Here is a 118,002-nt window from a genome sequence, read left to right as displayed (position 1 = left end):
ACTGTTTTTTTTTCCAAGATGGATGACCTCACATTTTCTGACATCGTACTCCATCTGCCAAACCTTAGCCCATTCGCTTAACCTATCTAAATCTCTTTGCAGCCTCTCTCTGTGCTCTACACAACCTGCTTTCCCACTAATCTTTGTGTCATCTGCAAATTTTGTTACACTGCACTCTGTCCCCTCTTCCTGGTCATCTATGTATATTGTAAACAGTTGTGGTCCCAGCACAGATCCCTGTGGCACACCACTAACCACCGATTTCCAACCCGAAAATGACCCATTTATCCCGACTCTCTGCTTTCTGTTAGCCAGCCAATTCTCGATCCATGCTAATACATTTCCTCGGACTCCGCGTACCTTTATCTTCTGCAGTAACCTTTTGTGTGGCATCTTATCGAATGCCTTTTGGAAATCTAAATACACCACATCCATCGGTACACCTCTATCCACCATGCTCGTTATATCCTCAAAGAATTCCAGTAAATTAGTTAAACATGATTTCCCCTTCATGAATCCATGTTGCGCCTGCTTGATTGCACTATTCCTATCTAGATGTCCTGCTATTTTTTCCTTAATGATAGCTTGAAGCATTTTCCCCACTACAGATGTTAAACTAACCGGCCTATAGTTACCTGCCTTTTGTCTGCCCCCTTTTTTTAAACAGAGGCGTTACATTAGCTGCTTTCCAATCCACTGGTACCTCCCCAGAGCCCAGAGAATTTTGGTAGATTATAACGAATGCATCTGCTATAACTTCCGCCATCTCTTTTAATACCCTGGTATGCATTTCATCAGGACCAGGGAACTTGTCTACCTTGAGTCCCATTAGCCTGTCCAGCACTACCCCCTAGTGATAGTGATTGTCTCAAGGTCTTCCCTTCCCACATTCCTGTGACCAGCAATTTTTGGTATGGTTTTTGTGTCTTCCACTGTGAAGACCGAAGCAAAATAATTGTTTAAGGCCTCAGCCATTTCCACATTTCCTATTATTAAATCCCCCTTCTCATCTTCTAAGGGACCAACATTTACTTTAGTCACTCTCTTCCGTTTTATATATCGGTAAAAGCTTTTACTATCTATTTTTATGTTTTGCGCAAGTTTACTTTCGTAATCTATCTTTCCTTTCTTTATTGCTTTCTTCGTCATTCTTTGCTGTTGTTTAAAATTTTCCCAATCTTCTAGTTTCCCACTAACCTTGGCCATCTTACCCCCCTTCTTTTTCACTGGAATATATTTTTGTTGAGCACTATGAAAGAGCTCCTTAAAAGTCCTCCACAGTTCCTCAATTGTGCCACCGTTTAGTCTGTGTTCCCAGTCTACTTTAGCTAACTCAGCCCTCATCCCACTGTAGTCCCCTTTGTTTAAGCATAGTATGCTTGTTTGAGACATTACTTCCTCACCCTCAATCTGTATTACAAATTCAACCATACTGTGATCACTCATTCCGAGAGGATCTTTTACTAGGAGATCGTTTATTATTCCTGTCTCATTACACAGGACCAGATCTAAGATAGCTTGCTCCCTTGTAGGTTCTGTAACATACTGTTCTAAGAAACAATCCCGTATGTATTCTATGAATTACTCCTCAAGGCTACCCCGTGCGATTTGATTTGACCAATCGATATGTAGGTTAAAATCCCCCTAGATTACTGCCGTTCCTTTTTCACACGCCTCTATTATTCCCTTGATTATTGTCCGGAATCCTCCTTGCACTCCAGGAAATCCTCCTCCACCTTTTGTTACCAGTTTGGCTCGCCCAATCTATATGTAGATTAAAGTCACCCATGATAACTGCTGTACCTTTATTGCACGCATCCCTAATTTCTTGTTTGATGCCATCCCCAACCTCACTACTACTGTTTGGTGGTCTGTACACAACTCCCACTCGCATTTTCTGCCCTTTGGTATTCCACAGCTCTACTCATACAGATTCCACATCATCCAAGCTAATATCCTTCCTTACTATTGCGTTAATTTCCTCTTGAACCAGCAATGCTACCCCATCTCCTTTTACTTTCTGCCTATCCTTCCTGAATGTTGAATACCCCTGCATGTTAAGTTCCCAGCCTTAGTCACCCTGGAGCCATGTCTCCGTAATCCCAATTGTATTATATTCATTAATAGTTGCCTGCGCAGTTAATTTGTCCACCTTATTACGAATACGCCTTGCATTGAGACACAGAGCCTTCAGGCTTGTCTTTTTAAACACTCTTTTTAACACTCTTTCTACCTTTAGAATGATGCTGTTATGTGGCCCTTTTGATTTTTGCCTTGGATTTCTCTGCCCTCCACTTTTACTTTTCTCCTTTCTATTGCTTCTGCCCCCACTTCACTTCCCTCTCTCTCCCTGCATAGATTCCCATCCCCCTGCCATATTAGTTTAACCCCTCCCCAACAGCACTAGCAAACACTCCCCCTAGGACATTGGTTCCGGTCCTGCCCAGGTGCAGACCGTCCGGGTTGTACTGATCCCACCTCCCCCAGAACATGTTCCAATGTCCCAGGAATTTGAATCCCTCCCTCTTGCACCATTCCTCAAGCCACGTATTCATCTTAACTATCCTGCTATTTCTATTCTGACTTGCACGTGGCATTGGTATCAATCCTGAGATTTGAGGTTCTACTTTTAAATTTAACTCTTAACTCCCTAAATTCAGCTTGTCGGACCTCATCCCGTTTTTTTACCTATGACGTTGGTACCTATATACACCACAAGTTGCCAACATTTACAACAATCAAGAAAACAGATTATTTGGTCGTCCTTCTCATTGCTGTTTGTGGGATCTTGCTGTGTGAATATTGGCTGTGGCGCTCACCTTAGCACAGTGACTACGGTCGGGGCCTAGCAGCGCAGCCGAGGCCCAGCAGCAAGGTTGAGGCCCAGGAATGGCGTAGCGAGGACGGGGCCCAGGAAAGGTGCGGCACAGGCCAACAGCGAGGTCGGGAGGCCTACACTGCGTTCTCTGAAACCCCGGGAGAGAGGACCTGTGGGAAGGAGGGAGGGGGACAGCAGGAATAGAATCATAGAAAGTTACAGCACGGAAGGAGGCCATTTCGGCCCATCGTGTCCGTGCCGGCCAACAAGAGGCTATCCAACCTAATCTCACTTTCCAGCTCTCGGTCCGTAGCCCTGTAAGTTACGGCACTTCAAGTGCATATCCAAGTACTTGTTAAATGTGATGAGAGTTTCTGCCTCTACCACCTTTTCAGGCAGTGAGTTCCAGACCCCCACCACCCTCTGTGTGAAGAAATTTCCCCTCAAATCCCCTCTAAACCTTCTACCAATTACTTTAAATCTATACCCCCTGGTTGTTGACCCCGCTGCTAAGGGAAATAGGTCCTGTCCATTCTATCTAGGCCCCTGATAATTTTATACACCTCAATAAGGTCATCCCTCAGTCTCCTCTGTTCCAAGGACAACAATCTATCCAATCTGTCCTCATAGCTAAAATTCTCTACTCCTGGCAACATCCCAATAAATCTCCTCTGCACCCTCTCCAATGTAATCACATATTTCCTGCACGCAGTACTCTAGCTGTGCCCTAACCAGTGTTTTATACAGTTCAAGCATCACCTCCATGCATTTATATTCTATGCCTCGGCTAAATGCCTTCTAAATCACCTTATCTACCTGGCCTGCTACCTTCAGGGATCTGTGGACCAATGGTGGAGCAGTTGGAGGCGTGGCCTATTGACTTGGAGCTGTGCTGTCGTTAGAGAAGGAGCTCCCTGCTGTTGCTCCTGCCTGGAAGGCCTTTGTGAGCCCTGTGAAACAGCCCAGGAAGAGGAGGAAGGGGCTTACTACAATTCCAATTCATCCGGAGGGAGAGGAGGAGAGCAGAAAACTCAACATCATTATTACTTCGACAGAGAGTTGGAGAGAGGGGGAAAAGAATAACAACTAGCCAGTGTTGAAGTAGGGAAAGACTTCATCATCAAAAGGTGGGTGTATTGGTGCATTCCCCGAAAGACTTTGTTTTATTGGTGGGGGGAGAAAAGAAGATTTCTTTGAGGCCCGGAACATCGCGGGTGGTGTGTGTGGGGGTCTTGCTTACAGCTAGGCCCCACACACCACTGAAGCACCCCTCCCCCATTGCCTAGCCTGGGATAGCTGGAGCTACCTGGCTGAAGAATCATTAATTACCCTATTTAACATCATTGGGAGTGTGTGCCTGGGTGGCTCCAGCTGCCCCAGGTGAAGACATCTTCTCCCCCCACCCGAAGACCATCTACAAAGACTGTGTTTTTTGCCATCTGGGGAGTGCACCCCAAGAAACACCCACCCATCGCTGTGAGGGGAGACCTGCTCGCACAGCTTCCCTCTTTCCCACCCCCCCACTCTCTTTCTCTCTCTCTCTCTATGTCTCTCCCCTCTCTCTCTGAGAGCCCTTTCCTCCTAATAGGAAAAAAAAACAATTAAGACAACTGAGCAGAGGGAGCAAGGCCCCTCCCCAATTGTCAACTAGGGGAGAGGTGTGCCTCATTGTGAGCTCCTCTGCTCATACATTTAAACGAGGCCAATTTAAGAACATTAAGGCCTGTGACTTTGGGGTGGGTGTAGCCCTTAAAGGGACCCCGTGATGGCGACCCCATCCACGTTGGTGGCAGGGCCAGCTAAGACGTACGCGTAGGCGGCGTCCACATCCACGGCGCCTCCTGCGCCTCCTGCTGCCCTGCCACCATTTAGACTTATAACAAAAAAACACGGGGTCAAGAGCTACACTCACCCCACAATGAGCATCGAGGAGTGCGTGCGGGTGATGGCTGGGGTAGTCGGCCCCTCGGCCATTGTCGCAGCCTCCAAGATGTCTGGGAAGGCTGTATTCTTCCTGGGGTCAGAGCGGGCGGTGTCCCTGGCCCTTGACGTTCCTGCCGGTGGATCCTCGAGGCCACCGCGCAGATGGTCATCATTTCTAACGTCCTGCCCTTTGTTCCCGCTGGGCTCCTCCTCCCTCACCTACACCAACTGGGGGAGGTAAGGTCAGGGATCAACCCCATACCGCTCGGCCTCAGGGAGAACAGCCTGCGCCACGTGTTCTCCTTCCGCCGCCAGCTCTTTGTCCGGCTGGCGCGGGAGGAGACGACGGAGGGCATTTTAATGTGGTGCACGAGGGCACTGCCTACCGCGTCTTCTGGACGTCGGACGGCGTGCGTTGCCATGCCTGTAGGGAGGTGGGGCACGTTCGTAAGAACTGCCCCGCCTCCAAGGCCGCCAAACCACCGAAGGCGGCCAAGGCTGGCGCCGCCGCCACCCCTCCCCCTAGTTGCGTCCGCGTGCCGGGAGCCGTAGGTGCGTGGGCATCGTCGGGTGCCTTTGTTTTCACGGCCTCCGGCGGGGGGGAGGGAGAGCGTCCGATCGGAAAGAAGGCGCGGAGGAAGGCGAAACATCTCGAGGCAGGTCCCCTCAGTGCGCCAGACAATTTAATCACCGCGCTCAGCCCAACCCTGTCACCGGCGAGCCCTGAGCCCAAGCCCGAGCCCTTGACCAATATCACAGAGTGGCTCGGGCGCGGGCAAGATAAGAAAAAGGGGGGAGTGGAGCGGGAGTCCTCGGCAGACATGGAGGTCTCCCTGCCTCCGCGCCCCCCCAGGAACAAAAGGAGGCGCCGCTCCAATGAGGCGGAGGGGGAACAACATCCCTCCGCGGAGGAGTCGGTGCCCGCCGCCTGTCCCGCGTCCCCCACCAGTGCCCCCAAACTGCGCTGTAGACGGGAGGAATCTGTCCCCGGGGAGGATGGGGCAGTCGAGGCTGCCCAGCCTCTGCCTCCCGGGGATGGCGTGGAAGATCTGCCTGTCGTGGGGGGCGCGGGGCCAGCGGAGGAATGCGTTGCCGCCGGGTCGAGCGTCCCGGGGACTGAGGCGGGCGGGGCCGAAAACGCCAAACCTGAGCCCGCTCAGCCTTTATCCAACTTCCCCCGGGACTTGCTTGACTCGGCAGAAAATGAAAATTTAAAATTTTTTAACATACATCCACATGCTGGGCCGGGGGGAGGGGGAAGAACACCAACCCTCGCCCCCTACTTTGGAGCTGGGGTACTTGGAGGACCTGGAGAATTTCCTAAACCAGGTCTCTCCATGTTCCCCGGTTCCTGGGGCGGAGGAGGAACCCCTTCCGCTGTCGCTTCCCGACCCAGCACCGCTTTTAAAAGAGCCCAGTGGGGACTCCTCTGCCGACGATCCTGGGGGTGGGATCGGGGCAGAGCCAGGGCCGGATGGAGCGGCCGGGCCGTTTGCCGTACCTCGTGCGGTCGACGGGCCGGCTGCTGGCGGCGACCTCCCGGAGGGGGACGGGGACTCGGTGGGGGACGAGGGAGAAGATCTCGAGTCCATCGCCAGTGAGGCGATAGATCTCCTCGTGCCCGCCGCTGAGTCCCCCCTCATTCCTGTAAAGGAACTCCGGGACTTTTTGGTCCAGAGCCAGGGTCGCCGCAACCGAGCCCATCTGGCCCTGGAAAGATGATCCGAGCTGGGGCTGCTCGTCGCGTCCGTCCGCGCCGCCGCTAAAACCATGACTGCGGGCGGGCCCTTATCAAAGGCGCAAGGCCTTGAGCTGCGCCGGCTCAAAAGGTTCCTCGCTGGGCTGCTGAAGGAGAGGAGGTCAACAAACTACTCCACTCCCCTCCCACAATAGGTTAGGTAGAGGTTGCACGATGCTTTTGCCATGAAGATAACCATAGCTAGCCTCAACATCAACGGCGGCAGAGAGGCACGCCGTAGATTTAACAATTTTTCGCTCCTGCGGGAGGGGAAATATGCGGCGTGCTTCATGCAAGAAACCCACACCGTTCCGGGAGACGAAGCCACGTGGCTCCTGGAATGGCAAGGAGAGGTCCGCATGAGCCACCTCACCGCCACTTCTAGTGGGGTGGCCATCTTGCTGGCCCCGCATTTTCAGCCAGAGATCTTGGGGGTCGAGGAGCCTGTGCCAGGCCGCTTGCTGCACGTCACGGTTCACCTGGGGGACGTGCCGCTCCATCTCGTGAACGTGTACGCCCCTCAGCCCGGCCCGCAGCAAACGTGCTTCTTCGAAGAAGTGTCCGCTCTTCTTGGCTCCGTCGACGTCGGCGACTGCATTGTCCTCGGGGGGGATTTTAACTGCACCCTCGCGGTCAGGGACCGCTCCGGTGCCCCGCAGAGCATGACGGCGATGGAGAAGTTGAGGGACCTGGTCGGATCCTTCAACTTGGTGGACGTCTGACGAAATCTCCACCCCGACTCCAGCGCCTTTACTTGGGTGAGGCCTGGAGTAGGATGGTCCAGAATCGACCGCCTTTATGTGTCTCGGGCGTACGTTTCCTGCGTCCCGGCGGCCTCCATGTGACCGGTGCCGTGTTCGGACCACCACCTGGTGTGGGCGGAAGTCGCTTCGCTCCGCGCGAGGACGGGGTCCGCGTACTGGCACTTTAACAACCGGCTGCTGGAGGACGTGCGGTTCCAGGACTCGTTCCGTCGATTCTGGTCCGACTGGAGAAGGAAGCAGGGAGGCTTCTCCTCCTTGAGGCTATGGTGGGACATGGGCAAGGCTCACGTCCGCGTCTTCTGTCAAGAGTACGCGAGGGGGTCGACCAAGAGGCGGCCAGGGTCGGGCGCCTAGAAAAAGAGGTGCTCGACCTGGAGTCCCGTCTCGGTCAAGTCGTCGAGGACCCGGCCCTGCGGATGGTGTATGAAGCGAAGAAGGCCGCGCTGAAGGACTTGCAGCTCGTCGGGTACCGAGGTGCGTTCGTGAGGTCACGGATCCAGTTCCTGCGGGATCTGGACCGCGGCTCCCCCTTCTTCTACTCGTTGGAAAAAAGACAGCGTGTCCGTAAGCAGCTCTTGACGTTACTGGCCGACGACGGCTCTCTCGTCTCGGATCCTGAGGACGTCAACAACAGGGCCCGTGAATATTACAGGGCTCTGTTCTCTCCGGAGCCGTCCAGCGAGGAAGCGTGTAGAGTTTTGTGGGAGGACCTGCTGAAGGTCAGCCCGGAGGGCGGCGAAAATCTGGAAGCTCCGCTAAGCCTGGCGGAGCTGACCGGCGCCCTCGACCGGCTCTCGAGGGGAAAAGCCCCGGGGCTGGACGGGCTGACTGTGGAGTTCCACAGGGCGTTCTGGGACGTCCTGGGGGGCGACTACGCGCGGGTCCTGGGGGAAAGTCTGGCGACCGGGGAGATGCCCCTTTCTTAGGCGCTGCTGCCTAAGAAGGGCGATCTCCGCCTCCTTAAGAACTGGTGCCCGGTCTCCCTCCTCAGCATGGACTACAAAATCTTCGCCAGGGCGATGTCTGCTCGCCTTGGCGCCGTGCTGGACCACATGATCCACCCCGACCAGTCCTACACGGTCCCGGGCCGGACAATCCACGATAACATCCATCTGGTCCGGGACCTCATCCATCATTCCCAGGAGGCTGGTCTGTCGGTCGCCTTCCTATCTCTCGACCAAGAGAAGGCGTTCGACAGGGTGGATCACGACTGTTTGTTCGGGACTCTGCGCGCTTTCGGGTTCGGGACGCATTTCGTCGCCCAGATCCGACTTTTGTATGCCGCCGCGGAGTGTCTGATTAAGGTTAACGGGTCCTTGATGGCACCCCTTTGCTTTAGGAGAGGGGTGCGCCAGGGATGCCCCATGTCCGGCCAGTTATATGCCGTCTGCGTGGAGCCTTTCCTGCGCCTCCTGCGGACGAGGTTGACGGGACTGGCTCTGCAAGGGCCGGGCGTGGAGGTCGTCCTCTCGGCTTACGCCGATGCCGTGCTCCTCGCGGTAGAGGATCCCGCTGACCTGCGGAGGATACGTGAGTGCCAGGAGATTTACTCGGCCGCATCCTCCGCCAGGATCAACTGGGAGAAATGTTCCGGACTCCTGGTGGGTCAGTGACGGGTGGACTCCCTGCCGGAGGAGCTCAGGCCTTTTGCCTGGAGCACGTCCCATCTCCTCTATCTGGGAGTCTACCTTAGCCCTGACGAGGAAGCCTGGCCGGCGAACTGGCAAGAGCTGGAGGCCAAGGTCGCCGCTCGCCTAGGGCGCTGGACAGGACTGCTCCGAGTGCTGTCCTACAGAGGTCGAGCGCGAGTCATAAACCAGCGGGTGGCCGCCATGCTGTGGTACCGGCTGGTCACCTTGACCCCTCCCCCTGCGTTTGTCACCAAGATACAGAAGAAGCTGGTGGACTTCTTCTGGAACAACAGGAAGCACTGGGTCTCTGCCGCGGTCTTGAGTCTCCCGCTTGGGGAGGGCGGTCAGTTGTTGGTGTGCGTCAGCACCCAGCTCGCGACTTACCATCTTCAGACCCTGCAGAGATACCTTTACATCGAGCCCCCTCCTAGGTGGCGTGCTCTGGCGACGTATTTCTTCCGCCAGCAGCACGGCCTCAACTACGACACGAAGCTCCTGTTTGTGAGCTTGGGGGGCATCAGGACCACCTTCCAGGAGCTGCCTGTCTTTTACAAGGAACTCATCAGGGTCTGGAACAAAGTCTCCACCAAGCGCAGCTCTCCACCGGCTGGAATGGCAGCTGTCCTGCAGGAGCCGCTGCTCGGGAATCCGTACCTCCACGACCGAGGTTTTAGGTGGCGGTCGGACGAGAGGGCTGTGGCTGGTGAGGTGACCAGGGTCAGGGACCTGCTCGATGGCGGAGGAGCGGGCTGGATGGCGCCGGACACGCTGGCGGGCGCCTAAATTCTGCCAACGTCCGCAGCGCGGCCGATGCCATCGAGTCGCTAAAAGCAGCTCTGGGCCCCGACTCCGTTAGGTGTGTCGAGGAGGCTCAAGCACGTGGGGAAATCCCGTCCGAACTGACCCCCGTTCGGACGGAATTCCTCATCGGCGCCAAAACCCGGAACCTCCCTCGGGAGCCGGCGCCTAACAACTTGAACCACCTCGGGGAAATCCCCTCCGTGCCTTTCAGTTCCGCGCGGAGGGGTTTCCTGTACGGGCTGCTCCTGCACACTCTCAACTTTGCCATCCTCGCCGGCCGTCCGGACACGCCATGGCGTACCATCTTGCCGTCCGGAGGAGGCGGGGGTCCCCGATGGAGGGCACTCTACGCGGGAGTCCTCCCAGTATTTATCGGGGACTTGGCCTGGAGGGTGGTGCACGGAGCAGTGCCGTGCAATAAATTTTTAAGCCGGTTCACGGGCTCCCAGGCCGCCTGCAATTTCTGTGGTCTGGAAGAGTCCGTGTTCCATGTTTTTACCGAATGCACGAGGTTGCAGCCCCTGTTTTATTATTTAAAGGGGCTGCTCCTGAAATTCTGGCTGCACTTCAGTCCCACACTCCTGATCTTTGGGCACCCTGTGCGGAGGGGAGCGGGTAGGTCCGTGGGCCTCCTCGTAGGACTGCTCCTGGGCACGGCCAAGGGTGCCATCAGCCGGTCCAGGCAGCGGGCGGCCGAGGGGGTCGTTCAGCCTGACTGCCTGCCTCTCTTCCGTGGTTACATCCTGAGCCAGGGTGTCCCTGGAGATGGAGCACGCGGTGTCCACCGGTACGCTCGCGGCCTTCCGCGAGAGGTGGGCATCGGAGGGACTGGAGTGCATCGTCACCCCCGGCAACCAAATTTTAATTTGATTTTATGTTTTAAAGTTTAATTTGTTTTAATTGCCAGTGTTTTTTTTAGTGTCCCCCTCCCCTTTTATAGGGGGCACTTGGAGAGAAAAAAAATATGATTTTAGTGCCCCAAAAAAAAACAACAAAAAAAACAAAAACACAAAAAAACACAAAAAAAACAACAACAAAAAAGGGCCTTGAAAATGTTTGGTGTGTCCCCCAGAGGGGACACGATTTAATGTTTTAGTTTCCTCCCAAAAAGAGTTCTGTGGACCAGCACTCCAAGATCTCTCCCGGAGGCTAAACAGGCATAAAACACATTAGCACATCGATCATGCTTTTAAGGGTGATTTTACTTTTAAAGGGTTTCTCCGTAACGTGTAACTTTTCCATGGGTTGATAAAAACCTTCAATGTAATGGAGCTTTGTGCTTGCTACTTTCCACCGAATCCAGTCTCCCAGGATTTGCCGTGGTGTCAGCTGAAATTGAAAATGCAGTCAAGCGCTCAGCGCTCAGCCAAATAAAATTCTGATAGGATTCGACAGGTTAGATGCAGGAAGAATGTCCCCGATGTTGGGGAAGTCCAGAACCAGGGGTCACAGTCTAAGGATAAGGGGTAAGCCATTTAGGACCGAGATGAGGAGAAACTTCTTCACTCAGAGAATTGTGAACCTGTTGAATTCTATACCACAAAAAGTTGTTGAGGCCAGTTCGTTAGATATATTCAAAAGGGAGTTAGATGTGGCCCTTACGGCTAAAGGGATCAAGGGGTATGGAGAGAAAGCAGGAATGAAGTAAAGGGATGTGGCCAACGGTCCCCCAATTTGTTTTTCGGGTGCGTGGCCCATTCACAATTTCGCACATGTGCAAAATTCAACATTGGAAAAGCTGGTCCAAGGTTGTACAGGAGCGGCAGAGAGTTGCACGGCCACGAGGCTTCGAGGGAACGTTGGATGTGGCCACTTAAAGGTAAATGTTAACTTTGTATTGCAAATTGAGCCAATGGACATTAAAAGATCTACAGGCACGCTGCATGCCATGGTTTTCCCATACCCACTTGCATCCCTGATCGACAGCTTACTGTTGGGTAAAGGGTATGGAACAAAGGAGTTGAGGTAGAGATCAGCCGTGACCTCAACGAATGGCGGAGCAGGCTTGAGGGGCTGAATGGCCTGCACCCGTTCCTATGTCTCAACTCAATAACAGAATTAAAAGATGAACTCTGTCAACAGCTAATGGAATCTAGTACAAATCAAAAGAGTTCTGACGGAGGGGACACATAGATGATGGCACTGACTGCTGGGCTTTCTGTCTTTATGACAGAAAAAGTCCTCTAGTCCAAATCATTCTGATCGATTGGCACTTCTTCATTGCAGCAGCTGGGTCAGCCTGTTGAAATCTCCGTCACACTGTCGCAGCAGGTCTTCAAGGACTGTCACTTCATAGTCAGGGAAGCAGCTTTGCAGCTTCATCATGTCCCACTGGGAACAGGGATCTTCAGGAGAGAATATGTGTGTGTGTGCTATGCCTATGCAGCAGAGCCTGGTCTCCAATTGTCTTGGATCCCCTTGCCATTGGGCCAAGGCGTTGCTCTGTCAAGCCCGTGTGGTGGCTGGTGTGCAACGGCCACCCCACGTTAAAAGAATCCACGCACAGGCATCTTCCACCCCTTTAAAATGAAGTTCAGGACCTGGAACGTCAGGAGATCCTGCATTGGTCTCATCAGTCACCTGAGTACTCATATTAGTGTGGAAGCAAAATAAAAACAGAGAATGCTGGAAATCTCAGCGGGTCAGGCAGCATCTGTGGAGAGAGAAGCAGAGTTAACGTTTTGAGTCGACGACCCTTCGTCAGTGTGGGAGCAAGTCATCCTCGGCTCCGAGGGACTGCCTCAGAGGAGACAGCAACTGCACTCCAGAAGTACTCCATTGGCTGTAAGGATTTGAAAGGCCCCATGCAATGTGCAACATTATTTATTCAACGTGACAGCAATCTGAAAACTAATTGCAAATGGAGCCTGAGGTTCATTGAAAGCTAAAAAAAGTTCTGATTCTTGCATGCATTTTCAAATTTGCAAAGCTGCACACTTAGGCATAGAAACATAGAAAGTAGGCGCAGGAGTAAACCACTCGGCCTTTCGAGCCTGCACCACCATTCATTATGATCATGCAACTTCAATACCCCATTCCTGCTTTCTCTCCATACCCCTTGATCCCTTTAGCCGTAAGGGCCACATCTAACTCCCTTTTGAATATATCTAACGAACTGGCCTCAACAACTTTTTGTGGTATAGAATTCAACAGGTTCACAATTCTCTGAGTGAAGAAGTTTCTCCTCATCTCGGTCCTAAATGGCTTACCCCTTATCCTTAGACTGTGACCCCTGGTTCTGGACTTCCCCAACATCGGGGACATTCTTCCTGCATCTAACCTGTCAAATCCTATCAGAATTTTATATGTTTCTATGAGATCCCCTCTCATTCTTCTAAATTCCAGTGAATGTAAGCCTAGTCGATCCAGTCTCTCCTCATATGTCAATCCAACCATCCCGGGAATCAGTCTGGTGAACCTTCGCTGCATTCCCTCAATAGCAAGAATGTCCTTCCTCAGATTATGAGACCAAAACGGTACACAATATTCCAGGTGAGGCCTCACTAAGGCTCTGTACAACTGCAGTAAGACCTCCCTGCTCCTATACTCAAATTCCCTCGCTATGAAGGCCAGTATGCCATTTGCTTTCTTTACTGCCTGCTGTACCTGCATGCCTACTTTCAATGACTGATGTACCCAGGTCTCGTGGCACCACCCCTTTTACTAATCTGACAACATTCAGATAATAATCTGTCTTCCTGTTTTTGCCATCAAAATGGATAACCTCACATTTATCCACATTATACTACATCTGCCATGCATTTGCCCACTCACCTAACCTGTCCAAGTCACCCTGCAGCCTCCTAGCATCCTCCTCACAGCCCACACCGCCACCCAGCTTAGTGTCATCTGCAAACTTGGAGATATTACATTCAATTCCTTCATCTAAATCATTAATATATATTGTAAAGAGCTGGGGTCCCAGCACTGAGCCCTGCGGCACCCCACTAGTCACTGCCTGCCATTCTGAAAAGGACCCGTTTATCCCGACTCTCTGCTTCCTGTCTGCCAACCAGTTCTCTATCCACGTCAGTACATTAACCCCAAAACCATGTGCTTCAATTTTGCACACTAATCTCTTGTGTGGGACCTTGTCAAAAGCCTTTTGAAAGTCCAAATACACCACATCCACTGGTTCTCCCTTGTCCACTCTGCTAGTTACATCCTCAAAAAATGCCAGAAGATTTGTCAAGCATGATTTCCCTTTGATGAGGACAATTGTTGTGATTTTCCACTGTAAAACTGTAAATCTGAGCTGGTCCTTGCCACAACTGCAGAAAGTCTGATTTACAAACTCAAGTTGTCAATCTTTGACCCTGCAATCTGATCGACAGCCCGGCGGGACCAATCAGCAGGGGGCGGGGGGCGGGTGTTTGCGTGCCGGTGCGGGCGGACGGCCGGCCACCAATCAGCAGGGCATGCCGACAAAGACGTCACAACGCCTTTTGATTGACGGGCGTCTAAACGAATGAGCGGCCGGCGGGGTGGGCGGAGGGAAGGTGCCGCCTTGCAGATGCTGATAGACAATTGCGTGGACCAACGGGCGGGGAGGGGGGAAGTGGCGCGGCGAATGAGGGGGCGGGAGTTCCGGGGAGAGTTGTGGTAAGTTCGAGAAGGCGCATGGTAAGGCGGCTGGAGTGCTGATGGATCAAGTGAAGGTGAGAGGCCATCCCGCGGCATCTCGACATCTTACAGCGATTTAATGTGTAATAATGTGGTGTGGGTGGGAGGAGGAGGGGACCCTGTGGCTGGGGTCCTGGGCCCGGCTGATGGCGGGTTATCCATGGGCCGGCCGCAGCCTCCAATAATCTGCTCCATCCCAACACCCAGAATGGGCAGCACCTTCCATTTCCCCAGTCCCGCTCATCCCCTTCACTCAATCCTCCAGCTCACAGGCCAAACTCGTGTCTTTCTTTAAAATGTACATTTCTCTCTTTTTTAAAAATCACAATTTTGAGTCTGGTAAAGTCTTAATTTTGAATCTTTTATAACATTAATTTTGCTTTTACACTTCTTTTAATTTTGAATATTTTTTAAATTATGAGTTTTTAAATTTGCTTTTTTGTATGAGTTAATTTTGAATCTTTTTATAATTTTTAATTTTGAATCCTAATGTTGAATCTTAATTCTTAATTCTGTATCTTGGTTCTGAGTTTTTAGATTAATTTTGTTTTTTTTCCAAGAGTCTTAATTTTGATTCTTTTTACATAATTTTGAGTTAAATTCTAACATTAATGTTTCTTTAACAGTCTTTGATTTTGTATTTTTCAACAGGCTTTTAAAAATTCTTTGTGTTTTTAATAAATATCGGCAGTGGGTTTTTTCATTATTTTTTTAATGATCGCCCAGCTGCCACCTTTAGGACATGGGGCAGTGAGCATTGGGGGTGATGTGTGAGCAGGATTTGGTGCGAGTAGGACACGGGGCAGTGAGCACAGGGGATGATGGGTGAGTGGGACTCGGTGCGAGTTAGGACACGGGGGCAGTGAGCACGAGGTGATGGGTGAGCGGGACTTGATGCGAGTTAGGACACGGGGCAGGGAGCACAGGGGGTGATGGGTGAGTGGGACTCGGTGCGAGTTAGGACACGGGGCAGTGAGCACAGGGGGTGATGGGTGAGCGGGACTCGGTGCGAGTTAGGACACAGGGCAGTGAGCACGAGGTGATGGGTGAGCGGGACTTGATGCGAGTTAGGACACGGGGCAGCGAGCACTGCGGGTGATGGGTGAGCAGGATTCGGTGCGAGTAGGACACGGGGCAGCGAGCACAGGGGATGATGGGTGAGCGGGACTTATTGCGAGTTAGGACACAGGGCAGTGAGCACAGGGGGTGATGGGTGAGCGGGACTCGGCGCAAGTTAGGACACGGGGCAGTGAGCACGGCGGGTGATGGGTGAGCGGGACTCGGTGCGAGTTAGGACACAGGGCAGTGAGCAGGAGGTGATGGGTGAGCGGGACTTGATGCGAGTTAGGACACGGGGCAGGGAGCACAGGGGGTGATGGGTGAGTGGGACTTGGTGCGAGTTAGGACACGGGGCAGTGAGCACAGGGGATGATGGGTGAGCGGGACTCGGTGCGAGTTAGGATACAGGGCAGTGAGCACGAGGTGATGGGTGAGCGGGACTTGATGCGAGTTAGGACACGGGGCAGCGAGCACTGCGGGTGATGGGTGAGCAGGATTCGGTGCGAGTAGGACACGGGGCAGCGAGCACAGGGGATGATGGGTGAGCGGGACTTATTGCGAGTTAGGACACAGGGCAGTGAGCACAGGGGGTGATGGGTGAGCGGGACTCGGCGCAAGTTAGGACACGGGGCAGTGAGCACGGCGGGTGATGGGTGAGCGGGATTCAGTGCGAGTTAGGACACGGGGCAGCGAGCACGGCGGGTGATGGGTGAGCGGGACTCGGGGCAGTGAGCACAGGGGGTGATGGGTGAGCGGGACTTGGTGCGAGTTAGGACACAGGACAGCCGAGTTTTAGATGACAAGTTTACGGGGAGACAATCTTTGATAAGGGTTGTAAAAGGGGGATTGTATTCAAGTGACAATCTTATTTTCTTAAGTCATGTCTTGTAATCAGTAAGTCCTCCATGGGTAGTTTTGTTTCATGGTAATTTTGTGCCTCTTGCACACTCATTGTTTTGTATGACCTTGTTAGTCAAGACAGCTTCTCTGTATCCGAGATGTAGCTTATTCTCCCTCCAACACATGGGAACAAAAATAAATGATTCCTGTGGATGTGTATTTTTGAGATAACAGGTGGTCAAGAAAAAAATAGACACATACAAGGTTATTCCTGCTTTTGGGCTGGTATCTGTCACTTGCTCTATTTCTGACTTCGAACTAGCTCTGGGTGTCAGGCAGTAGAGGGATCTTTATCTTTCATCTAACCTGAGCCACCTGTTAGTGGTGGGGTGGGGGGGAGCGGAGAGAGAGAGAGACAATCTTTTGATAAGGGTTGTAAAAGGAGAATTGTATTCCATTCCCTGCTTCTGCCATCTCTGATACTCTATTACCGCACGATTCAGTTTTCGAAAGGTGAGTTGGACAAGTGTATTGGTGTATACACTTCGCATGCTTGCTGATCAGAGTTCCACAATCCAATCCACACCAACGCACCTTCACAGCCAAAGGACATCTGTTATGGAAGAGGGAAGTTCATCCATTGCATGCACTCAACCATACAATGGACTTTTACTGTGCGCCTGCTTACTTCAATTGGAGGACGATTTAACTAGATACAGCCCCAATTATTGTTTTTCCCACTCCTGTTCCACAGAGAGGTTTTCGAGCTGTCAAGTCTCCAGTCTACTGTGTCTGTACACCAGGATTTCCTCCAAGACTTGCTGTAGAACAGAACACACGTGTTCACTGGCCCTTCGCACCACTTCAGCTGTTTCTTGCTGAATGTGTATCTCTAAAATGCAGACAGTTCATTTTGAACATTGCTACAGCTTTTCATGATCCAGGGATCACAGTTGCTGTTGAACATCAAATGGATTATCAAATTGACAAGTTGTGCAGATGTCTCTGATGCTGTTACTTATTGATGTAATTATGGTCATTCATCTGGTGTGATAGCTGAGGGTCAGAGTAAAGTACTCTGTACCTGTCAGTGAATACAGAATAGGGCCACAAAGTGCCATTGTGTTACAAAGCAGGTGTTTGTTGACATCACAAATGGCAAGAGGAAACCTCCAGCTTTGTTCAGTACAGGTGTTGTCTTTAGCATGCTGCGATATGGTAGGGCCTTGTATCACTGTTGGTGCTGAATGTAATAATGGATATCAGACCACTCTGCTTGCACTCGATAACCAGATGGATTTAACTGGACACCAGGCAAACACTCACTTTTAGAGAGAGACTAGTTTTTTCCCTGCAGTATAGACTGACCCGAAATAGCGATATATTTAAAGGAAAGCTGGTGGTCTTGTCTTTAGAGTTGGTGTCTTAGCTATAAATCCGTTTTCCTATTTCTATTTTCTTTCGATCAATGCTGGTTGAACAATTTGTGTATAAATTTGAGTAGTTAATCTTTTTTCTATTTTGAATGTGAATCTCAATCCTCTGGCTTGTTGAACCGTTGCTGGTCATTACTTTACAGGTGATTAGATTGTTGACTTTGGAGTCGAAGTTTGGTCCCCATCCAAATTTAGCTCCACTACTGATTTAAAATCTCTTTCTGGTTGGATGTCTCTGACCACAAGAGAAACTCCAGTTCGAATTGCTGTTAGTGTTGCGCTGTAGAATTATTAGCTGCTCATGGCATGTATGACAAAAATAATATCTGTCTGTCTCACCATCACTTCACACAGAAATCTTGCAGTCAGTAGACAGACGTGACTTTGTGGTGTGGATTTGAAACTGTGTTCTGGAGGTGACTGCTCTGTATCTTACCAGCTGAACTGCCTCGTTCCCTCCTGTTTAGGTCTGTACGAACCATGTTTGATGTCCTCATGGTTTTTTTTGGAAAAGTGGAATAGTCAATATTTTCTTTTGAATTACTCTGACACTGTTACATTATTCAGAGTGTGAGTGAGTGGCTCTCTGTTTTCACTGCTAAGACCATCTTTCTTACCTTGATTAAAATTGTAGACACTTGAGAAACCAAATATACAATTTTGCTGTCAGGGCAAGGGTGCTAGTTTTAGCAGTGAAAATGTGCGAGTGGGCATACGGAGAACAACTCCTCTAACCTAAACAAATAGCAAATCTGTCTGTGTATCCAGTCTGTTACACATTTGCAGATTTAATTGTTTATTTGAAAGCACTACACAACCAAATTGACTTACCACACAGGATCAGCAGGAAATGCTCTTTAGGAAAAGTGCAAAAGCTTTTCAACTTGTTTGCCGGAGCCACATATCCAGGGGCCTGTCCTAACCCAATATCCATGAGCAATGATGAGTTGCCTGCTGAGTCTGTTTAATTAGGTGAATGTATCTACTGGATTCATAGTATGTTCTGTTTGTGCCAGGGATGTAACCAGTATATTTAGTTTACAAGTTTAGAATAAAGCTATGCAGTGGATTAAGGTAATGTAACAAATTTGGTGTCTTCAAGCAGCTAAAGTTTGGTTTTGTTGTCATGGTTCTGAGTACAGAAACTATTTTAACGGCCTGGTTTAGATCTCCTGTTCACTGGTAGCAGCGTAGTTGCTAAGGAAACTTGTTTGCTCTTGGGCTGAAGAGGAGTCGGCTTTGAAACAGCACTTCTATAATGGAAAAGGTTGTGTAACCATTATGAAGGTTCCTATGGTTTTAGAAAGAGGGACATGTTTGAGTTTGAAACTTGTTGGTTTTAATAAATTTGGGCATGAAATTCAAGTGACTTCTAAATTTCATCCCATTCGAGCGATACAAGTACAGTAGCCTAGTGTTCTGGTACTGGGCCAGTAACCTCGAGCTGGAGTGTGAAACTGGATTCCGAAATTAACATGAAAGTTGCTGGATTATTGTAATAACCTAACTAGTTCACTAATGTCCTTCAGAGAAGAGAACTGCCCAGCCTGGCCTCCATAATTGTTCTCGTCCCACGGTATGTGGTTAACACTCAATATCCTCAGGTCAACTAGGTATTGACTGGATACTGACATTCCAAGAATAAATAATCTTCGTCAATCCTGACGATCGGCAACATTTATAATGTATGTTTAGAATTTATAGTTGTCTTTTTCTGTGCTCGTAGGTTTTGGTACATGAAGCAAGTCTTGACACTGGAGCAATAGTTAAATTTCCTATAGCGTTTATCGCAACATGGTGCTTTTCATTGATAGTGTTTCTGGTTGATGTGGAGAAGTCTTGCTTTGTCTATACTGGATTAATGGTGTAATCTAGTGGGCCAGCAGCTTAAGACTTCTGTTGAGCTTCAGCCAATAATGAATGAATGACATTGTTTCAATCCTGTTCCAATTCATTGTCGACCAAATAGCTTATGAAAGTTTTTTTTAAATCCTGCACATGTTGATGTCGAGGCCTTTCTGGAATCTTTATAACAGCTTCAGTTTGGTGTAAGCGGCCGGCATGCCTCTTTACCTCCGTGTGTAAAAATGGCATCCTGTACAAGTCCAGCATCCACATTCATCACATGGACACGATGGGCCGAATGGCCGCCTCCTGTGCTGTAAATGTCTATGATCTGCTTGTCCCAGAGGAACCAAAGTTCGATGTTTCACCAATAGGGTGAGGACATGCATCTGCCATGGTGTGTATGTGTCCAGGACTCTCTGGTGAATTCCCAGACTGGGGTTGGGGAATTGTTGGACAGAGGACTTGCTGTGATGCTGGTTGATTTGGTGTTGTCAACAGGTTCAGAAGCTGCCATTGGGCGACATTGTTTACTGCTATTCAGCTGCAGTTCATTGATGGAAGGCCCACAACCAGGTTTTATTAAACTGGGCTTGAATATTCCCTAACCCTAACCCTAAAATAGGCATAGATTATCTTTTATGAAAGGAAGAAATGTTGAGAATACAAAAAGTAATGTTAAAACAGCTGTGTGTAGTTTCCGGTCTAAAGCTGCCAATATGGTTGAATAGTAATGGATGGTCGACTTGTGCAGCAACACAAGATGAAACCAGGACCTTGTTCGAATACAGTAACTCTTTCTTTTTCTCTTAGGTGAATGAACTGAAGGAGAAGGGCAATCAAGCCCTGAGTGCCGGGAAGATAGATGATGCCATCATCTGTTACAGTGAAGCCATTAAACTGGACCCCAAGAACCATGTACTGTACAGCAACCGGTCTGCTGCCTATGCCAAAAAGTCAGAGTATCAGAAAGCCTATGAGGATGGCTGCAAAACTGTTGAAATTAAACCAGACTGGGGCAAGGTAGGCTACCCCTCGGGAAAAGCGTTTAACCTCTGCACAAAATGGTTGTCGCGGTTGCCTACATAAGTCCGTGCACCTCCCGGGTAATTTGTTGTACCTGTCGCACTTTGGAAAATGTTTGAGAGATCTGATCAGGTGCTCCATGAATGCAAGCTGATTCTGTTTTTGATGCCTTTGGTTGGTTGAGGGAGGATTGCCAGCTGGACACTGGAACTCCAAGATCCTCTTAAATAATGCCGTCGGGTCTTTGAAATTTTCCTGGCCCACCAGATCAGGCAAACCGTTAACGTCTCGATCGAAGGAGATGTTCTCTGATAGTGCAGCACTTGGTTAGCGCTTCACTGATGCGTTTAACCTAAATTGGGGCTTGAACCCACAACTTCTAACTCTGGTGAACATGCTACTAACTGAGCAAAGTTCACAATGGACAGTTGACAATAAAGATATCAGCTTGGCTGGTGGTAGTCTTGCTCCAGGATTGAGCACCACTGCCATGGAATATCAGCCGAGGTTACTGAAGGAACGGTGTATTGTTGGAGCTGCTGTATTTCAGATGAGATGATGAGCCCTAGCTGCCTTTCCAGATGAATGTAAAATATTCTGTGGCACTTTTTGGTAGAAAATCAGGCCGTTCTTCCATTGTCCTGGCCAACATTCATCCACCAACCAACACTTGCATTTATCTCATTGCTACTTATGAAACCTTGCTCTGTGAAAAGAAAATGGTTGCTGTGTATGCTTTTTATTTAAAGTGACTTTGTTTCAAAAGCAGTTCATTGTGTGTTGCTTCTTTAGGGCTGTATTGAGGGCATAAATGCCTTGTATAACGAAAAATTCTTTCCTACCCCACCCCCAATTTTTAAACTTGTTTTTAAAAAACAATCTTTCTATTTGTGCTCCTTTTCACTTTTAGCTTCTACCTGAGTATTGTGTTGGGTGTTTGTAAATCACCACGTTGTGCCACTGGGTTCCTGATTCTCCAGTCTTCATTTTGAAACCATGAACGACAAAAGTGGATGGAGCAGTTGAAAGATCAACAAGCTCTTCTGCAAAGACCCAAATTACCTTGAACTTGTACACTAACTTTATAACTTGCATTCTAGTCCTTCTGCCTGAAACTATTTGTTTTAATAATTGTGCCACCTTTAGGGTTACTCCAGGAAGGCTGCAGCCTTGGAGTTCCTTAATCGCTTTGAGGAGGCAAAGAAAACGTACGAGGAGGGACTAAAACACGAACCCGGAAACCAGCAGCTGAAGGATGGAATGCAGAACGTGGATGCTAGGCTCGCAGGTAAGAAGCCAGCTTTCGAAGCTTCTCGGTGTCTGTCTGGTGGAGTTGGCAGTTTGTCTTTCTATTGGATTCCTTCCGGTTCAGAGTAAAATATTGTAACAACCGAGCAAGTGGGGTGAAGGGCTGCTGCACTGCCCAGCAGGACAAGATTTGCATGTGCAATTTCTGCAGTGCTAGTCTTGGCTTGGCGAGCAAAGAAAATCCAAGTTGCTCTCGAGTGCCTGGGAGTCAGCCGACCATCTCAAAAGGGGATTTGCAACAGACTGGAGCAACTCATTATATGAAGTGCTTTTTAAGGTGTTTTGACCTAACTGGGGAGATTTTTTTTGCCTTCAATGTTTGGGTAGTACCCTGGCAGGGAAGACTTTTTACAGAAGCACCTGATTTTCATTCCATCGTAATAAATGGAATGAAAAGCAGGCGAGCGATCCACTCCAGCTCATTGCTGCCTCGACGGCGAAGAGAGAAACCTGCTATGTTGCGAGTTACAATCCATTCCTGATGATGCAGTCTCTCGATTTATAATTCATCATAGGAAGTCCCTTGAAATCGAGCAAAACATAGAAACATAGAAAATAGGTGCAGGAGTAGGCCATTCGAGCCTGCACCGCCATTCAATGAGTTCGTGGCTGAACATGCAACTTCAGTACCCCATTCCTGCTTTCTCGCCATACCCCTTGATCCCCCTAGTAGTAAGGACCTCATCTAACTCCTTTTTGAATATATTTAGTGAATTGGCCTCAACAACTTTCTGTGGTAGAGAATTCCACAGGTTCACCACTCTCTGGGTGAAGAAGTTTCTCCTCATCTCGGTCCTAAATGGCTTACCCCTTATCCTTAGACTGTGACCTCTGGTTCTGGACTTCCCTAACATTGGGAACATTCTTCCTGCATCTAACCTGTCTAAACCCGTCAGAATTTTAAATGTTTCTATGAGATCCCCTCATTCTTCTCAACTCCAGTGAATACAAGCCCAGTTGATCCAGTCATTCTTAATATGTCAGTCCCGCCATCCCGGGAATCAGTCTTGTGAACCTTCGCTGCACTCCCTCAATAGCAAGAATGTCCTTCCTCAAATTAGGAGACCAAAACTGTACGCAATACTCCAGGTGTGGCCTCATCAAGGCCCTGTACAACTTTAGTAACACCTCCCTGCCCCTGTACTCAAATCCCCTCGCTATGAAGGCCAACATGCCATTTGCTTTCTTAATCGCCTGCTGCACCTGCATGCCAACCTTCAATGACTGATGTACCATGACACCCAGGTCTCGTTGCACCTTCCCTTTTCCTAATCTGTCACCATTCAGATAATAATCTGTCTCTGTTTTTACCACCAAAGTGGATAACCTCACATTCATCCACATTATACTTCATCTGCCATGCATTTGCCTACTCATCTAACCTATCCAAGTCACTCTGCAGCCTCATAGCATCCTCCTCGCAGCTCACACTGCCACCCAACTTAGTGTCATCCGCAAATTTGGAGATACTACATTTAATCCCCTTGTCTAAATCATTAATGTACAATGTAAACAGCTGGGGCCCCAGCATAGAACCTTGCGGTACCCCACTAGTCACTGCCTGCCATTCTGAAAAGTACCCATTTACTCCTACTCTTTGCTTCCTGTCTGCCAACCAGTTCTCAATCCATGTCAGCACACGACCCCCAATTCCATGTGCTTTAACTTTGCACATTAATCTCTTGTGTGGGATCTTGTCGAAAGCCTTCTGAAAGTCCAAATATACCACATCAACTGGTTCTCCCTTGTCCACTCTACTGGAAACATCCTCAAAAAATTCCAGAAGATTTGTCAAGCATGATTTTCCTTTCACAAATCCATGCTGACTTGGACCTATCATGTCACCTCTGTCCAAATGCGCTGCTATGACATCCTTAATAATTGGTTCCATCATTTTACCCACTACCGATGTCAGGCTGACCGGTCTATAATTCCCTGTTTTCTCTCTCTCTCCCTCCTTTTTTAAAAAGTGGGGTTACATTGGCTACCCTCCACTCCATAGGAACTGATCCAGAATCTGTGGAATGTTGGAAAATGACTGTCAATGCATCCGCTATTTCCAAGGCCACCTCCTTAAGTACTCTGGGATGCAGTCCATCAGGCCCTGGGGATTTATCGGCCTTCAATCCCATCAATTTCCCCAACACAATTTCCCGACTAATAAGGATTTCCCTCAGTTCCTCCTTCTTACTAGACCCTCTGACCCCTTTTATATCCGGAAAGTTGTTTGTGTCCTCCTTAGTGAATACTGAATCAAAGTACTTGTTCAATTGGTCTGCCATTTCTTTGTTCCCGGTTATGACTTCCCCTGATTCTGACTGTAGGGAACCTACAGAGGACCTTGACTTGTTTCCACTCTAAAAATGAGTTCTTGGGTGACGGAACAGTCCAATACAGGTACCACAGTCCCGGTCACAGGTGAGACAGTTAGTCATTGAGGGAAGTGGAGGGTGGGATAGGTTTACCGCACGCTTCTTCCGCTGCCTGCACTTGTTTTCTGCATGCTCTTGGCAACGAGTGCTCCCGGATGTACTTCCTCCACTTGGGTGGACTGGTCTTTGGCCAGGGACTCCCAGGTGTCGGTGGGGATGTTGCACTTTATCAGGGAGGCTTTGAGGGTGTCCCTGTAACGTTTACTCTGGCTTGCTTGCCATGCAGGAGTTCCGAGTAGAGCGCTTGCTTTGAGAGTCTTGTGTCAGACGTGCGAACAATGTGGCCCACCCAGTGGAGCTGGTCGAGTGTGGTCAGTGCTTCGATGCTGGGGATGTTGGTCTGATGGAGGATGCTAACGTTGGTGCGTCTGTAGACTGTTCAAAGTTTGTTTTTGTACTCTTCAAAAGTGCTGTTTTGCTTAATTCACACTACTGAATGGTTCCTATTTTCACTGCAAAAATATGCTGTAAATGCCAAATAGTTCTATTATTGGACATGGTAATAATATAATTTGATTTGCTTTCCTTGCAGAAAAGAAATTCATGAACCCGTTCGCTTCTCCCAACCTGTACCAGAAGCTGGAGAGCGACCCCAGGACAAGGGCACTGCTGAGTGATCCGAGCTACAAAGAAATGATTGAACAGTTAAAAAACAAACCAGCTGACCTAGCCACGTACGTGCAGTCCCTTCCACTTCGGGGTATTCCATTATCATTCGGGAGAATGTTTAGTTAGTTCGGTCGAAGATTGATCTCCGTCATCCAGAATACTGGCTAATGTCTAATTCCAACTCTAGATATAAATCCATAGCTTTGGGATATCAATCCAAGATCTGGTGGTGAGTTCAATTCAGTGGATTTTGAATGAAATGATCCCCAGCTTATGCCTTTTCACCAATGTGGCAAGTTTCAATTTCTTTACCAATCCTCTATCCTCTGTTGCCCCTCTCCTGAAGATGCTGACTTTCAACAGTACAATTCCACATGTTAGTTGTACTCTGGTAGTGCTTCATGTGTCACCAAGGAGTCATGTTGGCAAGCCATTGATTTACAGGGGAGGGTTCATCGATTCGCATGCACTGCCATCAGGGATCGTTCATTAGCAATTGGGAAGGGAAACTCTTCTTTGTTTTCCTAACCCATCCATATCACTGCCCAGGCTGAATTGGGTAACACTCTGCACAGACTATGGATTATATATGGCTGAACCATTGGGGAAGTAACATTCTTTCAGGGTAGATGCAGGGAGGATGTTTACTCTGGCTGTGGAGTCGAGAACCAGAGGTCACCGTCTCAGAATAAGGGGTCGGCCATTTAGGACGGAGATGGAGAAATTTCTTCTCTTGGAGGGTGGTGAATCTTTGGAATTCTCGAACCCAGAGGGCTGTGGAGGCTCAGTCTTCAAGACAGAGAGTGATAGATTTTTGAATATTAAGGGAATCGAGGGATATGGGGATCATGGGGTTGAGGTAGAAGATCAGCCGCGATCTTATTGAGTTGCGGAGCAGGCTCGAGGGGCCGAATGGCCTACTCCTGCTCCTTTGTTATGTTCTTAAGTCCCAATTTTTAACTGGTGTTTGAGGGAGGTATGTGTCTTGTCTCTTTTCTAAGCGGAATGGAAAATGTAAGTTCAATGCGGTCCATTTAAAAAAAAAACCTGTAATCGTAATGCGAGGCTTGTTGTTTAAAAACTGAAGACCTGACCTATAATATTGAATCCTATTTATATTAACATTTTTCTAACTAAAACGTGCATTTGACCAATCTTCCAAATAAATGGGTACTGTTTAAGTGAGCGCAGTTTGAATGGTATCAAAGTTATGACTGGAATAGCCTGAAGAATTTCAGATGTTTAATACCCTACGGAATACATGACGGTAGACAGTCGTTCTGTGGCTGCCTCTTCCAGTGAGGAGCCAAGTGCGCGTTTGTTAACTGTGCAGTTAGCAGCTGGTGTCCTTCGCTTTCTCAGGAGACTACAAGATCCCAGAGTTATGACCACTCTAAGTGTTTTGCTTGGAATTGATCTGCAAGGCACTGAGGATGAGGACATTCCTGCTCCACCCCCACCTCGAAGCAAAACGGAAAGTAAACCAGAGCCAATGGAGGAGGACCTCCCTGAAAATAAAAAGAAGGTACCGTAACATCTAAAGGGGCCCTCGGGCTATCCTGATTCATTTACCTCACTCATTCCCACTATTGTCCTAAATATGTAATTTTAAATTAATCCTCAGGCATTGAAAGAGAAAGAATTGGGTAATGATGCCTACAAAAAAAAGGACTTTGAAACTGCATTGAAGCATTATGATCTGGCAGCAGAATTTGACCCCACAACTATGACCTATTTAACCAACAAAGCAGGTGAGGATTGCAGTAAATTATATTTAGCTGTTTTTGTTGAATGCGGCTAGACCACACGAGTGGTGGGACATTGTAGCAATGCTTTATTTTCTTATCCTTAATGCATTCTTGTCCTCTGGGTCATCAGAAGGCCCCATCGGGGGTCATGACCCATCTGGCACCAGTCTGTGTTGTGGCCCTGGAGAAGGTCACTTGTCTGCACTCTTGGGAATTGTGCTTGATGGGGCTTTGAAAGAGAAGGGGGGAGAAAGTGTCATACCTGTTATGAAGGGCTTGAATTATTTTGACTGTTAAATTTTCATTGCACTGTACCTCAGAAAAGTGGCCTGCATAATCGTTCATACACTGAATTTTTGCTCTCCTCCCTGTCCCAACCCTCCTGTCCCTTTCTGTGTTGAATGGGAGCCAGACACTTCACTCAGGAGGAAAATTCAATGGATTTTCATTTTGGCTGTTCAGGTACAGCTCTCTCCCTTTCAGCTGGTTTTGAGATCCCAATCCCAAATAGCTGGGAGCTGATTGTCCCTCTCGGTGCGTGATGTGAAAAAGATCCAAACACACGGAGAAAATGATTTCCCTCCTTTTGGTTTTTAAAGGAGAACTTGTCTTTAATGAGAATTAGCTTGCTATGTCTCTTGTAATATTGTTCTGTCCTTGCAGCTGTGTACTTTGAACAAAATGAATTTGACAAATGCCGTGAAATCTGTGACAAAGCCATTGAAGTAGGACGGGAAAACCATGAAGATTATCAGCAAATTGCAAAGTAAGTGATCCATGTGCAGTCTAATCATAAGATATTGTAGAATTTACTGAACCTAGTATATATGGATATGCTGCACTAAGATTCTGAAGCTTAGCAGCATCTTCCCCTTAGACCATTCATTTATTGGCTCAGGTCTGGTTTTATGCCCAGTTATATATAAAATGTATTTGTGGGGGGTGATTTCAGCACTGGTACAGTAGATTGAATACTACATGAGTTGGGTACTATAACTGACTGTTCCTTCTAATTCTAAACAGTACAACTGCAAACGTTTTGTAAGCAACCTTTGTATAATATACAAATCAAGATTTTAAAGTTTTGCATGGAGATGTTTACCAAGTGCATCTAATGTGAACTTGCATCTCTCCATTCCTTGATAGGAAGGATCTATTTCCCTGAGCAGAGGGGTCAACAACCAGGGGACATGGATTTAAAGTAATTGGTAGATGGTTTACGGGGGATTTGAGGAGAATATCTTCACCCAGGGGTGGTGGGGGTCTGGGGCGGAACTCACTGCCTGAAAGGGTGGTAGAGGAAGAAACCCTCACCACATTTGAAGTGCCGTAACCTACAGAGCTATGGACCGAGAGCTGGAAAGTGGGATTAGGATGAGTAGCTCATGGCCGGTCAGCGCGGACACGATGGGCCGAATGGCCTCCTTCCGTTCCGTAAATTTCTATGATTCAATTGAGATTTAAATTACCTTTTGATTGCTGCTTCCCTAGCTGTAGTATTATTCATAGCTCGCATTTACATAACAGAAAAATGTCCCAAAGCATTTCAGAGGCGTAATCAAAAATCATACGTCCAGCCAAAGGAGGAGATATTGGAAGGGGTGACAAAAACCTGGTTAAAAGTGGTGGGTGTTAAGGAACGTGTTCAAGGCAGAGAGATTCAGGGAAGGAATTACTGAGCCTCAGCGGCTGAAGGCACAGCCACCACTTGTGGTGCAGGAGTCGGAGGAGTGGAGAGGTTGCGGAATGGGATTGGAGATCGTATGGGGGTAAGGCCATGGGGTGATTTAAACATGGGGATGAGAATTTTAAATAACTGCAAGGTGAAGAAGGGTGACGGAATAATGGGACTTGGTGCCGATAGGATACAGGCAGCAGACTTTTGGAAGAGCTGACGTTTCCAGAGGGTAATGGGTGGGAGACAAACCAGGGGACTATTGGCATATTTAAGTCTGGAAGTGATCGTGGTGTGGGTGAAGGTTTTGGGAGAATATGGATTGAGATATGGGTAAAAGTGGACAGTCTTACTTCTCAATTGCCCACTTAATTACATTTAGTTGACAACTTAACTCCATTGTCTTTTCAGGGCATATGCACGAATTGGAAACGCCTACTTCAAGGAAAACCAGTACAAAGAAGCGGTTCAGTTCTTCAACAAATCCATCGCTGAGCATAGGACTCCCGAGGTCATAAAGAAATGTCAGCAAGTGAGATTTCTTTGTTGTTCTCCAGACTTTTATTGTGCCTGGGAGGGATTACAAAATGCTGCTAAATTGATACTCGAGCAGGCAGGTGGTTTTAGTACCTCGTGACCCAGGCCAGAGAATGCAATCACATTTCTTTTAGCTGGAAATTGGGGGTGGGAGCGACTCAAAATGGCCGTTTTAAAACTCTTCTCCTTCGCTATGATGGAGGTGATTTGCTTCTGTTGCACTCGGTTGCTGCTATATATGGGAATTCCCATTGTGAAAGACAGACCTCAATGCCTGCGTTCACATATTTTGCCTCGGTTTCCTCGGGGCTTATTTTCCAAAATAACTCTACTCCTGTTTGTATAGGCCGACAAGATCCTGAAGGATGCGGAGCGGGCAGCGTACGTTAATCCTGAGCTCGCCCTTGAGGAGAAGAACAAAGGCAATGAGTTCTTCCAGAAAGGTAATGTGACACTAAGATTGGGTTCTGCAGGGGGAAGGGAGTGTAACTAGCGCCCGAATATGATTGCTGCATCTTTGTTCAAAGCTTTAGTAAATTGAAGTGGCAGTGGTCTGGCACTCGAGGGCACTGCTACCGAAGCTGACACTGCCGTCAGTATCGAGAAAACACGTTCGTGGGCAACAATTTGTTTAAACATTTATTTGTATTTTAAAATGGATCCCAGAAAGTTTGTGCACCCATCATGCTTCAGGGATGCTTTGCTTTGTACTCGTGGCGATACACAGTGATGTTATCTGTACTTTTGTTTTAACTTTTTCCCCCAGTTCTTTACGGCACTTTATTGACTGCATCAAAGCTTCTGGCTTTCCACTCTAAGTGTGTTCACCTCTCCTCAGAATGCTTTTATTTAAAAAAAAAAACTTTTTCAACTTGTCATTTTAAGTTTGGATGTGTTCACCAGGCTTCAACCAAACTGCAGTGGTTTGATTCTGGTGCTGCTCCGAGCACAGACGCTGAAATCCCAATCCACTACTTGGGACATTCAAACTCTGGTTCTGTTTGAGCCCCACAGCGATACAGGGTTAAGGCCATCTAAATTTTATTTGGCAGGCTCCTGGTGGTATTAACACAGCCACCAGGTCATGCACAAGAACATAAGGGATAGAAGTCGGCCATTCGGCCCTTCACGCCTGCTCTGCCATTCAATAAGATCATGGCTAATCTTCCACCTCAACTCCACTTTCCCGCACTATCCCCATATCCCTCTCAGTTCCCCAAAATCTATCATAGAAAATAGGTGCAGGAGCAGGCCATTCGGCCCTTCGAGCCTGCACCACCATTCTATCGATCGCAACCTCGACTATACTCAACGACCGAGCATCCACGGCTCTCTGGGGTAGAGAATCCCAAAGAATCTTGCAGTTCTTTCATTGATATATTCGTGTAGAGTTGAGTACTTCCAACACTGTGATTGACTGTGATGGACGGTGAGAAAGAAGGGGATTGTGTTGATATTCAATATTGAAACAATCACGTCTTCCATAATTGGAAGACTATGCATTGTAACGTGTCTGCACAGATCCTAGGTGATGCGCACTTGCCTCTGAATTAAACTGTGTGTATGCTATCTAATTTATGGATGGCCCTCTCACTTCAATCACAGGTGATTACCCACAGGCTATGAAACATTACTCTGAAGCTCTTAAACGCAATCCTGCCGATGCTAAACTCTACAGTAACAGAGCTGCCTGCTATACCAAGCTCTTAGAATTCCAGCTAGCTCTGAAGGTAATACTTTTAAATGATAAAAACTTAATAGAACTGTTACACTTGCATTTCCCCCAGCTGCACAGTTGCTGAATTTGTTGCACAATATGGAGCGGACTAATGCAGTCCAGGAAGATCTCTGGTTTGATCCCCGGTCTGTGCTCAATTCATTATGAAGGGGTTCGATGGGGTGGACCTGGACAACCTGTTTCCACTTGTGGGTGGGTTTAGAAGAAGGACAGAAATACAAGATAACAGAACAAAAAGAATGGAGGGCAGAACTTGTCACATGGAGTGGTTGTAGTAGATAGTATTGATGCATTTATGGGAGAAGGAACCAGAGGGATACAGGGGCAGGTTGCAAGAGGCAATTAGAATGGGAGGGGGCTCATGAGTAGAAGCACCAGTTGGACCAAATGGCTTGTTTCTGTGCTGCAGATCCTATGCAATTGTACATAGTGAACTGATGTTGGCTGGAGAGGAGGAGGGATGGCGCTCAGTGGGTACCTTGGGCTGTGGGTGGAGAGGGGGAACATCAGTTAGAGTTTGAGATTTTGTGTGACAGAATCTGGCTCGACTCTGGCCTTTCCTACTTCTAACCAAACTCTGATAGCTTGTGGGCACATTCTGCATCACTGCTTGCTCTAGGGTCCTGACTGGGGTGCAGTAAGCAGCGGCACTTTTAGGGGAGGTGAGGAGGAAATTGTTTTCTGGAGGTCGCTGACTCTTGCTGGGTTCTGGTTCCAGTGTCCACTTTTCATGTGGGCCTTAGCTGTGTTGACAAGCTATTCAACTATTGGGGGGTAGGACGGCTGAATCCAGTTGTATCTTCAACCAACACCAACGTGCACCGTTTCCAGCAGTGATCACTGGATATCAGCAGGAGTTCTGGTTGGGGTTTGCTTTTTCCCTTCCTAGCCCAGGACCAGTAGTGCCCCAAGTGCAAATAGAGTCCAGCGATGCTCAGTCTGGTGAGTGGCTGACTGGTTGAGAAGCCACTGCACCCAACATGCCAGCTGAAACTTGCCTGGTTTAGAAGACAGAATGCAAATTTCAGTTTGGCGATCTTCCATTCTAGCCACTGGATAAGCTTCATGTAAGTGTCTTTGACACCTTGCTAGCTGCTGAATGCTTTGTGAATAGCTGATTATTATTCATCTGTATCCAATGAGAATCCACAGCCTCCACTAAACTACTGGGTGGGATTGAAAAATTGTCCTACTGACCACAATAATCCAGACATGATTACTGCTGTGATTGTTGTAGTTAGTAGGATGGGAATGAAAATGCATTTTCTAACTTGCTCGCAGTAGCAGTGTCTAACAGTCTGCTGATTTATTTTTTCCCCCACTGTTGAACACACTCATATAGTGGGTGCTCGGGGATCAGAGTTTTGACATCACTATTCACACGGATCTGGACCTTCAGTCTGAAATGTAGGCACACTCAGTGCTGCTATTTTTAATACTTTTTTTGAAGTATCTTCAGTCATGGGGCAATTTCCCTGGCACCATTATAAAGCCCGAGGCTGTAACTGCCCTGGTTGTACAGTGCATTTATAGGTTTTGAAGAGCAAGTGTAGAATATCCACTCATAATTTTTAGCATAAACCAATGTGATCATAAAACAAATTTCCAATATTTCGAGTCGGCTCTTTTTTTCCTCTCTCTCCAGTTTAAAATAATAGGTTAGAGAATTTTTATTCTCGTTTGCCCCCCTCCCCCCCCCCCCCCCCCAAAAAAAAAGCATGTCATTTAATCACTGAATTTTTTTATCATCCAGCCAATATTTGAAAATCAATGTCTCCAGTTAGAATTATACATTGTGTTTGCATCAAACTATGGCATTTTAATCCCCCGTATGTCTTGATTTATGAAACATACATAAAAAGCTACTTGAACTTGTAACTGGCAATTTAAGATGCTTTTTCTCTTCCCTTTGCTTCCAGGACTGTGAAGATTGTATCCGCCTTGATCCCACATTCCGTGAGTAGCTCTGATTTTGTGCGATTATAAAGTCTGTTTTGTGTTGATTTTGAACCTCTGCCTACGTAAATGTCATCCCAAATTCGTACTAGTTTTTGTTGCTTGGGAGCTGGTAGAGATTGTATTCGTGGATTGGCATTTATTTTAAATGCTAAAGTCTAACCTGTTGTGTTACAATTTATGATTGTAACAAAATGTGCCTCTTTAAAAACTCGGAAAAGTCAGGAAGTGCTCAGCAGGTCAGGCAGCATCTGTGCACGTCAAAAAAATTATTGAAAATAGCAACACAGATGCTGCCCGACCTGCTGAGTATTTCCTGCATTTTCCGAGTTTTTAAAGAGGCACATTTTGTTACAATCATAAGTTTCTTGTTGACTTCCGATTTCCAGCATTCCACAGTATTTTGAAAAAATATTTCAGAATGAAAGGCTTGTGCATTTCCATATGGATATTTCTCTTAGCCAATTTCTTCCTCCATTGGAATATGGTTTCATTAGCATTGTTAACTCTCTGGTACCTCACCAGGGTTCTGAAAAGCTGAATTCACTCCTGCCTTCACACATGGCCACCTGTAGCAGCGTTTGCCAGTTAGTGTTCTTGCCATTTGTTCCTCCTACCCTGTACTGAAGTCAATTGTAAATTCCTCAATAGCTGAAGCAGCCTTTTATCGTTCAATCTTCTCGACATCAGGTACTTCTTAATATACCCGAGTCATAATCAGTGTTCCTGTTCAGGTGTCTGGAGGTCCCACGCAGGCTGCTTGCCAGCTTCACCATGGAAAAACGCGTATGTGCGGAAATTTGAAAGCGCACCCAAAAAAAGAGGAAACATTGGTCATAATCCCCCGCGCCACCCACACTACTAGGTTAGAGACTAGTTGTGCGCATCAGTGTTGAATCCTCTCCTAATATCCCTACTGCAGCATTGATGTCAAAAGTTAAACCTCCCATCAGTGGGGAGGTGCTGAATGGCAGCATTATGATCCTCGCAGGTAAAACGATATGTGATTGATCCAGAGCTGAACGCACACCAGTTAGCGGCTGGATTGGACACCTCTCGGTGAGGGCTTTCCTTTGATCGCTGGGGATGGGGTGATGCTGAATATTCAGTATATTTGAGACGGGTTGAGTGACTGGATTGCCATAGAAGTGAGATTAGTAAGATCATAACCTAGCTGCTATTTATCATATAGTATTACCTGTACAACAGGTGTGCTGAGCACAATGGAGAATTGGCCTGGCAGTCGGTGCATCAAAATATGGCTCCCAAAAGCCTTTGATTTCCAGACCGGCACAGACACGATGGGTCGAATGGCTTCCTTCTCTCGTAATTTTTCTATGATTTTATGCAGAAATAAAAATAGTTTAAATTTTTTTGTCTGATCCGGAGGCTGTCTACTGCTTAACAGATGTTGCAAATAATCTCATTCAAATGCTCTGTCTTATTATAGTTAAAGGTTACACAAGAAAAGGAGCAGCCCTCGAGGCCTTGAAGGATTTCACCAAAGCCATGGATGTTTATCAGAAAGCACTTGACCTGGATACCAACTCCAAGGTATTACTGGATCATCTTTCACTTCCGCTCTTGTCCTGTTCATGTTGGCGATGTTGTCAACCTGAGGGAGAGCATTATAAACTGGAGTTTCTCCGGTCGTGTAGTTTTAGGTGACACAGCATGTTTGGTATTGTGCAGTGCAGCAATGATGTAAGCTGACTTTCTGCCCATGGGAGATATATTGTGAGCCGTTGGCTTTTAGATAGAGCCCCAGTCGACTGGAGGTGGGCTCATAAAGTCCCAATATTGAAAAAGGGGAAGGAATCCAACCCAGGTATCATCGGCTTGTTAGTTTGATGTCAGTTGCTGGAAGCAGTTCTAAAGAATGTGACTTAAGATCCACTTCAAAGGCAACAAAGACACAGTGCATATTTATAGTAAATATAAGTTTGCCTGAGTTATATTTTGCAACTCCTTTTTGAAGTGCAACCAAGAGCAAAGAAAATGGAATATATATATAATATAAAAGGAAAATACCAAAAGGCTGAGTTTCCGAGCTGTATTGGATATCTACAACAGGCACATCTGTTCCTGGGCACTTGTGTAGCAGCCTGACTGGGTTCTTTTCTTTAAACATATTTTTTTTTAGCCCTGAGAGAATCCTCAAAATACACGCTGGACGAATCTAGCACCTGGCTAGACTGGAGAGTGTTTGCTTTCCTGCAAGGTTTTTCTCCTGAAGGATGCCTTTCTTTGTCTTGGTGAACAGGTTATCTCTTGGATTGCCTGCTTGTGGCGATGGTGTAGGAGGTAGAGGAAGGGAGGTGTGGGTATGGAGAAGGGGTAGCTTTAATCTCCTGTCCAATCCAGGACACTCTGGTTATTTCAGAGCCTAGAGTGAAAAGTGAAGTTTGTGAGGATCCGCTGTTTTCTGGATTGATGGTTGAGAGCTGATTCCAGGCCAGGTCTGAGTAAACACTCTGTGTGACATAGACACAACAGCGGAAAAACAGATTCAGACTCTTCCCTTCCAAAATGGCCATTAAAACATCCTGGATACAGCAAGCTCTCCACCAAGCTAGTGCATTAGTTTAAGTGCCTGTTTTGGAAGAAGGTGATGTTGGTGGGGCTTCAGTACTCGAGCAAGGCAACAGTTTTAGTCACTGGACTTTTCTCATAACTTGCGGGGTGTGACAGTTTCGAAAGGTGGGCAGTGTTGGCATTTTCAATGTGGAGCACAGTCTTTATGGACTGTTCTAATGGCTTCAACGTGCAGACATTCCTGGGGCTACATCCAGTAACTCTTGAGGTCCTGTGGTCAGAGCAACCCTACAGATAACCTTTTTCTCAAACTTCCTCAGGAAGCTTCTGAAGGTTACCAGCGCTGCCTTGTGATGCAATATAACCGAAATGATACTCCAGAGGAAGTGAAACGCCGTGCCATGGGTGACCCAGAGGTGCAGCAGATCATGAGTGACCCTGCGATGAGGCTGATCTTGGAGCAGATGCAGAAGGACCCGCAGGCACTAAGCGAGTGAGTACATTCATTAACCTATTAAAAATTGGTCGCATCTTATTCATGACTGTCCTGAATGAAGTTTGGAGCCTCTTTATGTAGCGTGCCCTGTATAATTGCTGGCGGGATGTTCTGAAATAGTTCATTTAGTTGTGTATTGCAGTGTGGCATTGTGCTAGCCCACCATTGTAGTGGTAAACGATTTGCACGCTGTTTCATTGCTGACCTGTCTTATACTGCTACTAATGCTCACTCTCCCCTCGTTTCTCCTCAGCCACTTGAAGAATCCTGTTATAGCTCAGAAGATTCAAAAACTCATTGATGTTGGTCTCATTGCAATCCGGTGATGACCACAACCAGACTTCAGCAGCGATGAGACTAGGACAGCCCTTCAGGAACATGACCGCAGGGGATTTAGGGGGTGATGGGGAGGGGGGGGGGGTGGAAGAACAAGGGGGGGAAAATGAAAACAGCCAAAATAGACACTGTCTACAGCATCTCATCTTAGTTTGTATTTGTAACATCTGATTATTTAGCAAGATCTGACGACATCTAGCACAATCTTGGTGCAAACCTGTAGCCTGTGCATTTTCTGTAATTTTAATTTTTTTCATTTTAAGACGATGTGAAATCTCTACCGACGTCACCTTGGAGTAACCACAGAGATATCGAGGTTTTCCAATATTTTGCAGTTTATCGCATGCAGAAAGTTGCAATAAAACGTTGTATCCAACCAGCTGTCCATTTCTGTTCATTTCTGCTGCTATAAAGGTTGCAAAGTGCGGATAATATAGCAACACTGCACTGTTGTGTAAGATTCCCCTTAAGAACATAAGAACATTAGAAATAGGAGTAGGAGTAGGCCATGAACCTGCTTCGCCATTTAATACAATCATGTTCTGGAATGGGACTCTTGAAGCCAAAAAATGTGCGCAGGTAGCTGCGAACTCTACCGCTGCTTTAGAGGTGCCCGCTGGGCTACCAGGGAGGGTGTCAGCCAGGCCAGTGGCCCATCGCCCAGGAGGTGGTGCCGGGCTGCATGTTGGTGGCTCGGCCACACAAAGCGACCGTCAATGTTGGGCAGACAGAAAAATCAGCCGACTCAGAAAAGATGGCGGCCACGGCACTACCACCTCCTTTAAGGGCGGCCGGGGAGCCCCAGCCACCACGGCTTCTAGTCCCCGTGAAGCTCTGTGGCATCGCCCCACGCCAGCCTTTGTGCCCCGCGGCAAATTCTTCCCCCCCCCCACCCCCACGGGGCACAAAGGAGTCTGTGCAGGGCGCTGACATCATCGGCCTTTGCTGTGCTAATTGTGTGGCGCAAAGCACTTTTTCTGCTCCGAGCCCCGGGGCAATTCCGTGGAGAAAAGCCTTTAGCGCCCTTGTTAACACCCCTCGGAGGGGCAATTTTGGCCCCACTGTCTTTTGGCTCTTTTGCCTTCTCCATCAACAATCCAGATGGAGGAATTTCTGCAATTTAATAAAACCTCTCCGGTCAATAGCCTGTCTGCATATCGAGCAAGTACTTTTTGTATGCAACCTTATGTAACCTGTATCATACCACCACCAGAGCGCATACCTGTTGAGAGTCCCAAGGGATCCCAGTATCCCTTGGAGCACGGTATATAAGCAGGCCTCCCTTGCTGTACCAATACTCTGGAGTTTGAATAAAGGAGCTAAGGTCACACTCATGTCTACAGTCCTCAGTTACATTACTTTATTATGAACATAACATACTTAATCATATACATTTTGTTTTTTCATTGCCTCTTACCTCTTGTCTGCCTAAAATGGGAGCTCGAGTCACCTGTAGTACTGATTATCAAATGTTTCTCGACCCCTCTCCCAAAAGTGCTACCTTTTCTTGGGATATATTTCCATAGACTCCCTGGGATACTTTCCAATTCTTTGTGAGCCGCTAGGAGCTGGGACACTGACCCTTTCCTCCCCTTGCTAACTGGAGGGTGGGGGTGACTGAGTTGTGGCAGCCCCTTTGATTATTCTGCCCATGAAAGTGCAGTGAAATGTCCACACTTCCTATATTTTCAGGGGAACTCCATTCAGTCTGAACTTGTTGCGTCCTTCCTAAATGCAATTTGAGGGGGTTATCCATGTAGCAATTGGCTGCTTGGTTCTGTTTTTGCTTAAAACGTCTAGTCCGAAGTGGACTCTGCAAGAGGTGGCGAGATCTTTTAAGCCTTGCTCCATTGACTTGCAGGAATGAGAGTATTGTCCCTCGGGATGAGATGATTGTCATGTTTGAGGAAAATCCTAAATGTTATCTTCCAGAACATTATCCAAGCCCAGGCAGAATGAAGCAGCACTGGAAGCTTGTTTTGACAAGGATATGAGGCTTTTAAAACAAATACCATCACCATCCACAAGGGGTCACCATTGACCAGAAACTCAACTGGACCAGCCATCTAATGGCCATGGAGATGTGAGTAGTTTACATAGAAAATAGGTGCAGGAGTAGACCATTCGGCCCTTGGAGCCTGCACCACCATTCAATAGGGTCATGGCTGATCATGCAACTTCAGTACCCCATTCCTGCTTTCCATACCCCTTGATCCCTTTTAAATATATCCAATGAATTGGACTCTTAACAACTTTCTGTGGTAGAGAATTCCATAGGTTCACAATTCTCTGGGTGAAAAAGTTTTTCCTCATCACGGTCCTAGATGGCTTTATCCCTTATCCTTAGACTGTGACCCCTGGTTCTGGACTTCCCCCAGCATCGCAAACATTCTTCCTGCATCTAACCTGTCCAATCCTGTCAGAATTTTATGTTTCGATGAGATCCCCTCTCATTCTTCTAAATTCCAGTGAATATAAGCCTAGTCGATCCAGTCTTTCTTCATATGTCAGTCCTGCCATCCTGGGAATCAGTCTGGTGAACCTTCGCTGCACTCCCTCAATAGCAAGAACGTCCTTCCTCCGATTAGGAGACCAAAACTGCACATAATACTTGAGGTGTGGTCTCGCCAAAGCCCTGTACAACTGCAGCCAGAACTCCCTGCTCCTAGACTCATCCTGTTGCTATGAAGGCCAGCATGCCATTTTACTGCCTGCTGTACCTGTATGCCTACTTTCAATGATTGATGTACCATGACACCCAGGTCTCGTTGCACCTCCCCTTTTACTAATCTGTCACCATTCAGATACTAGTGCTCGCCTGACTCCCCCAATTACTTTCCATCACCTAAAAAGTACAAGTCAGGAATGTGATGGAATACACTTGCCTGGATGGGTGCCACTCTTAACAGCACAAGAGCATTGACACCATCCAGAACAAAGCAGCCTGCTTAATCGCCATCCCATCCACTCCCTCCAACACCGGCGCACCGTGGCTGCCGTGTGTACCATCTACAAGATGCACTGCAGCAACTCGCCAAGGCTTCTTCGGCAGCACCCATTCACACAGCATCCTGACTTGGATATATATCGGCAGATAATTATATACATCAGATAATCTGTATTGGTGACATTGGTTGAGGGATAAATATTGGTCAGGGCACCAGAAAGCACTCTCCTGCTCTTCGAAATAGTATTACTGGATCCTTTGCGTCCATCTGAGAGGGCAGATTAACGTCTCATCTGAAGGACAACACCTTGGACCGTGCAGCACTGGGAGTGTGGGCCAAGGTTATGACTCGTGCAATGGGAGTTGAACCCACAACCTGAAGACTCAGGCAAGGGTGCTATCCACTGAACCACAGCTGACACCAACACACTCCCACTGACCCTCCCATTGTAAGCAACCAGCATCGCGACTATGACAGCAGGTGTGGCCGAGCATGTCACGGGGCAGAGAAATTGCACATTGGAAAAATATCAGCCAGTTGGTGGGGAGTTCCCCCCCCCACCCCCAGCCAGGGATCAGGAACAGAAGTTGAAAACCACAAGCCTACTGCTCACAAAATAGTAACTAAGAATCTGCTGTGCAGGCAGTACACAGGAAATAAGCCTCACTGAGGCAATGTGAGTGCGTGCCTCCTGTCACAATGACAAGAGGAAAATGAAATATTTTTGAAGGAAGGAATAGTATTCCTGATCTCGAACTACATGTTGAAGGGTGGAAGATGCCTGTGGGTGGGTTTTTTTAACATGGGGTGGCCGTTGCACACCAGCCACCACACGGGTTTGACAGAGCGAGGTCTTGGTCCAGTGGCAAGGGTTGACCAATAAGACTGGAGACCTGCTCTGCTGCACATATCGCAGTGTGGGCTGGCCCGTGTTGCCTCTGGGCCCCGATCTCATGCCTCTCCTGGGCCCCGATCACATCCCTCTCCGAACTCTTGCCGTTCCTTCACCCTGACCTCGCCACTCCTGCTGTATCTGCCCGCAATGCAATCGGCCGTCGCCCTCCTGCAGCAGCACGCGCTGCTCCCTGGCAGTGGTATGCCACCACATGCTGCTCCCTCCAATGGCCCCGGCCTGCTGATGGTCTTGCAGGCCGGGACTGCGCCGATTTCAACAGCTAGCAATAATATCGTGCTTTTAACATAGTAAAACATACCAAGGCATATCGAAGTAAATTTGATACCGAGCCACATAAGGATTCATTGGGATAGGTGGCCAAAAGCTTGGTCAAAAGTTTTTACATTTTAAGAAGTGTCTTAAAGGAGGCGGAGAGGTTTAGGGAGGGAATTCCAGAGTTTAGGGCCCAGGCAGCTAAAGGCACGGCCGCCAATGGTGGAGCGCTAGAAATCGGGGGATGGGCAAGGGGCCAGAGTTGAAGGAGCGCAGAGATCTTGGGGGGGGGAGGGGGAGGGGGTTGTGGGGCTCGAGGAGCTTTCGGAGATCAGGAGGGGCGCGGAGGCCATGGAGGGATTTGAAAAGTAGGATAAGAATTTTAAAATGGAGGCGTTGCCAGACCAGAAGCCAATGTCGATCAGTGAGCACAGGGCGTGATGGGTAATTGGGATTCAGGGCGAGTTAGGATACAGGGCAGTCGTGTTTTGGATGAGCTGAAGTTTATGGAGGGTGCAAGATGGGAGGCTAGCCAGGACAGCATTGGAATAGTCAAGTCTCGAGGTAACAAAGGCATGGATGATGGTTTCAGCAGATGAGCTGAGGCAGGGGCCGAGACGGGCGATGTTATGGAGATGGATGTAGGTGGTCTTATGATAACTAGATGAATGCTTCAGTAGCCCTCAGTGGATACGGAGTGTGGTACTGGGTTTTATACGCACAATGATGTCCCACACAATGCGATGCCTTATCATGTATGTATTTTTGGGATCACTAGACACTAGATGGCGTCACTGTTGGAGGATGCGTGCAGCCCAAGTATAAAAGGCCAGCCATTTTGTATATTAGTCACTTTGGACCTTAATAAAGCAGAGCCAAGGTCATACCTCATGGAGTTAAACAGTACTCAGTCTAACAGTTATTACACACACAACATAAATACACTCCCTACCCCACCTGAAAGCCATGTGATCACCTGGGAGGTGAAAAACCAGGACAATTAGGACAAAGTAAATTAAATTAATGGAATTTAATCTTTTTTTAAACATAAAGTAGAGGTTCAAACCTGTAATGATAACAATGGCTGAGGTTTCCCACATTACAACAGTCACTACACTTCAAAAGTACTTCATTGGTTATGAAGCACTTTGGGACGTCCTGAGATGGGGAAACATGCTGTATAATTGCAAGTCTTTTTTGTCCTTGTGACAACTCCCAGCAACCTGTTGGGCTGTGCCATTGGACAGGTTCGTTAGTGTCTCCTGGGCCGTACAGCGCAAGAGACAACCCACTGCGGTCTATCCAGAACAAGATATTTGACGCAAATCATAGTGCAGATTGCGGCTTTCCACAGTTAATGCCCACAATAGACTCGTCTCTAAGTTGTTCCTGTAACAAATGGCATTATAACGATGAGGGTCATCGTTAGCTTGACTTACAGCACCCCACCAGGAAGAACGATGCACTGTCTGCCTTATTAGCCCTTTAGTGTCAGCTATGCCCCAGTGGGTCGCCTCTGAGACTGAAGGTTGTGGGTTCAAGACCCACTCCACGACTTGAGCACATTAAAAAGAAATCTAGGCTGACACTCCAGTGCAGTGCTGAGGGAGTGCTGCACTGTCAGAGGGGCAGTACTGAGGGAGTGCCGCACTGTCAGAGGGGCAGTGCTGAGGGAGTGCCGCACTGTCTGAGGGGCAGTACTGAGGGAGCGCCGCACTGTCTGAGGGGCAGTACTGAGGGAGTGCTGCACTGTCGGAGGGGCAGTACTGAGGGAGCGCCGCACTGTTGGAGGGGCAGTACTGAGGGAGTGCTTCACTGTCGGAGGGGCAGTACTGAGGGAGTGCCGCACTGTCGGAGGGGCGTTACTGAGGAAGTGCCGCAGTGTCGGAGGGGCAGTGATGAGGGAGCGCCGCACTGTCGGAGGGGCAGTACTGAGGGAGTGCTGCACTGTCGGAAGGGCAGTACTGAGGGAGCATCGCACTGTCGGAGGGGCAGTACTGAGGGAGCGCCGCACTGTCGGAGGGGCAGTGCTGAGAGAGCGCCGCACTGTCGGAAGGGCGGTACTGAGGGAGTGCTGCACTGTCGGAGGGGCAGTACTGAGGGAGCACCGCACTGTCGGAAGAGCCGTACTGAGGGAGCACTGCACTGTCGGAAGGGCAGTACTGAGGCAACGCCGCACTGTCGGAGGGGCAGTACTGAGGGAGCCTCGCACTGTCGGAGGGGCAGTACTGAGGGAGCGCTGCACTGTCGGAAGGGCAGTACTGAGGGAGCACCGCACTGTCGGAGGGGCGGTACTGAGGGAGCGCTGCACTGTCGGAAGGGCAGTACTGAGGGAGCACCGCACTGTCGGAAGGGCCGTACTGAGGGAGCACTGCACTGTCGGAGGGGCAGTACTGAGGCAACGCCGCACTGTCGGAGGGGCAGTACTGAGGGAGCCCCGCACTGTCGGAGGGGCAGTACTGAGGGAGTTCAGCACTGTCGGAAGGGCAGTACTGAGGGAGCGCCACACTGTCGGATGGGTGGTACTGAGGGAGCGCCGCACTGTCGGAGGGGCAGTACTGAGGCAACGCCGCACTGTCGGAGGGCAGTAGTGAGGGAGCCCCGCACTGTCGGAGGGGCAGTACTGAGGGAGTTCAGCACTGTCGGAAGGGCAGTACTGAGGGAGCGCCACACTGTCGGAGGGTCAGTACTGAGGGAGCCCCGCACTGTCGGAGAGGCAGTACTGAGGGAGTGCTGCACTGTCGGAAGGGCAGTACTGAGGGAGCGTCGCACTGTCGGAGGGGCAGTACTGAGGGAGCGCCTCACTGTCGGAGGGGCAGTGCTGAGAGAGCGCCGCACTGTCGGAAGGGCGGTACTGAGGGAGTGCTGCACTGTCGGAGGGGCAGTACTGAGGGAGCATCGCACTGTCGGAGGGGCAGTGCTGAGGGAGCGCCGCACTGTCGGAAGGGCAGTACTGAGGGAGCGGCGCACTGTCGGAGGGGCAGTACTGAGGGAGCGCTGCACTATCGGAGGGGCAGTACTGAGGCAATGGCGCACTGTCGGAGGGGCAGTACTGAGGGAGCGCCGCACTGTCGGAGGGGCAGTACTGAGGGAGTGCTGCATTGCCGGAAGGGCAGTACTGAGGGAGCGCCGCACTGTCGGAGGGGCAGTACTGAGGGAGCACCGCACTGTCGGAGGGACAGTACTGAGGGAGCCCCGCACTGTCGGAGGGGCAGTACTGCGGGAGCCCCGCACTGTCGGAGGGACAGTACTGAGGGAGCGCCGCACTGTCGGAAGGGCAATACTGAGGGAGCCCCGCACTGTCGGAGGGGCAGTACTGAGGGAGCCCCGCACTGTCGGAAGGGCAGTACTGAGGGAGCCCCGCACTGTCGGAGGGGCAGTACTGAGGGAGCACTGTACTGTCGGCGGTGCCGTCTTTTGGATGAGACGTTAAACCGAGGCCCCGTCTGCCCTCTCATGTGGACGTAAAAGATCCACTATTTCAAAGAGCAGGGGAGTTATCCCCGGTGTCCTGGGGCCAATATTTATTCCTCAATCAACATCATAAAAAAACAGATTATCTGGTCATTATCACATTGCTGTTTGTGGGAGCTTGCTGTGCGCAAATTGGCTGCCGCGTTTCCCACATTACAACAGTAACTGCACTCCAAAAGTATTTCATTGGCTTTGAAACACTTTGAGAAGTCCGGTGGTTGTGAAAGGCGCTATATACAAACATAGAAACATAGAAAATAGGAGCAATCTGTAGTAGGCCATTCGGCCCTTCGAGCTTGCACCACCATTCAACATGATCATGGCTGATCCTCTATCTCAACACCATATTCCCGCTTTCTCCCCATACCCCTTGATGCCTTTTGTTTCGAGGGGGTACTGTGCATGAAACACAAAAGGATAGTATGCAGGTACAGCAAGTGATCAGGAAGGCCAATGGTATCTTGGCCTTTATTGCAAAGGGGATAGAGTATAAAAGCAGGGAAGTCTTGCTCCAGTTATACAGGGTATTGGTGAGACCACACCTGGAGTACTGCGTGCAGTTTTGGTTTCCGTATTTACGAAAGGATATACTTACTTTGGAAGCAGTTCAGAGAAGGTTCACTCGGTTGCTTCCGGGGATGAGGGGGTTGACTTATGAGGAAAGGTTGAGGAGGTCGGGCCTCTACTCATTGGAATTCAGAAGAATGAGAGGTGATCTTCTCGAAACGTATCAGATTATGAGGGGGCTTGACAAGGTGGATGCAGAGAGGATGTTTCCACTGATGGGGGAGACTAGAACTAGGGGGCATGGTCTTAGAATAAGGGGCCGCCCATTTAAAACTGAGATGAGGAGAAATTTCTTCTCTCAGAGGGTTGTAAATCTGTGGAATTCGCTGCCTCAGAGAGCTGTGGAAGCCGGGACATTGAATATATTTAAGACAGAAATAGACAGTTTCTTAAAAGATAAGGGGATAAGGGGAACGGGCAGGGAAGTGGAGCTGAGTCCATGATCAGATCAGCCATGACCTTATTGAATGGCGGAGCAGGCTCGAGGGGCCGTATGGCCTACTCCTGCACCTATTTTCTTATGTTCTTATGTAAATCTATCTATCTCCCTCTTAAATATATTCAGTGACTTGGCCTCCACAGCCTTCTGTGGTGGAGAATTCCACAGGTTCACCACCCTCTGAGTAAAAACATTTCTCCTCATCTCGCTCCTAAATTTCCGACCCCCGTATCCTGAGACTGTGACCCCCTTGTTCTAGACTTCCCAGCCCCGGGGAAACATCCTCCCCACATCCAGTCTGTCCAACCCCGTCAGAATTTTATACCTTTCAATGAGCTCCCCTCTCGTTCTTCTAAACTCCAGTGAATACAGGGCTAGTCGACTCAATCCCTCCTCATAACAGTCCTGCCATCCCAGGAATCAGTCTGGTGAACCTTCGCTGAACTCCCTCTATGGCAAGTACAGGTTCGACCTCCAAAATCTGGAGTTCCGGAATCCAGAATGTTCCGGAATCCGGACACCGTGCCGATCCATGGCGGGATTGTCCCGAAACCGGAAAATGTACCGATATCCGGACTCCCCCCGCCTCGGCGACCCGACTTTGCCTCGTCCCGACTTCGCTCCAGCCCCCCTCCCTCCCCTTTACCTCGGCTGCCCTCCCCCACCTATCTCGGGCCAGACAAGGAAATGCCCCGCCCGATCAGGTCCTCGGCGATGGGCCCGCCCGAACATTCCCTCAGCGGCGGGGCCCCGCCCGATCAGGTCCTCGGTGGTAGGCCCTCCCGAACACTGCCTCGGTGGTGGGCCCCTCCCGAACACTGCCTCGGTGGTGGGCCCTCCCGAACACTTCCTCAGTGGTGGGCCCTCCCGAACACTGCCTCGGTGGTGGGCCCTCCCGAACACTGCCTCGGTGGTAGGCCCTCCCGAACACTTCCTCGGTGGTGGGCCCTCCCGAACACTGCCTCGGTGGTGGGCCCTCCCGAACACTGCCTCGGTGGTGGGCCCTCCCGAACACTGCCTCGGTGGTAGGCCCTCCCGAACACTTCCTCGGTGGTAGGCCCTCCCGAACACTGCCTCGGTGCTGGGCCCTCCCGAACACTTCCTCGGTGGTAGGCCCTCCCGAACACTTCCTCGGTGCTGGGCCCTCCCGAACACTGCCTCGGTGGTGGCCCCTCCCGAACACTGCCTCGGTGGTGGGCCCTCCCGAACACTGCCTCGGTGGTGGGTCCTCCCGAACACTGCCTCGGTGGTGGCCCCTCCCGAACACTGCCTCGGTGGTGGGCCCCTCCCGAACACTGCCTCGGTGGTGGGTCCTCCCGAACACTGCCTCGGTGGTGGCCCCTCCCGAACACTGCCTCGGTGGTGGGCCCCTCCCGAACACTGCCTCGGTGGTGGGCCCCTCCCGAACACTGCCTCGGTGGTGGGCCCCTCCCGAACACTGCCTCGGTGGTGGGGCCTCCCGAACACTGCCTCGGTGGTGGGCCCTCCCGAACACTGCCTCGGTGGTGGGCCCTCCCGAACACTGCCTCGGTGGTGGGCCCCTCCCGAACACTGCCTCGGTGGTGGGCCCCTCCCGAACACTGCCTCGGTGGTAGGCCCTCCCGAACACTGCCTCGGTGGTGGCCCTCCCGAACACTGCCTCGGTGGTGGGCCCTCCCGAACACTGCCTCGGTGGTAGGCCCTCCCGAACACTGCCTCGGTGGTGGGCCCCTCCCGAACACTGCCTCGGTGGTAGGCCCTCCCGAACACTGCCTCGGTGGTGGGCCCCTCCCGAACACTTCCTCGGTGGTAGGCCCTCCCGAACACTGCCTCGGTGGTGGGCCCCTCCCGAACACTGCCTCGGTGGTAGGCCCTCCCGAACACTGCCTCGGTGGTGGGCCCTCCCGAACACTGCCTCGGTGGTGGGCCCCTCCCGAACACTTCCTCGGTGGTGGGCCCTCCCGAACACTGCCTCGGTGCTGGGCCCTCCCGAACACTGCCTCGGTGGTGGGGCCTCCCGAACACTGCCTCGGTGCTGGGCCCTCCCGAACACTTCCTCGGTGGTGGGCCCTCCCGAACACTGCCTCGGTGGTGGGCCCTCCCGAACACTTCCTCGGTGGTGGGGCCTCCCGAACACTGCCTCAGTGCTGGGCCCTCCCGAACACTGCCTCGGTGCTGGGCCCTCCCGAACACTGCCTCGGTGCTGGGCCCTCCCGAACACTGCCTCAGTGCTGGGCCCTCCCGAACACTGCCTCGGTGTGGGCCCTCCCGAACACTTCCTCGGTGGTGGGGCCTCCCGAACACTGCCTCGGTGGTGGGCCTCCCGAACACTGCCTCGATGGTGGGGCCTCCCGAACACTGCCTCAGTGCTGGGCCCTCCCGAACACTGCCTCGGTGGTGGGCCCCTCCCGAACACTGCCTCGGTGCTGGGCCCTCCCGAACACTGCCTCGGTGGTGGGTCCTCCCGATCACTTCCTTAGCGGCTTGGCCCCGCCCGACGACCTCATCGAAGGGGCCAGCGACTTGAACCGCTCCTCGCGAGCACCCCCTCCCCCGCCCGCTCCTTTCTGACATTCTGAAATCCGGAAATACCTGAACCTGGGCTCGGGTGTTTCCAGATTAGTGATGTCAGAAAGACATTCCGAAGTCTGGAAAAACACATAAACCGGCTCAACCTTGGTCCCGAGGTTGCCGGATACGGGAGATCGAACCTGTATATCCTTTGTTAGGTAAGGAAACCAAAACTGCACACAATACTCCAGGTGTGGTCTCACCAAGGCCCTGTATAACTGTAGTAAGACATCCTTGCTCCTGTACCCAAATCCTCTTGCAATGAAGGCCAACATACCATTTTGCCTTCCAAACTGCTTGCTGCACCTGCATGTTTGCTTTCAATGTCACTTCCCAAGCCATCACCATTTAAATAATACTTTGTCCTTATGCTTTTCCTACCAAACTGGATTATCCACCTTATACTGCACCTGCCATGTGTTTGCCCACTCACTCAACCTCTCTAAATCGCCTTGCAGCAACTTTGCATCCTCCTCACACTCACTATCCCACCTAGTTTTGTGCCATCAGCAAACTTGGAAATATTACATTTAATGCCCTCATCCAAATCATTTATATATATTGACTAGCTGGGGCCCCAGCACTGATCCCTGTAGTACCCTACTAGTCACTGCCTGCCACCCCGAAAAAGACCCGTTTATTCTTACTCTGTGTCAGATAAATGCAAGTCTTTCTATTTTCCTGTCTTTCTAACTGTCAGGCTTGGGTAGTCCCGCCAATACAGCTCTCAGGGTCATGGGATGTGGGCTAAAGGCGGGTGTATGGAGTTAGGTCACAGATCAGCCATGATCTTATTGAATGATGGAACAGGCTCGATGGGGCTAAATGGCTGTACCTATGTTCCATGGAAGCACGTAAGCATTCCCGACATGTCAAGGGGAAGTCCCAAGGGAAGGAATTCCCTAGGACAAGGCCAAGGGCTTCATAATGACCACAATCTCAACAGTTATCAATGGCATTATGTACAAAGCAATCAAATATGACGACCTACATCCGCACCCCTTAAAAATAATGTGTTTCAATAACCAGGGGCTTAGATTTAAAGTAATTGGTAGCAGGATTCGAGGGGAGTTGAGGAGAACTTTGTTCACCCAGAGGGTGGTGGGGATCTGGAACTCACTGCCTGAAAGGGTGGTATAGGCAGAAAACATCGCACCTAAAAAGTACTTGGATGTGCACGCGAAGTGTCGTGACCTACAGGGCTACGGACCGAGAGCGGGACAGTGGGATTAGTCTGGGTGACTCTTTTGGCCAGGCTGATGACACAGTCACACGATGGGCCGAATGGCCTCTGTTATGTATGAATAAAAAGTCTGACCAGATACTGTGAGCTCAAAGTAAATTGTGGCCTTAATCTTTTATTACAGGTCTCTAGAGTGCCTCTCCAGCCTGTGGGGCCTCCTTAAGTACAGGTGCTCCCAAGGGATTGTGGGATCCCTTAGGACTCCAGGGGATGAGCCCTCTGGTGGTTACACAAGGTATTTACAGGTTTACATACATAACAGTCTCCTTCTGTGCTGTGAATGGTTCTAAAGGGTGAGAATCACCTCTTGTTGTGAAATCAACATGACAACATATTTGCTCTGTGGTAATGTCATGAGTCAGTGCATGGCGTGAGACGGTGTCATGACTGTTATGCCGTGCTGATAGCCTCCAGTCTCTGGACCACTGGGTCCAGGGCTGGCTGCTCAATCACCTGCCCTTGAAGCACCGCATGTTGTTATGTGTAAGAAATGGAGATGCAAAATGATTCGGTAGCTTGGTTTCCCCAATAGGAGGGGCCAGTCAGCGCCTGTTTATGCGCAGACCACAAATGCTGTTGGCTGTTATTTCAGAAGCAGACAGGCACACGCATACCACAGCCTCCACACATCACACACTAGGGCAATCGGAATGGTTAGAAAGTTGTTAATAACCCCTCAACAACATGTCCAGACAGGGCATTATTTCTTCACATATCTCAACCTCTACTGTAGTTCTCAACCACCCACACACACACACACACAAACCCAAACCCAATCTTCAGCTTTAAACAAATATACAAGAGCAACTAAGAGTGGCAAAGGGCAACCAAACAACCTCGAAGGGGTGGGGGGCCACCTGAGTGTCACAGGCAAATTGGCAGGGACAGGAATTGCAAACAAGCAGGCGGCTAAAAAACCCAGCCACATGTGTCGACAGTACATTGCCACAGCCCGCCTGTGCATGCATTGTTGCACACTCACTCACAGGTCTCTGCACACTTACACTTGCAGAATTTGCACTGCCCCAGTCTGGATTTGCTCTGTAAGTTGAGGCAAAGCGAACTGCATTGTTTTGGGTTCGGTACAATGCAGCGTCTAGTCATCCCGGGACCTTAAGGGCCAGTCTTGGAGCCCGGGGAGGTGTTCATATTTGCTCAACAGCAGAAGTGTGATTCGATGTTCTGACTGAACGGAAATCGCTCGTAGTTTGAAACCTTTTCGGTGACGCCCTGCCCAAGAACGAACAAGGAAGGGCAGAAGCGAGGAACGCAGGAGACAGGTTTTTATTTTATCGAGACACACAGGAAAGAAAGTTTTGCCACCTGAACTCTTCAACAACTGGAATCAGGACAACTGGATTCTGTGGACAGTGGTGAGGGCAACTTGTGATACTATGTAGGGGCGAAGTGTATACATGTGGTATGGTTGGAGTGCTTTCTGTTCATTCCCTGAAGTTTGTGGGACGTGTGTGTAACTGCGTTGGGACAGATGAGTCTCTGAAATCTGTTACAGTGCAGGGAAGCCATTGGGCCCATCGAGCCCATGCTGTGCCGGCTCTGTGACAGAGCGATCCCACCAGTCCCACACCCCCCTGCTCTCTCCCCACAGCCCGGCACATTTCTCCTGTCCCAGTATTGATCCAATTTCCCTTTTTGAAAGTTATTATTGAATCTGCTTTCCACCGCCGTGTTCCAGATCACAACTCGCTGCGTAAAAACATTCTCCCCTCCGGCTCTTTTGGCAATTATCTTAAATCTGTGTCCTCTGGTTACTGCCACTGGAAACAGCTTCTCCTTATTTACTCTATCAAAACCCTGTATGATTTTGAACGCCTCTATCAAATCTCCCCTGAACCTTCTCTGCTCTGAGAACCGCCCCAGCTTCTCCAGTCTCTCCACATAAAGTGCAGTACCCTTAATTAAAAAAAATAACACAAATCAAAACACCTCTTTCACTATTTAAACTTTTTTAAACAACAATTTGTTGGAACATAAGAAATAGGAGCAGGAGTCGGCCATTCGACCCCTCGAGTCTGCTCCGCCATTCATTAAGATCATGGCTGATCTGATCATGGACTCAAAGCCACTTGTCTTGTTTATAAATGCTTATTTACATATTTAGAATAAATGTATTTGTGTTACATGGGGACAGGAGAAGGCCATTCAGCCCTTCGAGTCTGTTCTGCCATATTGTAATCTACCTATTTAAATGATATCCCCCCCCCCCTTATTTACCTTAATGAGGGTGTGCTGACTTTATCTTGACCCTTTAACCGCATCTCCTTGTGGCGTTCAAGGGAGACGGGTGAGAGACCTCTTCGATAGTGCGGTCCCACGATGATGATCTCAGTCCTTTCTGCCGGCACAGCCCTTGGTGCCTCTTCCTGACACCACAGCTGGGACCCTAGAATGTGGGCACGTACTCTGCCATCACCCTACTTCATTTTGAGGGCAGTGCTTTGCGCTCCCGTGGCACCAGAATTTCCATTTCTATTGGTGGTGCATTTCTGCGAAGGTCCTATCCCTCTGGAGTCACGATTAGTGGCTTTCACGGATATCATCGATTCATGGTGAGACGGCACCTGGAGTACTGTGCACAGTGTCGGTCTCCTTACCTAAGGAAGGATATACTGGCCATAGCGGGAGTGCAGCGAAGGTTCACCAGACTGATTCCTGGGATGGCAGGACTGTCGTATGAGGAGAGATTGGGTCGACTAGGCCTGTATTCACTGGAGTTTAGAAGAATGAGAGGGAATCTCAGTGAAATGTATAAACTCTGACTGGGTTGGACAGACTGGATGTGGGGAGGATGTTTCCCCGGGGCTGGGAAGTCTAGAACAAGGGGTCACAGTCTCAGTATACGGGGTAGGAAATTTATGTCTGAGATGAGGAGAAATGTTTTCACTCAGGGTGGTGAACCTGTGGAATTCTCTACCACAGAAGGCTGTGGAGGCCAAGTCACTGAATATATTTAAGAGGGAGATAGATAGATTTCTAGAAACAAAAGGCATCAAGGGGTATGGGGAGAAAGTGGGAATATGGTGTTGAGATAGAGGATCAGCCAGGATCATATTGAATGGCGGTGCAAGCTCGAAGGGCCGAATGGCCAACTTCTGCTCCCATTTTCTATGTTTCATTGCGAAACCCCCAGGTCCCATTGAATGCAACACCAGCACTGCTGAAAAGGAAGACAGAAGGTGGGTCAATGTGGCTCTGTGAAATACCAGTCGATTGTGGAAGGGAGAAGAGACTGAGGGAGGTGAGATGTTTCACAGTTTTGTGATTTTCAGAAAGAATGAGTTAGTGTGGAAGGCAATGCATTGAGTCTTCATTTCAGCACTGTGAGGATGTAAGACATTTAATTTTAATAGTTATATTCCAACGCTCTGCTGATCAGCCTCTATCTTTCACCTGACACTTCATCCCAAACTCTGCTGTCCCATATCCTAACTCGCACCCAGTCCCGCTCACCCATCATCCCCTGTGTCCTAACTCGCACCCAGTCCCGCTCACCCATCACCCTCCCTGTGCTTGCTGGCTCCCGGTTAAGCAATGCCTCAAATTTTAAAATCTCATTCTCGTGTTCAAATCTCTCCATGGCCTCCTCTCCCCTTCCCTATCTCTGTAACCTCCTCCAGCCCCTACACCCCTCCCTATCTCTGTAACCTCCTCCAGCCCCTACACCCCTCCCTATCTCTGTAACCTCCTCAGCCCTACACCCCTCCCTATCTCTGTAACCTCTTCCACCTCTACACCCCTCCCTATCTCTGTAACCTCCTCCAGCCCTACACCCCTCCCTATCTCTGTAACCTCTTCCACCTCTACACCCCTCCCTATCTCTGTAACCTCCTCCAGCCCCATACACCCCTCCCTATCTCTGTAACCTCCTCCAGCCCCTTCACCCCTCCCTATCTCTATAACCTCCTCCAGCCCCAACGCCCCTCCCTATCTCTGTAACTTCCCAGCCCCTACACCCCTCCCCATCTCTGTAACCTCCTCCAGCCCCTTCACCCCTCCCTATCTCTATAACCTCCTCCAGCCCTACACCCCTCCCTATCTCTGTAACCTCCTCCAGCCCCATACACCCCTCCCTATCTCTGTAACCTCCTCCAGCCCCTTCACTCCTCCCTATCTCTACAACCTCCTCCAGCCCTACACCCCTCCCTATCTCTGTAACCCCCTCCAGCCCCTACACCCCTCCCTATCTCTGTAACTTCCTCCAGCCCTACACCCCTCCCTATCTCTGTAACCCCCTCCAGCCCCTACAACCCTCCCTATCTCTGTTATCTCCTCCAGTCCTACAACCCCCCCCCCCCCCATCTCTGTAACCTCTTACAACCCCCCCGAGATCTCTGCACTCCTCCAATTCTGCCCTCTTGCACATCCCCTGATTTCCATCGCTCCACCATTGGTGGCCATGCCTTCAGCTGCCTGGGCCCCAAGCTCTGGAACTTCCTCCAGAAACCTCTCCGCCTCTCTCTCTTTTAAGACGCTCCTTAAAACCGACACCTCTGACCCAGCTTTTAGTCGCCTGTCCCAATATCTCCTTATGTGGCTCAGTGTCAGAGTGTGTCTGATTTACACTCCTGTGAAGCACTCTGGAAAGTTTCAGGTATACAACCTGTAAGTGTGTTTTATGCAGTCGTGGACAGAAAGCCATGAATTGTGCTGCAAGGGTGCAGTGATGGGATTATTGGCCCACCAACCCATTATTGATTTCAGAGCACAACATGGTCTGTGTAGAAACTGAGTTGGAACCAATGAACGGTGGCTAGGCTGGAGTCCAATCAAGAGCAGTTTATAACCACCATCTTAATCCTCCAATTCAAGTGTTTTAAAATTAAGATGCTTAGTTGAAAGGTGACGTTCATAGTGCAAGACATCACAAAGGTTGGAAACGGTAGGAGAGAAGATGAATCAATCAAGTAGTAATGGATTAATAGCAAGCTATTGTGGTTTTAAAAAAAAAACCTGAAATTAAAAGCTGGAAACCACTCAATCATACAGTGTTGAACATGTCCATTCGGCCCATCATGCTGGCTCCTTTCCAAGCACTTATCCAATTCCCGGTTTGAAAGTCACTATTGAATCCGCTCCCACCGCCCTTTCAGGCAGCGCGTTCCGGATCACAACAACTCGCTGCGTAAAAAATAATTCTCCTCATCTCCCCCTCTGGTTCTTTTGCCAAATAGAAACATAGAAACATAGAAAATAGGTGTAGGAGTAGGCCATTCGGCCCTTCGAGCCATTCAATATGATCATGGCTGATCATGCAACTTCAGTACCCCATTCCTGCTTTCTCTCCATACCCCTTGATCCCTTTAGCCGTAAGGGCCACATCTAACTCCCTTTTGAATATATCCAATGAACTGACCTCAACAACTTTCTGCGGTAGAGAATTCCACAGGTTCACAATTCTCTGAGTGAAGAAGTTTCTCCTCATCGCGGTCCTAAATGGCTTACCCCTTATCCTTAGACTGTGTCCCCTGGTTCTGGACTTCCCCAACATCGGGAACATTCTTCCTGCATCTAACCTGTCCAGTCCCGTCAGAATTTTATATGTTTCTATGAGATCCCCTCTCATTCTTCTAAATTCCAATGAATATCTTAAATTTGGGTCCCGCTGGTTACCGACCCTCTCACCAATGGAATCAGTTTCCCGTCATTTACTCTGTCAAAACCCTTCATTTTATGATCATTTCAGTGAAATTTACGTGGGAGGGATTTGACTCTGGCAGCAACAGCCAGTACTGCCTTGTTTATGAATATCTACGTCCACACCACACCTTTTGGTTGTAACGCATTTATTGCAAGTTCGTCGAGCGATAATCAGTAGCTAATTATTGCCAAGTAATGTGTCCCGTATATAGTAAAGTAAAAAAACATGTGTTTATGCCAACGCTGTACAGTAGCCTTCAAATCAGGAAATGTCCCCATGTGATTTACAGAAAGAAAGATTTGCATTTAAATAGCACTTCTCACAACCTCAGGACGTCCCAAAGTGTTTCACAGCCAATTAACTACTTTTTGAAGTGTAGTCACTGTTGTAATGTAGGAAACGCGGCAGCCAATTTGCGCACAGCAAGCTCCCACAAATAGCAATGTGATGATGACCAGATCATCTGTTTTAATAATGTTAATTTGAGGGATAAATATTGCTTCCATAAGAAATAGGAGCAGGAGTCGGTCATTTAGCCCCTCGAGCCTGCTCCGCCATTCAATAAGATTGTGGCTGATCTTCGACCTCAACTCCACTTTCCTGCACTGTCCCCATCTCCCTTGCTTCCCTTAATATCCAAAAATCTATCGATCTCGGCCTTGGATATACTCAACAACTGAGCCTCCACAGCCCTCTGGGGCAGAGAATTCCAAAGATTCACCACCCTCTGAGTGAAGAAGTTCTCCTCACCTCAGTCCTAAATGGCCGACCCCTTATTCTGGGACTGTGTGACACCCCTGGTTCTAGACTCCCCAGCCCAGGGAAAACACCCTCCCTGCATCTACCCTGTCAAGCCCTGTAAGAATTGTGTGTGTTTCAATGAGATCACCTCTCGTTCTTCTAAACTCGAGAGAATATAGGCCTTCTTCGAAAGAGGGCCATGGGATCTTTTACATCCACCTGAGAGGGCAGACGGGGGCCTCGATTTAACACGTCATTTATGAAAGACGGAAAGAGTGCAGAGGGCATAAAACAGGAAGTCGGAGGCAAGGGGAGGGGCGGAACTTAACAGGAGCTTCATTCGTTGCTTTGAAGACACAATTCTGTTACATGGTAGGTCCGTGAGGAACAGATACACAATATTGCTCCAAGCCCCATCCAACGTGATAGGACGGACTGCTAACCGCTTTAATTCACCCGACTTCACTTAAAGCGAAATTACAAACAGCAGCCAATTGGCGCACACGAATCAAGCTGCTGAATAAGCAGTGGGCGGATGTTGGACATAAATAGCTACAGAAGCTAAACCATCCAGCAAAGTCTTCAGTTCAGAGACAGCACAGCACAGCACAGCACTCCTGTTCCAACTGCTATCTTTGTTCCTTGCACACTGATCCTGGGCTGTGGACCGGATATTGTGGTTTGTCAGCCAGATAAACTGAAGGCAGTGGCCTCTCTGTTTGTGACGGGACCTTGCTGCTTTTACTGCACCCTGTTTGTAAGCAGAGAGCTACCGCAACATCTTATTTAAGTGTCAGCTACGGCTCAGTGGCTAGCACCCTTGCCTCGCAGTCAGAGGGTTGTGGGTTCAAGTCCCTCTCCAGGGACTTGAGTACAAAAATAAAATCTAGGCTAACACTGCAGTGCATTGCTGAGGGAGCTCTGCACTGTCAGAGGGGGGTGGGTACTGAGGGAGTGCCGCAATGTCGGAGGGGGGGGGGGGTACTGAGGGAGTGCCGCAATGTCGGAGGGGAGTACTGAGGGAGTGCTGCATGTCGGAGGGGCAGTACTGAGGGAGCACCGCACTGTCGGAGGGGGAGTACTGAGGGAGTGCCGCACTGTCGGAGGGGGATTACTGAGGGAGTGCTGCATGTCGGAGGGGCAATACTGAAGGAGTGCCGCACTGTCGGAGGGGCCGTCTTTCGGATGAGACATTAAATCGAGGCTCTGTCTGCCCTCTCGAAGAAGAAGAGTTCTCCCCGGTGTCCTGGGGCCAATATTTATCCCTCAATCAACATACCAAAAAAAAAACAGATTATCTGGCCATTATCACATTGCTGTGTGTGGGAGCTTGCTGTGCGCAAATTGGCGTTTCCACATTACAACAGTGACTACACTCCAAAAAGTACTTCATTGGCTGTAAAGCGCTTTTGAGACGTCCGGTGGTCGTGAAAGGTGCTATATAAATGCAATTCTTTTTTTATCTTTCAGCAAGATTGCAGGGTGTTTATTTTTGGTCAGTTTTCTCCCCATCCTCCTCTGAAGGTGCTGAATCTCACCGTCCCACAGGCCCCGGAACCCCTCCGACTACCTCATCCAAGTGTCTGTTCTTGATGCGAGAACCCAGGCTTATGGGTGCCTGTCGACTGTTTGACCATCGCTGAGCCCAACCTTTGCCGGCTCCTCCCAAACCCACGATCTCCGACACCACCCAGAAGGACAAGGTGCATAGGAGACTGTCCTCTCCACATCTCGCACACGCACGCGCGCACACACGCACACAAACCATCCTGACTTGGACATGTATCGGCCGTTCCTTTGTCATCGCTGGGTCAAAATCCAGCAACTCCTGACTGTAATATATTTGCTTCATGGGTTCTTTGCTTAATAATTTATAGCAACACATTGCTATTAAGCACTTGTTGGTTTATTAGCAATCGCACTATACATTTCCAGTTCATCCACCAGGCTCATCGTGGATCCCCCGAATCCAACTAGCCGGGGTTTTATTGAGTCTTGTGAACATCACATGACTGGCTAAGCCATTCCCAACTCAACAGTTCTGCGAACCTGTGAGCATACTCACCGGTGCGTACATCACACTGACCCAACAACACCATGGGAGCGCCTTCACCCAGGGTCCGTTCTTGACTGCTTGCTGTTCTTTATTGATGGGCTGCCCCTCAGCAACCTCCTTTGACACAATATTGGCACCAATGATACTTGTCTTTAACTCCCCACCATCACCCTCAGGCACACCTCACTGTCACTCTAGGGCTGTCTCTTTGACCCTAAAGGTCTGGATGAGTCCGGACCATCTTCAGGTCAGATGGGAGGCACCCTGTTGTGAATCCCCTCTCTGCCCCCGGCTGCTGCCAAGACTGAACTCGGCAGTATGCCTTCCTCGTTCCTTCTCCACACTGAGCCGAGCTTCAAACCTCACTCCCTGTGCATTCCCAGGACTGCTCACTTCATAGAATCATACAGCACCGAAGGAAGCCATTTGATTCATTGTGCCTCTGACAGAGCTATCTAGGTAGTCCCTGCTCACTGGAGTTTAGAAGAATGAGAGGGGATCTCATAGAAACATATAAAATTCTGACGGGATTGGAAAGGTTAGATGCAGGAAGAATGTTCCCGATGTTGGGGAAGTCCAGAACCAGGAGTCACAGTCTAAGGATAAGGGGTAAGCCATTTAGGACCAAGATGAGGAGAAACAACTTCACTCAGAGAATTGTGAACCTGTGGAATTCTCTACCACAGAAAGTTGTTGAGGCCAGTTCGTTGGATATATTCAAAAGGGAGTTAGATGTTGTTATGTCCAAAATAAAGTAATGTGATTGAGTACTGTAGACGTAAGTGTGATCTTAGTCTCTTTATTCTGACTCCAGAGTGCAGGTACAGCATGGGAGGCCTGCTTATATACAGCACTCCCAAGGGATGCTGGGATCCCTTGGGACTCCAACAGATACGCCCTCTGGTGGCAGTAGAATGCTGGTTACATAGGGTTGCATACATAACAGATGTGGCCCTTACAGCTAACGGGATCAAGGGGTATGGAGAGAAAGCAGGAAAGGGGTACTGAAGTTGCATGATCAGCCATGATCATATTGAATGGTGGTGCAGGCACGAAGGGCCGAATGGCCTACTCCTGCACCTATTTTCTATGTATCTATGTTTCTATGTTCCCTTTCAAGTATTCACCCAATTCCCTTTTGAAAGCTACTATTGGATCTGCTTCCGCCAACCACACTTTCAATCAGTGAATTCCATCTCTTACGTCTCCGCACAAACCGACCTTCACCTCATGACCTCAAGCTTTGCTGTTAGCAGTGCTCTCCTCATCGTCCTCTTGAGGTAACCCACACACCCGTTACCCCTGAGCACACCGCCTGCTATTGACTGCTCCTTCAAGCACATCAGCTTCAGAAATCCTCAGCCTCATCCCTTTATTTGTCGCCCCACCCTACCCCTGCAACCTTCCCCAGGCCCACACCCCACCTCTTCCTCCCTTGTCCACCTGCCTCACCCCTCCATCTCTTTCTAAACTTCTTCACCTCGCTATCTCCCTCTGATTCAGAAAGTCTTGTGTTCGAATCCCACTCCAGAGGCCTGAGCACAAAATCCAGGCTGACGCTCCCAGTGCTGAGGGAGCGCCGCACTGTCGGAGGAGCAGTGCTGAAAGAGAGCCGTACTGTCGGAGAGGCAGTACTGAAGTAACGCCGCACAGTCAGAAGGGCGGTACAGAGGGAGCGCCGCACTGTCGGAGAAGCAGTGCTGAGAGAGAGCCGTACTGTCAGAGGAGCAGTGCTGAGAGAGAGCCGCACTGTCGGAGGGGCAGTACTGAGGGAGTGCCGCACTGTCGGAGGAGCAGTGCTGAGAGAGAGCCGCACTGTCGGAGGGGCAGTACTGATGGAGGGCCGCATTGTCGGAGGGGCAGTACTGAGGGAGCGCCGCACTGTCGGAGGAGCAGTGCTGAGAGAGAGCCGCACTGTCGGAGGGGCAGTACTGATGGAGGGCCGCATTGTCGGAGGGGCAATACTGAGGGAGTGCCGCACTGTCGGAGGAGCGGTACTGAGGGAGAGCCGCACTGTCGGAGGAGCAGTACTGAGGGAGAGCCGCACTGTCGGAGGAGCAGTACTGAGGGAGAGCCGCACTGTCGGAGGGGCAGTACTGAGGGAGGGCCGCATTGTCGGAGAGGCAGTACTGAGGGAGTGCCGCACTGTCGGAGGAGCGGTACTGAGGAAGCGCTGCACTGTCGGAGGGACAGTACTGAGGGTGCGCCGCACTGTCGGGGCGGTATTGAGGGAGTGCCGCACTGTCGGAGGGGCAGTACTTCGGGAACACTGTACTAAGGGAGTGCTGCACTATCGGAGGAGCAGCACCGAGGGAGTGCTGCACTGTCTTGAGGGGGTAGTACTGAGAGAGTGCTGCACTGTCGAAGGGACCGTCCTTCAGATGAGACGTTAAACTGAGGCTCCGTCTGTCGTCTTAGATGAATTTAAAAGATCCCACGGCCACTATTGGAAGAAGAACAGGAGAGTTCGCCCAAGAGTCCTGGGGCCAATATATATCCCTCAACCAACATCAGTAAAAAAAAACTTTATCCAATCATTATCACATTGCTGTGTGTGGGAGCTTGCTTTGCACAGATTGACTGCCGCGTTTCCCTAAATTACAACAGTAACTGCACTTCAAAAAGTACTTCATTGGCTGTAAAGTGCTTTGGGATTTCCTGATGATTTAAAACAGAGATGAGGAGAAATTTCTTCTCTCAGAGGGTTGTAAATTTGTGGAATTCGCTGCCTCAGAGATCTGTGGAAGCTGGGACATTGAATAAATTTAAGACAGGAATAGTCAGTTTTTTAAATGATAAGGGGTTATGGGGAGCGGGCAGGGAAGTGGAGCTGAGTCCATGATCAGATCAGCCATGATCTTATTGAATGGTGGAGCAGGCTCGAGGGGCCGTATGGCCTACTCCTGTTCCTATTTCTTATGTTCTTATATGAAAGGCGCTATATAAATGCAAGTTCTCTCTTCTTTCTCCCACGCCTTTGAACACTGGCTCAGCCTCTTTTAGCATGGTATTCTTCACCTTGCCCAACCTTTCTCCTCTACTTCCTGCCTATGACCAGTACTCTGCTAGTTTTGGTCACGTGGAAGGCATCTTATAATGCAAGCTGTTGTTTGAAAATAAATGAATTATAAAGAGAGAGGTGATTAAAAGCAGGATGAGGTCAGAAGTGCAAATATACACACTGCAGATCGTTCCAGATCAGTGACATGTGTTAAATATATTTAAGGTAGAAATATACTTAAGCTAGAGAAATATATTTAAGGTGGAGATAGACAGATTTTTGAAAGTTAGGGGAGTCGAGGGTTATGAGGAGTGGGCAGGGAGGTGGAGCTGAGTCCATGATCAGATCAGCCATGATCTTATTGAATGGCGGAGCAGGCTCGAGGGGCCGTATGGCCGACTCCTGCTTCTATTTCTTATGTGTTGGACTCTTTTGGCTTCTCTGACTAGTGCTTTTATCACTGTTAGACATTTATCACTGACGTTTCAGAGTCACGCTCGGCTAATAAAACAAACCTCCTTATTTGCTCTTCGTCTTGACAATAACCTCCAGTCATAAACGGAGCCGGATGTTGGACCCCTGGCTCGGGCTGTGCCAGAACCCCGCTGAGGCGCGCAGGGGAAAGCCAGAGAGGGAGGCAGGGAGCAGATCCACGCGCTCTGCTCCGGGAGCCCCAGACAATCCCTCGTTATTCATTAAATGTCGCACGTTTACGCAGGGAAGGGGAATTGGCGGGCGCTGGGCGGACATGCACGGATTTTAATGGGAGGGAATAAGAACATAAGAAATAGGTGCAGGAGTCGGCCATTCGGCCCCTCGAGCCTGCTCCCGCCATTCATTGAGATCATGGCTGATCTTCTACCTCAACGCCACTTTTCCTTGATTCCCTTAATATCCATAAATCTATCGATCTCTGTTTTGAATATACTCAAAGACTGAGCCTCCACAGCCCTCTGGGGCAGAGAATTCCAAAGATTCACCACCCTCTGAGTGAAGAAGTTTCACCTCATCTCAGTCCTAAATGGCCGACCCCTTATCCTGAGACTGTGAGCCCTGGTTCTCGACTCCCCAGCCTGGGAGAAACACCCTCCCTGCATCTACCCTGTCCAGCCCTGTAAGAATTTTGTGTGCTTCAATGAGATCACCTCACATTCTTCTAAACTCCAGAGAATATCGGCCTAGTCTACTCAATCTCTCCTCATAGGACAATCCCCCCATCCCAGGAATTAGTCTGGTGAACCTTCGTTGCACTCCCTCTGTTGTATCCTTAGGTGCTCTAACAATGACTCCACAAGGCAGTGTGTTGTACTTGAACTGTAATGATCTTAGTCCTTTATTAGTTAACTCCAGAGTGAGGAATACAGCTTGTGGCCTACCTTTTATACTAGGCCAGGCACACCTGTACAGGTAACCTGCTGTGCCTTCTGGTGGCACACCTTGATATAGTACCAACAGTGGCCATGTAAGATACATGACGCCCTCTATGGCAAGTATATCCTTCCTTAGGTAAGGAGACCCAGCTGTGCACAATGAGCCAGAGTGCCTGCTCCCAACTGCCATCCAGTGACCCCTGCTCGGAGGGTTGTGTGTGTGTGGACATTGAGAAAGGATAGGAATGTTCCCACCCCATGGTAAAAGAAAGAAAGACTCCCATTTATACTCCGATTTGCACCACCTCGGGTTGTCCCAAAGCGCTTTAGTGGTGTGGCGACACAAGAGATGGAATTCACTGCCGGAAAGGACAGTGGAAGCAGATTCAACAGTAACTTTCTGAAGGAAATTGGATAAATACTTGAAAAGGAAACATTTGCAGAGCTACGGGGAAAGAGCAGGGGGGAGTGGGACTAATGGGATCGCTCTTTCAAAGAGCCGGCACAGGTTCGATGGGCTGAACGACCTCCTCCGGTGTTGTATGATTCTGTCCTTTATCACAGCAAAGCAATTAAGGACTCGAGTGTCTGGAGGATTGCAGGCACAAAGCTCTATCTCCGCATCCTCTGTCGCTACCACGTGTTTCGCTGTCTCACCTTTCCTCTTACTTCCCAGCCACTAATTTTCTGCCCTCTTCTCATGGTCTCTCATGCTGGGGAATGGCAGTCCGGCAGCTATCCAGTACCAGAGGTGCAGATTCATACCTGCAATCCTGCAGACTCTGTTCGCTCAATTGGCTGTAAAGCACTTTGGGCATCCTGAGGTCTGAAAGGTGCTATAGAAATGCAAGTCTCTCGCTCTTTCTTTCTCCTCTCGCTCTTTCTCTCTCCTCTCGCTCTTTCTCTCTCTTCTCGCCCTTTCCCTTGCCCTCGCCCTCCTGTCCTCGCCCTCTTGTGCCCTCGCCCTCTCACGCCCGCTTTCGCCCTCGCTCTTACTCTTTCTCTCTCTCTCTCTCTCTCTCTCTCTCTCTTTCTCTCTCTCTTTCTCTCTCTCACGTTCTTTCTTCCCTTTTCTTTCTGCAATGTGTGTTTGACTCACTGGTTGCTCTCTCATTGGCAGGTAGGTTGAAAGATGGCGCTGGGTGGCATAGACGCATCATGGGAGCTGAAGATTCAAGTTGAAGAGTCTGGCCCCGAGGCAGAACCCATCACGCTGAGGGTTGCGGGGGACGTACACATTGGTGGAGTCATTCTCCAACTCGTTGAAAAAATTGGTAAGTTCTAATAATGGTAAACTACTGACAGTCAACTGAGACACGGGTATAATGATGTCCTTTTACATAGAATGACATAGAATGTACAGCACAGAAACAGGCCATTCGGCCCAACTAGTACTGGAGTTTATGGTCCACACGAGTCTCCTCCCACTTCATCTGCCTCATATCAGCCTTTCAGCAACTCTTTTTATTCCCTTTTCTGTCGTGTACTTCTCTAGTTTCCTTGTGAATGCATCCATGCTACAAGTTTCACATTCTCACCACTCTCTGAGTAAAAATAAATTCTCCTTATTTCCCAGTTGGATTCATTAGTTTCTTGTATTTGTGGCTCCTAGTTGGGGATCTCCCACAAATGGAAACATTCTCTCCACATCTACGCTGTCCAACCCATTCATAACTTTAAAGATCTCCATCGGGTCATCTCGTAAGTCTTCCCTTTTCTAAAGGAAAAAAACCCTGAACTGTTCAATCTCCCTCGGCACCGCCCCTCCGACAGTGCGCCGCTCCCTCAGTACTGCCCCTCCGACAGTGCGGCGCTCCCTCAGTACTGCCTCTCCGACAGTGCGACGCTCCCTCAGTACTGCCCCTCCGACAGTGCGCCGCTCCCTCAGTACTGCCCCTCCGACAGTGCGCCGCTCCCTCAGTACTGCCCCTCCGACAGTGCGCCGCTCCCTCGGCACCGCCCCTCCGACAGTGCGGCGCTCCCTCGGCACCGCCCCTCCGACAGTGCAGCGCTCCCTCAGTACCGCCCCTCCGACAGTGCGCCGCTCCCTCAGTACTGCCCCTCCGACAGTGCGGCGCTCCCTCGGCACCGCCCCTCCAACAGTGCGGCGCTCCCTCAGTACTGCCCCTCCGACAGTGCGGCGCTCCCTCAGTACTGCCCCTCCGACATTGCGGCGCTCCCTCAGTACTGCCCCTCCGACAGTGCGGCGCTCCCTCAGTACTGCCCCTCCGACAATGCGGCGCTCCCTCAGTACTGCCCCTCCGACAGTGCGGCGCTCCCTCAGTACTGCCCCTCCGACAGTGCGGCGCTCCCTTAGTACTGCCCCTCCGACAGTGCGGCGCTCCCTCAGTACTGGCACTGGGAGTGTCAGCCTAGAGTTTTATGCTCAAGTCTCTGGAATGACAAGCTTCTGTATCTTCCTGATGGACAGGATAGTCCGATCCTCTCCTGATCTCTACACATGTACAGTTTTCAAATGGTGTGGTTGGGGATCATGTAATAGCTGTCCGGAGCAGAAACCTTGGCTTTAGGAAACATGCACTAGTGGTCAATGAAGTCACCAGTACAGAGCTGGAGTACAGCAATCTGACCTTTTATGTCGACATGCGGCGGAGGTCGTTTCTGTTTTGAGCCACTAATTCTGGCTCTTAACCGCCTGAGATCCCCGGCTTTGTAGCTCGAGCCTCACCAATGAAACGTCGCTGCGTACTCATTTTTTGCCTTTGCCGATGTGGAAGGATGTGGTTTATTCGGCCTCTGGCAGATTGGATGAGTAAGATACAAACCAGGGCAGGAAGTTGCAGTGTGTTGCTGGCAGTCATGTGAGGACCGGGTTCAGCAGAGCAGTAGCGTCTGACACAAGCCCTCCAAGAGTCTGCAGAAGCTGCGCTCGGAGGTGGAGGAAGCCATCTTCTGTTGTGGTGCAGCGATCTCGGCCATTTTGCATCATTCCCTGGAAAGGACCTTGACCCAGGAAAGAGCCCGAAATGGGGAGAGGGATGTCGGGAAATAATAGGAGCTGGTTTACTTGGTTCTAATGTGATGAGAGTCTGCTTTTTCTCTGTAAGGCTGTTTAATGAAATGTGGTCCCAAGCTTTTCATCTCCATGGGCCACTGAGGCAACTCCATGGAATCTGGTGGACCACATAAGAACACAAGAATTAGGAGCAGGAGTCGGCCATTCAGCCCCTTGACCCTGCTCCACCATTCACTAAGATCATGGCTGATCTTCGACCTCAAACTCCACCTTCCCGCTCGATCCCCATATCTCTTGATTCCCCTAGAGTCCAAAAATCTATCTATCTCTCAGCCTTGAATATACTCAACGACTGAGCCTCCACAGCCCTCTGTGGTAGAGAATTCCAAAGATTCACCACCCTCTGAGTGAAGAAATTCCTCCTCATCGCAGTCCTAAATGGCCGACCCCTTATCCTGAGACTGTTTCCCCTGCCCCCTGCCCCCACCCAGTTCTAGAAGCTCCAGCCAGGTGACACAGCCTCTCAGCATCTATCCTGTCAACCTCCCCCTCAGAATCTTACATGTTTGCTATTCCTCAGATAAGCACAGATTGTCCTCTCTTGGCACTGTTTAGACTGGGATAGCTATTGGGGCAGGGGTGGGGGGGGGAGTGTAGACAAATGGAAGGGTACTCTTGCACCCAATTTTCCATGGTCAGCTCAGTAGCCTCAGGTGTCGATTGGGAGCACAATAGTGGTAGGAGGAATGTGTCCTGTGATATTTACAGGCACGGGGCCAATTAAAGGGGAGCGTCTTACTAAAGCGAATCTTCTCAAAGCCATTATCAACCTTTGCTAGAGCTGTAGGGACCGGGGTCTCAACATGCACTGCCATCCGTCATCTACAGGTCACCTGCTGGCATGTACATCAGCCGTTCCTTCATTGTCGCTGAGTCAGACTCCTGGAACTCCCTACCTAACAGCACAGTGGGAGCACCTTCACTACCTTCTCAAGGGCATTTAAGGGATGAGCAATCAGTTATAACAGGGCCTTGGTGAGACCGCACCTGGAGTATTGTGGACAGTTTGGGTCTCCTTACCTAAGGAAAGATAAACTTGTCATAGAGGGAGTGCAGCGAAGGTTCACCAGACTGATTCCTGGGATGGCAGGACTGTCGTATGAAGAGAGATTGGGTCGACCAGGCCTGTATTCACTAGAGTTTAGAAGGATGAGAGGGGATCTCATTGAAACGTATAAAATTCTGACGGGGTTGGACAGACTGGATGCGGGGAGGATGTTTCCCCCCTGGGCTGGGAAGTCTCGAACAAGGGGTCACAGTCTCAGGATACGGGGTAGGAAATTTAGGAGCGAGATGAGGAGAAATGTCTTCACTCAGAGGGTGGTGAACCTGTGGAATTCTCTACCACAGAAGGCTGTGGAGGCCAAGTCACTGAATATATTTAAGAGGGAGATAGATAGATTTCTCGACATGTTTCGATAAGATCACCTCTCATTCTTCTGAATTCCAATGAGTAGAGGCCCAACCTGCTCAACCTTTCCTCATAAGTCAACCCCCTCATTTCCGGAATCAACCTAGTGAACCTTCTTTGAACTGCCTCCAAAGTAAGTATATCCTTTCGTAAATATGGAAACCAAAACTGCACGCAGTATTCCAGGTGTGGCCTCACCAATACCCTGTATAACTGGAGCAAGACTTCCCTGCTTTTATACTCCATCCCTTTTGCAATAAAGGTCAAGATTCTATTGGCCTTCCTGATCACTTGCTGTACCTGCATACTATCCTTTTGTGTTTCATGCACAGTACCCCCTAGAAACAAAAGGCATCAAGGGGTATGGGGAGAAAGCGGGAATATGGTGTTGAGATAGAGGATCAGCCATGATCATATTGAATGGCGGTGCAGACTCGAAGGGCCAAATGGCCGACTCCTGCTCCTATTTTCTATGTCTATGTTTCTAAATGCCAGCCTTGCCAGTGATGCCTACATGCCTACAAGGCAAAGAACAAAAAGGGCCACTGTACAGCAAAATTCTAAAAGGACAAAGGGTGTTAAAAAAGCAAGCCTGAAGGCTTTGTGTCTTAATGCAAGGAGTATCCGCAATAAGGTGGATGAATTAACTGTGCAAATAGATGTTAACAAATATGATGTGATTGGGATTACGGAGACGTGGCTCCAGGATGATCAGGGCTGGGAACTCAACATCCAGGGGTATTCAACATTCAGGAAGGATAGAATAAAAGGAAAAGGAGGTGGGGTAGCATTGCTGGTTAAAGAGGAGATTAATGCAATAGTTAGGAAAGACATTAGCTTGGATGATGTGGAATCTATATGGGTAGAGCTGCAGAACACTAAAGGGCAAAAATCGTTAGTGGGAGTTGTGTACAGACCTCCAAACAGTAGTAGTGATGTTGGGGAGGGCATCAAACAAGAAATTAGGAGTGCATGCAATAAAGGTGCAGCAGTTATAATGGGTGACTTTAATATGCACATAGATTGGGCTAGCCAAACTGGAAGCAATACGGTGGAGGAGGATTTCCTGGAATGCATAAGGGATGGTTTTCTAGACCAATATGTCGAGGAACCAACTAGGGGGGAGGCCATCTTAGACTGGGTGTTGTGTAATGAGAGAGGATTAATTAGCAATCTCATTGTGCGAGGCCCCTTGGGGAAGAGTGACCATAATATGGTGGAATTCTGCATTAGGATGGAGAATGAAACAGTTAATTCAGAGACCATGGTCCAGAACTTAAAGAAGGGTAACTTTGAAGGTATGAGGCATGAATTGGCTAAGATAGATTGGCTAATGATACTTAAGGGGTTGACTGTGGATGGGCAATGGCAGACATTTAGAGACCGCATGGATGAATTACAACAATTGTACATTCCTGTCTGGCGTAAAAATAAAAAAGGGAAGGTGGCTCAACCGTGGCTATCTAGGGAAATCAGGGATAGTATTAAAGCCAAGGAAATGGCATACAAATTGGCCAGAAATAGCAGCAAACCTGGGGACTGGGAGAAATTTAGAACTCAGCAGAGGAGGACAAAGGGTTTGATTAGGGCAGGGAAAATGGAGTACGAGAAGAAGCTTGCAGGGAACATTAAGGCGGATTGCAAAAGTTTCTATAGGTATGTAAAGAGAAAAAGGTTAGTAAAGACAAACGTAGGTCCCCTGCAGTCAGAATCAGGGGAAGTCATAACGGGGAACAAAGAAATGGCAGACCAATTGAACAAGTACTTTGGTTCAGTATTCACTAAGGAGGACAGAAACAACCTTCCGGATATAAAAGTGGTCAGAGGGTCTATTAAGGAGGAGGAACTGAGGGAAATCTTTATTAGTCGGGAAATTGTGTTGGGGAAATTGATGGGATTGAAGGCCGATAAATCCCCAGGGCCTGATGGACTGCATCCCAGAGTACTTAAGGAGGTGGCCTTGGAAATAGCGGATGCATTGACAGTCATTTTCCAACATTCCATTGACTCTGGATCAGTTCCTATCGAGTGGAGGGTAGCCAATGTAACCCCACTTTTTAAAAAAGGAGGGAGAGAGAAAGCAGGGAATTATAGACCGGTCAGCCTGACCTCAGTAGTGGGTAAAATGATGGAATCAATTATTAAGGATGTCATAGCAGCGCATTTGGAAAATGGTGACATGATAGGTCCAAGTCAGCATGGATTTGTGAAAGGGAGATCATGCTTGACAAATCTTCTGGAATTTTTTGAGGATGTTTCCAATAAAGTGGACAAAGGAGTACCAGTTGATGTGGTATATTTGGACTTTCAGAAGGCTTTCGACAAGGTCCCACACAGGAGATTAATGTGCAAAGTTAAAGCACATGGGATTGGGGGTAGTGTGCTGACGTGGATTGAGAACTGGTTGTCAGACAGGAAGCAAAGAGTAGGAGTAAATGGGTACTTTTCGGAATGGCAGGCAGTGACTAGTGGGGTACCGCAGGGTTCTGTGCTGGGGTCCCAGCTGTTTACATTGTACATTAATGATTTAGACGAGGGGATTAAATGTAGTATCTCCAAATTTGCGGATGACACTAAGTTGGGTGGCAGTGTGAGCTGCGAGGAGGATGCTATGAGGCTACAGAGTGACTTGGATAGGTTAGGTGAGTGGGCAAATGCGTGGCAGATGAAGTATAATGTGGATAAATGTGAGGTTATCCACTTTGGTGGTAAAAACAGAGAGACAGACTATTATCTGAATGGTGACAGATTAGGAAAAGGGAAGGTGCAACGAGACCTGGGTGTCATGGTACATCAGTCATTAAAGGTTGGCATGCAGGTACAGCAGGCGGTTAAGAAAGCAAATGGCATGTTGGCCTTCATAGCGAGGGGATTTGAGTACAGGGGCAGGGAGGTGTTGCTACAGTTGTACAGGGCCTTGGTGAGGCCACACCTGGAGTATTATGTACAGTTTTGGTCTCCTAACTTGAGGAAGGACATACTTGCTATTGAGGTAGTGCAGCGAAGATTCACCAGACTGATTCCCGGGATGGTGGGACTGACCTATCAAGAAAGACTGGATCAACTGGGCTTGTATTCACTGGAGTTCAGAAGAGTGAGAGGGGACCTCATAGAAACGTTTAAAATTCTGACGGGTTTGGACAGGTTGGATGCAGGAAGAATGTTCCCAATGTTGGGGAAGTCCAGAACCAGGGGTCACAGTCTAAGGATAAGGGGTAAGCCATTTAGGACCGAGATAAGGAGAAACTTCTTCACCCAGAGAGTGGTGAACCTGTAGAATTCTCTACCGCAGGAAGTAGTTGAGGCCAATTCACTAAATATATTCAAAAGGGAGTTAGATGAAGTCCTTACTACTCGGGGGATCAAGGGGTATGGCGTGAAAGCAGGAAGTGGGTACTGAAGTTTCATGTTCAGCCATGAACTCATTGAATGGCGGTGCAGGCTAGAAGGGCTGAATGGCCTGCTCCTGCACCTATTTTCTATGTTTCTATCTATGTTTCTATCCTGAGAACGAAAGTAAATGATAAATTTAGCATTGATAGTGGCATGTCCTTCACACAGGGAGTGATTCACACTTGGAATGGGTAGAATAGTGGGAAGTAAAAATCCTGGAATAGTTTGACAACTATAATTAGACGCTGCAATGTGGAGGAAGTCTTCTGGATAGACGTAATGACCTTGTGAAATGGCGGTCAGGACTGACGCATCCTAAATGATTGCTGAAATAAATTGCCAACCTGAGTTTGGGTGATTCCTCCAACACTAGCTTTGCCCAACAGAAACTGTATAAAACACGAGTCAGGCCACAGCTGGAGTACTGCGTGCAGTTCTGGTCACCACATTACAGGAAAGATGTGATTGCACTACAGAGGAGATTTACGAAGATGTTGCCAGGACTGGAGAAATTTAGTGATGAGGAAAGATTGGATAGGCTGGGGTTGTTTTCTTTGGAACAGAGGAGAGATTTAATTGATGTGTATAACATTCTGAGGGGCCGAGATAGAGTGGATAGGAAGGACCTATTTCCCTTGGCAGAGGGGTCAACGACTAGGGGGCATAGATTCAAAGTAATTGGGGGGAGGTTTAGAGGGGATTTGGGGGGAAATATCTTCACCCAGAGGGTGGTGGGGGTCTGGAACTCACTGCCTGAAAGGGTGGTAGAGGCAGAAACCCTCACCACATTTAAAAAGTACCCGGATATGCACTTGAAGTGCTGTAACCTACAGGGCTTATGGACCAAGAGATGAAAAGTGGGATTAGGCTGGGTGGCTCTTGGTTGGCCGGCGTGGACACGATGGGCCAAAATGGCCTCCTTCTGTCTGTAAATTTTTATGATTCTATGATCCTAGCCCTAATCCTATGGGGCACAGTGTGGGTGGGACCTCTGGCTGTTTTCCCCTCCCTAACTGCCAGGACTGGAAAATCCAGGCCATAAAATTTAAATCAACGCTCCCATCAATTTATACATGAATACACATTGGTTCATTCTTTCGAGCCGGTCTCCTCCAAGCCAATCTGATGCCGCGTCTGGCTGTACCTTAGCAGGTCTCGGGCACAGTCTTTGAGGGCACAGTGAGCTTGCCCTTATCCTTTATTATAGACGGCGAGACCCCAGGTGAAGGGGCCAAGGCCCATAGAGCCAAACTTGGAAAAAGGAGGTGAGGAGACAAGGGAGTGCAGGGTTATGGGGAGTGGGCGGGGAAGTGGAGTTGAGGCCAAGATCAAATCAGCAAAGATCTTATTGAATGGCGGAGCAGGTTCAATGGGCCAAAGGCCGACTCCTGCTCCTATTTTTTATGTTCTTACGTTCTAATATCCATCTTTCGGATGAGACATTAAACCGAAGTTATACGTCCACCCGAGTCTGCTGTCTCGGGTGGACGTATAAAATCCCACGGCCACTATTTTGAAGAGCGGGGGAGTTATCCCCGGTGTCCTGGGGTCAATATTTATCCCTCAATCAACATAACAAAATAGATGATCTGGGTCATTATCACATTGCTGTATGTGGGAGCTTGCTGCGCGCAAATTGGCTGCCGCGTTGTCTATATTACAACAGTGACTACACTCCAAAAGTACTTCATTGGCTGTACAGCGCTTTGAGACATCCGGTGGTCGTGAATGGCGATATATAAATCCAAGTCTTTTTCTTTTTAATATCACATGGATCATTGGAGCTATGTGTTGATGTAAGTATAAATATATAATAATTCCGCAGGGGGAGGGTCATGAAGATACTTGTACAGAGCGCAAGCTCTGTGTGGAGGGAAAGGAGAAGAAAATGAATTGCTATGGGGGAAATATCAATTCATCAACCGTAACTCCCCCTGTTATGTTACAACCCTGCACTGTGCTTCGAACCGAGACAACTATAGCGGCTCTGTCTCTGTTCAGCTTCTTCCACCAGGAGTCTCGGCTCCAGACTAGATTCCACCGCAGCTCCTGTGAATAGGGATCAATCCACAATCTGATCTCACTTGTACATATCTACATATCTGTGCTGTGAATTGGCCTTTATACCACACAGGCTTGACAGAGCTAGGTCTTGGTCCAGTGGCAAGGGTTAACCAAGATGACTGGAGACCTGCTCTGCTGCACGAACCTAGTGCGCTCACATATCGCAGCGAGGGCTGGGCCCGTGCTGCCCCTGGGCCCTCGGTTCTGCTGGGCCCCGAACTCACGCCTCTCCCGGGCCCCGAACTCACGCCTCTCCCGGGCCCCGATCACAGCCCTCCACAATCTCTCGCCGCTCCTTCGCCCCGACCTCGCCGCTCCTGCTGTACCTGCCCACGCTCCAATCACCGACCTGGACCTTGATGACATCGCTCTTCGCTCCGTCGCCCTCCTGCACCAACTCGCGCTGCTCCCTAAAGTGGTACGCCTCCACGCTGCCCATGGCCGCCACTCGCTCCTCCTTTTATGGCCCCGACCCGCCGCTGATGGTCTCTCGCAGGTCGGGGCCGCCTCGCTGCCCATGGCCGCCACTCCTTTTACTGCCAAGCACTGGCATCTTCCACCCTTCAAGATGCAATTCGGGACCTGGAATATTAGGTCCTTCATTGAAACACCTGTGAGCTCATCCCTTTTTGGCGTGGAAGCAAGTCATCCTCGATTCGAGGGACTGCCTGTGATGATTCTGAACCACTACATGTCGAAAGAGATCAGGGAATAAACACGCCTTTGGACCGGATCAGAAACCCGAGTCAGGAATTAGTAACGGGATATGTGGAGAATGTGCAGTTGTAAAGAGACGGGCTGCAATATCTTAAGACAAGAGACACTGAAACCTGCGCGTGCGCAAACAATTAAATTCGTTGGTGGCAGTCCCATCCTTAAAAATAAACCAAATGATCAGGTCATCATCACGTCGCTGTGTGTGGGAGCTTGCTGTGCGCAAATTAGCGTTTCCCACATTACAACAGTGAGCGCACTCCATAAAGTACTTCATTGGGTGTGAAGCGCTTTGGGGCGCCCTGAGGCGGGTGATAGGCACTATATAAATGTGACTCTTTACAAAGGATAGAGGTGGTGATGACGGGAGGGGCGGGGTGGGGGGGGGGGGGGCGGTGACAATGGCAGCGGGAGCGAGAACCAAAAGAACAGTTGAAGATGTCGGGTTTTAAGGAATCCTTTGGGAGGAGTAGGGTGAGGTAAATCGGGAAGTAGTGACGAGATGACACTAGATTTGAGTTCCGAAAAAGCTGTAGGAGGGAAATTGCATGATTCAGTGTTGGGCTGATTTAATTAAGAACATAATAAATATGAGTGGGCCATTCGGCCCCTCGAGCCTGCTCCACCATTCAATAAGATCATGACTGATCATCAACCTCAACTCACTTTCCCGCCCGATCCCTTGAATCCCCTAGACCCCAAAAATCTATCGATCTCCGCCTTGAATATACTCAGAGACTCAGCATCCACAGCCCTGTGGGGCAGAGAATGCCAGAGATTGGAATCTTTGGAATTACAATGAGAGAGATTGCGGATGTGCTACATTCCACTGTGGGGCTCCACGTATCTCGGCGGCAACAGTGAGTATCAGTCCCAGGCATCTCCCAATCTGGCCCTTTGCTCCATGTAATCCAGGGTTCACCCTCCCTCCCGCCTCTTTCTTCTGTCCTGCCTTCTCCCGAAGGTTCCATGGGCGCCCTTTATTCAAGCGGCCAGATAGGGATTCTGTCAGGCAGCTTGACCAAAGACTCGCGGCTCAGCCCAGTCCCGTTCTTCCAACACACAACGTCCAGCAATGGGGTGACTGGATAAGGATCAGAAGCAGGAGCCCTGGTTTGCCTCGATTTTTAAAATTCTCATCCTTGTTTTCAAATCCCTCCATTGGCTCACTTCCCCCCCCCTCCCCGCCCCCCCCCCCCCCCCCTCCCCAAGATGTCTGCGTTCCACTCAGTCTGCCCTCTTGAGCATCCCAGGACTGAGGGAGCGCCGCACTGTCGGTGGGGCGGTACTGAGGGAGCGCCGCACTGTCGGAGGGGCAGTACTGAGAGAGTGCCGCACTGTCGGAGGGGCAGTACTGAGGGAGCGCCGCACTGTCGGAGGGGCGGTACTGAGGGAGCGCCGCACTGTCGGAGGGGCGGTACTGAGGGAGTGTCGGAGGGGCTGTACTGAGGGAGCGCCGCACTGTCGGAGGGGCGGTACTGAGGGAGCGCCACACTGTCGGAGGGGCGGTACTGAGGGAGTGCCGCACTGTCGGAGGGGCGGTACTGAGGGAGCGCCGCACTGTCGGAGGGGCAGTACTGAGGAAGCGCCTCACTGTCGGAGGGGCAGTACTGAGGGAGTATCGGAGGGGCAGTACTGAGGGAGCACCGCACTGTCGGAGGGACTGCACTGAGGGAGCGCCGTACTGTCGGAGGGGCAGTACTGAGAGAGTGCCGCACTGTCGGAGGGGCAGTACTGAGGAAGCGCCGCACTATCGGAAGGGCGGTACTGAGGGAGCGCCGCACTGTCGGAGGGGCAGTACTGAGGGAGTGCCGCACTGTCGGAGGGGCAGTACTGAGGGAGCGCCGCACTGTCGGAGGGGCAGTACTGAGAGAGTGCCGCACTGTCGGAGGGGCAGTACTGAGGGAGCGCCGCACTGTCGGAGGGGCAGTACTGAGGGAGTGCCGCACTGTCGGAGGGGCAGTACTGAAGGAGCACTGCACTGTCGGAGGGCAGTACTGAGGGAGCGCTGCACTCAAAAAGGGGCAGTATTGAGGGCGAGCCACACTGAATGAAAGACAGTACTGAGGGAGCACTGCACTGAAGGAGGGGCAGTACTGAGGGCGCGCCGCACTGTCGGAGGGGCGGTACTGAGCGAGCGCCGCACTCCCGGAGGGGCAATACTGAGGGAGCGCCGCACTATCCGAGGGGCAGTACTGAGGGAGCGCCGCATTGTCGGAGGGCCAGTACTGAGGGAGCGCCGCACTGTCGGAGGGGAAGTACTGTGGGAGCACCGCACTGTCGGAGGGGCAGTGCTGAGGAAGTGCTGTGCTGCCGGAGGGGCTGTCTTTCAGATGAAATGTTAAACCGAGGCCTTGTCTGAAGGGCTGTGTGGAATGAGCGGGGGTCATGGGGGCGGGCTGGAGGGCGGGTGTTGGGGGGACTAACTGGATAGCTCTTTGAGAGAGCCAGCTCAGACACGATGGGCCGAATGGCTTCCATCTGTGCTGTATGGTTGTAGCCCTTCCAGTCTCCGTTTAACTGAGTGTGGTGGGAGCGGGGCAGGCGGGGGGAGTGAAACAGCTGTGTGTGACTGGCCGCACACGGAAGCTGGTCCGGGAATTACTTTTAGCATCGTGAGTTCGAGCCGTTGCAAGCAGTCACTTTAAACAGGAACTTTCTGGGCCCCATTGGCCTCGCCCAGCATCACCATCATCATCATAGGCAGTCCCTTGGAATCGAGGAAGACTTGCTCCTCTCATCCTCCTCTGTTCCAAAGAAAACAAACCCAAGCCTATCCAGTTCTCAGAAGTGAGTAACGATATTTTTAACTAATCGTATTTCTGCAGCCAACTTTTTTTTTTATGATGGGATTTCCTCCTTCCATGGTTAAAAAGAGATTAAAGAAAAGAGCTTGTTTGTGGATTTGTGGTGTGAGGAGTCCCTGTAGTTACAGATCCCGTCTGCTCCTGGTGGTGTTCAACTCAATGGCCTTCGAGGCTGGGCCAACCTCCAGCGCCTCACGTATCGGGCTATGCACCATGCCTTGAGGCGAGATGGTGAATGCCAGCAAGCTATTGGGCCGTGAAGGCGTCACATTTTATCGTTGCCCCGACAGCAGGAGCACTGAATTCCGATCAGAAGCGGGACCACTATCCATTTCTTTCCCCACTTAGTCCAAGAATGTTGAAGCTACTTGTAGCGCAACCCATCCGAGATCAGCTCGCTCAAAGACTTTATACATAAGAACATAAGAAATCGGTGCAGGAGTTGGCCATTTGGCCCCTCGAGCCTGCTCCGCCATTCAATGAGATCATGGCCGATCTGGTCTTGGCCTCAACTCCACTTCCCTGCCCGTTCCCCATAACCCTTCACTCCCTTATTGTCCAAAAATCTGTCTATTTTCACCTTAAATATATTCAATAACCCAGCCTCCACAGCTTCTGGGGCAGAAAATTCCACAGATTTACAATCCTCTGAGAGAAGAAATGTTTCCTCATCTCTGTTCTAAATGAGCGACCCCTTATTCTGAAACTATGCCCCCTAATTCCAGATTCCCCCATGAGGGGAAACATCCTCTCTGCATCCGACTTGTCGAGCCCCCTCAGTATCTTATATGTTTCAATAAGATCACCTCTCATTCTTCTAAACTCCAATGAGTAGAGGCCCAACCTGCTCATAAGTCAACCCCTTCATCTCAGGAATCAACCTCGTAAACCTTCTCTGAACTGCCTCCAATGCAAGTATATCCTTCTTTAAATACGGAGACCAAAACTGCACACAGTACTCCAGGTGTGGCCTCACCAATACCCTGTACAGCTGTAGCAGGACTTCTCTGCTTTTATACTCTATCCTTCTTGCAATAAAAGCCAAAATTCCATTTGCCTTCCTGATTACTTGCTGTATCTGCATACTAACTGTTGTGTTCCTAACACAGATGAGACTGCACACAGGGAGGTTAAAGTAACAGTGACCCCAGTCTTTATTAAGACACTCCAGAGTGAGGAACAGGCCCCAGGGACCGGCTTATATACAGTGCACCCAAGGGATGCTGGGATCCCTTGGGACTTCAGGGGATGCGCTCCCTGGTGGCGGAACATGGGAGTGCATGCTTTACAGATACACAACACTAACTTTTTGTGTTTTATACACAAGGACCCCTAGATCTCTCTGTACTGCAGCATTTTATAATCTCTCAATTTAAATAATAATTTGCTTCTTTAACGTAGTAAAACTTACCAAGATGTTTCACAAATGGTAAATCAGGCACAAATTGGCACTGAGCCATATAAGGAGATATTGGGGCACAGAACCCAAATACATTACAGTCAAAGAGGTAGATTTTTAAGTGGCGTCTTAAAGGAGGAGAGAGAGAAAGAGGCGGAGAGGTTTAGGGAGGGAGTTCCAGAGCTTGGGGCCCAGGCAGCTGAAGGCACGGCCACCGATGGTGGAGCGATGGAAATCGGGGGATGGGCAAGAGGGCAGAATTGGAGGAGCGCAGAGCTCGGCGGTGGGGGGGGGATGTTGTAGGGACTGGAGGAGGTTACAGAGATAGGGAGGGGTTGTAGGGGCTGGAAGAGGTTACAGAGATAGGGAGGGGTTGTAGGGGCTGGAGAAGGTTACAGAGATAGGGAGGGGTGCAGGGCTGGAGGAGGTTACAGAGATAGGGAGGGGTGTAGGGGCTGGAGGAGGTTACAGAGATAGGGAGGGGTGTAGGGCTGGACGAGGTTACAGAGATAGGGAGGGGTGTCGGGCTGGAGGAGGTTACACAGATAGGGAGGGGTGTAGGGCTGGAGGAGGTTACAGAGATAGGGAGGGGTGTAGGGGCTGGAGGAGGTTACAGAGATAAGGAGGGGTGTAGGGCTGGAGGAGGTTACAGAGATAGGGAGGGGTGTAGGGGCTGGAAGAGGTTACAGAGATAGGGAGGGGTGTAGGGCGGGAGGGGTGTAGGGCTGGAGGAGGTTACAGAGATAGGGAGGGGTGTAGGGGCTGGAGGAGGTTACAGAGATAAGGAGGGGTGTAGGGCTGGAGGAGGTTACAGAGATAGGGAGGGGTGTAGGGGCTGGAGAAAGTTACTGAGATAGGGAGGGGTGTAGGGGCTAGAGGAAGTTACTGAGATAGAGAGGGGTGTAGGGGCTGGAGGAGGTTACAGAGATAGGGAGGGGTGTAGGGGCTCGAGGAAGTTACTGAGATAGGGAGGGGAGGCGAGGAGGCTGCGGAGGGATTTGAACATGACGATGAGAATTTTAAAATGGAGGCGTTGCCAGACCGGGGAGACGATGTAGATCAGCGAGCACAGGGAGGGGTGATGGGTGAACGGGACTGGGTGCGAGTTAGGATATGGGGGCAGCAGTTTCTCAGCACAGACTGGAACTGTGCTGGTCTCCATGGCTCTGCTCACATTGGGGTGAGTGATTGACTCACTGAGTCAGTGTGGAGGGGACTTTGATTTGACGACTTGGAAGTGCTCATTATTTAAGCAATGTCCAATGGGATTACACTCGCGGATTATTCACTCTTTCCCCCCATTTTTGTTCTGGCAGAGGTGAAGAAGAACTGGTCGGACCATGGGCTGTGGTGGGAGCAGAAGAACCAGTGGGTCCTCAAAACCAACTGGACCCTCGACAAATGTGGAATCCAGGCCGACGCCAAGCTCCTCTTCACCACCCAGCACAAATCCTTACGGCTGCAGCTCCCCAACATGAAGACTGTGAGAGTGAAAGCATGTTTCTCCAGCCCCGTCTTCAGATCCATCATCGGCGTCTGCAAAATCCTCAGTAGGTGTTCTCCCCTCTGCTTCTTCCTGCGTCCGCTCTTCCTCTCCCTCTCTTTCTGTTCCCATTCTCCTCGAAAATCTAGGCTGACACTCCCTGTGCAGTACTGAGGGAGCACCGCACTGTCGGAGGGGCAGTACTGAGGGAGCGCTGCACTGTCGGAGAGGCAGTACTGAGGGAGCACCGCACTGTCGGAGGGGTAGTCCTGAGAGAGTGCCGCACTGTCGGAGAGGCAGTACTGAGGGAGCACCGCACTGTCGGAGGGGCAGTACTGAGAGAGTGCCGCACTGTCGGAGAGGCAGTACTGAGGGAGCACCGCACTGTCGGAGGGGCAGTCCTGAGAGAGTGCCGCACTGTCGGAGGGGCAGTACTGAGGGAGCGCCGTACTGTCGGAGGGGCAGTACTGAGTGAGCACCGCACTGTCGGAGGGGCAGTACTGAGGGAGAGCCGCACTGTCGAAGGTGCCATCTTTTGGATGAGACGTTAAACTGAGGCCCTGTCCGTGCTCTCAGGCAGACGTAAAAGATACCACAGCCACTATTTCGAAGAAGAGCAGGGGAGTTATCCCTGGTGTCCTGGGGCCAATATTTATCCCTCAATCAACATAACAAAAAAACACATGATCTGAGTCACATTGCTGTCTGTGGGAGCTTGCTGTGCGCAAATTGGCTGCCGCATTTCCACAATACCACAGTGACTGCACTCCAAAAGTACTTCATTGGCTGACAGGTGCTTTTGGACGTCTGGTGGTCGTGAATGGCGCTATATAAATCCAAGTCTTTCTTTCACCTCTTCTTCCTACATCTCTCCCTTCTGTCCCTCCCTCACTCCTCCACCTACTCTTCCTCTCTTCCTCCTTCTCCTCCTCCTTGTTCTCTTCCTCACCTCTTCTCATTTCTCCTTCTATTCCTCCGTCTCCTCCCCTCCTCTTCCTTCTCCTCCACCACTTCCCCTTTCCCTCCTCTCTGCCTCCTTCTCCTCCCCTCCCCCCTCCTCCTTCTGCTCCTCCTCATCTCCTGCTGTTGCTTCCTGACCTCTTCCTCCCACTCTCCCGCATCTCCTCCGTCTTCTCCCCCTCCACCTCCCAATGTTGCTTCTCCCCTCACTTACCTAGCGGTGTTTGGTTGTAGTGCCACTTCACTCAGGCCTGGGCAAATTCAACAGCTCGGCCTCTAACATGGTGTTTCTGCAAGTCTCTGGGCTCGTGACACTGAATCATCGTCAAGATAAGGAAACCGTTCAAAAAGAGTCAGACTGATCCCAGGCCGAGGGCCATGTGCAGCTGCATTAATTTTCAGAAGTGCAAGAAAGAAGCACTAGCATTTTTACTGCGCCTTTTAGAATCCATTTTAGATGTTGGTTGAGGGATAACTATTGGCCAGGACACTAAATAGTGACCGTGGGATCTTTTACGTCCACCTGAAAGGGCAGACGGGGCCTCGGTTTAACATCCCATCCGAGGGACGCTGCCTCCGACAGTGCGGCGCTCCCTCAGTAGTACCGCCCCTCCGACAGTGCGACACTCCCTCAGTACTGCCCCTCCGACAGTGCGACACTCCCTCAGTACTGCCCCTCCGACAGTGCGACACTCCCTCAGTACTGGCACCGGGAGTGTCAGCCTAGATTATCAAGTCTGGACCTTTGGAGTGCTGCCCACTGCGCCACGGCTAACAGCTCAAGCCCCGTTAATATTGAAACGACACAAATTATGGCGGCTGGATCTTCTCTTCACATTACAGCACACGCGTGTACAACTGGCACGAGGACTGCTTGGGTAGCGGCGAGACTAGATGGAACAATCCCCGTTGATTGTTATAGCTACGTTGGCATAGATTGGGCACCACAGGCAGCAGAGTGTGGTGGGCCCATGGCTCGCCACTGAGTTGGGCCCGAATGCAGCCATTGTGAACTTCCCGCATGCGCATCGCTCACCCATTTTGTATTCTTGTTTGTCAGATATCCGACGTCCGGAGGAGCTATCGCTTCTGAAACCGCCGGAGGATCCCAACCGTAAGAAGAAGAAAAAGGACAAGGACACGGGGCCGGAAGAGGAAGTGGCGGATTTGGAATGTCTCGCAGCTCCCCGAGGGTCACAAAGTAACGATCAAAATTCAATCTTCAAAGTTACATTTTTTGAAGCGATCGCTTTGTTTTCCAAGGGGCCAAAATTGCCCCAATCGGGGGCGGATAATTCGAAATAAGAGGGGGTGCCGGGGCTACCTGTCGGTGGCCCGGCCGAACCCGTGGCCGCCATTGTCGGGCTGACTTCAGAGTCGGCCGACACTTGGAATAAAATGGCGGCCGCGGCGGTGCGCGATCCCCTTTAAGGGCAGACGTGCCGCCCAGCCACGGGCACCTTCCCGCTGGGGAAAGCAGTGGGGAGCACTGAGCGGCAGTGGCTCTTGCTCCTGCGGGGCAATTTCCCTCACCTGGGGACGGGGCGGAAACCCGGGGGCAATTTTGGATGGGTTAGTCCATCCTCTGAGGGGACAATATCATAGAAACATAGAAAGTAGGTGCAGGAGTAGGCCATTCGGCCCTTCGAGCCTGCACCACCATTCAATAAGATCACGGCTGATCATTCTCTCAGTACCCCTTTCCTGTTTCCTCTCCATACCCTTTAGCCATAAGGGCCACATCGAACTCCCTTTTGAATCTAGCTAACAAATTGGCCTCAACAACTTTCTGCGGTAGAGAATTCCACAGGTTCACCACTCTCTGGGTGAAGAAGTTTCTCCTCATCTCGGTCCTAAATGGCTTACCCCTTATCCTTAGACTGGGACCCCTGGTTCTGGACTTCCCCAACATCGGGAACATTCTTCCTGCATCTAACCTGTCCAGTCCCATCAGAATTTTATGTTTCTATGAGATCCCCTCTCATTCTTCTAAATTCCAGTCGATCCAGTCTTTTCTTCATATGTCAGTCCTGCCATCCTGGGAATCAGTCTGGTGAACCTTCGCTGCACTCCCTCAATAGCAAGAATGTCCTTCCTCAGATTAGGAGACAAAAACTGTCCACAAGACTCAAGGTGTGGCCTCACCAAGGCCCTGTACAACTGCAGTAAGACCTCCCTGCTCCTATACTCAAATCCTCACGCTATGAAGGTCAACATGCCATTTGCCTTCTTCACTGCCTGCTGTACCTGCATGCCTACTTTAAATGACTGATGTACCATGGCCCCCAGGGTTAGCCCATCCTCTCAGAGGTGGGCAATTTCAGCAACCCCCCCCCTCCCCAAGTGTCTTGAGTGATTGAAGCTGAGCTGGGGAGACTGGAGAAGCCGGGGTTGTTCTCCTTGGAGCAGAGAAGGTTAAGGGGGAGATTTGATCGAGGCGTTCAAAATCATGACGTGTTTTGATGGAGTAAATCAGGAGAAACTGTTTCCAGTGGCGGGAAGGTCGGTAACCAGAGGGACACGGATTGATGATAATCGGCAAAAGAACCAGAGGGGGAGACGAGGGGAATATTTTTACGCAGCGAGTTGTTGTGATCAGGAACACGCTGCCTGAAAGGGCGGTGGGAGCAGATCCAATAGTGACTTTCAAACCGGGAATTGGATAAATACTCAAATGAGAGAGGAAGAAATTTGCAGGGCTGTGGGAAAAGAGCAGGGAATTGGGACTAATGGGATCACTCTTTCACAGAGCCGGCACAGGCACAATGGACTGATTGGCCACCTCCTCTGCTGTATCATTCTGTGATTCTGTAAACATCACTTGAGTGATTTTGGACCGATCCAGACTGTACCATTATTGTGACTTGACAAGCCAGCCTGATAACTGCTGCCTTATTGGACTCCCCTGATCTCACATCTCCCCACTCAATGAATTATTCACTTGCAATTATTAAATTTTGATGAAAATTGTCAGGCACCTTTTGAACAGGTGCAGTGTCCCGGCTGCCCTGCAGGTGGCGGTGCTAAGCTTTGGCTGGCTCAGCATTGCCGTCTGCAGGCAGTGGCTGGTATGACGGTCTCAGACAGTCCCATTCACTCTGGCCACACTGGTGTTCGGAGACCTGTCGGACATGGCCTTCTAATCTCACCCTCTAGTTTTCTCCTCACTCGGCCTCCGGGCACCAGAAGATTCTTAAACGTGAGAGCCTATGCGCCTGTGGAGGGCGTTAAGGAACCGGGAGGGGAGATAGCGGCCAGGGTTCCCACACCTGATGCCCAGTGGCTTGTGCTGGAAAGTGCTTGTGTGTGTCGACGTCAAGTGAGGACAGGGTTGGCCTTACAAGTGATCGCTCGTTCCCCTTTCCTATCCCCGCCACAGGCCAATAACTTGCTGACACTCGCAGGCCAATCTCGCACTGCCCACCCTCTCCATCGCACTGCCCTCTCTCCCTCCTTCCCCCTCCTTTCCTCTCCCTCCTTCCCCCTCCTTCCCCCTCCTTTCCTCTCCCTCTCCTTTCCCTTCCCTCCCTCTCCTTCCCCCTCCCTCTCCCTCCTTCCCCTTCCCTCCACCTCCCTCCCCCTCCTTCCTTCCCTCCCCCTCCTTTCCCCTCCTTCCTTCCCTCCCCCTCCTTCCTTCCCTCCCCCTCCTTCCTTCCTTCCCTCCCCCTCCTTCCCCCTCCCTCTCCTCCCCCTCCCCTCCTTCCCCCACCACTCGCCCTCTCCTTCCCCCACCACTCGCCCTCTCCTTCCCCCACCACTCGCCCTCTCCTTCCCCCCCCCTCGCCCTCTCCTTCCCCCCCTCGCCCTCTCCTTCCCCCCCCTCGCCCTCTCCTTCCCCCCCCGCTCGCCCTCTCCTTCCCCCCCTCCCTTGCCCTCGCCCTCGCACTGCCCTCCCTCCCCTCTCCCTCACGTGACCCTCCATGCTTCCCCTTCCCTCTCACTATCCCTCCAGCGACAGTTGGAACTGGTGCTCTCCACTCTCCCGTCCTTATATATATCAGTAATTAACTTTTAGCATTTTTGTTGCCAATTTAAGTGTATCTAAGGGACACGTGGTATGCTCCTCCTGTACTACGTGGGAAGTCAGGAACACTTCCGGTGTCCCTGACGACTACATGTGCGGGAAGTGTGTCCGCCTCCAGCTCCTGACGGACCGCGTTGCGGAGCTGGAGCCGAGGGTGGATTCACTCTGGAGCATGCACGATGCTGAGAATGACGTGAATAGCACGTTTAATGAGTTGGTCTTACCACAGGTAAAGGGTCCACAGCCAGATAGGGAATGGAAGACCAACAGGAAGAGCAGTGCAGGGAAGGTAGTGCAGGGGTCCCCTGCGGTCATCCTCCGCAAAACAGATACACCGCTTTGGGTACTGTTGGGGGGGGATCACTCATCAAGGGATGGCAGCAGCAGCCAAGTTCATGGCACTGTGGCTGGCTCTGCTGCACAGGAGGGCAGGAAAAAGAGTGGGAGAGCGATAGTGATAGGGGATTCAATTGTAAGGGGAATAGATAGGCGTTTCTGCGGCCGCAACCGAGACTCCAGGATGGTATGTTGCCTCCCTGGTACAAACGTCAAGGATGTCTCGGAGCGGGGGCAGGACATTCTGAAAAGGGAGGGGGAACAGCCAGTTATCGTGATGCATATAGGTACCAACGATACAAGTAAAAAAAACGGGATGAGGTCTTACAAGACAAATTTAGGGAGCTAGGAGTTAAATTAAAAAGTAGGACCTCAAAAGTAGTAATCTCAGGATTGCTATCAGTGCCACGTGCTAGTCAGAGTAGGAATCGCAGGATAGCTCAGATGAATACGTGGCTTGAGATATGGTGCAAAAGGGAGGGATTCAAATTCCTGGGACATTGGAACCGGTTCTGGGGGAGGTGGGACCAGTACAAACCAGACGGTCTGCACCTAGGCAGGACCGGAACCAATGTCCTAGGGGGAGTGTTTGCTAGTGCTGTTGGGGAGGAGTTAAACTAATATGACAGGGGGATGGGAACCTATGCAGGGGGGCAGAAGCAAAAGATAGAAAGGAGAATAGTAAAAGTGGAGGGCTGAGAAACTCAAGGCAAAAAGCAAAAAGGGCCACATTACAGCAAGATTCAAAAGGGGCAAAGTGTGTTAAAAAGACAAGCCTGAAGGTTCTGTGCCTCAATGCGAGGAGTATTCGGAATAAGGTGAATGAATTAACTGCACAGATAGCAGTTAACGGATACGATGTGATTGGCATCACGGAGACATGGCTCCAGGGTGACCAAGGCTGGGAACTCAACATCCAGGGGTATTCAGCATTTAGGAAGGATAGATAGAAAGGAAAAGGAGGCGGGGTGGCGTTGCTGGTTAAAGAGGAAATCAATGCAATTGTAAGGAAGGACATTAGCCTGGATGATGTGGAATCGGTATGGGTGGAGCTGCGGAATTCCAAAGGGCAGAAAATGCTAGTGGGAGTTGTGTATAGACCACCAAATAGTAGGGGTGAGGTTGGGGACAGCATCAAACAAGAAATAAGGGATGTGTGCAATAAAGGTACAGCAGTACTCATGGGCGACTTTAATCTACATATAGATTGGGCTAACCTAACTGGTAGCAATGCGGTGGAGGAGGATTTCCTGGAGTGTATTAAGGATGGTTTTCTAGACCAATATGTCGAGGAACCAACCAGGGAGCTGGCCATCCTAGACTGGGTGATGTGTAATGAGAAGGGACTAATTAGCAATCTTGTTGTGCGAGGCACTTTGAGGAAAAGTGACCGTAATATAGTCGAATTCCTTACTAAGATGGAGAGTGACAAAGTTAATTCGGAAACTAGGGTCCTGAACTTAAGGAAAGGTAACTTCATAGAAACATAGAAAATAGGTGCAGGAGTAGGCCATTCGGCCCTTCTAGCCTGCACCGCCATTCAATGAGTTCATGGCTGAACATGCAACTTCAGTACCCCATTCCTGCTTTCTCGCCATACCCCTTGATCCCCCGAGTAGTAAGGACTTCATCTAACTCCCTTTTGAATATACTTAGTGAATTGGCCTCAATTACTTTCTGTGGCAGAGAATTCCACAGGTTCACCACTCTCTGGGTGAAGAAGTTTCTCCTCATCTCGGTCCTAAATGGCTTACCCCTTATCCTTAGACTGTGACCCCTGGTTCTGGACTTCCCCAACATCGGGAACATTCTTCCTGCATCTAACCTGTCTAAACCCGTCAGAATTTTAAACGTTTCTATGAGGTCCCCTCTCATTCTTCTGAACTCCAGTGGTACGAGGTGTGAATTGGCTAGAATAGACTGTCAGAGGATACTTAAAGGGTTGACGGTGGATAGGCAATGGCAAACATTTAAAGATCACATGGATGAACTTCAGCAATTGTACATCCCTGTCTGGAGTAAAAATAAAACGGAGAAGGTGGCTCAACCATGGCGAACAAGGGAAATTAAGGATAGTGTTAAAATCAAGGAAGAGGCATATAAATTGGCTAGAAAAAGCAACAAACCTGAGGACTGGGAGAAATTTAGAGTTCAACAGAGGAGGACTAAGGGTTTAATTAAGAAGGGGAAAATAGAGTACAAGAGGAAGCTTGCAGGGAACATAAAAACTGACTGCAAAAGCTTCTATAAATATGTGAAGAGAAAAAGATTAGTAAAGACAAACGTAGGTCCCTTGCAGTCGGATTCAGGTGAATTTATAATGGGGAACAAAGAAATGGCAGACCAATTGAATCAATATTTCGGTTCTGTCTTCACAAAGGAAGGCACAAATAACCTTCCGGAAGTACTAGGGAACCGAGGGTCTAGTGAGAAGGAGGAACTGAAGGATATCCTTATTCGGCGGGAAATTGTGTCAGGGAAATTGATGGGATTAAAGGCCGATAAATCCCCGGGTCCTGATAGTCTGCATCCCAGAGTAGTCAAGGAAGTGGCCCTAGAAATAGTGGATGCATTGGTGATCATTTTCCAACAATCTATCGACTCTGGATCAGTTCCTATGGATTGGAGGGTAGCTAATGTAACACCACTTTTTTAAAAAGGAGGGAGAGAGAAAGCGGGTAATTATAGACCGGTTAGCCTGACATCAGTAGTGGGGAAAATGTTGGAATCAATCATTAAGGATGAAATAGCAGCCCATTTGGAAAGCAGTGATAGGATCGGACCGAGTGAGCATGGATTTATGAAAGGGAAATCATGCTTGACGAATCTTCTGGAATTTTTTGAGGATGTAACTAGTAGAGTGGACAAGGAAGAACCAGTGGATGTGGTGTATTTGGACTTTCAAAAGGCTTTTGACAAGGTCCCACACAAGAGATTGGTGTGCAAAATCAAAGCACATGGTATTGGGGGGTAATGTACTAACATGGATAGAGAACTGGTTAGCAGACAGGAAGCAGAGAATCGGGATAAATGGGTCCTTTTCAGAACGGCAGGCAGTTACTAGTGGGGTGCCGCAGGGATCAGTGCTGGGACCCCAGCTCTTTACAATATGCATTAACGATTTTGATGAAGGAATAGAGTGTAATATCTCCAAGTTTGCGGATGACACGAAACTGGGTGGCGGTGTGAGCTGTGAGGAGGACGCTGAGAGGCTGCAGGGTGACTTGGACAGATTAGGTGAGTGGGCAAATACATGGCAGATGCAGTATAATGTGGATAAATGTGAGGTTATCCATTTTGGGGGCAAAAACACGAAGGCAGAATATTATCTGAATGGCAGCAGACTAGAAAAAGGGGAGATGCAACGAGACCTGGGTGTCATGGTTCATCAGTCACTGAAAGGTGGCATGCAGGTACAGCAGGCGGTAAAGAAGGCAAATGGTATGTTGGCCTTCATAGCTAGGGGATTTGAATATAGGAGCAGGGAGATCTTACTGCAGTTGTACAGGGCCTTAGTGAGGCCTTACCTGGAATATTGTGTTCAGTTTTGGTCTCCTAATCTGAGGAAGGACGTTCTTGCTATTGAGGGAGTGCAGCGATGGTTCACCAGACTGATTCCCGGGATGGCTGGACTGACATATGAGGAGAGACTGGATCAACTGGGCCTTTAGTCACTGGAGTTTAGAAGGATGAGAGGGGATCTCACAGAAACATAAGATTCTGACGGGACTGGACACGTTAGATGCGGGAAGAATGTTCTCGATGTTGGGGAAGTCCAGAACCAGGGGACACAGTCTTAGGATAAGGGGTAGGCCATTTAGGACCGAGATGAGAAGAAACTTCTTCACTCAGAGAGTTGTTAACCTGTGGAATTCCCTGCCGCAGAGAGTTGTTGGTGCCAGTTCATTGGATATATTCAAGAGGGAGTTAGATATGGCCCTTACGGTTAAGGGGATCAAGGGGTATGGAGAAAAAGCAGGAAAGGAGTACTGAGGTGAATGATCAGCCATGATCTTATTGAATGGCGGTGCAGGCTCGAAGGGCCGAATGGCCTACTCCTGCACCTCCTTTCTATGTTTCTATGTATCCCAAGATTCAGAGTAAACAGTTTTTACAGCTCAGCTGAACTAGACACATGTGCGTTTAGCATTATGCCGTGAAAGCTGATACAAAGTTCCTTTTGGTTTGTCTGTGTGTAGACCAGAGGTACAACCACCCCAACGGAGCCCTTTACATGAGGGACACCCCTGAGGGTGAGGCTTGCTACAGGATACTGGCCATCAGCCAGCCCAACATCGCACCGGAGGTCTTGGCAAAGATGAACAGGCCGAGCACGCTGACAGAAAAGGCCCAAATCCACAACAGGTAAGAGTGGCGGCATCTTACAGGGCCGTCGATCCGTCCTCGGAAAACACGACAGAATCACGGGGAAATAGTGAGGGCGGGCGGAAGGGAACTTTCCTCCACAACGTGTGCTGCATCGCAACAGTCAGTAATGAGATTTACATTCGATTCTTTAAGTGCAACATGCTCTCCGCCAAGAGTGAGCATTCTGGGTTTGGAGGGATAAGAGAGTCGCAGGGTCTGAGTCAAACCTGCAACTAGGATTGTGCAAACTCACAATAGCTTATAATCCCGTCCTCCACCTTCGATACCCAGGACTGCGGCTGATTCGTGTCAATTCGGGGCTTGTTCAGACCTGCTCGGGTTTTGATGTTGACAGTACAGGAGCTGTGATTTAATATTGTGAATTGAAACCTTTAGTCCAGCACCCATCCCTGCTCCCTCTTTTTACCCTCCGTCTACCACTCCCACTCCCTCTCCCTCCCTCGCATTCTCCTTCCCTCTCCCTTGCCCCCTCCATCTCCCTCTCGCTACCCTCCGTCTTCCTCTTCCTCTCCCTCTCCCCCTCTCACTACCGCTCCCTCTCCTCCCACTCCCACTCATAGAAACATGGGAAATAGGTGCAGGAGTAGGCCATTCGGCCCTTTGAGCCTGCACCACCATTCGATAAGATCATGGCTGATCTTTCCCTCAGTACCCCTTTCCTGCTTTCTCTCCATACCCCTTGATCCCTTTGGCCGTAAGGGCCATATCTAACTCCCTCTTGAATATATCCAATGAACTGGCATCAACAACTCTCTGCAGCAGGGAATTCCACAGGTTAACAACTCTCTGAGTGAAGAAGTTTCTCCTCATCTCAGTCCTAAATGGCCTACCCCTTATCCTAAGACTGTGTCCCCTGGTTCTGGACTTCCCCAACATCGGGAACAATCTACCCGCATCTAACCTGTCCCGTCCCGTCAGAATCTTATATGTTTCTATGAGATCCCCTCTCATCCTTCTAAACTCCAATGTATAAAGGTCCAGTTGATCCAGTCTCTCCTCATATCTCAGTCCGGCCATCCCGGAAATCAGTCTGGTGAACCTTCGCTGCACTCCTTCAATAGCAGAACGTCCTTCCTCAGATTAGGAGACCAAAACTGAACACAATATTCCAGGTGAGGCCTCACCAAGGCCCTGTACAACTGCAGTAAGACCTCCCTGCTCCTATACTCAAATCCCCTCGCTATGAAGGCCAACCTACCATTTGCCTTCTTCACCGCCTGCTGTACCTGCATGCCAACTTTCAATGACTGATGAACCATGTCACCTCGGTCTCGTTGCATCTCCCCTTTTCCTAATCTGCCACCATTCAAATAATAATCTGTCTCACATTTATCCAGATTATACTGCATCTGCCATGCATTTGCCCACTCACCTAACCTGTCTAAGTCACCTTGCAGCCTCTTAGCGTTCCCCTCACAGCTCACACCGCCACCCAGTTTAGTGTCATCTGCAAACTTAGAGATATTACACTCAATTCCTTCATCCAAATCATTGATGTATATTGTAAAGAGCTGGGGTCCCAGCACTGATCCCTGCGGCACTCCACTAGTCACTGCCTGCCATTTTGAAAAGGACCCGTTTATCCTGACTCTCTGCTTCCTGTCTGCCAACCAGTTCTCTATCCACGTCAGTATATAACCCCCAATACTATGTGCTTTGATTTTGCACACCAATCTCTTGTGTGGGACCTTGTCAAAAGCCTTTTGAAAGTCCAAATACACCACATCCACTGGTTCTCCCTTGTCCACTCTATTAGTTACATCCTCAAAAAATTCCAGAAGATTCGTCAAGCATGATTTCCCTTTCATAAATCCATGCTAACTTGGACCGATCCTGTCACTGCTTTCCAAATGCGCTGCTATTTCATCCTTAATAATTGATTCCAACATTTTCCCCACCACTGATGTCAGGCTAACCGGTCTGTAATTACCCGCTTTCTCTCGCCCTCCCTTTTTAAAAAGTGGTGTTACATTAGCTACCCGCCAGTCCATAGGAACTGATCCCGAGTCGATAGACTGTTGGAAAATGATCACCAATGCATCCACTATTTCTCGGGCCACTTCCTTAAGTACTCTGGCATGTGGACTATCAGGCCCTGGGGATTTAACAGCCTTCAATCCCATCAATTTCCCTGACACAATTTCCCGCCTAATAAGGATATCCTTCAGTTCCTCCTTCTCACTAGACCCTCGGTCCCCTAGTACTTCCGGAAGGTTATTTGTGTCTTTCATCATGAAGACAGAACCAAAGTATTTGTTCAGTTGGTCTGTCATTTCTTTGTTCCCCATTATAAATTCACCTGAATCCGACTGCGTTTGTCTTCACTAACCTTTTTCTCTTCACATATCTATAGAAGTTTTTGCAGTCAGTTTTTATGTTCCTGGCAAGCTTCTTCTCGTACTCTATTTTCCCCCTCTTAATTAAACCCTTTGTCCTCCTCTGCTGAATTCTAAATTTCTCCCAGTCCTCAGGTTTGCTGCTTTTTCTGGCCAATTTATATGCCTCTTCCTTGGATTTAACACTATCCTTAATTTCCTTTGTTAGCCACGGTTGAGCCACCTTCCCCGTTTTATTTTTACTCCAGACAGGGATGTACAATTGCTGAAGTTCATCCATGTGATCTTTAAATGTTTGCCATTGCCTATCCACCGTCAACCCTTTAAGTATCATATGCCAGTCTATTCTAGACAATTCACGCCTCAAACCATCGAAGTTACCTTTCCTTAAGTTCAGGACCCTAGTTTCTGAATTAACTGTCATTCTCCATCTTAATAAAGAATTCTACCATGTTATGGTCACTCTTCCCCAAGGGGTCTCGCAAAGATTGCTAATTAGTCCTTTCTTGTTACACATCACCCAGTCTAGGATGGCCAGCTCCCTGATTGGTTCCTCGACATATTGGTCTTGAAAAGCATCCCCAATACACTCCAGGAAATCCTCCTCCACCGCATTGCTACCAGTTTTGTTCGCCCAATCCCTCTCGCTACCCTCCGTCTCCCCACACCCTCGCCCCACTCCCTCGCCCCTCTCCCTCGCCCCTCTCCCTCGCCCCTCTCCCTCGCCCCACTCCCTCGCCTTCTCCCACTCCCCCTCCCTCTCACTACCCCTCCCTCTCACTACCCTCCGTCTCCCGCCCTTCCCTCCTGCCCTCCCCTCCCTCTCGCCACCCTCCGTCTCCCCCTTCCTCTCCCTCTCGCTACCCTTCCTCTCCGTCTCCCCCTTCCTCTCCGTCTCCCCCTCCCCCTCCTTCTCCCGCCCCCCCCTCCTTCTCCCGCCCCCTCCCTCTTTCTCCCTCCCTCTGTCCCCCTCCCCCTCCCCCTCCCCTTCCTTCTCTCCCTCCCCCTCCTTCTCTCCCCCTCCCTCTCTCTCCATCTCCCTGCCCACCTCGCCTTCCACCACTGCCCTCCTTCCTCACCCAGCTCCCTGAGCGCCCCCTCTCCTGCTGTTGTCTCCCCCCCGCCGCCCCCCCCTCCCCCCCACCCGGTGCATCGCTGTGTCCCGGGGCCAGTTGCCCTACACCCACTCCCTCCCCGCCGCCTTCTCTCTCACACTGACAGTTGAGAGAGCGCGGTGTCTGGTTACATAATGTGTGTCCATTTGCATGAACCCCCTCCTCACTTCCTGGGGCTTTTCTTCCGGCAGGTGGCTGGATTCCTCCCGCTCGCTGATGTCACAGGGCATTCATGAGAATGACAAATTGCTGATCCGCTTCAAATATTTCAGCTTCTTCGACCTGGACCCCAAGGTAAGCAGTGGGCAGAGACTGACTGAGCAGTGAGAGTTGGGGAGAGCTGTCACCCACCTCTTCCTGGCTGTAAACTACATTACATAAGAACATAAGAACATAAGAAATAGGAGCAGGAGTAGGCCATACGGACCCCCGAGCCTGCGCCGCCATTTAATACGATCATGGCTGATCTGATCACAGACTCAGCTCTGCTTCCCTGCCCACCCCCTTATCCCCTTATCATTTAAGAAACTCTCTATTTCTGTCTTAAATTTATTCAATGTCCCAGCTTCCACAGCTCTCTGAGGCAGCGAATTCCACAGATTTACAACCCTCTGAGAGAAGAAATTCCTCCTCACCTCTGTTTTAAATGGGCGGCCCCTTATTCTAAGATCGTGGCCCCTAGTTCTAGTCTCAGCCATCAGTGGAAACATCCTCTCTGCATCCACCTTGTCAAGCCCCCTCATAATCTTATACGTTTCGATAAGATCACCTCTCATTCTTCTGAATTCCAATGAGTAGAGGCCCAACCTCCTCAACCTTTCCTCATAAGTCAACCCCCTCATCCCCGGAAGCAACCGAGTGAACCTTCTCTGAACTGCCTCCAAAGCAAGTATATCCTTTCGTAAATATGGAAACCAAAATTGCACGCAGTATTCCACGTGTGGCCTCACCAATACCTTATATAGCTGTAGTACGACTTTCCTGCTTTTATACTCCATCCCCTTTGCAATAAAGGCCAAGATACATTGGCCTTCCTGATCACTTGCTGTACCTGCATACTATCCTTTTGTGTTTCATGCACAAGTACCCCCAGGTCCCGCTTACTGCGGCACTTTGCAATCTTTCTTCATTTAAATAATAGCTTGCTCTTTGATTTTTTTTCTGCCAAAGTGCATGACCTCACACTTTCCAACATTATACTCCATCTGCCAAATTTTTGCCCACTCACTTAGCCCGTCTATGTCCTTTTGCAGATTTTTTGTGTCCTCCTCACACATTGCTTTTCCTCCCATCTTTGTATCATCAGCAAACTTGGCTACAGTACACTCAGTCCCTTCTTCCAAGTCGTTAATATATATTGTAAATAGTTGGGGCCCCTGCACTGATCCCTGCGGCACCCCACTAGTTACTGGTTGCCAACCAGAGAATGAACCAGTTATCCCGACTCTCTGTTCTCTGTTAGGTAGCCAATCATCTATCCATGCTAATATATTACCCCCAACCCAGTAACCTTTTATGTGGCACCTTGTCAAATGCCTTCTGGAAGTCCAAATACACCACATCCACTGGTTCCCCTTTATCCACCCTATTCGTTACATCCTCAAAGAACTCCAGCAAATTTGTCAAACATGACTTTCCCTTCATAAATCCATGCTGACTCTGCCTGACTGAATTTTGCTTTTCCAAATGTCCTGCTAGTGCTTCTTTAATAATGGACTCCAACATTTTCCCAACCACAGATGTTAGGCTACAACTGTACTTTGTTTGGCTGTAAAGCGTTTGGGACATTTGCATATCTGCATGCTCCCCTTTCTCTGTCTGTCTGTGTCTCTCTGCCTGTCTCTCTTTCTGCCTGTATCAGATGCTCTTACTCTCCAGGGTGGAGTCAGTCTGGTCCACCCTGTACTGTCTCTCTTGTACCTGCTGTCCTGGAATGAACGGCAGGCTTGCTTGAACAGCTCAGTGGTGATTCTGAAAGTGGCTAAGAGGTGTGAAGGTTCAGAACCTCACGGTCCAGTGGGGGAGAAGTCAATCTCCTGGCCACGTTGCCGAGGCGACACGAGGAAAAAACATTTTTTACACAACGAGTGGTTGGAATTTGGAATGCACTGCCTGAAAGGGCGGGAGATACAGATTCAATAGTAGCCTTCAAAACGGATTTGGATAAATACTTGAAGGAGAAAAAAAGTGCAGAGATACTGGGAAAGAGCCGGGGGAGTGGGACTAACTGGACTGCTCTTTGAAAGAGCCAGCGCAGAGTGGATGGGCCGAATGGCCTCCCTCTCTGCTGTAATGTTCTATGATTCTATATTTGGAATGTGTCCCTGGTAAATACAGTACTCCCTAGATCGGAGAATGCAATATTTCAGAGTATGAAGTTAACCACAAAACCACGACGTTTGATCCCCTAACTTGTTGCCGTCTCTTGTCCTTCAGTATGACGTGGTGCGGATAAACCAGCTGTATGAGCAGGCGCGATGGGCTGTCCTCCTCGAGGAGATCGAGTGTACAGAGGAGGAGATGATGATGTTTGCAGCTCTGCAGGTACGAGACCTTTCAGCACATACAGAGTAAAGCTCCCTCTGCATTGTCCCATCAAACACTCCCAGGGCAGGTACAGGGGGTTAGATACTGAGTAAAGCTCCCTCTACACTGTCCCATCAAACACTCCCAGGGCAGGTACAATGGGTTAGATACAGAGTAAAGCTCCCTTCTACACTGTCCCATCAAACACTCCCAGGGCAGGTATAGCACGGGGTTAGATACAGAGTAAAGCTCCCTCTACACTGTCCCATCAAACACTCCCAGGGCAGGTACAGGGGGTTAGATACAGAGTAAAGCTCCCTCTACACTGTCCCATCAAACACTCCCAGGGCAGGTACAGCACGGGGTTAGATACAGAGTAAAGCTCCCCCTACATTGTCCCATCAAACACTCCCAGGGCAGTTACAGGGGGTTAGATACAGAGTAAAGCTCCCTCTACACTGTCCCATCAAACACTCCCAGGGCAGGTACAGGGGGTTAGATACAGAGTAAAGCTCCCTCTACACTGTCCCATCAAACACTCCCAGGGCAGGTACAGCACGGGTTAGATACAGAGTAAAGCTCCCTCTACACTGTCCCATCAAACACTCCCTCAGCAGGTACAGAATGTGTTTGATACCTGTGCTGCTGTGTCCGAGCCATGAGATGCCACATAAATGGTTACTGCACAAGATAAGAGCTTACGGGGTAGGGGGTTATATATGAGCATGGATAGAGGATTGGCTAACTAACAGAAAACAGAGAGTTGGGATAAACGGGTCTATTTCCGGTTGGCAAACAGTGACTAGTGGGGTGCCGCAGGGATCGGTGTTGGGGCCTCAACTATTTACAATCTATATGAATGACTTGGATGAAGGGACCAAGTGTGATGTAGCCAAATTCGCTGATGATACAAAGATAGGTGGGAAAGCAAGTTGTGAGGAAGACTGGAATCTACAAAGGGATTATAGATAGGCTCGGTGAGTGAGCAAAAATTTGGCAGATGGAGCAAAATGTGGGTAAATAAAAAAGCAAATTACTATTTAAATGGGGAGAGATTACAAATTGCTGCAGTACAGAGGGACCTGGGGGTCCTTGTGCATGAAACACAAAAAGTTAGCAAGCAGGTACAGCAAGTGATCAGGAAGGCAAATGGAATGTTGGCCTTTATTGCAAGGGGGAATAAAGTATAAAAGCAGGGAAGTCCTGCTACAACTGTACAGGGTATTGGTGAGACCACACCTGGAGTACTGCGTACAGTTTTGGTCTCCTTATTTAAGGAGGGATATACTTGCATTGGAGGCAGTTCAGAGAAGGTTCACGAGGTTGATTCCTGAGATGAGGGGGTTGTCATGTGAAGAAAGGTTGAACAGGTTGGGCCTGTACTCATTGGAGTTTAGAAGAATGAGAGGTGATCCTATTGAAACATATAAGATTCTGAGGCGGCTCGACAAGGTAGATGCAGAGAGGATGTTTCCCCTCGTGGAGAATCTCGAACTAGGGGGCATAGTTTCAGAATAAGGGGTCGCCCATTTAAGACAGAGATGAGGAGGAATTTCTTGTCTGAGGGTTGTAAATCTGTGGAATTCTCTGCCCCATAGAGCTGTGGAGGCTGGGTCATTGAATAAATTTAAAGTGGAGATACAAATTTTTGAGTGATAAGGGAGTCGAAGGGTTATGGGGAGCGGGCAGGGAAGTGGAGTTGAGGCCAGGATCGGATCAGCCATGATCTTATTGAATGGCGGAGCAGGCTCGAGGGGCCTTATGGCCAACTCCTGCTCCTATTTCTTATGTTCTTGTGTAAGATGGGAGCCGGCTAGGACAGCAGTCGCTCTGGTCCTGCCGTTCTGCAGTCCCTGGCCTGAGAGACAAGGTAGGGATCAGCAATGGGGATCAGCAGGGGAGGAAATAGAGTTGCTCCCACAGTTTGTGCCGTGGAAACTTTACCCTAACTGCCTTTTCCAGGAAATGCAGCTAATGTCATTTTTTTAAAAATTCCAGTACCACATAAACAAACGTTCACAGTCAGGGGAGGCCGAGGAGGTTCACAAGGACACAGAGTTGGATGAAGTGGAAGCTGCCCTCTCCATACTGGAGGTTAAACTGGAGGGATCGAACCCAAAGGATGTCCTGGTAAGAGTGGACTATGTCTCAATGTAGACCTTGCGCTGGTGTGTATGTGTGTGTGTGTGTGTGTGTATGTGTATCTGTTGTCTGTATACGTTCCTCTTTGTGTATGTGTGTATCTTCATGTACATGCATACATCTGTCTTTGTATATATTTGCGTGTGTGTGTGTGTGTGTTTTTAAGCTGCATAGGATTACATAGGATACACGGCACAGAAACAGGCCGTTGGGCCTAAGCAGTCCGTGCTGGCGTTTATGCTCCACTCGAGCCTCCTCCCGTCTTTCCTCATCTAAATCTATCAGCATAACCCTCTATTCCCTTCTCCCTCACCTTAAATGCATCTATACTATTCGCTTCAAGCACTCCCTGTGGCAACGAGTTCCACATTCTCACCACTCTGGGGAAAGACGTTTCTCTGAATTCCCCTATTGGATTTCTTGCTGACTATCTTATATCGATAGCCTCTAGTTATGCTCTTCCCCACAAGTGGAAACACTCTCTCTGTAGCCACTCGAACAAAACCTGTCATCATTTTAAAGACCTCTATTAGGTCACCCTTTCCTGATACAGGCAACTCTCGATTATCCGCACACGGATCCAACGGGAAACCATTGTAATGGGATTTAAAATTTCGGCCTGGGAAGGCATCGGGTTTTAACTTTATAATGTCAATCGCTCTAACGGAGAAGTCGTTTACCCAGCATAGCCCAATCCCCGAGGGAGCCGGATAATCGAGAGTTGCCTGTGTGTATATATATCTAAATATATATATATCTATATCCTCGCATTTCTGGTATCATCCTTGTAAATCTTCTCTGCGCCCTCTCCAATGCCTCGACATCCTTTTTATGATGTGGCGACCAGAACTGCATGCAGTGCTCCAAGTGTGATGACTTGCATGTGCGTGACTTTAGTAACGTGTGCATGACTTTAGTAACGTGTGCGTGACTTTAGTTGTGTGACTTTAGTAACGTGTGCGTGACTTTAGTTGCGTGACTTTAGTAACGTGTGCGTGACTTCAGTTGCGTGACTTTAGTAACGTGTGTGACTTTAGTAACGTGTGCATGACTTTAGTTGTGTGACTTTAGTAACGTGTGTGTGACTTTAGATGTGTGACTTTAGTAACGTGTGTGACTTTAGTAACGTGTGCATGACTTTAGTTGTGTGACTTTAGTAACGTGTGCGTGACTTCAGTTGCGTGACTTTAGTAACGTGTGTGACTTTAGTAACGTGTGCATGACTTTAGTTGTGTGACTTTAGTAACGTGTGTGTGACTTTAGTTGTGTGACTTTAGTAACGTGTGCGTGACTTTAGTTGTGTGACTTTAGTAACGTGTGCGTGACTTTAGTAACGTGTGCGTGACTTTAGTTATGTGTGTGTGACTTTAGTTGTGTGACTTTAGTAACGTGTGCGTGACTTTAGTTATGTGTGTGTGACTTTAGTTGTGTGACTTTAGTAACGTGTGCGTGACTTTAGTTGTGTGTGTGTGACTTTAGTTGTGTGACTTTAGTAACGTGTGTGTGACTTTAGTTGTGTGACTTTAGTAACGTGTGCGTGACTTTAGTAACGTGTGTGTGACTTTAATGTGTGCGTGACTTTAGTTGTGTGACTTTAGTAACGTGTGTGTGACTTTAGTTGTGTGACTTTAGTAACGTGTGCGTGACTTTAGTTGTGTGACTTTAGTAACGTGTGTGACTTTAGTAACGTGTGTGTGACTTTAATGTGTGCGTGACTTTAGTTGTGTGACTTTAGTAACGTGTGTGTGACTTTAGTTGTGTGACTTTAGTAACGTGTGCGTGACTTTAGTAACGTGTGCGTGACTTTAGTTGTGTGACTTTAGTAACGTGTGCGTGACTTTAGTTGTGTGACTTTAGTAACGTGTGTGTGACTTTAGTTGTGTGACTTCAGTAACGTGTGCGTGACTTTAGTTGAGTGTTTAGTTGTGTGACTTTATTTGTGTGTGTTTAGATTGCGGTGTGAGCTAGGGCTACCACTCATGGGTACTATCCAGTGACGCCTGTTGGATAGCCCAAGTGTTAGGAGGCATTCCAGGTCGGGCTTGACTGTGAAGTCTTTTCCAGGACAGATAGCCTGTCAACAAGGCTTGCGCTGGAAGAATGAGGTTGGTGGAGGGTGCCCGGTGCTGATGGGACCGTACAGCAGCACCTTCGGGACAGGGAGGGGGGGGAGAAAGAAATCTGATTACTTTCGCACCCCCTCCCAAGTGTTGGAGAGTGGCGGAGGGTGGGAGGAAGGATGGTCTGGCACTGCGGACGGACTGTAACTCTCTCTGCCTCTTTTCCAGGACAGCATCACCTCGATTCCCGAGCTCAGAGACAACCTCAAGCTCTTCAGGTAAGCTGCACCCCGGGGTGGGGTTTCACAGTGTTCCGGATTGTAGGGTGCAACATCCCGCAGGGTGCCGGCTCGAGTTACATCAGGCCAGCAGGCAAAGAAAGTTCAATGGGGGAAAAGTACATTTAGAATATGGATATTGGAAAAGGTTCTACTCACACCCAGTCCCGCTCACTCATCACCCCCTGTGCTCGCTGCCCCGTGTCCTAACTCGCACCAGGTCCCACTCACCCATCACCCCCTGTGCTCGCTGCCCCGTGTCCTAACTCGCACCGAGTCCCGCTCACTCATCACCCCCTGTGCTTGCTGCCCCGTGTCCTAACTCGCACAGTGTCCCATTCACCCATCACACCTGTGCTCGCTGACTGTGTCCTAACTCAAAAGAACATAAGAACTGGAGCAGGAGTAGGCCATACGGCCCCTCGACCCTGCTCCACCATTCAATAAGATCATGGACTCAGCTCCACTTCCCCGCCCGCTCCCCATAATCCCTTATCGTATAAGAAACTGTCCATTTCCGTCTTAAATTTATTCAGTATCCCAGCCTCCACAGCTCTCTGAGGCAGCGAATTCCACAGATTTACAAACCTCTGAGAGAAGAAATTTCTCCTCATCTCAGTTTTAAATGGGCGGCCCCTTATTCTAAGATCATGCCCTCTAGTTCTAGTCTCCCCCCCATCAGTGGAAACATCCTCTCTGCACCCTCATAATCTTATACACTTCAATAAGATCACCTCACATTCTTCTGAATTCCAATGAGTAGAGGCCCAACCTACTCAACCTTTCCTCATAAGTCAACCCCCTTATGCCCGGAATCAACCTTCTCTGAACTACCCCCAAAGCAAGTATATTCTTTCGTAAATATGGAAACCAAAACTGCACGCAGTATTCCAGGTGTGGCCTCACCAATACCCTGTATAACTGGAGCAAGACTTCCCTGTTTTTATACTCCATCCCCTTTGCAATAAAGGCCAAGATACCATTGGTCTTTTTGATCACTTGCTGCACCTGTATACTATCCTTTTGTGTTTCATGCACAAGGACCCCCAGGTCCCGCTGTACTGCAGCAATTTGCAATCTTTCTCCATTTAAATAATAACTTGCTCTTTGATTTTTTTCTGCCAAAGTGCACGACCTCACACTTTCCAACATTATACTCCATCTGCCAAATTTTTGCCCACTCATTTAGCCTGTAACTTGCACCAAGTCCCGCTCTCCCGTGTCACCCCTGTGCTTACTGACCTACATTGGCTCCCGGTCCGCCAATGCCTCGATTTCAAAATTCTCATTCATGTTTTCAAATCCATCCATGACCCTCGCCCCTCCCTATCTCTGTAACCTCCTCCAGCCCCACAACCCCCCGAGATGTCTGTGCTCCTCTAATTCTGCCCTCTTGAGTATCCCTGATTATAATCGCTCAACCATTGGTGGCTGTGCCTTCTGTTGCCTGGGCCCCAAGCTCTGGAACTCCCTCCCTAAACCTCTCTACCTCTCTACCTCTCTTTCCTCCTTCAAGACGCTCCTTAAAACCTACCTCTTTGACCAAGCTTTTAATCACCTCTGCTAATTTCTACTTATGCGTCTCGGTGTCAAATTATTATCTCATAACACTCCTGTGAAGTGCCTTGGGATGTTTCACTACGTTAAAGGCGCTATATAAATACAGGTTGTCTATTCCTACTCTGGCGTATTTTAAACGCGTCTCCCCTGGTCCTCCCCAATCGGTCAAACAGGAATAATTTATCCAGAGTTGTGAAATCCCGGTGACCACATTGGATCAACTATCATAGGCAGTCCCTCGAATCGAGGAATGACTTGCTTCCACGCCAGAAAGGATGAGTTCACAGGTGTTTCAGTGAAGGATCCGAACTACATCCTGAAGGGTGGAAGATGCCTGTGGGTGGATTTTTTAATGTGTGGTGGCCGTTGTACACCAGCCACCACACGGGCTTGACAGAGCGAGGTCTTGGTCCAGTAGCAAGAATTAACCAAGACAACTGGAGACCAGCTCTGCTGCACGGACCTAGTGCGCACACACATATCGCAGTGTGGGCTGGGCCCGTGCTGCCCCTGGGCCCTCGCCTCTTCTGGGCCCCGAACTCACGCGTTCCCTGGGCCCTGACCACGTCACTCTACAGTCTCTCGCCGCTCCTTCGCCCCGACCTCGCTGCTCCTGCTGTATCTGCCCATGCTCCAATCACCGACCTGGACCTTGATGACGTCACTCTTCGCTGCCGTCGCCCTCCTGCACCAACTCGCGCTGCTCCCTGGAGTGGTATGCTTGTCGCTCCTTTTATGGCCCCGACCTGCCGCTGATGTAAACTGCCAGTGGGACAGTGAGACAGTCAGGCTCCTTGAAGCAGGGGCACACGGACATTCACACGTGGATCTAATTCTTTTCCCGTTTTCCCTCTCTCCAGGCCCAAGAAGCTGACGCTGAAAGCTTACAAGCAGTACTGGTTCATATTTAAGGAAATGACCATCTCGTGCTACAAAAACCAAGAGGCGTTTGGGGAGCCCATCCAGCAGATGAACCTCAAGGGTGAGGAATTTCGGAAGCTGCTCGGGCATCTGTGGGGGTGGGGTTTGGCGAGGGAGAGAGGGAATTAGACCATCTGCCCCAGAGCGGGTCGTAGAGTGTACACCGTGAGAGGGTGCAGGAAAGATTTTCGAGAGTGGTTCCAGGGATGAGGGACTTCAGTTACGTGGGGAGGCTGGAGAAGAAAAAGACTTTCATTTCTATAGCGCCATTCACAACCCCCGGACGTCTCAGAGCGCTTTACAGCCAGTGAAGTGCTTTTTGAAGTGTGGTCACTGTTGTAATGTAGGAAACGCGGCAGCCAATTTGCGCAAAGCAAGCTCCCACAATGTGATAATGACCCAGATAATCTGTTGTGTTGATTGAGGGATAAATATTGGCCAAGACATCGGGGATAACTCCCCTGCTCTTCTTTGAAATAGTGGCCATGGGATCTTTTCCATCCACCCGAGAGGGCAGACGGGGCCTCGGTTTAACGTCTCATCTGCGGGTCCCAGTGGGGCACCCCAGGGTTAGGAGGGGCAGATTTCCTTCCCCAAAAGAGACATTAATGAACCAGTTGGGGTTTTTAATGCCAATCTCACAGCTTCATGATCACTTTTACTGAGACCAACTTTTTATTAACAGATTTTTATATTATTTACTGAATGTTGGGATCTGAATGCACGGATTGTAAGTCCCGGCCTCTGGATTACTAATACAACAACAATTTGTATTTATATAGCGCCTTTAACACGGTAAAATGTCCCAAGGCACTTCACAAGGAGTGATATCAGTCAGAAATTGACACCAAGCCACATAAGAAGAAATTAGCGCAGGTGACCAAAAGCTGGGTCAAAGAGGTCGGTTTTGAGGAGCGTCTTGAAGGAGGAGAGAGAGGCGGAGAGGTTTAGGGAGGGAGTTCCAGAGCTTGGGGCCCAGGCAACAGAAGGCACGGCCACCGATGGTGGAGCGATTATAATCAGGGATGCTCAGGAGGGCAGAATTTAGAGGAGTGCAGATATCATGGGAGGGTTGTGGGGCTGGAGGAGGTTACAGAGATAGGGAGGGGGCGAGGGCCATGGAGGAATTTGCAAACAAGGATGAGAATTTTGAAAACGAGGTGTTGCTTAACCGGGAGTCAATGTAGGTCAGCGAGCACAGGGGGTGATGGGTGAGCGGGACTCGGTGTGAGTTAGGACACGGGGCAGCAGAGTTTTGGATCACCTCTAGCTTACGCCGGGTAGAATGTGGGAAGCCAGCCAGGACTGCATTGGAATAGTCAAGTCTAGAGGTAACAAAGGCACGGATGAGGGCTTCAGCAGCGGATGAGCTGAGGCAGGGGTGGAGACGGGCGATGTTATGGAGGTGGAAATAGGCGGTCTTAGTTATGACGCAGATATGTGGCCAGAAGCTCATTTCAGGGACAAATATGACACCCAGGTTGCGAACAGTCTGGTTCAGCCTCAGACAGATGCTAGGGAGAGGGATGGAGTCAGTGGCTGGGGAACGCAGTTTGTGGCAGGGACCAAAGACAATCTAGTAACATAACTATACTCCCACTTGGAGGACGTACAATGCGACATACACCAGCAGAGAGAGTGCCTGCATTTCTCTGTCTGACCATCCCAGCTCCCTCACTGAACTCTAACCCTGCCTCAACGTTCTTCCGTCCATTCCCGCCCATTCCCACCTCCCCCTACCCGCCCCGCAGGTTGCGAGGTCGCTCCCGACGTCAACATTGCCGCTCAGAAGTTCTGCATCAAACTACTGATCCCGGCTCCGGAAGGGATGAACGAAGTCATCCTACGCTGTGAGAATGTGAGTTGGGGTACACAGGCTGGGATCGAACTGGGGGGTGGGGAGGCGGTGACTGGGTGTGGTTCATTTGATCTGTAACGGGCTGGGACAGACAGTAGTAAAGGAAGACTTGCATTTCTATAGCGCCTTTCACGACCACCGGACGTCCCAGAACGCCTTACAGCTAATGAAGTACTTTTGGAGTGTAGTCACTGTTGTAATGTGGGAAACGCGGCAGCCAATTTACGCACAGCAAGCTCCCACAAACAGCAATGTGATAATGACCAGATAATCTGTTTTTAGTGATGTTGATTGAGGGTTAACTATTGGTCCCAAGACACCGGGGATAACTCCCTGCTCTTCTTCAAAATAGTGCCATGGGATCTTTTACGTCCACATTAGAGGACTGTGTTTAAAGTCTCATCCAAAAGACGGCACCTCCGACAGTGCGGCGCTCCCTCAGTACTGCCCCTCCGACAGTGCGGCGCTCCTCAGTACTGCCCCTCCGACAGTGCGGTGCTCCCTCAGTACTGCCCCTCCGACAGTGCGGCACTCCCTCAGTACTGCCCCTCCGACAGTGCGGCGCTCCTCAGTACTGCCCCTCCGACAGTGCGGTGCTCCCTCAGTACTGCCCCTCCGACAGTGCGGCGCTCCCTCAGTACTGCCCCTCCGACAGTGCGGCGCTCCTCAGTACTGCCCCTCCGACAGTGCGGCGCTCCTCAGTACTGCCCCTCTGACAGTGCGGTGCTCCCTCAGTACTGCCCCTCCGACAGTGCGGCGCTCCTCAGTACTGCCCCTCCGACAGTGCGCCGCTCCTCAGTACTGCCCCTCCGACAGTGCGATGCTCCCTCAGTACTGCCCCTCCGACAGTGCGGCGCTCCCTCAGTACTGCCCCTCCGACAGTGCGGTGCTCCCTCAGTACTGCCCCTCCGACAGTGCGGCGCTCCCTCAGTACTGGCACTGGAGTGTCAGCCTAGATTTTTTTGTGCTCAAGTCCCTGGTGTGGGACTTGAACGCACAATCTTCTGACTCAGAGGCGAGGGTGCTACGGCTGACACATAGTGGGGCCTTGAGCGCTTTCAGGCCCTGACACAGCAGGAAAATATCAGTATAACTGATGGCCATGGTCTGCTAGCGTGCTTCAAATAATTGCCAATCGCTGTCATGCCACCAGGGGGCAGTGCCCCACAGGCCAGGCTCGGTGCATCCCTCTTGTGGCTGGTCATGGCAGACTCCTGGGACAACATGAGCTGCCTCCTTCCGCCTCTCAGCTGGGGAGCAATACATGGCACAGAGAGAGAGAGAGGTACAGGCGAAAAGGGGGTGGCTGGCCATTGGGGGTGCGGGGGTCAGGACGAGAAGAGTTAAGCACTGTCCCGACTTAAAGGGGACAGCACAGGGCTCTGCCTGCTGTGGTACCGAGCCACGCGGAGCGGTGAAGTCGAATTAACGTCCCGCGCCAAGTCAGTGGAGGCGGCGGCGGGACCTACCTTTGGGCCTCAGTACCCATGGGTTAGGAAGGGGTAAAGCTGCCAAGGCTCCTGCTACTGATTGCCATCCACTGAATTCCTGCTGTCATCATCCTAAGCAGTCCCTCGAATCGAGGATGACTTGCTTCCACATCAAAAAGTTCCGGATCCCGAACTACATCCTGAAGGGTGGAAGATGCCTGTGGGTGGATTTTTTTAACGTGGGGTGGCTGGTGTCTTGACAGAGCTGGGTCTTGGTCCAGTGGCAAGGGTTAACCAGGACGACTGGAGACCAGCTCTGCTGCACGGACCTAGTGCGCACACATATTGCACAGTGTGGGCTGGGCCCGTGCTGCCCCTAGGCCCTCGCCTCTTCTCGCCCTGAACTCACGCCTCTCCTGGGCCCCGATCACGTCCCTCTACGGTCTCTTGCCGCTCCTGCGCCCTGACCTCGTCGCTCCTGCGGTAGCTGCTGCTCCAATCACCGACCTGGATCTTGGTGATGTCCCTCTTCACTGCCGTTGCTCTCCTGCTCCAGCACGTGCTGCTCCCTGGAGTGGTGCACCTCCACACTGCTCCTTCCGCCTCCCCGGCCTGCTCCGATGGCGCTCGCAGGCCGGGAGCCGCTCAGTCTGCTGGGCCTAGCCGCCACGCTGCACCTTCTGCTCCCCGGCCTGCTGAGGAGAGTGTGTGGCTCTCGGGGTGGGGGTGGGGGGATGTGATGCCCTCTGAAGTTGAATAGCCAGGCGGCACTCGCTCTGTAACCTCGCACGAGGAGCGGCTACCTGGGCAAGGTGACGGTGGGATGGTACTTCGGCAAGAGTTAGAAGAGTGGGTTGGGGGAAAAGTGGAGCAAAATCTGTTTTTTTTCGAAAAAGAGGATTCATTTCTGACTACCTGTTTTTTGCCAGGAGGAACAATATGCCAAATGGATGGCAGCCTGTCGGTTAGCAGCTAAGAATAAAACCATGGCAGACAGCTCCTACCCCAGTGAGGTCCAGAACATTCGCTCCTTCCTCACCATGCAGAAGGTCAACTCCGACTCGCAGGTCACCTCCGACACCAACTCAGAGGACATCAACACAAAGTCGCTCGTGTCGACCAGATATCAGAAGAAGTACAAGGTCAAACAGGTAGGGGAACGGCCACACATCACCCCAAAACATGGTGCTCCCTAACTCCCGGTGTTCAGAGGCCACTCTCAACAGCTCGCAATATGGGACGGACAGGACAAGGGTCTGTGATTTCCCCCTGCCTCTCACACACATATAGTGAGGGGACGGACAGGACAGGGGTCTGTGATTCCCCCCCCGCCTCTCACACACGTATAGTGAGGGGACAGACAGGACAGGGGTCTGTGATTTCCCCCTGCCTCTCACACACACGTATAGTGAGGGGACGGACAGGACAGGGGTCTGTGATTCCCCCCCCCCGCCTCTCGCACACGTATAGTGAGGGGACGGGGGTCTGTGTCTGTGATTCCCCCCCCACACACACACAGTGATGGGACGGGGGTCTGTGTCTGTGATTCCCCCACACACACACACAGTGATGGGACGGGGGTCTGTGTCTGTGATTCCCCCCCACACACACACAGTGATGGGACGGGGGTCTGTGTCTGTGATTTCCCCCCCACACACAGTGATGGGACGGGGGTCTGTGTCTGTGATTCCCCCCCACACACACATAGTGATGGGACGGGGGTCTGTGTCTGTGATTCCCCCCCACACACACACAGTGATGGGATGGGGGTCTGTGTCTGTGATTCCCCCACACACACACATAGTGATGGGACGGGGGTCTGTGTCTGTGATTCCCCCCCACACACACATAGTGATGGGACGGGGGTCTGTGTCTGTGATTCCCCCCCACACACACACAGTGATGGGACGGGGGTCTGTGTCTGTGATTTCCCCCCCACACACAGTGATGGGACGGGGGTCTGTGTCTGTGATTCCCCCCCACACACACATAGTGATGGGACGGGGGTCTGTGTCTGTGATTCCCCCCCACACACACACAGTGATGGGATGGGGGTCTGTGTCTGTGATTCCCCCCCACACACACACACAGTGATGGGACGGGGGTCTGTGTCTGTGATTCCCCCCCACACACACACAGTGATGGGATGGGGTCTGTGTCTGTGATTCCCCCCCACACACACACACAGTGATGGGACGGGGGTCTGTGTCTGTGATTCCCCCCCACACACACACATAGTGATGGGACGGGGGTCTGTGTCTGTGATTCCCCCCCACACACACACACAGTGATGGGACGGGGGTCTGTGTCTGTGATTCCCCCCCACACACACACATAGTGATGGGACGGGGGTCTGTGTCTGTGATTCCCCCCCACACACACACAGTGATGGGACGGGGGTCTGTGTCTGTGATTCCCCCCCACACACACACAGTGATGGGACGGGGGTCTGTGTCTGTGATTCCCCCCCACACACACACAGTGATGGGACGGGGGTCTGTGTCTGTGATTCCCCCACACACACACATAGTGATGGGACGGGGGTCTGTGTCTGTGATTCCCCCCACACACACACATAGTGATGGGACAGGGGTCTGTGTCTGTGATTTCCCCCACACACACACACAGTGATGGGTCGGGGGTCTGTGTCTGTGATTTCCCCCCCCACACACACAGATGGGACGGGGGTATGTGTCTGTGATTCCCCCCCCCACACACACAGATGGGACGGGGGTATGTGTCTGTGATTCCCCCCCCCACACACACAGATGGGACGGGGGTATGTGTCTGTGATTCCCCCCCCCACACACACACACACACACAGTGATGGGGCGGGGGTCTGTGTCTGTGATTCCCCCCCACACACACACACACACACACAGATGGGACGGGGGTATGTGTCTGTTATTCCCCCCCACACACACACAGATGGGACGGGGGTATGTGTCTGTGATTCCCCCCCACACACACACAGATGGGACGGGGGTATGTGTCTGTGATTTCCCCCCCACACACACACAGATGGGACGGGGGTATGTGTCTGTGATTCCCCCACACACACACACAGATGGGACGGGGGTATGTGTCTGTGATTCCCCCCACACAGTGATAAGATGGGGGATCTGTACCTGTATGCTTTTAGCTGATTTCCCACATTTCGCCGGTCCACACTTGGGGCTCCCTAAGCCTCAGTGTTTGCCACAGTGTTGGACATGCGGAGCCGAGAGAGGGAGATTATGTACCTGATAACGGGCAAATGGAAACTCTCTCTGGATGGAATCCTCAATAGCTTGATTCAGAGACTCAAACTCGGGGTCACCCAGCTGATCAAAGAAAACAAATCACAAGCTATAACCTTTCAGGGTATTGGTGAGGCCACACCTGGAGCACTGCGTACAGTTTTGATCTCTGTATTTAAGAAGGGATATGCTGGCATTGGAAGCAGTTCAGAGAAGGTTCACTAGGTTGATTCCTGGGATGAAACGGTTGTCTTATTGTCATGTATGTACTTTTGGGATCACTAGCCACTAGTTGGCGTTACTGTTGGAGGCCATTGGGCTGCACACACGTGTGTGAAGCCAAAGTATAAAAGGTCAGCCATTTTGTATATTAGTCACTTTGGGCCTTAATAAAGCAGAGCCAAGGACATACCTCATGGAGTTAAACAGTACTCAGTCTAACAGTTATTGCTTACACAACACTTAAGAGGAAAGGTTGGGCTTGTACTCATTGGAGTTTAGAAGAATGAGAGGTGATCGTATTGAAATGTACAAGATTCTGAGGGGGCTCAACAAGGTAGATGCTGAGAGGATGTTTCCCCTCGTGGGGGGATCTAGAACTAGGGGACATAGTCTCAGAATAAGGGGTCGCCCATTTAAGATGGAGATGAGGAGGAATTTCTTCTCTCAGAGGGTCGTGAATCTCGGGAATTCTCTGCTGGGTCATTGAATATATTTGGGATAGACAGATTCTTGAACTACAGCAGAGTTAAGGACAATGGGGAGAGGGCAGGGAAGTGGAGTTGAGGCCAAGATCAGATCAGCCGTGTGGCCGACTCCTGCTCCTATTTCTTGTGTTCTTATGTTCATGCCTTGCCTCTCGCAGCTAACCCCTCGCATTCTGGAGGCTTATCAGAACATCGCCCAGCTTGCCCTCATGGAAACCAAGATGAAGTTCATTCAAGCCTGGCAGTCGCTCCCGGAGTTCGGTCTGTCCTACTTTGTCGTCAGGTAAAGGGCTTTATTCACCTGAAACCGATTTCAGAAAACGGGAAAACGGGCTGCGATCGCGTCCTCCCAATGCAGCAGGGGGCGTAGCAAGTGGAATCATCACCTGGCCTCATTATAAGTGGGGGGGGGGGGAAAGAACTTGCATTTATATAGCAACCTCAGGACATCCCAAAGCGCTTTACAGCCAATGAAGTAATTTTTTTAGTCACTATTGTAATGTCGGAAACGCGACAGCCATTTTGTGCAGAGTAAGATCCCACGAAGAGGGATGTAATAATGACCCAGATCGTCCATTTTCCTGGTATATGCGTAATTTATTCAGAGCAAGACTGTTGGGTTTGTACACGGCCCCGGGGAGGGGGTGGGGTAGGGGGGGTAGAGACTCTGTTTGATGGCCAGGGCTCCGGGGGTGGGGAGGGGGGATGGGGGGGTGGGGAGAGACTGTGTTGGGTGTACAGGGTCCTGTGGGGGAGAGACTGTGTTGGGTGTACAGGGTCCCGGGGGGGGTGGGGGAGAGACTGTGTTGGGTGTACAGGGTCCCGGGGGGGGGGGGGGGGTGGGGGGAGAGAGACTGTGTTGGGTGTACAGGGTCCCGGGGGGGGTGGGGGAGAGACTGTGTTGGGTGTACAGGGTCCCGGGGGGGGGGGTGGGAGAGAGACTGTGTTGGGTGTACAGGGTCCCGGGGAGGAGAGACTGTGTTTGGGTGTACAGGGTCCGGGGGGGGAGAGACTGTGTTGGGTGTACAGGGTCCGGAGGGGGGGGGGGGAGAGAGACTGTGTTTTGGTGTACAGGGTCCCGGGGGGGAGAGACTGTGCTGGGTGTACAGGTTCCCGGGGGGTGGGGAGGGGGGGATGACAGAGACTGTGATGGGTGTACAGGGTCCTGTGGGGGGTGACAGAGACTGTGATGGGTGTACAGGGTCCCCGGAGGGGGAGGGGGTGACAGAGACTGTGATGGGTGTACAGGGTCCCCGGAGGGGGAGGGGGTGACAGAGACTGTGATGGGTGTACAGGGTCCTGTGGGGGGTGACAGAGACTGTGATGGGTGTACAGGGTCCCCGGAGGGGGAGGGGGAGGGGGGCACAGAGACTGTGATGGGTGTACAGGGTCCCCGGAGGGGGAGGGGGTGACAGAGACTGTGATGGGTGTACAGCGTCCCCGGAGGGGGAGTGGGTGACAGAGACTGTGATGGGTGTACAGAGTCCCCGGAGGGGGAGGGGGGCACAGAGACTGTGATGGGTGTACAGGGTCCCCGGAGGGGGAGGGGGTGACAGAGACTGTGATGGGTGTACAGGGTCCCCGGAGGGGGAGGGGGGCACAGAGACTTTGATGGGTGTACAGAGTCCCCGGGGTGGGAGGGGGAGGGGGGCACAGAGACTGTGATGGGTGTACAGGGTCCCCGGAGGGGGAGAGGGTGACAGAGACTGTGATGGGTGTACAGGGTCCCCGGAGGGGGAGGGGGTGACAGAGACTGTAATGGGTGTACAGGGTCCCCGGGGTGGGAGGGGGAGGGGGGCACAGAGACTGTGATGGGTGTACAGGGTCCCCGGAGGGGGAGGGGGTGACATAGACTGTGATGGGTGTACAGGGTCCCCAGAGGGGGAGTGGGTGACAGAAACTGTGATGGGTGTACAGGGTCCCCAGAGGGGGAGTGGGTGACAGAAACTGTGATGGGTGTACAGGGTCCCCGGAGGGGGAGGGGGTGACAGAGACTGTGATGGGTGTACAGGGTCCCCGGAGGGGGAGTGGGTGACAGAGACTGTGATGGGTGTACAGAGTCCCAGGAGGGGGAGGGGGGCACAGAGACTGTGATAGGTGTACAGGGTCCCCGGAGGGGGAGGGGGTGACAGAGACTGTGATGGGTGTACAGGATCACGGGTCGCCTGGCAAAGCTCGGTACTGATCTGTGACTGTTGGCCACAGGTTCAAGGGCTGTAAGAAGGACGAAGTGTTGGGCATCGCCCCGAACCGACTGATCCGCATTGACTTGAATGTGGGAGATGTGGTGAAGATGTGGCGCTTCAACAACATGAGGCAGTGGAACGTCAACTGGGACATCCGACAGGTACAGGGAGAGAGGGGGGCTCTTGATATTCATTATTGACCTTTTTAGATCAAGAAAGAAAGATTTCCATTTATATAGTGCCTTTCATGACCTCCAGATGACCCAAAGTGCTTTACAGCCAATGAAGTACTATCGGAGTGCGCTCACTGTTGTAATGTGGAAAACGCCAATTTGCGCACAGCAAGCTCCCACACACAGCAATGTGATAATGACCCAGATACTCTGTTTTTAGTGACGTTGATTATGGGGTAAATATTGGCCCCAGGATACCGGGGAGAACTCCCCTGCTCTTCTTCCAATAGTGGCCCTGGGGTCTTTTACATCCACCCGAGAGGGCGGACGGGGCCTCGGTTTAACGTCTCATCCGAAAGATGGCACCTCCGACAGTGCGGCGCTCCCTCAGTACTGCCCCTCCGACAGTGCGGCGCTCCCTCAGTACTGTCTCTCCGACAGTGCGGCGCTCCCTCAGTACTGACCCTCCGACAGTGCGGCGCTCCCTCAGTACTGTCCCTCCGACAGTGCGGCGCTCCCTCAGTACTGACCCTCCGACAGTGCGACGCTCCCTCAGTACTGTCCCTTCGACAGTGCGGCGCTCCCTCAGTACTGACCCTCCGACAGTGCGGCGCTCCCTCAGTACTGCCCCTCGGACAGTGCGGCGCTCCCTCAGTACTGACCCTCCGACAGTGCGGCGCTCCCTCAGTACTGACCCTCCGACAGTGCGGCGCTCCCTCAGTACTGACCCTCCGACAGTGCGACGCTCCCTCAGTACTGCCCCTCGGACAGTGCGGCGCTCCCTCAGTACTAGCAGCGGGGAGTGTCGTCCTTGGTTTTTGTGCTCAAGTCTCTGGAGTGGGACTTGAATCCACAGCCTTCTGACTCGGAGGCGGGGGTGCTGCCCACTGAGCCACGGCTGATTTGAGAAGTGTATTGTGATTCCAAGCACCCATGGGTCAGCTGGTGTGCTCCCAATCCGCACAGACCCGAGTGTTGAGCTTGGACCATAGCAACAGGAAGAGGCCAATCAGTCCCTCCAGCCTGTTCTGACCCTCATGGCCCTTGGTACCTGACCCCAGCAGGGACCAGTGTTTGGGGACTTCAGTTGGTTTCCCCTGGGACAGAGAAAGATTGAGGAAAAAAACATTGTTCAGTAAGATCAACTCTGGGGAAATAAGAATGTCAAACTGAAATAAGGTCCATCGATGGTGTGTGTTCCTCCTCTTTTTGTCATATTTGAGCCTGAAATGAACTTTGGCCAAATATCGGCAGCATGACTAAGACTGCCTATTTCCACCTCCATAACATCACCCGTCCCCCCCCCCCCCCCCCCACCCCCTGCCTCAGCTCATCCGCTGCAGAAACCCTCATCCATACTTCTAGACTTGACTATTCCAAATAACTCCTGGCTGGCCTCCCACATTCTACCCTACGTAAACTACAAGTGATTCAAAACCCGGCTGCCCCGTGTCCGAACTTGCACCAAGTCTGCCCGCTTGAGCATTCTTGATTATAATCGCTCAACCATTGGTGGCTGTGCCTTCTGTTGCCTGGAACTCCCTCCCTAACCCTCTCCGCCTCTCTATCTCTCTCTCCTCCTTCAAGACGCTCCTTAAAACCTACCTCTTTGACCAAGCTTTTGGTCACCTGCGCTAATTTCTCCTTCTGCAGCTCGGTGTCATACTTTTATCTCATAATACTCCTGGGACGTTTCCCTACATTGAAGGCGCTCTATAAATACAAGTTGTTTTTGAAACATATTCACGCAGGGAGTGGCTGAGACAAGCAGATAGGGGCTGAGTCACAGTGCATGGAGAGAAAACAGAGCGAATGCCATATATCGGAGAGAGAGAGAGAGAGACAGACAGAAAAGGAGAGGCTGAACCACAGCAGCAGTAAGCAAGAGACTTACTGAGGGGGGGCCATGTGAATCATAGCCACTGTCAGTGAGGGGGACAAAGCGTCTGATTCAAGACGATGTCACACTCCGACTGATTTACATGCAGTCTGGCACTGAGGTGGGATGAGGTACGCGGAGAAGGTATTGAATTGAGTCAAATGTTTTTCGAGGTTAATTACAGGTTACACCCTTAGCTTGGCTGCTGTACAGAAATTCCAGATAGCTGCTGCACCTCCCTCCCTCACTGCCAGATTGGCTCACAGTCTCGTTTATACAGACTGCAGTTTTACAACAAGAAAAGATTAGTGCCACCCCCACCACTCTCCCCTCGCCCTGGCGTGTCTTAGATATTTTTTTCCACATCGTCTCTGGATTCATTTGAGTTCATGTACTGCGCTGAGCCCCGTGTGTTCACTGAGCCGACGTTACTGGCTGGCCTCTGGCCTGTTGCAGGCTGCCCCCTTCACCTCACTGTGCTCGTCCCTCCTGTAATTGATGGGACCGTGGTCCATCTGAGGGCTAAACCTGGCGCAAAGGGTTTCAAACCACTGATACTCCGAAACCCAAACTTGCACGCTCCTGAACATTGATCAAAAACACGGACCAGCACTCTTAAACACGAACCAACACTCTTAAACACGGACCAACACTCTTAAACACGGACCATAACTCTTAAACACGGACCATAACTCTTAAACACGGACCAGAACTCTTAAACACGGACCAGAACTCTTAAGCACGAACCAAGGGTTAAACGCAGTTCCTGACAGAGCTCACAGAATTAGGCAGCGTTTAGGAAAAGGTGCTCAGCTCAGTCACTATTGAATCTGTTCCCACCGCCCGTTCAGGCAGCGTGTTCCAGATCACAACAACTCGCTGTGTAAAAACATTCTCCTAATCTTCCCCCCTGCCCCTCCCCCCCCTCCACACTCTGGATTCTTTGCCCACGATCTGAAATCTGTGTCCTCCGGCCAGTGGAAATGTATTCATTTATTTTCCGGGAGTTTAATTTACACGTTCAATCGTTGTATGTCCTCAGGTCGCGATTGAGTTTGACGAAAACATCAACATCGCCTTCAGCTGCCTGACGGCCGACTGCAAAATCGTCCACGAGTACATCGGTGGTTACATCTTCCTGTCCACCCGTGCCAAGGACCAGAGCGAGATCCTGAACGAAGAACTCTTTCACAAACTAACGGGCGGACACGAGGCCCTTTGAGTCAGGACCCAGTCAGTCCATCGCCGGGGGCAGGAGGACACTGTTATACGTCACAGAACTAAAAAAAAAGCTTCGTGTAGTAAAAGAAAAATAATAGGTCCCTCCCCCCCCCCCCCCACCCTCAACCTTGAATGCTAACTGAATTAATATCGCTGGCCCAGCAAGCTGAACACAATAGCTTCAACAATGCGAAGGAAGGGCTCCCTTGCATGTGCATGTCTGTACATCCGAGGGTTGGTTTAGATACTTCTTAATGGCCGTCACTGGGAGCGGTGCAGGCATGTGCAGTTATCACTTAACAATTGTTTGAAACCTTTTCCCTCCTCACCTGCCTCTCGTATCAATGTGTCCCGAATGAGGGTTATTCATCCTGTTCGCTCCTTCTCACCTTTCCCTCCACTTCCCCATCTCTCTCCTTTTTCCTCTCTTCCCCTTCCAGTTTCCCCTCTTCTGCACCAGCCCCCCGCCTCCCTGCCCCCGCTTCCTTCTCTCGTTTCCCTCTCATCTTATCTCCTCTCCCCCTTCCGCACAGGATTGTACAGCACAGAAGCAGGCCGTTCGGCCCGAATGGTCCTCCGCTGATGTTTATGCTCCACACGAACCTCCTCCCAGCCCTCTACATCTGGCGCTATCTACTCTTCCACATACTCACGCGCTCTCTCTTCCCTCTTCTTCAGAGACCAGTAATACAACAGTGAAACAGGTCACTAACCGGCTGCCTCATAGTTTTCTTTGACCCTGGCGGCCAGACACGCAATGACATTCGTCTGCGAGCAACCAGCTTGCGTTGTTGGAGAAGGGGACACCCTTGCCTGTGGGGATGGGGAATCAGTCGTTCTCTGCCTCAGTCACACAGCGAGCGACAGCTGTCACTAGCCACGGGCCCTGTGTTGGGTTAATGTCTCAAAATGCGAGGGAGCCGGACTTCGCCCGACTCAAGGTCTTGCTCAGCGAGAATTGGCGTTCGCACTGTGTCCGGAAGACGCGAATCCCAGTCGGTATTTAGCTCCACTTTCTGGTGCAGACAAGGAGCTGGTCCATGAGGGTGGTGGGGAAGAGCAGCAAGGAGGCCCGGAGGCCAGAAGGTGCAAGAACGTTGAGCAGTCAAGGATCGATTGGCAAGGTGCTCCATGCAACTCAGAGAATCACTTGGATTCTCCGCCACTGGAGGGAAACTTGCCTCCTGGTGGATGGATTGGATTGAGGATGGTCGTGGAGAGGGCTGAAGATGACCACCTTGTGTTTGAGGTTAATGAGCCCAGCGTGTGAGGGGCTGCCATTCATACCAATGACTCCAAATAAGTAGGTATCTGATCTTAGTGTAGAGATCCAATGGACCCAAACCCCTTCCCATTCACTCCCACTGTACACAATCCCAATGGACCCAAACCCCTTCCCATTCACTCCCACTGTACACAATCCCAATGGACCCAACCCCCTTCCCGTTCACTCCCATTGTACACAATCCCAATGGATCCAAACCCCTTTCCATTCACTCCCACTGTACACAATCCCAATGGACACAAACCCCTTCCCATTCACTCCCATTGTACACAATCCCAATGGACCCAAACCCCTTCCCATTCACTCCCACTGTACACAATCCCAATGGATCAAACCTCTTCCCATTCACTTCCAATGGATCCAAACCCCTTCCCATTCACTCCTACTGTACACAATCCCAATGGACCCAAACCCCTTCCCATTCACTCCCATTGTACACAATCCCAATGAGGATGGAAAACTGTGGAAATTAATTGTGTTTACCGGTAGGATTTGCAGACTCAGAGCTGAAAATTCACATTTTGGTTTGGATCAAACTTCGGCTCTGTACTCACTTAAGGAAGACTCCTTGCCCACAGGGAGCCGAGGGGAGGGGACCTGTTTGTGACTGAATCCGTCCTTACCTGGCTCTGACCTCGGCTGCAGTTCTGTGAATCATGGCTCCGTTAGCGTTCTCACTTCTCATTTTGAAATGGGAACATGTTGCAGTGTCCTAGCCCTTCACGTCGCAACTGAACATGGAAGCACGCTTCTCGTTGGAAAACCAGAGTCATTGGCCAGCTCGTGAGGTTCAACAGCCTGAAGGTACAAGAACAGCTTTGTGTGAAGGAGTTGAGAAATCTCAGTGACGCTGATGTATATAACACGCACTTCATAACCGGGTACAGACAGAGAAAGCACTGGAGCATTTTAAACACACAGTTTTTATATTCCTTTTTAATTCAAACTAATCAGTTGTATTTATGCAATAAACTATTTTTGTTTTGCCTCGTGTTTCGGTTTATGGTGTCTGTTTAAAGTTTAACCCCTCCCATTGAAGCCTATCCCTCTACCCTAACTCTCCCATCGAAGCCCATCCCTCCAGTACCCTAACTCTCCCATCGAAGCCCATCCCTCCAGTCCCCTAACTCTCCCATCGAAGCCCATCCCTCCAGTCCCCTAACTCTACCATCAAAGCCCATCCCTCCAGTCCCCTAACTCTCCCATCGAAGCCCATCCCTCCAGTCCCCTAACTCTCCCATCGAAGCCCATCCCTCCAGTCCCCTAACTCTCCCATCGAAGCCCATCCCTCCAGTCCCCTAACTCTCCCATCGAAGCCCATCCCTCCAGTACCCGAACTCTCCCATCGAAGCCCATCCCTCCAGTACCCTGACTCTCCCATCAAAGCCCATCCCTCTAACCTAAGCGAATGATACTTGAGGGGTTGACTGTGAATGGGCAATGGCAGACATTTAGAGACTGTATGGATGAACTACAAAAATTGTACATTCCTGTCTGGCATAAAAATAAAAAAGAGAAGATGGGTCAACCGTGGCTATCAAGGGAAATCAGAAATAGTATTAAAGCCAAGGAAGTAGCATACAAATTGGCCAGAAATAGCAGCGAACCCGGAGACTGGGAGAAATTTAGAACTCAGCAGAGGAGGACAAAGGGTTTGATTAGGGCAGAGAAAATGGAGTATGAGAAGAAGCTTGCAGGGAACATTAAGACGGATTGCAAAAGTTTCTATGGATATGTAAAGAGGAAAAGGTTAGTAAAGACAAACGTAGGTCCCCTGCAGTCAGAATCAGGGGAAGTCATAACGGGGAACAAAGAAATGGCAGACCAATTGAACAAGTACTTTGGTTCAGTATTCACTAAGGAGGGCACTAACAACATTCCGGATATAAGAAAGGTCAGAGGGTCTAGTAAGGAGGAGGAACTGAGGGAAATCCTTATTAGTCGGGAAATTGTGTTGGGGAAATTGATGGGATTGAAGGCCGATAAATCTCCAGGGCCTGATGGACTGCATCCCAGAGTACTTAAGGAGGTGGCCTTGGAAATAGCGGATGCATTGACAGTCATTTTCCAACATTCCATTGACTCTGGATCAGTTCCTATCGAGTGGCGGGTAGCCAATGTAACCCCACTTTTTAAAAAAGGAGGGAGAGAGAAAACAGGGAATTATAGACCGGTCAGCCTGACATCGGTAGTGGGTAAGATGATGGAATCAATTATTAAGGATGTCATAGCAGCGCATTTGGAAAGAGGTGACATGATGGGTCCAAGTCAGCATGGCTTTGTGAAAGGGAAACCATGCTTGACAAATCTTCTGGAATTTTTTGAGGATGTTTCCAGTAGAGTGGACAAGGGAGAACCATTTGATGTGGTATATTTGGACTTTCAGAAGGCTTTCGACAAGGTTCCACACGAGATTAATGTGCAAAGTTAAAGCACATGGGATTGGGGGTAGTGTGCTGACATGGATTGAGAAATGGTTGTCAGACAGGAAGCAAAGAGTAGGAGTAAATGGGTACTTTTCAGAATGGCAGGCGGTGACTAGTGGGGTACCGCAAGATTCTGTGCTGGGGCCCCAACTGTTTACACTGTATATTAATGATTTAGACGAGGGCATTAAATGTAGTATCTCCAAATTTGCGGATGATACTAAGTTAGGTGGCAGTGTGAGCTGCGAGGAGGATGCTATGAGGCTGCAGAGCGACTTGGATAGGTTAGGTGAGTGGGCAAATGCATGGCAGATGAAGTATAATGTGGATAAATGTGAGGTTGTCCACTTTGGTGGTAAAAACAGAGAGACAAACTATTATCTGAATGGTGACAGATTAGGAAAAGGGGGGGTGCAACGAGACCTGGGTGTCATGGTACATCAGTCATTGAAGGTTGGCATGCAGGTACAGCAGGTGGTTAAGAAAGCAAATGGCATGTTGGCCTTCATAGCGAGAGGATTTGAGTACAGGGGCAGGGAGGTGTTGCTACAGTTGTACAGTGCCTTGGTGAGGCCACACCTGGAGTATTGTGTACAGTTTTGGTCTCCTAACCTGAGGAAGGACATTCTTGTTATTGAGGGAGTGCAGCGAAGGTTCACCAGACTGATTCCCGGGATGGCAGGACTGACCTATCAAGAAAGACTAAATCAACTGGGCTTGTATTCACTGGAGTTCAGAAGAATGATAGGGGACCTTATAGAAACGTTTAAAATTCTGATGAGTTTAGACAGGTTAGATGCAGGAAGAATGTTCACAATGTTGGGGAAGTCCAGAACCAGGGGTCACAGTCTAAGGATAAGGGATAAGCCATTTAGGACCGAGATGAGGAGAAACTTCTTCACCCAGAGAGTGGTGAACCTGTGGAATTCTCTACCACAGAAAGTTGTTGAGGCCAATTCACTAAATATATTCAAAAAGGAGTTCGATGTAGTCCTTACTACTAGGGGGATCAAGGGGTATGGCAAGAAAGCAGAAATGGGGTACTGAAGTTGCATGTTCAGCCATGAACTCATTGAATGGCGATGCAGGCTAGAGGGGCCGAATGGCCTAGTTTCTATGTTTCTAACTCTCCTATTGAAGCCCATCCCTCCAGTACCCTAACTCTTTCATCAAAGCCCATCCCACCAGTACCCTAACTCTTTTATCGAAGCCCATCCCTCCAGACCCCTAACTCTCTCCCATCGAAGCCCATCCTGTTGTGTATGGAGAAAGAGTTAGACTGAACACTGTGAGCTCAAAGTAAAGTGTGACCTTTGTGTTTTATTGCAGGTCTCCAGAGTCCCTCTCCAACCTGTGTAGCCTCAAATACTGTGCTCCCAAGGGATTATGGGGTCTCCTGGGATGAGCCCACTGGTGGCTGTACAGAGTAAATACAAGTTTACATATGTAACAACACTCCCGACCCCCCACCCGCCCCCAAAGTCAATAGTGTAACTATTTACAATGTGAGTCGATCTGGGGTCCTTCTTGCCCTGGTTGATCATCTCGGTGTG

General features: G+C 50.2%; 2 protein-coding genes across 4 annotated transcripts; both read left to right on the top strand.

Moving 5' to 3' along the window:
• The first annotated feature begins 14,260 nt into the window (after positions 1 to 14,260).
• On the top strand, positions 14,261 to 35,947 carry LOC139239426 (stress-induced-phosphoprotein 1-like). Its single transcript, XM_070868154.1, has 14 exons — positions 14,261 to 14,333; positions 20,292 to 20,501; positions 21,651 to 21,792; positions 24,777 to 24,918; positions 26,216 to 26,378; positions 26,478 to 26,604; positions 27,265 to 27,367; positions 28,688 to 28,808; positions 29,160 to 29,256; positions 30,419 to 30,543; positions 32,471 to 32,507; positions 33,958 to 34,061; positions 35,363 to 35,535; positions 35,792 to 35,947. Exons 1-14 carry the CDS (start codon positions 14,319 to 14,321, stop codon positions 35,862 to 35,864), a joined length of 1,632 nt encoding a protein of 543 aa, XP_070724255.1. The 5' UTR covers positions 14,261 to 14,318; the 3' UTR covers positions 35,865 to 35,947.
• Positions 35,948 to 49,405: 13,458 nt separating this feature from the next.
• On the top strand, positions 49,406 to 115,075 carry LOC139239425 (fermitin family homolog 3-like). Of its 3 annotated transcripts, XM_070868152.1 has the most exons (16): positions 49,406 to 49,636; positions 51,415 to 51,522; positions 62,211 to 62,364; positions 77,232 to 77,465; positions 79,419 to 79,559; positions 86,918 to 87,083; positions 90,750 to 90,852; positions 92,995 to 93,102; positions 95,083 to 95,214; positions 97,515 to 97,564; positions 99,985 to 100,106; positions 101,797 to 101,903; positions 104,263 to 104,484; positions 107,438 to 107,562; positions 109,485 to 109,626; positions 112,560 to 115,075. In XM_070868152.1, the coding sequence occupies exons 3-16, from the start codon at positions 62,223 to 62,225 to the stop codon at positions 112,737 to 112,739; spliced, it is 1,974 nt and encodes a 657-aa protein (XP_070724253.1). In that variant the 5' UTR covers positions 49,406 to 49,636; positions 51,415 to 51,522; positions 62,211 to 62,222; the 3' UTR covers positions 112,740 to 115,075. The 3 variants fall into 3 exon arrangements, with proteins under 3 accessions (XP_070724253.1, XP_070724254.1, XP_070724252.1); XM_070868153.1 differs by lacking the exon at positions 51,415 to 51,522 and having other exon boundaries at positions 62,215 to 62,364; XM_070868151.1 differs by lacking the exon at positions 51,415 to 51,522.
• The last annotated feature ends 2,927 nt before the right edge of the window (positions 115,076 to 118,002 follow it).

The sequence above is a fragment of the Pristiophorus japonicus genome, chromosome 27 (genome assembly GCF_044704955.1).
Source record: "Pristiophorus japonicus isolate sPriJap1 chromosome 27, sPriJap1.hap1, whole genome shotgun sequence".
Taxonomy (NCBI): Eukaryota; Metazoa; Chordata; class Chondrichthyes; family Pristiophoridae; genus Pristiophorus; species Pristiophorus japonicus.
This window is presented reverse-complemented; position numbering and strand designations above follow the sequence as displayed.

Coding starts and splice junctions, on each gene's coding strand:
- LOC139239426 (XM_070868154.1), top strand. Junction 30,544..32,470: donor AATTCCAGCTAGCTCTGAAG/GTAATACTTTTA, acceptor CTTTGCTTCCAG/GACTGTGAAGATTGTATCCG. Junction 32,508..33,957: donor CCGCCTTGATCCCACATTCC/GTGAGTAGCTCT, acceptor GTCTTATTATAG/TTAAAGGTTACACAAGAAAA.
- LOC139239425 (XM_070868153.1), top strand. CDS start 62,223: ATGGCGCTGGGTGGCATAGACGCATCATGGGAGCTGAAGATTCAAGTT. Junction 87,084..90,749: donor AAGGCCCAAATCCACAACAG/GTAAGAGTGGCG, acceptor TTCTTCCGGCAG/GTGGCTGGATTCCTCCCGCT. Junction 95,215..97,514: donor CGAACCCAAAGGATGTCCTG/GTAAGAGTGGAC, acceptor CCTCTTTTCCAG/GACAGCATCACCTCGATTCC.